Below are 107,517 nucleotides of genomic sequence, written 5' to 3'. Positions count from 1 at the left end.
GTCACAGATTTCTTCCCAAAAAGAACGGTCACCTTACTTTTCTTTTTGTGGTATACGCCTGCGTTTTTAGCAAGAAAAAAAAACCTGTCTAAAACAGAAAAACTGGCCTTGTTGCCCGTCGCAACCAATTAGCGCTCTGCTTTCATTTCTTAAAGGGGTTCTCTGCTTTGGACAATCCCTACTTTTTAAAAGGGTCCCGTCACAATAAGCTGATCACACAGTGTCCCCTTGCTGGAATCCCCAGTGATCAGCTGTAATCTGTAGGGAAAGCTGTCAGTAAGTGTTGGTTCCCTACAGCACCACCATCCGGGGAAATTAAGCATTACACAGGGCCCATTCATATCAGTGGGTTGGCTATGTAATGCAGGACAGGGGAGGTCCTCCAGAGTGAGACGCTCTTTTTAATAGATCTCCACTTTGGTCATGGGATGATCCTGAACAGAGGACCCCCTCTAACTCAGATTTTCCTACTTGGGCATATTTAAAAAAAAAAAAATAAAAATGTTTTCTAAACTGGACAACCCCTATAAATTGCTCTGGGGGAAATGAAAGCTGTGCTGTGATTGGTTGCTCTGGACAAAAAGTTAATGTGATTAATGGGGCTCTTAGCATACAGCTCTTACATGGATCTTAAAGGGGTTGTATGAGCAAAGAAAAACAGGGTCTGCACCCCCACCTTCCCCCCAGAAACACCACTTTTGTCCATGGGCTGTACGTGGTACTACAGCTTCGCCCCATTCAAGCGAATTGAGCGGAGTTGCAGTACTAGACACAGCCCATGGACGGGAGTGGCGCTGTTTCTGACCCCTTTGTCTAAACAACTACAACTCCTTTTACTAAAAGTCTCTTATCCCGATGGTAAATGGCTTACTAGACCACACTGCCACCCATTCCTGTACGGAGGACTCAAATTATTCATCAATAACTGCAGTATATAGGTAGAATGTGTAAGAAAATCTGTTTATTACTAAATGAAAGTGATCACAGTAAGAACGATCTTCTGCTCCAACTTCTTGTTTAGAGTTCACCAAGGAATAATTTTTCCTTCCCAATCCACAAAGGTACTGCTCTGTTTCTCATTGAGGGTTGATATAATTTTCATCATGCTCCTCACACTTTCTTCTTTTGTTAGAGGTGCCTGAAAAAGACGACACACAATATTCATCTATAGGTTAAAGTAAAGCTCCATAGTCTTTTGGCGTGACTGCTTGAGAGAGAGAGAGAAGATAGAAGAGGTTTAGAACTGCTCCTGTCTTCTCTTTTTCAGCCTATATACTATAGCGCAAAATAAAGATGATAAAGTGTGAATGTGGCCCAAAGGTCTTCTAAAACAAAAATATATACAATTGTATATAAAAAGAAAAAAAACACCACCCACGCCAACCCGAATTGTCGTCAAATCCAAACCTGTTCACCCGAGACTATCCTTATTATATCAAAATAGGGAACCCATTTTAATACGTTATTTTAGTGTCAATTTAAAGAATAAAGACCTATAAATAGAAAACAAAAATAGATTTATTAGGAGTAAAGTATACAAAAAGTAAGAGGAAAAAAAATATTTCTCTAAAAATGGTAATAAAAAGCTCTGTCACAATAAAAATTGTGCAAGAATCAATTTGGTAGCCCAACAAATAAGAAAAGTTATAGCCGTTAAACCGCCATGTGTGAAAATTCCTAAAAAGTGTCTGGTCGTTTAGGCTGGATTTATACCTCGCGGATTTGGTGCAGATTTTTGAGCTTTAGCTAGAAGTCGATCCAGGATGAAGGAGAAGTTTTTAATTTCATATTTCCCACTCCTTTTGAAACCACTTCTGGCTTTGGCTCGAAAATCTGCATCAAAATCTGCAACAAATAAGCAATGTGTGAATCCAGCCATAGGATCGAATCTCTCTGGTCGACATACATAATTTTTAATATGTAGCAAAGCAGTGAAAAGTAGGCCAAATCCAGCAATTTTATTCGAGCTAACAGATGATCTAATGTGTATAGGATGGGGAGGATTCCATTCCTGTTCTCAACATCAGGTGTTTTGATCATCTGTATGTAGCCTAAAGCTGGCCATATATTTTAGATAGCTGTCGGCTGCACGATTGTTCGGCCTACGGCTATTCCTTCAGACTCCCCCATTAACGTGCACGCTCGAGCGTGCATGTGTTCTCAGAGAAAGCTGCTGCCAGATCGGGCATGTTGAAATTCAATGCCCGTCCATTTTCTACTGCGACATCTGCATTTAAAAATGGCATTCTTTTCTTAAAAAAGTGGTATCCGTTTTAGAACCAGCGTTTTTACATCCGTATTTTGTTTTTTGTGCCAATTTTTACATTGCAAATGGGATTCAAAGATTTCTCTCTGTAACACATGATGTGCTCGGAAAAACCGCCATACAAAAACGCTGCAAAGAGAAATCTTTAAACCACATCATTTTCAATGTAAAAAACGCCACCCAAATAAAACCAATGTAAAAATACAGGTACTACAAAGATTTAAAATAAATCGGCACAAAAAAACAAATGTACCATTTAAAAAAATAAATAAATAAATGCTGCAAAAAAAACAAAACAAGAACTGTGTGAAGGAAGTAATTTTTTTTTCCCCTCTGCACTGGTTAATATAAATAAGCCCCAATCTTACCTGATCACCTCCCATGTCTGTCTTCACCCAACCAGGATGAATAGCTATGGTTATGATGCCGTCCTGCTTGTAGCCCTCTGCATGGCATCTTGACAGCATGTTAAGGGCAGCCTGCAAAACAGATGATACAAAATACATGGGGGCAGATTTATCTATTAGTGTCTTAAAGGGTAACTAAACTTAAAAAAAAAAAACTTCTGACATGTCATAGTGACAAGTTAGAAGGTCGGTGGGGGTCCAACTGTTTGCTAAAATGAAGCTGCAGAAGCCTCAAAATCCAAGCTAGTGGTGTACGGGTTTATAGACTTTCGATTCAGCCCGTATGGAGCTCTGAAGAAAGCCGATCAGAAACGAATCTGCACAGCACTCACTTCTGCCGCTTTGTTTTAGCGATCATGGGAGTCTCAGTGATCAGACCGCCACCAATCAAAACTTCTAACATGTTACTATGACATGTCACATTTTTTTTTACCCCTTAGATTGAGACGGCCTAAAATTAGACTAGATGTGCCAAACTTATCACAGTGGCTCATGCTGGATGATACATTTGGCACATGTGTAGACACTTCTGTCTAACTAGACCACCCCTTGGTTGGCTTACTTCAGACCATTTTTTGCGTCAAAACTTTGGCGCATTTTAACCCACACCCACTTGTCAAGCAAGTCAAAAACATTTGTTCTTTTTTGGTGTATTTCATTGATTAAGCGGTTTCAAATGATTTGCGCCAAAAAAAGGAGCAACTTGGGCCAGAATTCTGGCCCAGGACCAATAGCCAATCTGACACAATGTGTCAAGTCTTAAAAATATACACCACTGACCATCTTAGGGTATGTTCACACGGGCTATTTTTAGCTGTTTGTCGGGCTGTAAACCCCCCCGAAAAACAGCTAAAAAATGCGGGGTCTGAATGCCTACAAACATCTGCCCATTGATTTCAATGGGAAAAACTGCATTCCGTTCCCACAGGGCATTTTTTTATGCGGCCGTTTTTTCATTACCTCAATAGAAAAACTGCTCCAAAAACGGCCGTTTTTTGTTAAGCGTGTGAACATAACCTTATAAAGTAATTAAAAAGAATGAGTAGAATACTTTTATAAAATGTATTGTAATACTTAATGGGTCCATGCTCCCAACACAATACTTCAGTGCAAATGCTTTTGGTGCGCCCGCAGTGCACCAAATCTAGGATATTACTGGGAGTAATATTGTATTAAAAAAAATATACCCAGAAGTGAATGAATCTGCAAAAATGTTGAATGTTTACATGTATGGGGCTGAGCTGCAAGTACCAGTCCATGAAGAAGTGTGGCCCCTCAGACTTTATTTTTTTAATCCTAGCCAACCCCTTTAATTTTACATCCCCATTCACATGTTATTTGCAAAAAAAAAAAAAAAAAATCTCTTAAATGTTAACAAAAATTTCCACTTGCTACAGAAATCCATTTGATAGCCGTGAACTGTGCATACAGCAGCCTACCTTACTGCAACGGTAAGAAATAACTGGAAAAGAAGAGAAGAGGTGGGGGAGATCTTCAAGAGATCCAAGCAGCGCTGAGATATGGACGACTGCTGCCTGTCCGGTGCCTTCTGCTCTTTTCAGCAAGGAATAGTATGCCTAAAAAGATACGATAATGTAACGTAGGTAAAACGGTCAAAAGTCATCTACAATTTATGACCAAGTGATCATTCGCTGAAAATCCGGGATGATTGCCAGATTACAGAAATATCACACGGTTTGGAAACCTTGCCATACAAATACAGGAACGGTCAGTCAAAAGATCTTAACTATTCCCCCAATAATACTCCTGTCATGGCCAGACGTGCATCTCTTCCTATACAGGGCACCGGTGTGAGCAGTTATCAGACATCTGGTGGCAAGTAAAGGGGAGAAAAATTAGGGCTTATTCACACAAATGTTTTTCACAGGCGATTTGTATCCGTGCGGTACCCGTTTTCACGAATCCCTCATAGACTTGAATCTATTGAGGGATCCGTGAAAACGGCCAAAAAATAGGACATCTTTTTTTTTTTTCATTGGCCGTTCACACGGTCTGTTAAAACAATGGCGTGTGAATAGCCCCATAGAAGTACATAAATTTTTTATACAGCCATGTGACGGTCGTTAAAAAAAACGCTATCACACACCCGATTACCCCTGCCGTGTGAATAAGCCCTTAAATAGGAAAATCTAAATGGGAATTTATGCCTTACCCATGAGAAGAAATGACTGACGGTATCTGACAGGCCATAAAGACATTAAAGGGGTAGTCCCACTTCAGACATTTATGGCATATTCTCATAGACTTCAATGGAGAGAGCTGCACAAGTGTAGCAAACCTTCCCCTAGTCTCCTATATGCGCCTGCTGAATGGAGGTCAAAAGAACAGAGTCCTCACTTATGGGACCACGACCCCCCCAATTATCAATCATTTCTGGCCTATTCTGTCAATAGGCCATAAATGTCTGAAGCGCAAATACCACTATAAGCGGGTGAGACTGAGCTGAAATACCGGACAGGATTGGTGCAGTTTCTGTATATGTCTAATGTCACACAATTCCTTTGAACTTGCCACAGAAATATATCTGGTCCCAAACGGTCATTATCGTTTCACTATCAATTACTGAATGTCTTCGGCCGGCTACAGTCTATTACCTTACCATTCTAGATATTTAAATGGAGTCTGTCAGGATATTTTACACTATAAAATGGCGGACACCACTAAAGTAGCGATCAATCAGGTAATGGATTAGAAACATACCAGTGTTGAAAATGTTACAGCTTGCATCAGTGTAAAAAATACCGAACCAGGAATAGTCTGGCATCCAGCGCTCCAACCCAACCCCTATGCCGTTTCATCATGATACAAGCATTGCCATCAATCAACTGCATAAGGAAGGGGCTGTAGCACTAGATCCCGGACACTGCCTGATTCGGTGGACAATCACGTGGCAGAATAAAACGTATTTTTTACACTGATGCAAGCGGTAACATCTTCAACTCTGGTATGTTCCTAATCCGTTACCCGATAGCTACCTAGCAGTGCCAGCCGTTTGGTAGAGTAAAATCACCGGACTCAATGCCTTAAATATTAATAATAGATATGTATTTCTCCGTTAAAACACTACTCTCCACTGAAGCATTACACAATACAGACTTTACCTGGGTGACCAGCATAGGGCCCACCACATTTAAGTTGTAGACACGTAACATGTCCTCAGAGGTCTCGGTCTCCAGGCTGTTGTGTGTCAGGACTCCGGCATTGTTGATCAGCAGATCGAGGGGTTGTCCATTCAAACGTTTCTCTACTTCTTTTACCGAGGAGTTCACACTTGCCGGGTCGGTGGTGTCTACAGAACAGAGGAATAAATAAAATGGTGAAAAATAGATTTACTTTGCGGCATCTGTGAAAATAATACCTTGTGACATGGTAAACCCCTTAAATAGTATCTACACTTTCAAACTTTTGATATGTCATAGACATCAAACATTTGGATCGGTGGGGTTCCGGGTGCTGAGAACCAGAACGTTGCGGAAACAAAGGTGTAGAAGCGCTCAGCTGAGTGTCCTGCACCTTCATTACAGCAACGGTGTGAGACTCAGCACCCGGAACCCCACCGATCCAAACTTTTGATATGTCCCTATGACATCAAAAGTTTGATAAAAGTGTAGTTACTCTTTGAAGTCACGCACAAGGCATGAAGAGCTTCCTTTTCCATCCAAATATTGGCCGGGCTCAGAGCTTATTTACACATGCTATTTTTTGGTCGAGATTTTGCGCAACTCATGACAAATAAAAACGAAAATCAGCATGTGCAAATAAACCCCAACATGGGTAAGAAGTGGGTGTTGTTTTAGGGGCGAGACTTCACATTGAGCGTTATTTGCCCCATAGGTCTGGGAGCCGGAGACAGAAATTGGGGGAGATTTATCAAAAACTGGTGCAAAGGAAAAGTAGAGTAGTTGACCAAGGCAAGCAATTTTCCAGGGGGCCTCTAAAAAAAATGAGAGGTGGAATCTGATTGGTTGATATGGGTAACTACTCCACTTTTCCTTTGCATTAGTTTTGATAAATCTCCCCCAATAACTAACTTAATCAGTATCCTCCGACCTCCGCTCATAACTCTCGGAGCTGTACATGTGCGCGTCTCTTCCTCTCTCCACTGCAATCTCCCACTGCCGCCAGTCTCACACTGACGTTCTAGTACAGACCCCCCAGTGTAAATACATACTGGGCCGGCAGTTTACTGACCTGATGGCAACCTTACATGGTGACCTTGTATGTGAAAAAAAAAACAAAAAAGAAAACGACATTCTTGCTGCCTTGGATAGTGACAATTACATACCGCCTAACAATTGAATCTTCATTAGCAGGACATTTAAGCTCTGCTGCCAATTTGCTCAGCAGCGACCGAAAACCTAGCAGACACCCAATTGGGGCACAATTATTTTGACATTATGAAACCAAGATACTTTCCTCTTTTCACTCCGACAAGTCTACCAAGGGCGGCACAAGGCAGAAACTACTAGCCACGTGTAGAATAAGAGGGCTTATTCTAGTCATATACCAATTGAATGTAGTAGGAAATAATAATACATCTTCTCTTCCTTGTATAAAAGTTGTAAACGCCTTTCATACATCCACTTTTTATAAATGTAAATGAATATATGTAAAATTGCATGCAGAGCAATATGCGTATTATTTCCTGTTGCATATCGATAGCGCCAACATATTAAGCAAGGCAGTACAGAGATACTCACATCAGTTTCTGTCTCTATAATTTCCCAAACTCACCTCCACACACATCAGGGCCAATTTCTTAGGAAGTTACAGTAATTAATCTATCAGTAGGTTTTTCTCAAAATAGTCAGACTCTGCTAGGCCTGTGTCACCAATGTTGAACCTACATTTTAATGTAGAACTATCAGTGCAGTTTCTGGCTGCTTATTAAAGGGGTTAACCGGAAAGATAAAAGGAGTGTCCTCTCCTCAGTATAGGCCATCAATATCTGATCAATGGCATCCGACTCTCGGCACCCGTGCGAATCAGCGGTTTGAAGGCACAGAACTCTTTTTTTAAACTGAGCATGTGTTCATTGTGAAAAAACACACAGTGTATCCAATTCTGGTCTGATTTTTCCAACCAGACTTGCCCATTAAAGTATATGTGTGTGCACAAAAAAAAAAAAAATGGACGGCATTTTCACGTATCAGTTGTTAAAAAAAAGTTCTGAAAAAAAGTGAAAGGAAGCTCTTGCAGAGGAGAAGAACGGACAAGAAAAATGGATGACATACCGAAAGCACACAGACACAACATGAACATTCATATGGATGAAAAACTGTACATTTTTTTGCGGATGAAAATCGGACACGCCCGTGTGAATAAGGCCTTAAAAAGAGAGCTGTTGTGGCGATCAGTGCACCGTGCAGGAGACCACCGTTCTATGCTGTCCAAATGCCATAATAAGGCATATTGAAAGGGGTTGTGCTGATGGGATAATGTACTTCAATTGTTATCTATTTCAGAACACTGGGAGGACACTGAAGTCATGTGTAGAAGAGAGGGAGCCGGATAGCCCAGTGGGCCACAGCTCTCCATCCTGTAAAAGCACAGTACTTGTTCACCCCCTACCATCCCAACACTTGATACAGAGATGGGTGGTGTGACCCTTGGGTCTGCCTTCTTCAATGCTTGGTAATATTGAATTGTCTGTGGAGAATGGGAGCCCTGTTCAGACCATTAGCAAACGGTATTGGGGCCAACCTAAACTTGTCATTTATCTCTGGATCCCAGAACAGCTGCAGGGACGCGATGTGTGCCAACCAATAACAGGGCTAACTCACTGTTACGATTAGCAGCAGGACTGCTGCTAATTAATTATCTCTGTTATTTCTGTGTTTGGCTGTTGCTAGGCAATACCTTTGGTCGGAGTGCGGATTAGGTCATCATTTAGTTATGCCTGGTTAATTATGGCAAAGTACTTTACTTGGGGCTATATGTACTTCAGGCCTGGATTAATCAGGTATTGGTTATACTGTTTCTGCAATGTGCTAATGCTTTTCCAGATTCTTGTCTGTGACTTTGTTCTTGTCTAGTGTTTGTTTGTACTGTGGGACCTGTTAGCCCTCTGAGAGATCTAGTTTTTGAATAATGGATTTGTGTGTGTCCTGTGATCAGTAGTTCCACTGGTTTGTTTGCCTTTCCTGTGCGTTTGGTCTGCTGTCAAGCTGTTATCTTACCCGGCTGTGGGATAGTATTCAGATAGGGTCAATGAGTGCTGTAAATTCTTGTCCACGGTCTATTTGTTTGTAAACTGCGTGCATGCTATTCATCTGCAATCCACTCCATTTATGCATCATCACCATCTTCTACTACGTTCGGTTCCGCTCGTCCACTGGTGAGCTACTTGTGCCTTTTGTTTTCTGTCAGTGTTGATGCATGCTTCATCCATGTAATAGCGATTGGTGTTGCAGTCTTGAGCACCGCCAGCAGCGTAACACTGACCTATGTGTTTTTTTTGTTTGTTTTTAAGCCTGAAAAAAGTTACTTAGAAATCATAGCATATATATAGTACACACAGCAGTGACTCCAGCTTATCTAGGAGTGTATACCATTGTATATACCATGAGTATATATCCTACAGCATGACTCGGCAGCCTAGCACATTCTAAGATCTCCATGTAAAGAAATGTGGTTAGTGCTCACCTTTTACCTGGTTACATATTTACAGCTACGTGCAGATACATTATATCAACTTCCTCTCTCCGTTCCCAGGACAAACTCACCTAGCTGAATCACTATGACATTTGCGTGCTTGGTGGATAAATTCTTTAATTCCTATAAACGAAAGAGCATAATTTTTTGTTGCTATGCATAACAATATATAAAATGTTCTTATCCTATTTTCAGTAGTAATGCAGGATTAGATATTAATATATGTAACTATTATACAAAAGCACCAGACAGTGGCATTTAGGACAAAATATCCATCTTAAAACTCAGTTCACAACACTTTTTTTCGCATTCTGTTTTGCAAAATTTACCTTTAAAATAGGATGCAACTTGAAAATAATGCAGGCAGTTTATTTCTGTCCTGTTGAAGAATAGGAGCCAGACAGATAGACAATAGAAGTTAATGGCAACAGGAGACGCCTCACAGTTCTAGGTGAATGATTAGGCTTTACTTTTATAAAATTGAAAACCCCCTTTAAGTGCCAAGTTGGGTTCCAAAAAGAAGTTGCCGGCCTCTAATGAAGATTCCTCACCACTGAGGACAATAAGCAACTTATTAGAAATATCTTGTATCCCCCAGGGAGTCCAATGGTTTCCTTAAAGACCAAGAGGCATCATTGTGGGGAGGAAAGTTGCTCTATTTGACGTGTGTCTGATGAACTGCCCTAACCACAGAGTTCATGATATAGCGGCACGTGACCGGAATACAGAAAAATAGGTTTTACTCTGAAGTGCAGCGGTGTGTCGAAGAAAACATAGTTTTAATAAGTCCCGGGCTCGAGGAGAAGTGTCCGTTAAATGGATCCCCTCCCGCTTTGCTGGACAGGTCTTTCCTTATTTGAGTATAGGGAGAGATCTGTCAATCAACCTAAGCAGGGAAAAGCCAGACACTTCTCCCCAAACCTGGCACTTATTAAAACTATGGCCCAGATTCACTAAAACTGTCATTTCATACGCCAGTCTTCGGGCTTATTCAGACGAACGTGATATACGTCCGTGCAACAGGCGTGATTTTCACGTGCGTCGCACGGACCTATGTTAGTTTATGGGGCCGTGCAGACAGACCGTGATTTTTACGCAGCGGGTGTCCGCTGCGTAAAACTCACGACATGTCCTATATTTGTGCGTTTTTCGCGCATCACGCACCCATTGAAGTCATTGGGTGCGTGAAAATCACGCACACCACACGGAAGCACTTCTGTGGGACGCGCGTGATTCGCGCAACAGCAGTGAAAAGTATTAAATGAAAAAAGAAAAGCACCACGTGCTTTTCTGTTAACAAACATCCAAACAGAGTGTCATCATGATCGCGGCTGCACGAAAAGCACGCAGCCGCGCATCATATGGTGATGACACACGGAGCAATTAAGTGCCTTTTGCGCACACAAAATGCCACGTTTTTGCGTGCGCAAAACGCACACGCTCGTGTGAATCCGGCCTTCGACTGATGGGCGCTAGAGTAAGCTGCGACAATTTTTTTTAAGAGGTGCGCGCCTCTTACTAAATTTGTTGAATCTTGGGCTGTCCATGCGCCAGAAACGAGCTTGTGTAGATTTTCGCAATAATTTACCCATTTCTGGTGTAAAGTATAGAAAGTTTGTTGGGCCATGCATCACCTTGCCCCCTCTACGTCTTACCCACTTCTTTAAAAGTGGCATCAGCGTCGTATTTTTTTTGTGTAAATTGTGACTTTTCTACGCCAGAAAACTGGAGCAGCACTTCAGAGTAAAATGTAGTTCAGTGTAGTCAGGGCACCGGTCACTATACCATCCTGCCTGTAGTTAGGGCAAGAGATGATATTTAATGCTTTAATGAAAGAGGCTACGCGTTTCGACGCCGGACCGGCGTCTTCATCAGGCCAATCGAATTGTTTGGCCTGATGAAGACGCCGGTCCGGCGTCGAAACGCGTAGCCTCTTTCATTAAAACATTAAATATCATCTCTTGCCTTGACATCGTTTATAGCAGCGCCGGTGGTCCCTTTTTCCACAATTATTGATCCACTTTGACAGCAAAATTCGTTTTGCATGTGTACGGACCTGGCAGCAGCTTTCTGGCTTTTGAGATACTTAACGGTATCCACTACCTAAGGTGAGCAATTTTCTTACATTAGATTGCTCCTTGTACTCCCTCGCTTTTATTGCACTATGTGGCGCCGTGTATCTCTTTTTCTTCTCCCTTAGTGCCTGTAGTTAGGGCAGCACAAACCCGCTGACATGTATTTTCCATTGCGCATGTGCAAATTTTAACTATTTGATGTCGGTGTGTAATGTGACGGCCGTGTCTTCCATCGCTCGCTCTCTCCTTCTCCTCCTCACAGTGTGAAGTGCATGTGGAGGAGGAGGAGAAGGGTGTTTTTTGCTCCCTGTAGGAGCGGAATCCCCAATTCCCGGCCACAGCTTCGGCAATGCTGTGGCCGGGGATTGGGGATTCCGCTCCAAGAGAACTCCCTGCCTTCACTGTCCATATATGGAGACAGTGACGTCAGGCACTTCTGAAGCGGAATCCCTGGCGATGTGGCCGGGGATTCTGCTCCAGGAGAAGTCCCTGCCTTCACTGTCCATATATGGACAGTGAAGTGAGGGAAATCTCCTGGAGCTGTCCCCTACGGGAAAGTAGGGGGGGTGCCATCTATGGGGGGTGACTATGTACAAGGGGGCTGTGTGGCAATACCTACAGGGGGGCTGTGTGCCATTACCTACAGGGGGGCTGTGTGCCATTACCTACAGGGGGGCTGTGTGCCATTACCTACAGGGGGGCTGTGTGGCACTACCTACAGGGGGGCTGTGTGGCACTACCTAAAAGGGGGTCTGTGTGGCACTACCTAAAAGGGGGTCTGTGTGGCACTACCTAAAAGGGGGTCTGTGTGGCACTACCTAAAAGGGGGTCTGTGTGGCACTACCTAAAAGGGGGTCTGTGTGGCACTACCTAAAAGGGGGTCTGTGTGGCATTACCTACAGGGGGCTGTGTGGCATTATCTACAGAGGGCAGTGCGTGTCAGAAAATGTATCGGCCGACTCTAGACCCTGTCGTGTGAATAGAACCTAAAGGTAGTTGATGAAGCGCCATGTCTCTACACAGTCGGAAGTGCTGTCTTAGTAAAGACACGGAGCGTCATCAATCATATAACACGCCCCCCTCCTCCTATCTCGTCGTCCACACCCCCTCTTCCTTCACTCTAGGATCTTCTGCGCTGAGTGGCCACCTTGTCTCTCCTTTAAAACACCCCTCCTAAGACAATCTCGTCATCCACGCCTTTGTCATCTTGTCTCTCCTCTGACACACACACACACATATATATATATATATATATATTAGTAAATAATAGTGAGACACACTAAGGCTTCATGCACACTACCGTAGCCATGTGCACGGCCGTGATTTTCGGGTCGGCCAGCCACGGTGTGTCACCCTCGAGCCGTGCACATGGTCCGTTATTTTCTATGAGCCCGGACTACAGAACACGGCCGTAATAAGACATGTCCGTTCTTTCTGTGGTCCAGGCTCCTGGGCCATGCACGGACCTTGGAAACCACGGTCGTGTGCATGGGCCCATAGAAATGAATGGGGCCGCAATTCTCCCATGGATTTTCGGGGGAATTGCGGCCGCTAATTCACGTTCTTGTGCATGGGGCTTTACGTACATTTATAGTAAATTATGTAAAAAAAAATAAAGTTTTACCATTGTTTGTAGTAGTGTTTGGTGTTTTCTTCACTGTGAGGCCCTGTTCACTGTTTTTTGCATTGAATTTTGAAGCAGATTTTGATCTGCCTGCATGCCGTTTGCCACATTTTTTGTGGCATTTTTCACCCGCGGCCATTGAGCGCCGCGGGCAAAAACGCTGCGAAAAACGCTTTCTCTGCCTCCCATTGATGTCAGTGGGAGTACAGAGGAGTAAACGCCCAAAGATAGGGCATGTCGCCTGCAAACGGTGTGCAGGCAGGTCAAAATCAGAATTTTGAGGCAGAATTTTCTGCCAGCAAAAAACTCAGTGTGAACAGGGCCTAATACAGGATCTCTTGGAAAAGATCCGGCAGCAGGTGAGGAAAATGTGCTGACTGGATTGTGTGTACCAAGATGTCTGACATAGGTGGAGTGGGCAGACTTACATTTATCAGGCTGTGAAATGGGCGGGGGAGGGAGATAAGTGCCTGTACTTAGATCAGGGATAGATGGAGGCACAAAGGATAATGATGATTATTAGTGTGCAGGGAGGGAGCTGCCTGGAATTAGAGCAAGGAAGGACCTGTGAACATAGAGGGGAGTGGCAGTATGCAAATAGCGGAGATGATTTGGAGGAAGGAGGGGGGGTGCAACTGTCTCCTCAGATGCAGCAGGGGATCATGGGTATAGTGGGTTACAAGACAGGAGACAGCAAGGGATGTAAACAAACAGAGCAGCAGTGACAATGGAGATCAAACAGAAACTGGTTAGAAGTTTAATAGGGGGTATTAGGGAAGGCAAACCAAGGCTGGGGGACACTTTTTAGAATTTTTTTTTTCCTGGACAACCCCTTTAAGGTCCTTTTACACCGGCTGATTAGCGGCCGGTGCAGGGAGCGCCGATCAACGAGATATCGTTGATCAGCGCTCGTTTGCTCCTGTCACATGGAGCTATGGATGGGGATGAGCGGTCGTTACTCAGATCGCTCATCCCCCATACAATATTATCATGTCGGCAGCGTGTCTCCCTGTTTACACAGGCAGATGTGCTGCCGACAATTATAATATTTAACTTTTTTAAAACTATACGACCAGCAGATGAACAAGCGTTTGCACAGGGCAATTATCGGCAACGAGCGTTCTATGGGTTTAAAGAAAGCTCAGAAGACGTGAATCAGGATGTATGGTTATGGCACTCATCTTAGGCAGCTCTGCTCACACATGTTGAGAGTTGATGGACCTGAGAACTCTCAAACCATCTCAGAAACCGGGGTCGGCAGTAAGAAGAGTTGGCGAGCGCTTATACGTCACTGTCACCCACCCCTTTTTTCTCCTATAGTATTTTAAAGTCAGAAGTCATTTACAAGCTAAATCCAGCCTAACCTGAAATGTCAGATTTGGATAAAGTTATCGCCTTCCCCACAAGTGTTACGTACAGTATAGCAACAGTTGCGGGGAGAAGATAACTTTGTCCGAAAATAAATTTCAGGTTAAGCTGGATTTAGCTTGTAATAACATAACTTTATAATAGTTGTAGCTGGTAGGGGAGGGAATGACTGGTATTTCTGTAGCTAGAGAAACCTTGAAAGTTATTGCCCTACAAGAATGACAAACCTCAATATTCTGAGGATCTTTGGATCAGTCTAATCAATTCAATCTACCCAAGAAACTGTAAGATCAATTTCCCACAGGGCAGATACACTGCAGATGCACAGCGTATCCGCCCTGTTGTCCGCAGGGACTTTTGTCCAAAAAACCGTACCGAATGTGCGCTGCGGAAATCATGCAATGAAAAAAACCAAACTGCTATACTTACCATGGTGACACGTCCCTCCGACGTCCTGACGTTCCATCCTATGTGACTGCTGCAGCCTGAGATTGGCTGTAATGGTCACATGGGATGAAACGTCATCCCAGGAGGCCGGCCTGGACAAAGGAGCACAGAATTCTGGATAAGTATGATTGCAAAGTGGAAGCGTTTAGGAACCACAGCAACTTAGCCAAGATGCTGCAGACCACAGAGTGCTGAGGCAGATAGTGCATAATAGTTGCGAACGCTCTGCTGAGTCAATGAGTAGACAGTATAAACCTCCTCTGGCATTAACATCAGCACAAAATCTGTGCACCGGGAGCTTCATGGCATGCGTTTCCATGGGTGAGCAGCTGCATGCCAGTCTTACATCACCAAGCACAATGCCAAGCGCCGGATGGAGTGGTGTAAAGCCGCCGCCACTGGACTCTAGAGCAGTGGAAACGTATTCTGTGGAGTGATGAATCACACTTCTCTATCTGGCAGTCTGATGGACGAGTCTGAGTTTGGTGAATGCCCGGAGAATGTTACCGGCCTGACTGCATTGTGCCAACTGTAAGGTTTGGTGGAGGAGGATAATGTTATAGGGATGTTATTCAGGGGTCGGCCTAGGTTCCTTAGTTCCAGTGAAGGGAAATCTTAATGCTTCAGCATACCAAGACATTTTTGATAATTGAATTGTAGCTTCCAACTTTCTGGGAACAGTTTGGGGTTCGGCCTTTTCTGTTCCAGCATCACTGAGCCCCAGTGCACAAAGCACGGTCCACAAAGACATGGTTGGGTGAGTTTGGTGTGGATGAACTTAACCCGCACAGAGCCCTGAACTCAACCCCATCCAACACCTTTGAGATGAACTAGAGATTGTGAGCCAGACCCTCTCGTCCATCATTAGTGTCTGACATCACAAATGCTCTTCTGGATGAATGCGCAAATATTCCTACAGACACTCAAATCTTGTAGAAAGAGTAGAAGCTGTTTAGCTGCAAAGGGGAGACCAACTCCATATTAAGGCTGTGTTCACACAGAGTTTTTTGCAGGAGGAAAATTCCTCCTGCAAAAACTGCTCCAGACGTTTTTTGCACAGTGGTTTGACAAAAACTCTACAAAACACTCGTCAAGGTGTTTTTTTTACTCTTTCTGACTGATTGAAATGGGGTTTTGGAAGCGGAAACCGCCTCAAGATGGGTCATGTCGCTTTTTACCGCGACGTGTTTTTTTTTTTACTCACTGTAAAAAAAACTCGTCCAACTCCCATTCAAATCAATGGGAGTCATTTTCAGGCGCCTTTTGACGGGTTTTGCGGAGCGGTTTCCGCATCAAAACTCTGTGTGAACAGGGCCTAATGCCTATGGATTCAGAATGGGATGTGATAAAACTACTGTAGGTGTAATGTGTAGGTGTCCCAATACTTTTGTCCATATAGTGTATTTTTGTATGTCATTGTTTCAGATGTCGACGCATGTCATGAAGATATCCACAGCCCCACTACAAATCATTATAATGAGTATCTATTGCATTTGAACATTTGCAGACCACGTTACACCTGTATGAGCTCAGTTGTTACCTGACTTTGAGGAGCTTCTGGATCCCTGCAGGTAGCAAAAATCTTTCCTGGAGGATTTTCACACTTCAGAAACTGCTGAACAAATTCAAAGCCTATTCCTCTGCTAGAGCCGGTTATCAGGACAGACTGAACCTTAAACCCAGACATGGCTGCTGTAAAATCCTCGGAGCGCAGAGACTGCAGATTTCGTGGCTGTATTTTTGACTTTGTGCTTCTTCCAGGAAGTAAATGCAACATGTGACCATATTGAGTTAACACTTTCCTGGGGGATGGCTACAGTGACGTGATTACTACCATGCCCACAATCCCCGTTTATTCTGAAAATTCCAATAATTTTTAATTATCCTTGTACCTCATCAGATGTCTTCTGTGAGATCCACCAAAAATCTTACTCAACAGTTTCTCCACAAAAATATGAATTTTTATGTTATATTAATGCCATTTCTGATGTATCTCAAATGCTCCAGAATCAACACGCTGAAAAATACGCACACAAAAAAGGCATCAAAGGACGCCTGTAGTGCATAAATATTCCCCTAAAAAAAATAGAGTTGATTGATTTTTTTCAGGCAGAATTTCCTGCATGCAGAAAGCTTCGTGTGAACAGAGCCCAACAAAAACACATATTTCAAGAATGTTTTCATTATAAATATTCACCTGATACTATACATTCATTTAGGCCCCCTATCTCAAGTTATGTGTAACACATTGGAATAGGTATAACGTGCTATACAAACTTATTAACAAAACAGGTATATATTTATCTTTTGTTTAGTTTAGGCAACAAATGGTTAATTGGCCGGAATCCCCTTGAGCTGTCTCCGCCCTATGTAACCAGGGATGGGGCAAAAGGTGGTAATGAGAGTTCCCATACCTGGGATTGCACATACAAATGCAGGGTGGAACAGTAAGGTTTTATGACATGACATGCCATGATTAAGAACGAGTGAATCGGTTTAAATGCGTAGGCTCTGTGCATCCACCCCTCTGTGCTTGTGTAAGTTTTAAAAGTTTATTTAAATAAAGTGGAATATTTTTCCTTTTAAACTCAGTGCTGGATCGAAATTTTTCTTCCTTTGCAATAAGCTTATACTGTCTGCTGGGGCCTTGTATCTAAGCCGTACCTCCCAACTGTCCCTGATTCTGCAGGAAAGTCCAGGATTTCAGGGGGTGGCCCGATGTCCCGGGCGGCCGGTGGTATGTCCCGGACCCTTGATGTCAACTGTATCTGCGTCCTGTGGACACAGATACAGTTGAACCCACTGCTGAAGCAGGGAACCGTAAAGAGGACTTTAAGTACTGGGAAGCCCTTGACGCCACAGTCCATATTGTCCATTACTGGAGCAGAATCCCTGCTCTTAGATGGACAGCAACATCAGTGGCTCCTCCTGGAGCGGAATCCCTTGTCAGAGAATTGCCGACGCTCTGGTCAGGGATTCCGCTCCTAGAGCGAACCCCTGATATCACTGTCCATATATGGACAATGACGTCCAGGACTCCTCTGGCAGCGGAATCCCCTGCCGATGGACGACTCCCTGGCGGGGAATTCCGCCCCGAAAGGGAGCCCCAATGGCTACAGGGGGGTAGTGTAATCTACATGGGGGTGGCACAATCTGCAGGGGACACTGTGCTATCTATATGGGCACTGTGCGTGGCGCTATCTACATGAGCACTGTGGCATTATCTATGTGGGCATGGGCACTAGGGGCAGCTAAGGGGGCATTATACTGTATTGGGGCAGCTAAGGTGGCATATCGCATTGGGGAAGCTATGAGGCATATTGTATGATGGCAGCTAAAGTGGCATTATACTGTATGGGTGCATCTGAGGGGGTGTTGTGTCCACGGTCTCTGACCGCTGGCACGTGAAGCATCATCTGTGCCACGTGTGTGCTACTCCGAGCATCTGCCTGAAAATCCTCCCAGGTACTCCTACCCATGAGACTGTTATTGACTGTAGTTGGCCAGCTGCTACTCCGCTACCTACGGCGGAGCGGCCTTGTGGGTCCACATACTCCACAGGCGTGACAGTACGCTCAGGCCATCGAACCCGCTGGTCAACCAAAGACGGTGATTCAGGTAATGGAAACAGACATGCGTGATCTGCGGGCATGCCAGGATCAGCTTCTACAGGCAGTAAATTCAATCATCACCTGTTTGGATCATTCTACTGCTCAATCCTCCGGATGCTGCTACTGTTCTATTACCTGTTACCCCTCCTGCCTGCCCTGGATCTACAATATCGCTGCCTCTACCGCCTCTCTATGACGGGGACCCTAGAGCCTGTAGACATTTCATTATTCAATGTATGATCTACTTTAGGTTGCAGCCCCATCTCTTCCCCTCTGATGAGGCCAAAGTAGCATTTATTATTTCTCTCCTCGTTGGCAAAGTCCTTGCATGGGCATTGGCGAACCCCATCTTGGATCGTGAGGGCCTGGAATTTTTGGATCTTTCCCTGCTTCTAGAGACTTGCCATACTGTGTTTGAGGAACCGGGTTGAACATCCTCTGCAGCTCCCTCACTGCTACCCTCAAACAGGGGGAGTCAACCGTAGGGGAGTATGCTATCTCTTTCCGTACACTGGCAGCAGAGCTGGTTTGGAATAATGAGGCCCTGGTGGAGACCTTTTGGCGCAGGGTCTTGTTTCTCGTATTAAGGATGAACTGGCGGCTCAAGAACTTCCTGTTACCTTAGATGCCTTAATACTTCTGGCTACCCGGATCGATATGCGGATCCAAGAGTGCACTCTGGAAGTCCATCGGCAGAGGAGACCTTGACGACTGGCTCCGAAATTCCATAGGCTGCTACTACACTGTCCTACTACACCTTCGGAGGAGCCTATGCAGGAAGATAGACTCCGGTGCGCCAACGCCCTCAAAAGCCAGGAAACTCCTGCACATAGGTTTGATTAGAGAGACTAACCTAGATTAATCACTTTCTACCACTAAATTCTCTCCCAAATTCTCTATTCCCATGTCTATTGTCACCAGTGAAGGATCGCACTGTGTGCCTGACAACTTTGAATCTCGGAGCGGCCGCAGATTTTATTTAGCAGGACATATTAGATGGTCTCCATTTGACCACAGTCCCTTTAGAGAAACCCTTGGCGGTTGCCTCTGTAGATGGACAACCTCTGCCTGACCCAATTCTGTCTATCACCAAACCACTGAGGCTGCAGGTAGGAGCCCTTCACTCCAAGCTGATTGCTTTCAACGTCTTGTCCAAGGCTATCAACCCCTCCGATTAAGATTACCATTGCTTCGCCAAAATACTCCAGTCCTTGATTGTAATTCCGGGAAGGTTCTCCAGTGGGGACACCGATGTCTGAGCCGTTGCCTGACTCAGGTTCGTCCTGTTTGGTCTCCACTTCCTTAGTCTCTTTCTGGATTACCCCCACAATATGCCAGTTACTCGGATGTCTTCAGCAAGAAGGAAGCAGAGGTTCTTCCTCCTCATCGTCCATATAACTGTCCTATAGAGTTGCTTCCTGAAGCTTTTCTCCCTCGTGGACGAGTCTACCTGCTTTCCTTGCCTGAAACCCAGGCCATGTCACAGTATGTGAAGGAGAATCTGGTCAGGGGTTTCATCAGAAAGTCTACTTCACCAGCCGGAGCTGGATTCTTCTTCTTGGAGAAAAAGCATGGGTCACTCCGACCATGCATCGACTACCGTGGATTGAACCAAAGCACGTTAAAAAATAAGTACCCCTTGCCGCTTATCTCTGAGCTCTTCAACAGGATTCATGGAGCTAAGGTGTTCACGAAGCTGGATCTATGCGGGGCCTATAACTTGATTCGTATACGCAAGGGTGATACGTAGTGACCACATTTAACGCCTGGGACGGTCACTACGAGTATCTTGTCATGCACTTTGGACTGTGTAATGCTCCGGCGGAGTTCCAGGAGTTTGTGAACGACATCTTCCGAGATCTCCTATATGTCTGTGTGGTGGTATATCTGGACAACATCTTTGATCTACTCATCTGATTTGACGACGCATCGGAAGCATGTACGCCAAGTCTTGTTAAGGTTAAGGGGAAATTAATTATACGCAAAACTGGAGAAGTGCGTATTTGAAAAAAAGACCTCCCGGGATATATTGTCTCTGATTGTGGACTACAAATGGACCCGTAGAAGTTGAAGGCGTCTTAGAGTGGCCACGTCCTCAGGGTCTCCGAGCTATACAAAGATTTCTTGGATTCGCTAATTTCTATCGCCAGTTCATTCCTAACTACTCGTCCCTTACTGCTCCCATTTCAGCTCTCACCAGAAAGGGAGTGAACGCTAACGACTAGACCCCTGAAGCGGAGTTCCCATTCTCTAACCTCAGGAACGCCTTCACTTCTGCTTCTGTTCTTCATTATCCAGATGTTACTCAGCAGTTTTCCTTGGAGGTTGATGGTTCTTCCATTGGTGCTGGAGCACTCCTATTTTAAAAAAATTCCAAAGGTAAGGCAGTATCCTGCGGATTCTTCTCCAAACTCTTCTCTCCTGCTGAGCGCAACTACTCTATTGGGGATCGAGAGTTGCTTGCTGTCTAGCTGGCCTTTGAAGAATAGAAACACCTGCTTGAGGGTTCTGTCCACCACATCATCATCTACACCGACCACAAAAAAATCGTACTTATCTGCAGTCTGTGCACAGTGACTAAATCCTTGTCAAGCCAGGTGGTCGCTGTTCTTCGCTGGGTTTCATTTTCTTCTTAATTTCTGCCCTGCAGACAAAAACATTAAGGCCGATGCCTTGTCTCATCTCGATCATTTGAGACTGACGACTCAGAAGAGAAATCTCAACATATTATTGACCCTTCTAGGATTATTGCAGTAAACCCTCTGCTGATCAAAGGACATTCCGCCTGGAAAGATCTTTGTCCCTCCTGCTGAGAGGAATAGAATTCTTCGCTGGGGGCATAATTCCAAACTGGCCTGCCATTCTGGTGTTCGAAAGACTCAGGACTTTATTGCTTATCATTACTGGTGGCTGTCATGATCCATGCGTATGTGGTCTACAAAGTCTATGCAAAGTCCTAGCACAAGAGTACCTGTAATAGTCCAGACAGTAGCAGAGGCTTAGGCACTGATGGAACTTGTGACGCCACACGTGGCGGATGAGATCAGGCGTGGAAGATGACACCAGACGTGGTGTATGATAAGAGGTGGCTCTAACACTAGAAGAGGCACAGGAACAAACGCAGCACGGGATACAGGTAGCAGGGCACGGGAACACTGGGAACAGGATATCACTAAGGGACCATTTGCTAAGACTAACATGGGAATACACAACAACGCTCAGGCAAGTAGTGAAAGGGCAGAGTCCTTTTTATAGTCCAGGGTGATCTGGGGATAATTTGTAATTATTTTCATGTGCGCGCGCTGGACCGTTAAGGCCGGGAACGAGCGCACACACCCTAGAGGACACTGCCGAGGAGGGCGGCCACAAGTGCTGACGTCTCCTAGGAGACGCTGGCCAGAACACAGAGGTCTGCGGTCACAGCCATCGAGGGGTGAGTGAGGACGACGGACGTTACAGTACCCCCCTTTGAGGGCAGGGGCATTGAGGTATTCTTCTGGCTCCCAGGACCTCTTCACAGGACCAAACCCTCTCCAGTCCACTAAATAAAAAGTCCTTCCTTGTACTCATAGTCCAGGATCTCCTTCACCTCAAACACATCAGAAGAACAGCTGGGAGCAACTGCAGGACTAGGTAGAGTCTTCTGGAAGGGCCCTAACCTATAGATCAATAAACTATGGATATTAATTCTCTACAAGTTTACATCAGGTGCGGACAAGAACAGTATATGGGTTTCTTGATTTACAATTGCAAATTTGATGGTACATAAAGGGGACAGGCCATCATCTGTACAGTCCCAAAACCCTGTCAGTAAAAAGAAAAACCAGAGCGATGAACTACAGGGACAAAAGAGCTAAGAAACTTTAAAGGTAATTAATTTAACTGCCCATAGACCCACCTCACAAATGTAATTATTAGGTAAGGGTTAGACTTTTTCTCCAGCAGGACGTTTTGATTATTTTACGGTAGTAAAAAGTAAAGTAGATTATTGTTCAAAAAACACTTTAATAAGTATAATTAAAATAATTTATTTACCTTCCCTGTTGAAAGACAGACCCCATAGGACCTAGAATCCCTCTTGCGAGAACAAGAGGACGAAAGAGCAAATTCTAAAGGTATGTACACTACCGTTCAAAAGTTTAGGGTCATGTTAGGGATCTGCCAGGTACTTCATCTAGCTATACTCCTGGGATTAATCAATCCACACCTGAGGCCAGACCTGCTCGACTGACACCATCTCCCACCAACCAGGGTGGCAGGCTCAGGAGTGGGAGAGCCTATCGCGGCCTGGTCTCTCGGAGTTAGCTCCGCCCCCTGCCCTTTATTACCTGCTCCCCTCAGTGCTTGTAATTCTTTTGGATTCCTGGCCCCACTGCTGCTTGCTCCAGCCTGCTTCTGCCGTGCTTCTGCCTTGCTGCAGTTCTGCTTGACCTGCTTGCTTGCCCTGGCTTGCTTCTGTCTCCGTGCCTGCTCGGGTGTACTCACTTCGTCCTGGTCCTGACTGTTCGTTCGCCGCCCCGTTTCCTCGTGGCGTTCCGTGGCTACTGCCCCTTCCCTTGCGTGTTCCCTGTTTGTTTTCCTGTGCACTTAGCCAGCGTAGGGACCGCCGCCCAGTTGTACCTCGTCGCCTAGGGCGGGTCGTTGCAAGTAGGCAGGGACAGGGCGGTGGGTAGATTAGGGCTCACTTTCCCTTCACCTCCTTCCTGCCATTACATAATTACAAGCCCTTACCTAGTCTACCATTTCTCCTACGCTGACGCTATCATGGACCCCCTTGAGACCCTGACCCAGCAGATGCAGGGCCTCTCCCTACAGGTCCAGGCCCTGGCCCAAAGGGTCAATCAGGGTGACGCTGCTTTAGTAGTACCCCTCACCTCACCTCTAGAACCCGACCTCAAGTTACCTGACCGGTTTTCAGGGGACCGTAAGACGTTTCTCTCCTTCCGGGAGAGTTGCAGACTGTATTTCCGCCTAAAGCCCCACTCCTCAGGTTCCGAGAACCAGCGGGTGGGTATCATCATATCCCGACTCCAGGAAGGGCCCCAAGAGTGGGCCTTCTCCTTGGCTCCTGACGCCCCTGAACTTTCCTCTGTTGATCGTTTTTTCTCTGCCCTCGGACTCATTTACGACGAGACTGACAGGACTGCTTTAGCCGAGAGTCAGCTGGTGACCTTACGTCAGGGTAGGAGACCGGTTGAGGAATACTGTTCTGATTTTAGGAAGTGGTGCGTAGCTTCTCAGTGGAACGATCCGGCCCTAAGGTGCCAGTTTAGGTTAGGATTATCTGACGCCCTGAAGGATCTGCTGGTTAGCTACCCCTCGCCTGACTCCCTTGACCAGGTTATGGCCCTAGCAGTACGACTTGACCGACGTCTCAGGGAACGTCAGCTAGAACGCTTCAGTGTGCTCCCCTCTGACTTTTCTGCGATTCCCCCCGAGGTCCCGTCTCCTCGCCCCTCCACGGAGGACTCGGAGGTACCTATGCAACTCGGGGCCTCCATGTCCCCTCGACAACGTAGAGAGTTTCGCAGAATGAATGGTCTCTGCTTCTACTGTGGGGACGACAAGCATCTACTGAACACCTGTCCCAGGCGCAAGAATAAGAAGCCGGAAAACTTCCGCGCCTAAGTGATCATCGGGGAGGTCACTTGGGCGCACAGGTATTTCCCGTTAATGTGAAACGCAATAAAATTTTGCTTCCCTTTCAGGTCTCGTTTGCTGGCCGGTCTGCCACGGGCAGTGCTTTCGTGGATTCTGGCTCATCTGCTAATATCATGTCTGTGGATTTTGCTATGTCTCTAAAGATGCCTTGTATTGATTTACCTTATCCCATCCCTGTAGTAGGAATCGACTCAACCCCCCTGGCTAATGGTTATTTTACTCAGCATACTCCTGTTTTTGAACTCCTGGTTGGCTCCATGCATTTGGAGCAGTGCTCTGTACTGGTGATGCAGGGATTATCGTCTGATCTGGTATTAGGTCTTCCCTGGTTGCAGTTGCATAATCCCACATTTGATTGGAATACTGGGGATCTCACCAAATGGGGTAATGAATGTCTTATGTCATGTCTTTCTGTTAACTCTATTTCTCCCCGGGAGGAGGTAAACACGCTTCCTGAGTTTGTTCAGGACTTCGCCGATGTGTTTTCTAAGGAGGCCTCCGAGGTGTTGCCCCCCCATAGAGATTACGATTGCGCTATCGATTTGGTGCCTGGTGCCAAGCTTCCTAAGGGTAGGATATTTAATCTTTCATGTCCTGAACGTGAAGCGATGAGGGTGTATATCCAAGAATGCCTGGCCAAGGGTTTCATTCGCCCCTCGACTTCTCCTGTAGGTGCTGGCTTCTTCTTCGTGGGGAAGAAGGATGGTGGTCTTAGGCCGTGCATTGATTATCGTAACCTGAATAAGGTCACCGTAAGGAACCAGTACCCACTTCCTTTGATTCCGGATCTTTTTAATCAGGTTCAGGGAGCCCAATGGTTTTCTAAGTTCGATCTACGGGGGGCATATAACCTTATCCGCATCAAAGAGGGGGATGAGTGGAAAACTGCGTTCAACACACCCGAGGGTCATTTAGAATACCTGGTCATGCCCTTTGGGTTGTGTAATGCCCCTGCTGTCTTCCAGAATTTTATTAATGAAATCCTGAGAGAGTACCTGGGTAATTTTCTTGTTGTGTACCTTGATGACATACTGGTGTTTTCCAAGGACTGGTCCTCCCACGTGGAGCATGTCAGGAAGGTGCTCCAGGTCCTTCGGGAGAATAATCTGTTTGCTAAGACTGAAAAATGTGTCTTTGGGGTACAGGAGATACCATTTTTAGGGCAAATCCTCACTCCTCATGAATTCCGCATGGACCCTGCCAAGGTTCAAGCTGTGGCGGAATGGGTCCAACCTGCCTCCCTTAAGGCGTTACAGTGTTTTTTAGGGTTCGCCAACTATTACAGGAGATTTATTGCCAACTTCTCGGTCGTCGCTAAGCCTCTTACGGACCTTACCCGCAAGGGTGCCGATGTCCTCCATTGGCCCCCTGAGGCCGTCCAGGCCTTTGAGACTCTCAAGAAGTGCTTTATTTCGGCCCCCGTGCTGATTCAGCCCAACCAAGAGGAGCCATTTATTGTGGAGGTTGACGCTTCCGAGGTGGGAGTGGGGGCCGTCTTGTCCCAGGGTACCAGCTCCCTCACCCATCTCCGCCCCTGTGCTTACTTCTCTAGGAAGTTTTCGCCCACGGAGAGTAACTATGATATTGGGAACCGCGAACTTCTAGCCATTAAATGGGCTTTTGAGGAGTGGCGGCACTTCCTGGAGGGGGCCAGACACCAGGTAACGGTCCTTACGGATCACAAGAATCTGGTTTTCCTAGAATCGGCCCGGAGGCTTAATCCTAGACAAGCTCGGTGGGCACTATTCTTTACCAGATTTAATTTCTTGGTTACCTATAGGGCTGGGTCCAAGAATATTAAGGCTGACGCTCTGTCACGTAGTTTCATGGCCAATCCTCCTTCCGAAAAGGATCCCGCTTGTATTTTACCCCCTGGTATAATTGTCTCTGCCACGGATTCTGATTTAGCTTCTGATATCGCGGCTGATCAGGGTGCAGCTCCCGGGAACGTCCCTGGGGACAAACTGTTTGTTCCCCTGCAATACCGGCTGAGGGTACTCAGGGAAAACCATGACTCCGCTCTATCTGGTCATCCTGGCATCTTGGGCACCAAACACCTCATTACCAGAAACTATTGGTGGCCTGGGTTGCCTAAAGATGTTAGGGCTTACGTCGCCGCTTGTGAGGTTTGCGCTAGGTCCAAAACCCCTAGGTCCCGACCTGCGGGCCTACTACGTTCCTTGCCCATTCCCCGGAGACCTTGGACCCATATCTCCATGGATTTTATCACCGATTTGCCTCCATCTCAGGGCAAGTCGGTGGTGTGGGTGGTAGTCGACCGCTTCAGCAAGATGTGCCACTTTGTGCCCCTTAAGAAGCTACCTAACGCCAAGACGTTAGCTTCTTTGTTTGTGAAACACATCCTGCGTCTCCATGGGGCCCCAGTCAATATCGTTTCTGACAGAGGGGTACAATTTGTTTCCTTATTTTGGAGAGCTTTTTGTAAAAAGTTGGAGATTGATCTGTCCTTCTCCTCCGCCTTCCATCCCGAAACTAATGGCCAAACGGAAAGGACCAACCAATCCCTGGAACAATATTTAAGGTGTTTCATCTCTGACTGTCAATTCGATTGGGTCTCATTCCTTCCCCTTGCTGAATTTTCCCTGAATAACCGGGTCAGTAACTCGTCAGGGGTCTCCCCGTTTTTCTGTAATTTCGGGTTTAACCCAAGGTTCTCCTCCGTCTCCCCTGGTTGTTCCAATAATCCTGAGGTAGAGGAGGTTCATCGGGAACTGTGCACTGTCTGGGCCCAGGTTCAGAAGAACCTAGAGGCGTCCCAGAGCGCACAAAAGATTCAGGCGGATAGTAGACGTTCTGCTAACCCCCGGTTTGTCGTCGGGGATTTGGTCTGGTTGTCGTCCAGGAACTTGCGCCTTAAGGTCCCGTCCAGGAAGTTTGCTCCCCGATTTATTGGACCTTATAAGATCATTGAAGTCCTCAACCCTGTATCCTTCCGTCTGGAGCTCCCCCCATCCTTTCGCATACATGACGTCTTCCATGCCTCCCTCCTTAAACGCTGCTCCCCGTCCTGGTCCCCCTCGAGGATACCTCCTGTTCCCGTTCTCACCCCTGAGGGGGTGGAATTCGAGGTGGCCAAGATTATGGACAGTAGGATGGTCCAGGGCTCCCTCCAGTACCTGGTCCATTGGAGAGGATACGGGCCGGAGGAGAGGACTTGGGTACCTGCCCGTGATGTTCACGCTGGGGTATTGATCAGGAGGTTCCACCTCCTCTTCCCCACTAAACCGGGTCCCCTTAGTAAGGGTCCGGTGGCCCCTCATAAAAGGGGGAGTACTGTTAGGGATCTGCCAGGTACTTCATCTAGCTATACTCCTGGGATTAATCAATCCACACCTGAGGCCAGACCTGCTCGACTGACACCATCTCCCACCAACCAGGGTGGCAGGCTCAGGAGTGGGAGAGCCTATCGCGGCCTGGTCTCTCGGAGTTAGCTCCGCCCCCTGCCCTTTATTACCTGCCATGTGCTCCCCTCAGTGCTTGTAATTCTTTTGGATTCCTGGCCCCACTGCTGCTTGCTCCAGCCTGCTTCTGCCGTGCTTCTGCCTTGCTGCAGTTCTGCTTGACCTGCTTGCTTGCCCTGGCTTGCTTCTGTCTCCGTGCCTGCTCGGGTGTACTCACTTCGTCCTGGTCCTGACTGTTCGTTCGCCGCCCCGTTTCCTCGTGGCGTTCCGTGGCTACTGCCCCTTCCCTTGCGTGTTCCCTGTTTGTTTTCCTGTGCACTTAGCCAGCGTAGGGACCGCCGCCCAGTTGTACCTCGTCGCCTAGGGCGGGTCGTTGCAAGTAGGCAGGGACAGGGCGGTGGGTAGATTAGGGCTCACTTTCCCTTCACCTCCTTCCTGCCATTACAGGTCACTTAGAAATTTCCTTATTTTTGAAAGAAAAGCACAGTTTTTTTCAATGAAGATAACATAAAATTAATCAGAAATACACTCTATACATTGTTAATGTGCTAAATGACTATTCTAGCTGCAAACGTCTGGTTTTTAATGCAATATCTACATAGGTGTATAGAGGCCCATTTCCAGCAACCATCACTCCAGTGTTCTAATGGTACATTGTGTTTGCTAACTGTGTTAGAAGGCTAATGGATGATTTAGAAAACACTTGAAAACCCTTGTGCAATTATGTTAGCACCGCTGTAAACAGTTTTGCTGTTTAGAGGAGCTATAAAACTGACCTTCCTTTGAGCTAGTTGAGAATCTGGAGAATTACATTTGTGGGTTCGATTAAACTCTCAAAATGCCTAGAAAAAGAGAGCTTTCATGTGAAACTCGACAGTCTATTCTTGTTCTTAGAAATGAAGGCTATTCCAATGCGAGAAATTGCCAAGAAACTGAAGATTTCCTACAATGGTGTGTACTACTCCCTTCAGAGGACAGCACAAACGGGCTCTAACCAGAGTAGAAAGAGAAGTGGGAGGCCCCGCTGCACAACTGAGCAACAAGACAAGTACATTAGAGTCTCTAGTTTGAGAAATAGACGCCTCACAGGTCCTCAACTGGCAGCTTCATTAAATAGTACCCGCAAAACGCCAGTGTCAACATCTACAGTGAAGAGGCGACTCTGGGATGCTGGCCTTCAGGGCAGAGTGGCAAAAAAAAAAACATATCTGAGACTGGCTAATAAAAGGAAAAGATTAATATGGGCAAAAGCACACAGACATTGGACAGAGGAAGATTGGAAAAAAGTGTTATGGACAGACGAATCGAAGTTTGAGGTGTTTGGATCACACAGAAGAACATTTGTGAGACGCAGAACAACTGAAAAGATGCTGGAAGAGTGCCTGACGCCATCTGTCAAGCATGGTGGAGGTAATGTGATGGTCTGGGGTTGCTTTGGTGCTGGTAAAGTGGGAGATTTGTACAAGGTAAAAGGGATTTTGAATAAGGAAAGCTATCACTCCATTTTGCAATGCCATGCCATACCCTGTGGACAGCGCTTGATTGGAGCCAATTTCATCCTACAACAGGACAATGACCCAAAGCACACCTCCAAATTATGCAAGAACTATTTAGGGAAGAAGCAGGCAGCTGGTATTCTATCTGTAATGGAGTGGCCAGCGCAGTCACCAGATCTCAACCCCATAGAGCTGTTGTGGGAGCAGCTTGACCGTATGGTACGCAAGAAGTGCCCATCAAGCCAATCCAACTTGTGGGAGGGGCTTCTGGAAGCATGGGGTGAAATTTCTCCCGATTACCTCAGCAAAGTAACAGCTAGAATGCCAAAGGTCTGCAATGCTGTAAATGGAGCATTCTTTGACGAAAGCAAAGTTTGAAGGAGAAAATTATTATTTCAAATAAAAATCATTATTTCTAACCTTGTCAATGTCTTGACTATATTTTCTAATCATTTTGCAACTCCTTTGATAAATATAAGTGTGAGTTTTCATGGAAAACACAAAATTGTCTGGGTGACCCCAAACTTTTGAACGGTAGTGTATGCATCTGTGCCACCAATCACAGTATTTTCAACCTTTGTTTTTATGTCCATTATATTATTATAGTTACATAGTTACATAGTTAGTACGGCTGAAAAAAGACACATGTCCATCAAGTCCAACCAAGGGAAGGGAAAAGGGAAGGAAAAATTTCTACACATAGGAGCTAATATTTTTTTGTTCTAGGAAATTATCTAACCCTTTTTTAAAGCCATCTACTGTCCCTGCTGTGACCAGCTCCTGCGGTAGGCTATTCCATAAATTCACCGTTCTTACTGTAAAGAAGCCTTGTCGCCTCTGCAGCTTGAACCTTTTTTTCTCCAGACGGAGGGAGTGCCCCCTTGTTTTTTGAGGGGGTTTTACAAGGAACAGGATATCACCATATTTTTTGTATGTGCCATTAATATATTTATATAAGTTAATCATGTCCCCCCTTAGTCGTCTTTTTTCAAGGCTAAATAGGTTTAATTCTTTCAATCTTTCCTCATAACTTAAATTCTCCATGCCCCTTATTAGCTTCGTTGCTCTTCTTTGTATTTTTTCCAACTCCAGGGCATCCTTTCTATGAACTGGAGCCCAGAACTGAACTGCATATTCTAGATGGGGCCTCACTAATGCTTTGTAAAGTGGCAATATTACATCTCTGTCCCGCGAGTCCATGCCTCTTTTAATACACGACAATATCTTGCTGGCCTTTGAAGCAGCTGATTGACACTGCATGCTGTTATTGAGTTTATGATTTACAAGAACACCCAGATCCTTCTCAACAAGTGAATCCGCCAGTGTAGCTCCCCCTAGGACATATGATGCATGCAGGTTGTTGGTACCCAGATGCATAACTTTACATTTATCTACATTAAACTTCATTTGCCAAGTGGACGCCCAAACACTTAGTTTGTTTAAATCTGCCTGCAATTCACAAACATCTTCCATAGTCTGAACTATATTACATAGCTTGGTGTCATCTGCAAAAATAGAAATAGTGCTATTAATCCCATCCTCTATATCATTAATAAATAAGTTGAATAATAGTGGTCCCAGCACTGAACCCTGGGGTACACCACTTATAACCGGTGACCATTCAGAGAAGGAATCATTGACCACAACTCTCTGGATACGGTCCTTGAGCCAATTCTCAATCCAATTACAAACTATATTTTCTAAACCTATAGTCCGTAATTTACCCATTAGGCGTCTATGGGGGACAGTGTCAAATGCCTTTGCAAAGTCCAAAAACACTAAATCCACAGCGGCCCCTCTGTCTAGACTTCTGCTTACCTCTTCATAAAAACAGATTAGGTTAGTTTGACAACTTCTGTCCTTAGTAAAACCATGCTGGCTGTCACTTATAATGCTATTTATTGTCACATAATCCTGTATATAGTCCCTCAATAGCCCCTCAAACATTTTCCCCACGATGGATTTTAAGCTTACTGGTCTATAATTACCCGGGGAAGACCTAGAGCCCTTTTTGAAAATAGGCACCACATTTGCCCTGCGCCAGTCCCTTGGCACTATACCAGTCACTAGAGATTCTCTGAATATTATGAAAAGGGGGACAGAAATAACTGAACTAAGCTCTTTAAGAATTCTAGGGTGTAACCCATCTGGTCCCGGAGCCTTGTGCACATTTATTTTATTTAATTTAGCTTGGACCATCTCTACATTCATCCAATTCAGTATATCAACTGATATATTAACAGAACTGGCACCGGCTACATCAGCTGCTCTTTCTTCAGTTGTATATACAGAGCTAAAGAACCCATTTAGTAACTCTGCCTTCTCTTGATCCCCTGTGATCAACTCCCCATTACCATTATCTAGGGGTCCTACATGTTCAGACCTTGGCTTTTTTGCATTTATATGCTTGAAGAATTTTTTAGGATTTGTTTTACTATCCTTGGCCACCTGCCTTTCATTTTGTATTTTTGCTAATTTTATTACATTTTTACAGATTTTATTAAGCTCTTTATATTTTACAAAGGCTACAGCTGTACCCTCAGATTTGTATTTTTTAAATGCCCTTTTTTTGTCATGTATTGCCCCTTTCACAGAAGGTGTAAGCCATGTGGGGTTTAATTTGAGTCGTTTATACTTATTACCTGTAGGAATAAATTTTGCACTATAATAACTCAAAGTAGATTTGAAAATCTCCCATGTCCAGATATTTTTGTTAAATTAGTTAAAAAAGATTTTGGCCATATCTCTGAGACTTTTGTTGATAACGATCTTACCAAAGCTCAAAGACAAGCTATTAATGAACTAAAGGACATTAAAAGTGTTGTCTTAAAATTGTCTGACAATGTTGTGTTGTATGAAAAAGAGGCGTATCGACAATTAAAAGAAGTCCAAAGCTGTAGGCACCTAAGAAAAACCCTACTATACAATATAAGCAAAAGTTGGACCTCCTGTTGACTAGTGGTGTTGAGGACCGGATCATTAGTTCCAAGATTTTGGAAGGATTGGCTGTAAAGGTTCCAGTCATACCGACATTTTATTTATTACCAAAAGTGCAAAAATCCCGCCAGTCCCCTGGGCAGACCCATTGTTTCGGTAATTGGTGGGTTATGGGAAAATGTGTGCAGATTTATGGATTTTTATTTACTATTTACAGAAATGGGTGGAGACCCTTCCTTGTTTGGTGATGGATAATACTGACATCCTTAGGAGACTTAAAGTGACTCTCTAGTCCCGGGACAACATTTTAAATATGATGGTTTATATGGAATAATACTATTGGATGCCCTCTAGTTCTGCCCCTCTGCCGTGGATCCCTGGTTTTAGGGTCCCCTATATGCTGCCTCAAAATGGCTGCAGTGCTTCTTAGATTACGAGTCTGAGACACTCCCACTGTTTTTGGATTGGCCAGAGCTTCTCACGTGAGAAGTTCTGTCCAATCCGTGAACAAAGGGAGTGTCTTAGACTCAATCTGAGAAGCGTTGTGGCCATTTTGAGACAGCACAGGGGGATCGCTAAAATGGCGGATTCACATTGGGGGGGGGGGGGGGAACTTGAGCGCAACAGATATTACTCCATGTACCCCATTACATTTATAATTTTGTTCCGAGACTGGAGGGTCCTTTTTAGGCCATACATCTTGAGGTTGATAAGTATCTGGTCACTTGTGACCTGAGAACACATGCAGTTAAAGAGGCTCTGTCACCAGATTTTGCAACCCCTATCTCCTATTGCAGCAGACAGATCGGCGCTGCAATGTAGATAAGAGTAACGTGTTTTTTTTTTAAAAAACGAGTATTTTTGGCCAAGTTATGACCATTTTTATATTTATGCAAATGAGGCTTTCTAAAGTACAACTGGGCGTGTTTAAAGTAAAAGTACAACTGGGCGTGTATTATGTGTGTACATCGGGGCGTTTTTACTTCTTTTACTAGCTGGGCGTTGTGACTAGGAGTGTATGATGCTGACGAATCCGCATCATCCACTTCTCTTCGTTAACACCCAGCTTCTGGCAGTGCACAGACACAGCGTGTTCTCGAGAGATCACGCTGTGACGTCACGCACTTCCTGCCCCAGGTCCTGCATCGTGTCGGACGAGCGAGGACACATCGGCACCAGAGGCTACAGTTGATTCTGCAGCAGCATCAGCGTTTGCAGGTAAGTAGCTACATCGACTTACCTGCAAATGCCGATGCTGCTGCAGAATCAACTGTAGCCTCTGGTGCCGATGTGTCCTCGCTGGTCCGACACGATGCAGGACCTGGGGCAGGAAGTGAGTGACGTCACAGCGTGATCTTTCGAGAACACGCTGTGTCTGTGCACTGCCAGAAGCTGGGTGTTAACGAAGGGAAGTGGATGATGCTGATTCGTCAGCATCATACACTCCCATTCACAACGCCCAGCTAGTAAAAGAAGTAAAAACGCCCAGATGTACACACACAATACACGCCCAGTTGTACTTTTACTTTAAACACGCCCAGTTGTACTTTAGAAAGCCTCATTTGCATAAATATAAAAATGGTCATAACTTGGCCAAAAATGCTCGTTTTAAAAAAAAAACCAAAAAACTTTACTCTTATCTACATTGCAGCGCCGATCTGCTGCAATAGGAGATAGGGGTTGCAAAATCTGGTGACAGAGCCTCTTTAAGTTATTTTTGGAAATGTCCAATTTGGATTAGGATTTGGTTCATTTTGTGTTGTCCCTACTTTATTTTGCTTTCACACATAATTATTTTGTGTTTGAGGACCGTTTTGTTTTCTGCAACTGCTATGGGGGGGCGACTTGTGCGCCATTGATTGAAAATATGTTCTGTGGTAAAGAGAGAGTCCAAAATGCGATAGGACGTGTTGCGGTAGTTTCATGGTCATGGTATAAAAATTTAATTTTGTTTATCTGGCAGGGCCCCATATCGCATTTGGAGGAATTTTTGAGTACCTTGAATTTGAATGAGTTTAATATTAAACTTACCTGGAAGTTCAGTCGAACACAGATTCTGGATATTTTGATAGAAATAGATCTGAGGGGTTTTATCTCAACAGACGTTTACAGAAAATCCACGCCAAATAATTTCTATACACTACATCGTCCCATTGACCACAGGTCAAGAAGGCTAGTCTAGTGGGTCAATTTCTAAGGATGCAACATATCTTTTAAAGGAAAGAGAAATTTGAGAAACAAGCGAGGGATCTCACTACTAGATTTTGGGAAAGAGACCACAACCGTAAAACAATAAAAAGGATATGTCAGGGCTAAGCATTTGTCTCGTGATTCAGGAGGAGTCCCTGTTGTCACTATCCATATATGTATGAGAGAGGACAAAAAATACGGCGCCACATGGTGCAGGCCACAAATATAAGGAGCGGAAAAAAAAAAAAAATGAGATGATAACTGCTCACCTATTCCAGTTGTGCAAACAGGCACAACACTGGTTGTAGCAGGAAATATGAATCTGATGGAACTGCAGCTCGGTTCGGAGGCCGGTCCACTTGAAAGGGAACCGCTACGGTAATATGTGAGTTATGTGGAAAAAAGTAGAACCAAAGTACAGCACTGCTACCATCAGGAAAGGACCAGGTAAGTAATTATAACAGCTTTATTAAAAAAGCAAGGGCTACGCGTTTCAACGCCGGACAGGCGTCTTCATCAGGCCAGGTAAGCAGAAGGACAAGATACCTAACTAATATAGTCATTGTAAGCATGTTTGAAACACAATGAAGTTTAAAAAAAAACGCCAAACAGAGGTCAAAGTATCTCTATGACGTAATGTGAGGTCAAATTAATATAAAGAAAGCTAAGGTTAGAATTGCTTCAAACACTGTAAGGAATAACATAAATCAAAATTGCATGGAATGATCAGTGAAAATTTTGCATAATGGTAATGAACACATGAGGAAATGCATAAAAATTAGTACATAAATGTTAGATGTGCAATGGGAGTAAGCAAAACCACCAAATGACAAACTACTTTCCATTGTTAACATGAATTAAACACAAAACAATAAGCAGAATTTAAAACATATGCATTTATGAGTATAATGAAAAATATGTGATTATTAGAAGAAAATGGAGAGTACGAACTCACCACTGGTTCAGGACATTATTCGCCGGAGGCTATGGAAAACACGGGCAAACTACTATACCTATATGGAGAGCACCAAAAGGGCAGCGCCAGCCAAACCCAAATCCCAAAAGGTTTAAACGTTGATAAGATAAATATCTGTTGTATACATATGAGATGTTTAAAGGGACAGAGAAAAGAAGCGGGAGGCGGGACTTACAAGCCCTAAATAAACATGATGGTATCGGTGGGGATACACACTGAATGATTTATAAACCTAAAAACGGAGTCCGACACACCAAAGTTAGATTAAAAATAGTAAGTTTTATTAGAACAAAAAACATTTAAAAGTTAAAGATGATAGCCACAGTATGAAAGGGTACCGGACAGTAGAATATGCAATGTTAAAGTTGTAATACATTAAATAACAAAGTGACAATGGGAAAATTGACAGTTCCTATTACATGAGTAAATAAATAAATAAATGTGAGTATAGAAAAAGTGTGCACACAGTCCTGCATCCAGTATATGGGTGAAAACCACACCAAGCGGTAAGTATTAGTCACAATCAGATGCAGGAGTAAAGTGCAACAACAGTCATACTCATATGTATATGGACATCAATGGGTGTATGCATGCATAAAAGCAGCAACACACCAAATGAATGAAGGACTCTAAGATAAAGCAGGACGTCTTACCCATGTCACAATCGGTACTGTCTGGCATCAACCCCGACGCGCGTTTCGGCCCTCGAGCCTTCGTCTGGGGGTGGTGTCAGAAAGTGAGGAGACATCATTTAAACAACCCAGAACCAATCAAACATCAGGGGGGCAGCTGAGGCTGCTAAAAATCAATGATGACACATGAAGTATCGCGGCCCGATAGTCCGGTGTGTCAGCCGCCGGAACCGGAACAGAGGCGGGGGTCACGCGTCCCGCAGCCCGGTCCGACCAGGGACAAAGACAGCCAGACAAAGGTTCCGGCGTGTCAACATCCCAGGCGCGAACTCAGGCCCCGGAAGACGGGAGCCACGCCCCCAGGATGCTCCGGCCGAGGCAGCGAAGACCCAGACTGCCAGGCCGCGCATGCGCACTGGGCAGAAGACGGAGCGACATAAACCATAAGGGAAACATGTATGAATGTATGGTGTGTTAAGTTACACTTGTGCACAGATTGCACAAGTGCCAAAATCAATGATAAAACATTTGGATGGATTTGACCAAGGTATACATAGCACAAAGGAAAAAATGAATATAAATAAATAAATAAAAAATAATAAATGAATGAATGAATAGAATAAAATATATTATATACAAAAATATATATGTAAATATAAAACTAACAAAACATATATAATAAATATAGAAATGGAAAAAAATATATTAAGATGAAAAAATAAATAAAGATCATAATGAAATAAATATGAATATTGATATTAAATTGATCACAATTAATTCTTTGTTTGACTGTCCCTAATACTTTCCCTACCGTAATTTCATAGTATAAATACAATAATATAAATTGGATGATATGAATTATGTTGCATGTGTACGTGTGTGCCCATATCCAAAAAGATTTCCGTGTGTTTTCTCGGAACAAACATAAACAGATGCAATCAAGTAAATTCACATAATTACAGTGTTGTAGTACGGTTTAAGAAAGGATATACAAGCACAAGTTGTTCTACAAGGCATGTGAGCACATAGCCAAATATACACATCAAAACACATATATATATATATATATATATACACATACACATATATATATATATATACATATACACACACACACATCCATACATCCATATATACAAAAGAGCCAAAGTTCATATATAATATATAATATGTACACTCAATACATTAGAAATTTAAAAAAATGTAAAGATTTAACAACATATCTGGATATAATAATTGTAATACGAATTTAAATAAAAAGACATGCCCACAATAAAAAAAGGGCTTTAACAGTGATTGGAGAATAGTGGTGCCGGTGATGTTGTGATGATGAGGGACAGGTGTGTATAACAAACTCCAATATAAGAAATCATCAAATGTATATTGTGTATGTATATTTGTAGAACAGACATTAATTCGGATCTGATGATCATAGAAGTAAGCTCCAAGAGCAGTGAAAAGGTGTATAATACATAATGGTGATGGTACTGTTGAATGCACCAATAATAAAGGTGACATGAAAGTGCATGTGCTGCTCGATAAGTGACAGTGACTATATATAATAAATAGGTACATAATTAAACTAACAAATCAGGATATGTAAATAGAGGTGTCAAAAAATGTATAAGATATATGTGTGTGTGCATGCAAGAATGGAGAAAATAAATAAAGTAAGGTGAATAAAGAGTGTGTATGTGTATGTGTGTGATGTGAAAATAATAGAAGTTTTTTTTATATATTTGAATAATATGATAAAATAATGTGAAAAACACACTCAAATAATCCCTGCGGGTAAGGAAAAATAATGTTTACATCAAATTGTGCAAAATTGCACTAAAAATGCATCTCAAAATATCCATACATATTAATATCGTATCCCCAAGTCTTCTGCATATCCATTGTTGTAAGATAATTAAGTAAATCCCCTAGAATAAACTGTTTGGAGATCAAATGAGGGACTTGTTATGGTCTCAGGAGGTCATTAAATGTTAGATCACAGCAAGTTCATAAACGATCATCTGTAACATTAAAAATAACAGTTAGAAAAATAAAAGTTAGAAATGACAGTAACTTGATCGTTGCTAGACAATTAAAACTGACACCATGGAAGATCCCGACACCCCTATAAAAATGCTGCAAATCCCAAATTTTCGTTCAAACCATTCGGTTGTACTGTCTTTAGTTTCCAGATCCATCTGGATTCCAATTTTGACAGCTTTTTCATTATTGAACCACCTCTCAGGTCAGTTCTAACACAATCAATGCCTTTGACTTTGAGGGCTCTGGATTCACATCCATGGTACGTAAAGAAATGCCTCGGGAGGGTTTTTAATGATTCAATGTTTTCTGGGGCAGCGCCCCTCGCTGCCTCTATGCTATTCACATGTTCCCTTGTTCTAATCTTGAGTTCTCTACTGGTAAGACCAATATAGATCTTTGGGCATGGACACCATGCGTAGTAGATCACTCCCTTGGTACAACAGTTGATTGGCCAAGTGATTTTGTATGTCATCTGGCCAGTCGAATCCACAAATTCATCGCTGTTAGCCACATTTGGGCAAGCTATACATCTTCCGCAGGGGCGTTGTTGAAGGTTCTTTGCCTGTATCTCAAAGTCATCGTTAGATGAACATAGTCTTTTAATCCTCAAGAACTGACCGATGGGGATGGCACGGATCAAATGACTCGGGTGCGAAGATGAGGCATGTAAATATGAATTAACTGACGTGTCCTTTCTATGTATATCTGTCCTGATATAACCGTCATTATCCCGTCTGTCAAGTACGTCCAAAAAATCAATAGCTACTTCACTAGTTTTCCAAGTCAGGTGAATATTAAGATCATTGATGTTGAGATTTGTCATGAAAAGAGCAAATTCATCACTGGTGCCATGCCAAATAATGAAGATATCATCAATGAACCGGGTCCAAAGGACCACCTTGTCCATTGATGATATCCGGTCTGATAGAAACAGATCCCTCTCCCACAGCCCCAGGAACAAATTGGCATATGAAGGTGCGCAGGCTGCCCCCATTGCCGTACCCTGGAGCTGTAGGTAGAAGGATCCGTTAAAAGTGAAGAAGTTGTGCGTGAGCACAAATTCTAAAAGGGTAAGAATAAACTGAGAAATGGATGGGTTGCTGTCAGTCATCCCCAGAAAGTATGCCACTGCCTGGAGACCATCCTGATGCCGGATGTTGGTGTATAAAGATTCTACGTCACACGTAGCTAGCAACATATTGGGTTCTAATTGAATCCCTTCCAGTCTTTTAAGGAGATCTGAGGAATCTCTGAGATATGATGGTAAGGTCTCGACCATGGGCTTCAGTATAGCATCAATATACTTACTTATGTTGTCACTTAAGTTGCCTCTTCCAGATATAATAGGACGCCCTGGTGGTAATTTGGGGTCTTTATGTATCTTGGGTAGTAAGTATAAGCATGCTACTGTGGGATCCTGTACCATGAAACACGGGCAAACGCTCAGCTAAGCGTCCCTGGCGTCATAGGAACCCCGGCCAACTAAAGGCCAACCACGGTGGCCGATGAGGGAATAAAATACACAGACATATACTGTAGGAGAAACAACAGGGAAGACAGCGTCCCCGCAACCATGGAAACATTCAAACGGAATCAGAACCACGGTAAGCAACTAGGGACATACAGAGCAGACAGATAGGCTGGTTAAGCTGAGGGCAAAGTGTATATGGCGGTGGTATTGTAATTGTATGTATAGATAGGGGGAATAGCTGTAAGGAGTATGTAATGCTGAAATAGAATAAACATTTGGCTGCTCAATTATATAATACGGAATAAATAACATATGATATTATATGACATAAACTATAAAGATGGAGAATAAATACACACACATAAATATATAAACCCATAAATATAATATGTAATGCTAATATTAATATTAAAATGAAGACATAGAAACTATTAATGTTAAAAAAGGGGATCGAGACGATCTAAATAAAAAAGGAAGCCCATAATAAATAGTAAAAAAGATATCATGACAAATGAAATGCTAATCAAGGGCAGTTTCTGAGAGGTCATTGAGTCCCCCTGGGCTTAAACAAGCCATTTTTAAATCTGTCTGGTATGTTAGCAGCAATATGTTCTATCAGGATGATGGAAATTACATCAAAGTTTCAGTTGTGTACTGCTGCAATTACATATCCTGTGGATATGTCATAAATATCCCTGATGGGAAAACCCCTTTAACCCCTACCCGCACCAGGACGTAACTGTCCGTCGTTGCGGGAGGTTACTTCCCGCACGAGGACGTATAGTTACTGAGTTTATCCCGGTGCACACTGTCGGCGACAGTGTGCACCGGGAACCGGGAGGTCAGCTGTCGCCGACAGCTGACACTCCCCTCTTGCCGGCCAGCGGTCCTTTGCCGCTGATTTTGGCGAATTAACCCCTTAAATTCGGCGATCGGGTGCAATCGCCGAATTTTAGGGGTTTCTAGCATATCGGCAGACCCCCGTCCGAAATCGCAAGGTCTGCCGATAGTTATTATGGCAAACGGAAGCCAAACAATGGCTTCCGGGTCTGCCATGGACGGAAGCCCATCAGGACCAACCTTCGGCTGGTCCTGATAGGCTTCCTGTCAGAGTGACAGAAAGTCACTGTGCCGTTCCCGATGCACACTGTCGGCGACAGTGTGCATCGGGAACTTGGAGATCAGCTGTCCCCGACAGCTGACACTCTCCAGTGTTGCCGATCAGCGGCTCATCGCCGCTGATTTCAGCAATTAACCCGTTACATGCGGGGCTCGATTGCGATCTCCGCATGTAGCGGGTTTGTAGCGCATCAGCAGCCCCCATGCAATCGTGGGGGCTTCTGATGCTTGTGATGGCACCCGGGGGCCAGACAACGGCCCCCAAGTCTGCCATGTATGTCGGCCTATGAGGATCAGCCTCTGCTGATCCTCGTAGACCAACTGTCAGAGTCACTGTGACGTCACACTGACAGTTGGAATACGTTACACTACCAAGGTAGTGTAATGTATTCTAGCAGCGATCAAAGCTGCAGGTCAAAAAAAGAAAGTGTAAAAAGTAAAAAAAAAGTCAATAAACAAAAATATAAAGTGTAAAAAGTAAAAAAAAGTTAAGAAAAATGTTTTATAAAAGTGTAAAAATAAAACGTTTTGTTTTCCTATAATAAGTCATTTATTATAGGGAAAAAATGAAAACGTTAAAAAAAAGTACACATATTTGGTATCGCCGCGTTCGTAACGGCCCAAACTATAAAACTATAATGTTAATTTTTCCGCACGGTGAACGCAGCAAACAAAATAAACGGAAAACTGTCAGCAACGCTGCAAAACGTAAAAAAAACTATACACATATGGTATCGGCGTAATCGTACCGACCCGCAGAATAAATTAAAACGTAATTTATTGCGCACGGTGAACGCTGTAATAAATAAAGAATTTAAAGCGCCAAAATTGCTGTTTTTTGGTCACCTTAGCTCTAAAAAAGATCCTGAGGGGCCAAAATGCTCACTATACCCCTAGAAAAATTCCTTGAGGGGTGTAGATTCCAAAATAGGGTGACTTTTGGGGGATTTCCACTGTTTTGGTCCCTCCGGGGCGTTGCAAACCCGACATGGCACTGAAAACCAATCCAGCAAAATCTGCGCTCCAAAATCCAAAAGGCGCTCCCTCCCTCCTGAGCCCTGCTGTGGGTCCAAACATCAGTTTACGACCACATATGGGGTATTGCCGTAATCGGGAGAAATTGCTTTACAAATGTTGGGCGGCTTTTTCTCCTTTATTCCTTGTAAAAATGAAAAAATTCTATGTTTCCACAGAAAAATAGGTGATTTTCTTCTTCACAGACTAATTCCACTAAATTCTGCAAAAAAACTGTGGGGTCAAAATGCTAACTATACCCCTAGAAAAATGCCTTGAGGGGTGTAGTTTCCAAAATGGGGTCACTTTTGGGGGGTTTCGACTGTTTAGGTACCACAAGACCTCCTCAAACCAGACATGGTGCCTAAAATATATTCCTAAAAAAAGGAGGCCCCAAAATCCACTAGGTCCTCCTTTGCTTCTGAGGCCTGTGTTTCAATCCATTAGGACACTAGGGCCACATGTTGGATATTTCTAAAATCTGCAGAATCTGGGCAATAAATATTGAGTTGCGTTTCTCTGTGTTACAGATTTTTTTTTATTACAAATGAACTTTGCCTTAATTCCTGTGAAACGCCTAAAGGGTTAAAGGGTTAAAATACTTTCTGAATGTGGTTTTGAATACCTTGAGGGGTGCAGTTTTCAAAATGGGGTGATTTATGGGGACTTTCTAATATATAAGGCCCTCAAAGCCACTTCAGAACTGAACTGAACTGGTCCCTGAAAAAATAGCCTTTTGAAATTTTATTGAAAATATGAGAAATTGCTGCTAAAGTTCTAAGCCTTGTAACGTCCTAGAAAATTAAAAGTACGTGAAAAAAAATTATGCAAACATAAAGTAGACATATGGGGGATGTTAACTAGTAACTATTTTGTGTGGTATTACTATCTGTTTCACAAGCAAATACATTTAAATTTCGAAAAATGCTAATTTTTGCAAATTTTTGCTAAAATGTGAAGTTTTTCACAAATAAATATTGAATTTATCGACCAAATTTTTTCACTAACATAAAGTACAATATGTCACGAGAAAACCATCTCAGAATCGCTTGGATAGGTAAAAGCGTTCCGGAGTTATTACCACATAAAGTGACACATGTCCGATTTGAAAAAATCGGCTGTGTCCTGAAGGCCAAAACAGGCTGTGTCCTAAAGGGGTTAAGTATTACAAAATGTAAACTGCAGGTATAGTACTGCACCTTGTTGTACTGACATCTAGTGGCCAAATTATAAACTACAATATTTTTTATTGTACTACTTAAATTCACAAGCAATAGAAAAATGTTTATAATTCACGCACTCTGAGGACAAGCTAGCCTGGAAGCAAAGGCAATGGCAAAAAAAGTGTATATATATTTCATCTAATATGTAAACTGATACCTTTTGCCCCCCCCCCCCTCAACGTGTGTCTGAACCCACCAAGGATGGATTGCAATAGCTAAAATGTCATCTTGTCTGCATGGCATCTTGATAACCTGTGCATAGCAGCGTTCAATAAAACATAAAATCTAAAATGAAACAATATTAAAATTTTTATACTCAATGCAGTAGTTAGAAACAACATTGTGTTCTTCGCATCTTTACTTACTGTAAATGGGAAGAATCTAAACTGCAATGAAAATTGCACACAATACTTTGCTCGTAGACTTCTGCATGTCTCCTGGTTGTAGTTTGTGAAACTACTTTTAGGTTGGATTCACACACAGCGTTTTGCGGTGTTTTTAAAGGCTTTTTTTCACCGTTTTCTTGGGTGCGGTCACACGTGAAAAATTTTGTTGCGGAACTTTTCTTTGACTGCACCCTTTTAGGTCAAAAACCATGCGTCCAGATAGTACTTTAAAGTTTATAGTGAAATATAGAATAACACTGCATACAAAACGTTTTGGTTTTTGTGATGTTTTTGGGGTCACTGAAATCTTTTTTTTTTAAATGCAGCATGCTCTGGGCATATTCGAAATATTACAAAATAAAAGTTGCTAACAAAAATGCTTTCGAAAATTGCCATAAAAACGCTTAAAAAATATTCTGTTTTTTAAAAGTGTTTAAAAACGCCCAAAATAATCTTGTCCCCCGTCGGTGGGCATGTGGTGCGGTAAGATCCAGGAGATTATGAGAATGGAGGACCTCACGGCATCAATGAGAGGATCACATGCCTCCTTCCTCAGAACATGGCGTGAATGGATCCGATTTCAATCCTCTGTGGAATATAAGGCCATCATGGCCTCTTGACTTATCTAGGCCCAATGTGTCAAGTTAGTCCCTTTCCCTTTCCCTTTCGCTCTCTCCTTACTGTCCCCGCTTTTCTTTCTTTCTCTTTACTGTTTTCCTGTTAGACCACGGAGTATTATGCATCGCTCTGGGTTCAGGGTGCATACCTGAGTTCCTTCCGTTATTAGGCCTCATTTACACGAGCGTGTGAGTTTTGCGCAGGCAAAAAAACGCAGCGCTTTGCGTGCGCAAAAGGCACTTGACAGCTCTGTGTGTCATCAGTGTATGATGCGCGGCTGCGTGATTTTTGCGCAGCCGCCATCATAGAGATGAGGCTAGTCGACGTCATTCACTGTCCAGGGTGCTGAAAGAGTTAACTGATCGGCAGTAACTCTTTCAGCACCCTCGACAGTGAATTCCGATCACAATATACATCAACCTGTGAATAAAAAAAAGACGTTCATACTTACCAAGAGCGTCCTGCTTCCTCCAGTCCGGTCTCCCGGCCGTTGCCTTGGTGACGCGTCCCTCTCTTGACATCCAGCCCCACCTCCTTGGATGACGCGGCAGTCCATGTGACCGCTGCAGCCTGTGATTGGCTGTAGCCTGTGCTTGGCCTGTGATTGGCTGCAGCTGTCACTTGGACTGAATCGTCATCCCGGGAGGTCAGACTGGAGGAAGAAGCCGGGAGTTATCGGTAAGTCAGAACTTCTTTTTTTTTTTACACGTTCATGTATATTGTGATCGGAAGTCACTGTCCAGGGTGCTGAACCAGTTGAACTCTTTCAGCACCCTGGACAGTGACTGGCTCCTGACGTGGCGTAAATTTTTTTGCCGGGTTCGTTCAAAACGAGTTCGGCCGAACCCGGTGAAGTTCGGTTCGGACGGTTCGCTCATCTCTAAGACACTCCGTTTGGATGTTAGTAAACAGAAAAGCACGTGGTGCTTTTCTGTTTACATTCAGAGTTTGACAGCTCTTGCGCGAATCACGCAGTTCGCACGGAAGTGCTTCCGTGCGACCTGCGTGGTTTTCACGCACCCATTGACTTCAATGGGTGTGTGATGCGCGAAAAACACAGAAATTTAGAACATGTCGTGAGTTTTTTTCAGCGCACTCACGCTGAGCAAAACTCACGGACTGTCTGCATGCCCCCATAGACTTGTATAGGTCCGTGCGACCCTCGTTAAAAGCACGCGCATCGCACGGACATATATCACATTCGTGTAAATGAGGCCTTAATCTGAGCGGTATACTGCTTTTCATTGTAATTCTATGCACTTTTGTTATGCAAGCTGCTGGCCTGTGGCCCGATGTCAGTACTGAATTGTTTGGTACCAATTATACTGTGTGTTTTTCTTTGTGCTTTGAAAATGAAAATAAAAGAATTTATAAAAAAAAAAACGCCCAAAATATAGTGTTTAGGAAGGAGGCATTATAGCAATCCCAATAGATTTAGTGTTTTCCTATCTGGAGGATCACATCTCATCATCACTAGCGAGGTGCAGAAACACGTAGCAGGAGATTGGCAATGCATTCTCAGTCTGAATGCAGCAGCCTCCAGGCAGAACTGGGGTCAGGGGAACCCCATTATCCAGACAGGTGTGGGTCTTCGAGGTGGGACCCGCAAATCGGATATTTATGACGTATTCTGTGGATATGGCATAATTGTGAATAACCCTTCACATTTTTAATTAAAGGTACACTATTTTATCATAATTATAGGGGGGTCTTTATTAAGACTGGCATTTCATATAAAAAATTAGAGTAAAGTGTGACACATTTATTAAGACACAATTGTGGGGCAACGTCCTTGATATGCGCCATACATTTCCCCCGCATCACCCAAAACATAAAAAACCACATACTCACCTCAGTTCTTCTCTTCTCTCCTCTAGCTCCCTCATCACTCCAGCGCCACTCGTACAAGGTCCTGTCACCGAGCAGTGGCAGGGCCTTATATCCGATGCAGCACTTCGACATGATCAGTGCTGCGTCACATGCAACGTCTTGATGCTACCTGGCGTCATTACATTGTATGGGCGGCACTGAAGTGATGAGGGAGAGGAGAAGAGCAGCGGAGAGGTGAGTATCATTTTTTTATTTTTATTATTACTTTTTGTATTTATATTACCGTCCAATAGGGGGGTGGCGGAGGTTAGTCTGATGAGGGGGAAAGGTACAAGGCCTAGCGAAGGCCTCTGCCTTGCTACGCCCCATAGAGAGAAATCAACACCAGCTAGGACCTGGTGTAGATTTCCACTATAAATTAAGCCAGTATTCTGGAGTAAATGATAATAAATTTATCGGTTGTGGTGACCCCCCCAAGGCCCCACTCCTTTCCACCACAGTGGCGAGGGCAGCGCAAAAAAACCAAAAGTTTGGGCTCTTTTCTGATTTTTCTACGCCAGAAAACTGCCTTAGATAGGTTTATATATTGCCCCCATAATGTTCATAAAGCTGAGCGCTGCTCTTACTATTTTAGCTTGCATATGGTGAAAATTCCCGATAATTGCCCTGTGTTTTAAATGCCGAAAATATTATCGTTGTCGGCAGCACATCTCCCTGACGCGTTGCCGACATGATAGAAATGTATGGGGACGAGCGATCAGAGTAAGGAGCGCTTGTCCCCATACATAGCTCCTTGTGAAAGCTGTCTCGTTAATCGGCGCTCGTTTACACGGCCCACGTCAGGTGTGTAAGACCACCTTAAGTGGCGTTGCTCCATACAAATCCTACTCTTGCTTGGGAACTGCTTTAAAGAGGCTCTGTCACCAGATTATCAAATCCCTATTTCATGTGATCGGCGCTGCAATGTAGATAACAGTAACGTTTTTTTTTTGTTTTTTTTTAAACGATCATTTTTGGCCACGTTATGAGCAATTTTATATTTATGCAAATGAGCCTTTCTAATGGACAACTGGGCGTGTTTTCTCTAATTTCCAACTGGGCGTGTATTGTGTTTGTAACATCTGGGCGTGTTTACTTGTTTTACTAGCTGGGCGTTGTGAATAGAAGTGTATGATGCTGACGAATCAGCATCATTCACTTCTCATCGTTACCACCCAGCTTCTGGCAGTGCACAGACACACAGCGTGATCTCGCGAGATCACGCTGTGACGTCACTTCCTCCCACAGGAACTTCATCGCGTCGGACGAGCGAGGACACACTGTGTGTCTGTGCACTGCCAGAAGCTGGGTGGTAACGATGAGAGGTTACATATTGTATGTAAAGGCCAGAATAATACAGAATTGATGGACCCACATGAATTTTCAGATACTGGAACAGATGGCACAGATCTTTCAGACTCTGATGCAGACCCACAACACACCCAGGGTAGATACCCTGGTAAACACAAGAACTTTACTAGAAAACCAGACACCAATACTGAAGTCCCTTTTTTACGTGACAGAGGGAGGTGGGGTTTCAGGGGCTCCCAGCAAGGGAGGGGAGGACATCAGAGATCTTACAAAAAATAAACATCAGCAAAAATGACACACGTGAAGAGTGCCTTAGAGTTATCAATTTCTCAAAGCATGTACCCATTAATTCTCAGATCTCAGTTCTGAAAAAAAAGTTTTAACTTCTGCCTAACCACCAAACGGAATAAATTTACTGTGATAAAAGATCTTCACTTATTTGGCCGCAAACTGTTTTATCAGAAATTGTACAATAAACAAATTACTTCTCCATGTGGTGATCACGTCAACACTTGGAACTTGGATTCTCTTTCAGAATCAGAACGTAATACACTAGGCGACTTGGAGGAATTACTCCTCGAGAACTCCCCCTTGAATGAAGAGAACGATTCTAGCTCTTCAACAACTCGTTACAATAAAACCAAAGTTAAATCCAAAACCTCTATTATGCCCTCATTGGATAGCTGGCAGCAATTACATTTTTTTTTCAAATTCTTTTATTTTCCGTTTTCATGAAAACAATTGCGTTACGGTGTAGATCAAAGCTGCACCAACATCGGCTCGCAGGCCAACAACTGGGAATACAGAGGCATCATAATCACAGAGAAATATAACAAAAACCGCTGAGAACATTGAGGCTAGAGAAGCTCTGGTATGCACCCTGAACCCGCAGCCATGCATATATACCCATAAGGAAGAGCAGTAAAGCGTTGCAGAGCAACGAAAGAGGGAAGAAGGCAGAAGAAAGAGAGAGAAGGGGGGAAAGAACTGACCTGACCCAAAGGACCCACCGGGTAAGCTCAAGAAGCCATGACTGTCTTGTATTCCTCTGAGGATTGAAAGCAAATCCATTTTTCTAATTAAAAAACACTGCTGTAATCTACATTACAGCGCCGATCACATTTATGTACAAGATAGGGCACTTGTAATGCGGTGACAGAGCCTCTTTAACTATAAAATCTCATGTCCACAAAATTATTTTTGTGAACAAAATGCATACTGGGCTCCAAATAAAACCCAAATGTCCCTAAAACAAAATTATTTTGAAGAAAGAAATATGAGGGAGAGGAGAAGAGCAGCGGAGAGGTGAGTATCATTTTTTTATTTTTATTATTACTTTTTGTATTTATATTACCGTCCAATAGGGGGGTGGCGGAGGTTAGTCTGATGAGGGGGAAAGGTACAAGGCCTAGCGAAGACCTCTGCCTTGCTACGCCCCATAGAGAGAAATCAACACCAGCTAGGACCTGGTGTAGATTTCCACTATAAATTAAGCCAGTATTCTGGAGTAAATCATAATAAATTTATCGGTTGTGGTGACCCCCCCAAGGCCCCACTCCTTTCCACCACAGTGGCGAGGGCAGCGCAAAAACCCCAAAAGTTTGGGCTCTTTTCTGATTTTTCTACGCCAGAAAACTGCCTTAGATAGGTTTATATATTGCCCCCATATTGTTCATAAAGTTGAGCGCTGCTCTTACTATTTTATCTTGCATATGGTGAAAATTCCCGATAATTGCCCTGTGTTTTAAATGCCGAAAATATTATCGTTGTCGGCAGCACATCTCCCTGACGCGTTGCCGACATGATAGAAATGTATGGGGACGAGCGATCAGAGTAAGGAGCGCTTGTCCCCATACATAGCTCCTTGTGAAAGCTGTCTCGTTAATCGGCGCTCGTTTACACGGCCCACGTCAGGTGTGTAAGACCACCTTAAGTGGCGTTGCTCCATACAAATCCTACTCTTGCTTGGGAACTGCTTTAAAGAGGCTCTGTCACCAGATTATCAAATCCCTATTTCATGTGATCGGCGCTGCAATGTAGATAACAGTAACATTTTTTTTTTGTTTTTTTTTAAACGATCATTTTTGGCCACGTTATGAGCAATTTTATATTTATGCAAATGAGCCTTTCTAATGGACAACTGGGCGTGTTTTCTCTAATTTCCAACTGGGCGTGTATTGTGTTTGTAACATCTGGGCGTGTTTACTTGTTTTACTAGCTGGGCGTTGTGAATAGAAGTGTATGATGCTGACGAATCAGCATCATTCACTTCTCATCGTTACCACCCAGCTTCTGGCAGTGCACAGACACACAGCGTGATCTCGCGAGATCACGCTGTGACGTCACTTCCTCCCACAGGAACTTCATCGCGTCGGACGAGCGAGGACACACTGTGTGTCTGTGCACTGCCAGAAGCTGGGTGGTAACGATGAGAGGTTACATATTGTATGTAAAGGCCAGAATAATACAGAATTGATGGACCCACATGAATTTTCAGATACTGGAACAGATGGCACAGATCTTTCAGACTCTGATGCAGACCCACAACACACCCAGGGTAGATACCCTGGTAAACACAAGAACTTTACTAGAAAACCAGACACCAATACTGAAGTCCCTTTTTTACGTGACAGAGGGAGGTGGGGTTTCAGGGGCTCCCAGCAAGGGAGGGGAGGACATCAGAGATCTTACAAAAAATAAACATCAGCAAAAATGACACACGTGAAGAGTGCCTTAGAGTTATCAATTTCTCAAAGCATGTACCCATTAATTCTCAGATCTCAGTTCTGAAAAAAAAGTTTTAACTTCTGCCTAACCACCAAACGGAATAAATTTACTGTGATAAAAGATCTTCACTTATTTGGCCGCAAACTGTTTTATCAGAAATTGTACAATAAACAAATTACTTCTCCATGTGGTGATCACGTCAACACTTGGAACTTGGATTCTCTTTCAGAATCAGAACGTAATACACTAGGCGACTTGGAGGAATTACTCCTCGAGAACTCCCCCTTGAATGAAGAGAACGATTCTAGCTCTTCAACAACTCGTTACAATAAAACCAAAGTTAAATCCAAAACCTCTATTATGCCCTCATTGGATAGCTGGCAGCAATTACATTTTTTTTTCAAATTCTTTTATTTTCCGTTTTCATGAAAACAATTGCGTTACGGTGTAGATCAAAGCTGCACCAACATCGGCTCGCAGGCCAACAACTGGGAATACAGAGGCATCATAATCACAGAGAAATATAACAAAAACCGCTGAGAACATTGAGGCTAGAGAAGCTCTGGTATGCACCCTGAACCCGTAGCCATGCATATATACCCATAAGGAAGAGCAGTAAAGCGTTGCAGAGCAACGAAAGAGGGAAGAAGGCAGAAGAAAGAGAGAGAAGGGGGGAAAGAACTGACCTGACCCAAAGGACCCACCGGGTAAGCTCAAGAAGCCATGACTGTCTTGTATTCCTCTGAGGATTGAAAGCAAATCCATTTTTCTAATTAAAAAACACTGCTGTAATCTACATTACAGCGCCGATCACATTTATGTACAAGATAGGGCACTTGTAATGCGGTGACAGAGCCTCTTTAACTATAAAATCTCATGTCCACAAAATTATTTTTGTGAACAAAATGCATACTGGGCTCCAAATAAAACCCAAATGTCCCTAAAACAAAATTATTTTGAAGAAAGAAATATTCTGTGTCCACAATAGTAACACCTGTAGGTTTATTAGATGTTGGTCATGACCCTGAGAAGATACAAAAATGGGGTGTCCAGGGAGGAAGTGAGGAATAGAGCAGGGACTTTGTCCCATACAATCCCTCTATTTTTATCAGTGGCTGAGATGAGACTGGTGGCTGGGATGAAGGGTATTATTTTTTATTTCATCTCACAGCTGGGCTTGCTGGTCACCAGATGCTGGGCAGGATTTATATGGAGAAGGTATAGACTTCATGTGGCATAGTGGCATGTTAAGTTGATCTGTGTGGCTGGAAGTAGGTAATCAAAAATATGTCTGAAGATACCTGCTCATCCCACGGATACTAAGTTATTTTAATAAAACGTCTGCGGCCACAATTCCACATCCAAATACAGTATTTGCAGTTCTGTACGTGTTCATTTTAGGCTGGGTAACATTGGGTTATGTGAAAGAAGTGAATGTAGACCCCTATCACATGGCTGGATTTTGGCACTCATACGGTTGAAAGGTGTCTAAAGACTCAATTTTCCCACCCTGCACTATGCGTGACCAGAAACGTAACTGGCAAAGTCAACAACTGGCAATACTATTGGAAAAACAAATACAGTATTCAAGGTTCGATTAATTTATTATTAACTTTTATTCTTTTGGAAGAGTAGTATTTCATATGCACAGATCATGAGTCTCAGGCTGGCTTTGAATATAGAGGAGACAGTGGGAACCCCAAGAACCTGGGGTCCCTCACAAAAATCTTGAAAAGGGATGTTTATAGAATTATTATATCCAGCACCGGCTCGTTTTTTACATTTTCATCTTCTATCTTCCAGTTCAATAGCCTATAGCAATCCATTTATATTTTGAATGTGAGATTGACCTTCTTGTGGATGGAATGGGGGTTAGTTATATAGAACATGGTAAAAGAAAACAACAGAAAACTTCTTAAAGATATATTAAAAATAAGATTGTGCTACCCAAAAGTATTAGACTTTGCTGGAGGGGACTTCCTTTGGATTGACAGCTAAAACGAATATAGACAAACAGAATTTCACATAACACGAAAGGGCAGGTTAGAAGATTCAGGATGAAGGTCAAAATGAATAGTAAAGTTTGAAGATCAAGGTACAAGTTAAGGCCTGGAATGTAATTTGCAGATAAATGGAGTCCAGAAAACGGTCAGAAGCTGTAAAATAAGGTCATGCCGCAAAAATCTAAAACTAGCGTACAGTACAATGCAAGTAAATGGGATTTCACAAAACTCCATACACACGCTGCAGTAAAAATCCACACGGATTCGAGGGCATCATGTGGATTTTCAAATCTGCAGCATGCTCATTGCCATGAAAAGGGTTAAATCCACCGCATAATCAGAATGTAGCACATTCAGAGTTTGCCACGGATTTCTAGCCATCTCCAAAATGAGAAATATCCACTGTGTATGCACATGGCATCACAAAGTCTGCAACAAAGTACAGTACAATTCATTTAAATGTGGATTTACAGAACCCCATTCAGACTTTCAAAAAGAAATCTGTGCGAAATAAGATTTCGCACACAGCGTATTCGCCCGGGTCGCAACAGGGAATTTCGGCCAAAAACCGCCCCAATTGTGGTGCAGTTTTTTGACCAGAATGTCCGCTGCAGAAAACTGCACGTAAAAAATAAAAAAATTTCATACTTACCGTTAGCCATGGCGACGTTTCCCTCTGCCCTGCCTCCTAGGGTGATGTTTCATCTCATGTGACCGCTGCAGCAGTCACATGGGATGAAACATCATCCTAGGAGGCCGGCCTGGACAAAGAAGCACAGAATTCGGGTAAGTGTAAGATTTTTTGTTTTCTGAGTTGCAATTTTTCTGGCGGAATCGCAACTTTTCCGCTGCAAAAATCACAACATCTGCTATTTGTTGCGGGTTTTACCTCCCCATTGAATTCAATGGGGAAATCCTGCAACAAAAAAGCAGCGATTACACAAATACAATTGACATGCTGCGGATGAAAAATCGCACCTCAGCGGTTGTTTCGCTTATCATTTACGCAACGTGTGGAAGAGTTTTGTTTAAATCTCATCCACTCTGCTGCTACTGTATTATGCTGCATATTTTCCGCAATAAAATCTGTTGCAGAAAATCCGCAGTATTTACGCTACGTGTAAACCCGTCCTTTTTATCTAGTAATAAGTTGTCCAAAAGTTTATTCATTTATTGAAGTCTCCAATTACACGACCCGATGAAGGCCGTGAAAATTAGTACTGATCAACGAGACAGTACGCTGATTGGCGTTTATTTGCTCCCTTTAGAAGGAGCTATGATCCGTAATGTATGGGGATGTGCGATTGTTACTACGATCGTTCGTCCCCATACATTTCCATCATGTTATTCGTAGTTACCTTGTGCAATGGTACAACATTTAAAGGGTAACTAAACGTTCAACAAACTTCTGACATGTCATAAGTGACATGTCGGAAGTTTTGATTAGAGGGGGTCCGAGCACTGAGACGCTTCGTTTCTGTTCGGCTTTTTCCGGAAAGCCGATGTATCGGGGTACGGGCTCATAGACCTCCTATTGAGCCCATACTCCGAAGCGGCTGAACTCTTACATGAGAACTTCCGCCGCTTCGTTTTAGTAATTGGGGGAGTCTCAGTGCTCGGACGCCCACCACTCAAAACTTCTGACATGTCAGTATGACATGTCAAAAGTTTGAACATTTTGTTACCCTTTAAAATCAAAATCTCATATTATCACCAGTCTCCTGCTTCAGTTCTCTCTTCGGCTGTGCTGTCCTGATCCAAGGTTTCTTGATAACCAAATGCTATTTTCCCTGAGCAAATCCGGCCAATCAGATAACATTCCATGATTTCATTGGAGAGCATTGGGTATAAAAGTATTCTTCTGAAATATGAGGGTCTCACACAGCTCACATTGAAGCAGAATGACCATGTTTTGTCTCTTGTCATTTATTGCCCTCATGGGCGCAACATATGGTAAGTAAATGATTCGGGGACTGCTTTTGATAAAATCTCTGTACTTTATACAAATAATTCATTATAATGGCATTGTCCTTCTTCTCCTCTGGTATAACATTCACTTGTTCAGTGTTTCATTATTCGGAGACACTAATTATTTTATCCTCCCTACAATGTAATTGAATAAGAAGGCATAGTGACGGCGCTGATAGGTTCCTGTTCTCTAAAATATCAGGTATAGTATGTTCATACAGAACCAAAATGTTTCCTATATTTAATTTAAATATTTTTTTTCTTGGAGCAAAAACTCTATATAAGGACCGGAATGGGTTATGGGCACCCAGACACAATCTCTAGTCTATGTGCAGGAACATTGATATAATGCATTCAGGAACACGTAAGAAAGGCTATAGTAAGTAGTTGTTATAATGTATTACAGTTCAGGTGGTACTGCCCTGTCTAAATAGGGGCCCACCCTGCCCTATCAGCTCCCACCTACTGCCCGCAGGACCTGTACAATTTCCTTGATATTAAACAGACAAGTCATATTAGGCAATAATGTGAAAAATGGGGCCAAATTATTTACTATAACAGAAATGGCACAAGCCCCAACTAGTCTTCTGCTTCCCCCCTTCCCCAGTGACCCACCAAATATGTGGGATGAGCCTCACAGATTACAAGAGCCATGGGTCACTGAAGGGGGTGTGAAGGGGTATAATCTTTATGCTAGAAATAGATTTTATTATGTCAGGTATCCACCAAAAAAACAAAAACACAATAATGGATGGAGGATGGAAGATGTAGAAGGGAGCCAAAGGGGCTCTGACCTTTTTTTGTGTATGGAGCCCAGATACTTCTTCTGGGAGCCTTAATGCAATTTGTTGCGAGGAGAGAAGAGGGGATGTGGTTAGAAGAATCTGATTTAAAGTGAAGGTTCAGGTTTATACTTTAAAAAAAAGTATATTTTTGGATATCTTATAAAGACCCTATGACTTTAAAAGATGCATTCATTTTTTGGCGTTTTTTTTTTAACTTCTTTTTGACGTCCTTGACTGACTAACTTTTCAGGATGATTAAATTCTAAATTAGTGCCCAGTGGGCATTGCCTTTCTGTGATATGTGCCACAAACATTCCCTCTTTTCTGTTGCGCGATCACAGAAAACTGCATTGTGGGACATACTACAAACTCTCCATCTGCCCCTGATGTGTGAGAATGTTTTTCCTATCACTGTAAGGCTGGGTTCACACGACCTATTTTCAGACGTAAACGAGGCGTTTTATGCCTCGATTTAAGTCTGAACATAAGGCTACAATACGTTGGCAAACATCTGCCCATTCATTTGAATGGGTTTGCCGACGTACTGTGCCGACGACCTGTCAAAACGCGAGTACAAGCAATTACGTCTGAAATGCAGGAGCTGTTTTCTCCTGAAAACAGCTCCGTAATTTCAGACGTAATGGTCGTTATCATGTGCACATACCCTAAGGTCTCCTCAGTCTTCCTAATCACCCTGCTGCTGCTAGGATGGTTCTTCTCGGGCACTGTAGCCTGCTGTGTGACATCTGAGAGAGGATGCAACTGCAGGATCAATCACTAAAAAGAACAATCTGTGCGCTGGGAAGCCCAAGGGAAGTTACTAATAGAACCTGACTACAAAGGAGACTATTTGTAGTCAGGAACCACTAGCTAACTGTAGGCTTTTGTACACCAGTAGCAAATACACCATGGAGTGAAAACAGATAATGAAGATATATTACAAATGGCATATTATTATATAATATAGCTATTGGCTCCAACTTGTCTAAAGGTGATTGTGTGCTTTAAATGAATGTATAAGTAATATGCAAATTTCTACTATTCAGTTGTTTTGCTTGTCATTGTGCTAAAATGTAATGTTTTCAGGATGTGGAAGGCCGGCCATCCATCCTGTCCTCACTGGCTATTCTAGAATTGTAAATGGGGAGGAAGCTATTCCAGGATCCTGGCCATGGCAGGTCTCCCTACAGGTAATATCAGCTTTCTACCCGCCCAGACCTATATATTCCTCCATAAAACTGGATTAGGACTAAATCAGGTCCTGGACAGAACAATGACAGTTCATTGATAGAGGGTCTCAGTAAAACCCTCCTCATCTCATCAGCAGATTGAATGATTGTATATTAAGTAGTGTAGTAAGGTAGAAGAGTCATATACAGGAAATATACACAAAATTGGGAAATCCTTTTATATTTTATATTAATAACATGCTTTTTAATCGTTACTTTAGGGCCACTCGTTCAAATCTTTCTTTACCTGAGAGGATTTCGTCATTCTTGTTAACATTCAGAGGGTGGAAACCCATACAATCCTAATACAGCTGAAGGTCTGCTACTATTGTATGAGGTCTAGACAATCCTCTGTGACCTATTAGGCTCTTTTCACATCTGCATCTTGGTTTCCGCTTATAAAGGAAACCAGGGCGCAGTGCTGGGTCAGTCGTACAACGGATATTGCACTTTTTCCAGTAGAATATAACGGATCCTTTAACGCAGGTGTGAACAGAGTCCTAGCAGTACAACTCTCTCTGCATTCCCGATAGTTTGCTATAATCTATCACTGCAGGTAAAATGTATCAGTCTGGACTTTCCAACTCACCTGTAATTGCTTAGGCTTCGCAAGGAGTCTGTACAGAGGTAGACGGAGTCCATGTGTCTCCGTACCCATACGGAATCTGACAGAAAAAAAACCTGTATGAAATTGGAGATAAATAGAGGTGAAAAAAGAACCCCACATATGTCTAATAGTGATATAATACAACTTCATAAAAACAACTGTATCTGAGTATTAGGTCTGTTTGAGTTTTAGCCTCTGGAAGTAAACAAGAATATTCTCATTCACTGACAGCTAACAGAGACCTTGAAAATGGAGAGGAAATAAATGACCTATCCTATTGATTAGACATAATATTAGTTGATGGCAATACCCCTTTAACTCTTTGGGATTCATTACAGGACAGTACTGGATTTCACTTCTGTGGCGGGTCCCTTATCAGTGATGAATGGGTTGTAACTGCTGCTCACTGTGGTGTCAAGTAAGGAATTTCACATTACTAGATTTCTGGTTTGAAGATTTATCATCCAACTGTTAGTGGGCACCGCGTGGCCAAGGAGCAGCCGTAACATGGCTGAAGACTACGCCTACATGAGATGAGGTTTTACCATAAATCAGCGCAGTCTTCAAATGTGCATTTATAGCAGGGAAAAAAACTGCATATTGGCGTGGTTTTTGGGTGTAAACCGTGGACACTACCTGTGTCCTTACCCTTGACCTTTATTTTCTTCCCCAAAATATCTTCTTTGTGTTATGTCTTTTGCCTTGATTAATTTTTTTAAGTGGTTGTCCAGGATTAGAAAAACATGGCCGCTTTCTTCCAGTAGCAGCACCAAACCTGTCCATGGGTTGTGTGTGGTATTGCAGCTTAGCTCAGCTGGGGCTGAACTGCAATACCATATACAACCTGCGGACAGGTGTGGCACTGTTTTTGAAAGAAAACGGCCATGTTTTTTAATCTTGTACTACCACTTTTATTAAATTTGAATACCGTCTGCCTGGGTATCACATTCTCTCAATATTCACTTATTACATTAGAATGATATACTTCAGTGCTCCCTAACCAAACATGCAAGTTAGAAGAATTTCTCTGTAAAATGTGACAATTGACAATATGTCACAACTTTCTCTATTGTATTCAGTATATATAAGCATAAATCCATAATGGTACAGTATGGCCCCATACACTTCTACGGGTGCCATACTAAAGCTCTGTACAACTGCCATACACTGCCTTAGGGCGGATTTACACAAACGTGTAATACGTCCGTGCAACGCGCATGTTTTTCACGCGCGTCGCACGGACCTATGCTAGTCTATGGGGCAGTGCAGACTGAGAGTGATTTTTGCGCAGCGTGAGTCCGCTGCGTAAAACTCACGACAGGTCCTATATTTCTGCATTTTTATCGCATCACGCACCCATTGAGGTCAATGAGTGTGTGAAAATCACGCGAACCACACGGAAGCACTTCCGTGTGACGCGCGTGATTCGCGCAACAGCAGTCAAAAGTATGAATGAAAACAGAAAAGCACCACGTGCTTTTCTGTTTACAAACATCCAAACGGAGTGTCATAATGATGGCGGCTGCGCGAAAATCACGCAGCCGCACATCCTATGTGATGACACACGGAGACTGTGGGCAGATCGATGAGATCATGATGGGATCTAGTGATAAAACCCTATGTAATTACGGTATATGGGCATGTTTAGTCTGCTGTCTTCTTCTATCTTGCACTATGCTGTTGTGGAAAGTTATTGAATAGAAATGATAAGGGTCAGTTCACACAGAGTTTTTTGGCGCTGATTATGATGCGGAAACCACGTTGGAATTGGCGGCAAAAAAATGCTCAAATGGCCCTCCATTGATTTCAATGCGAGGCAGAGGCGTGTTTTTTTTTCCTGGGCGGCTTTTAGCCGCTTGTAGATCAGAACAGCAACATACTCTTTCTTCAAGAATTATCTGCCGCTGACCTTCCATTGGAATCAGTAGGAGACAGAAAAAACCTGTGGCGCTCGTTTGAAGTGTTTTTTGTGGCGTTTTATGCTCATTGGTTTTTGCATTAGATTCAGCAGCTGCGGCAGAGAACCCGGGAAAAAACCCATCAAAACAACACTGGCAATTTGAAAACAGATTTTTTTTCTCTCTGCAAAAAACTATGTGTGAACTAGGTCTAAGTTGTTAAAACAATGTTATTTCAGCTTGCTATACACCTTATCTACTCCATATAAGAAAAAATTAATCCAGTATAATCTCTTCCTTTGCAGGACTTCACATAGGGTTATTTTAGGCGAATTTGACCAGCGTTCATCTGTTGAAAATACTCAAGTTAAAGCCATTGCTAAGGTATGAACTATTAGAACTTCTAAGATAATGTGATTTCATTTTTAAATGGTTGTCAGTTTTGGACAATCCCTTTTTATTAGAAAGGTCCACAGGATGTCTCGCTGCCTGGACCCCCAGCAATCAGCTATAATCTGTGGGAGACCCAAACAGCAAGTGCTCAGTTTCCCTGCAGCACCACCACGGGTGAAATGAAGCATTACATGGTGGCCATTGAATCTAATGGGCTGTCTGTGTACTGCACGAATTTGCAGGGTCCTCCACAGAGAGAGACACTTTTTGAAGCCACCCTCCATTTTGGCTAACAGATGAAGGTTTGAATAAGGGACTCCCCACTATTTATACAGAATTCTTTAAAATAATATTTAAAGGAACAGTGTCACCAACATTTTTTTTTAATATCAGTTTTATGTTAGGGTTTTATTAAAAACGTTTGTATTTATTTGTGTGTTTGTGTGTTACTTTTTTCTATTTTTACACTTTTTCTTCCCTATGGGGGCTGCCATTTTTTTTTCCATTTCTGTATGTGTCGAATAACGACACATACAGACATGGAATACGGCAGCTCCAGTCCCATAGGGACTGCGAACGGGGCCCGTTCCATCCACTTTGGTGTACGCCGTGTGTGTGGGAACGACGCATGCGCCGCTCCCACACAGTCCGATTTGAAATGCGCGCAGTCCGGCGCCATTTTCCTGTGGACCGGATGTCGCGGCCGGGCAGTAAGATTACTACTTCCGGTCGCGGCTTCCGGACTTGTGCACATGGAGCAGCGGCAGCAGACGGAGCGGACGGACCGGAGGGAGCGGCGGCGACTGGAGCAGGTAAGTGATTTCTATGTATGTGCGTGTTTCAGTGTGTTTTACTAGTGTATGTAAACCTTCTACACTGTGTGTTAGCTCAAAAAATGGCGACACACAGTGTAGGAGGTTAGACCGTTCAAACCCCTCATTTATCCCGGCACTAGTCAGGATAAAGGAGGGGGGGATGCTGAGAGCTCACTAGAGCGAGGGATTTTTTCCCAATTTAATGTTGTTGCTTTACCACATTTTAATGCTGCAATTTTGGGAATTGCTCCATCTAGTGACCAGTGCTGGGAAATATTATAAATTGAATCCAATTTGTAATATTTCGTGACTCATGGAAAAAATAAAAAAAATTAGAACAATGTTTAATCACCTACACACTAATTGTTTAACTAAAAAAAAAACAACATGTTTCTCTGGCAACACATTCCCTTTAAAATGGGTTTTCTAAGCCAGACAGCCCCTAAAAAAGGGTTTTTATAAGATTAGGGAAAAGGTTGCTTTTTTCCCACCACCAGAAACAGCACCACACTTGCTGAGCTTGCAATACCAGGCACAACCCATGGACAAAAACGGTGCTGTTTCTAGAAAAACGAAATTTTACAACCTCTTTGACGTTTGACATTGTCTTTTAGGCTCTTTTGAACTGAATTTGTTACTTTTTGTAGCTTTAATGTAAATGTTTCAAACTGAAGAATCAATAGAATCACGCACTATATAACCACAAGTGTAAAGTTGGCAGTAGACAGGTGAAGTGGCTGACAACAAAGATGTTTGATTCTCAAATTATCATGCATCTTCAGCTCAGCCACCATACATGTTAGGAACAGGTGATATCTCTGGCTACTCTTCTGTGATTAGCTTGCCTTATCTTACCTCTCTGATTAATTTTCTGCTGACATCACTTATTGGGTAAAGATCTGGAAACACTCATAGACATTAAAGGGGTTTCTAGGACTTTGATATTGATGATCTATTCTTAGGATAAATCATCAATATAAGGCTGGGTTAGCACGTGGCGGAATTTCACTTAAATTCCGCTGCGGACACTCCGCAGCGTTAATCCGCAGCGGAGCCGTTTCTCCATTGACTTTCACTTTAATTTAGCAGTGTTCGTTTAGACGATGCGTACAATTCCGCTGCGGAGCATAGGCTGCGGAGCGGAATTTGGTGTCCGCAGCATGCTCTGTCTGTTGCGGAGCAGTGGCGGACTCATGGCGGAATTTCTCCATTGACTTCAATGGAGATTCTAATTTCCGCAATGAAGTCTGCAGCTGTCATGCACATGTTATGTGTGCTGCGGATGCGTCTTGCTTTTTTAACTTGACATTTCTTCATTCTGGCTGGACCTATGTATTTCTAGGTCTACAGCCAGACTGAGGAAGTCAATGGGGCTCCCGTAATGACGGGAGCGTTGCTAGGAGACGTCTGTAAATAGTCACTGTCCAGGGTGCTGAAAGAGTTAAGTGATCGGCAGTAACTGTTTCTTCACCCGGGACAGTGACTACCGATCACAATATAGAGCAACCTGTCAAAAAAATATAAGTTCATACTTACCGAGAACTCCCTGCTTCTGTCTCCAGTCCGGCCTCCCAGGATGACGTTTCAGTCTAAGTGACGGCTGCAGCCAATCACAGGCCAAGCACAGGCTGCAGCGGTCACATGGACTGCCGCGTCATCCAGGGAGGTCGGGCTGGATGCCGAAAGAGGGACGCGTCACCAAGACAACGGCCGGTAAGTATGAAAATCGTTTACTTTCACTAGGGAAAGTGCTGTCCCTTCTCTCTATCCTGCACTGATAGGGAGAAGGGAAGCACTTTTCCCGCAGTCCGCAGCAGCTAGTCCGCATCAATGTACTGCACATTTTGTGCAGATCCGCAGCAGAATCTGCAACGCAGATTCTGTGCGGCATTGATGCGGACAGTTGCGGAGGAAATCCGCCACGTGTGGTCATGCCCTAAAAACGGTGGGGGTCCGACTTTCAGTACCCCCATCGATCAGCTGGTTTAAGGGTCTGCGGCGCTTTGATGAGCGCTGCGGACGCTTCATTGCTTACCAGGCACAGCTCCGTACATTTAGTAGTGGCTGTGCCTGGTACTGCAACTCAGTCCCATTCACTTGAATGGGGTTGAGTGGCAAAGAGTTGCAGTACCTTACTCTGACGAATGTCAAACCTGGCAAAATCAATTCTTCCATCTCTATAAATGAGAGCATCTTAAAAAATTTGATTCTCATTAAGTTCTACAAAACGCAAATCATTGTTAATCACTGAAAATCTCCAACCTGGTGAACCAAACACTTTATATTAATAAAATAGAGAAATTAGATTGTGAGATACATTGTGGACAGGGACTGATGTGAGTGATTGCAATATGTGTACAGCGCTGCAAATATGTTGGCGCTATGTAAGCAACAGGTAATAATAATGAAAATACAAAAAGTTGTTATAAAAGTAGAATGATACATGTGAACTTGTCTCAATTTTATTCAAGGTCTTCAAGAACCCAAAATACAGCCCTTTTACTATCACAAATGACATTACTCTGATCAAGCTGGCTTCTACCGTTACTTTACGACCAGAAGTGTCTCCTGTTTGTGTGGCAGAGGCTACTGACAACTTTGAAGGTGGCATGAGGTGTGTCACCACAGGATGGGGTCTGACCGATTCCTCAGGTATGGTTTGATGAGTATGTATATGTGTACTTATGGATAAAGCATATACACTGCTCTTCGATAAATTTAGGCAGAGAAAGCCTTTGAGGTCACATTAAACTGGGCTTAAAGTGGTTTTCCCATAATCGATATTTATCACCTATCCGTCGGATAGGTGATAAATATCTGATCGGTGGTGGTCCGACCCCACCGATCCCAAGAACGTGCTTAACTGTCCGTCCCTCTGCTCCCCATATGAATGGAGCGGTACTGCGTATGTTCGGCCACCGCTCCATTCACTTCCTATGGGGCTGCTGGAGATATCTCTGCAGACAGGTGATAAAAATTGATTTTAGAAAAACCCCTTGAACCTACATGACAAAGCAAAATAGCAAGTACAGGATATCGCCCTTACTTGTTTGTTACAGTTCAAATATGACACCAAGTACTGTACTATAATTGTGGCCATTTCAATGTCTGCACCATATATTCTGAATCTGACCTTTCTTCGGTAGACATAACTACTTTTGAAGACATAAACTGTCTCATGCACAGAACCTTAAGAGCTTTTACTGTCCACGAATACGGATCCGGAAATACAGATGCACATCCTTAGATCTCCGCAATTGTGGAAGCTCTCGCATGCTTCTATAGGCGAGTCTGTGCCGCAATTGCGGACAAGAATAGGGCATGTTCTATATTTTGCGGATCATTTTTATGGCCCGGATACACATCTGTAAATACAGGGGGGGGGGGTGCATAGGTAGGTATACAGTTTAAATAAGAGGTAAATGTAGTAATAATATTTATACAGTTTAAAAAGCATTTTATAGAATAACAAAACTATAAAGTACTATCTCCTATATGCTCACATTGACGGTCCTCACTATTTACACATTTCTATATTCTAGTTTTTACCCTCACACTTTGGCACAAAGTTCTTTATTGGCATTAATTTCTCGGCATGCTTCTTGTATAAACTGAATCATGTGATCAATCGTGTGTGGTTTTCTTGAATATACTTTATCTTTGATAACTCCCCCACCAAGAAAAGTTAATTCGGATAAAGTCTAGTGATCGTGGTGGCCATTCAACCGGGCCTCGTCTACTTATCCACCTATTGGGTAATTTTTCGTCAAGAAAATGATGGACCGCTAAAGCATAGTGAGGAGCGGCTCCATCTTGCTGAAGATAGAAGTCTTTATTTATATGCTCCAACTGCAATTGTGGAATTATATTTTCATGGAGCATGTTATGGTCCAGGTCTGAGGTCACTGTTGTATTGTAGAAGAAAGGTCCAATTACCCCTTTACATGAAAGAGCCGCCCAAACTGTAACCCAGGGTTAATTCAACTGGTCTTCAATTGTTGTAAGGGGGTTTTCTGTTGAATAATAAACACAGTTGTGAATATTAACAGCACCTGAAAGTTTGACGTTGGCTTTATCGGACCCAGTTATTTTTCTAATAATGCCGTCTCTTTGTGTTTCTTCATTCAAAATTGCCTCAAAAAATTGCCTATACCGATCTGGATCATACTCTAATAATCAACGGATTAATCTCGGCCGATACATTTTCAGCCGTAAGTGTTGCATTAGACGACCCAAAGATCTACGGGAAATGTCCAACTCTTTAGAAGCTCTCTTTTTAGATTTTTTTTGGGGCTTTGAGTAAATGCCAGTGCCACGAACGTTTAATTTTCAGAAATGAAATATTTTTAGACTGTTTGAAAAATCTCCTCCTGTATACGTAAAAGTGTTCGTGGCAAATAGAAATGAATGGGTCTGCAATTTCGTCCACAATTACGGATTTTATAATATGGATGAAAACTACGGTCGTGTGCATGGGGCCTTATTTCAGATATTATATTGAATATTACTATATAGCGCTATTTGAAATAAATAGTTTATCCCTTTAAGAAAATATGATAATTAATGTCAATTTATTTATGTTTACATGTTATTTCAGCAAGCCAAACCCCAGCTAGACTGCAACAGGTAGCACTGCCTCTCCTCACCAACACTGAATGCAAGAAGTATTGGGGTAACAAAATCTATGATGTCATGATCTGCGCTGGAGCTGATGGAGCATCCTCCTGCATGGTAAAAATAAAATGATGGAATGGAACGGCTTCCTGTCATCCACTGAGACTAATGCACATGGTCTGAAGAACTGATGGCCAAATAGTTAAACCCAATCTACCAGTAGAGCTCAGAATAGGAAACAATTGATCTTGATGTTAGGCCACCACACTGGTTTAATAATTGAGAAAACCGGCTCCCTGTAGGTCCGTGTTTTACTGTGCGTGGCACCACACTTTTCTAGTGAAAGGCTCATTGGTCAATCATATAGGGCATCTCAACCAGTCCTATTATCTAGTGTGGGTTCCTCACACTCCCTTATGGCTAATATATACCCTAGCACAGAGCAGGGCACAGTGGTGGAGTAACACAGTCATGGATGAAGAAGGCATATTATGGAGCTGGTGCATGAGTAAATAACTGTGGCTATTTACACTGTTATTGGGGCACTGGTGTATCTTAAAAAGGAGCAGGCAAAAGAGCTGTAGCAGCGTCCTCCACTTACCATGTGCCAGTCTTTGGTCCCATGGTAGATCCTGTTAAATCAGACTCCACAAAAATGAGATCACATATAGAAAAAGTTTGACCACTCTAGGTCTAGAGGGTAGCATTATAGTTTAGCAGATGACACTTGGATCAGCCAATGCTGCGCTACGCAAAAGTTCTAAAATGCTCCGCCATTGTGTTACTAAATCTTACATCTTTATGAATTTCAGGGTGACTCTGGTGGGCCTCTTGTATGTCAGAAGGATGGACGATGGACTTTGGTGGGAATAGTGTCCTGGGGAAGTGGCACCTGCTCTCCATCCTCTCCTGGCGTGTACGCTCGGGTCACAGAACTCAGAGACTTTATTGACAAGACAGTTGCTGCCAACTAAACAAGATTTATCTTAGTTCTGTCATTCAATAGCTGAAATACAATGTTTCACTTGAAATAAACATATTCATTGCATTGCATGCTCATTTTTGTTGTTGTTATTTCAATTTAAAAAAGAACTACTGAAAATCCATAAAGACTGATAATCCGGCACTTGTTTGCAGCACAATAATTTGCATTATAATGTGGAATTCCACTAGACCCGAAGCAGAAGACTAAGGCCTCATGCACACGACCGTAAAAACTCCCGTTATTACGGGTCGTAATTACGACCCCTAATAACGGGCTCATAGACTTCTATTGGCGACGGGTGCCTTCCCGTTTTCTCACGGGAAGGTGCCCGTGCCGTTGAAAAAGATAGAACATGTCCTATTTCAGGCCGTAATAACGGCACGGACAGTCCATAGAAGTCTATGGAGCTCTCGTAATGACGGGTGGCTACATGTGTGCACCCGTCATTACGGCAGCGTTGCTAAGCGACGTCAGTAAATAGTCACTGTCCAGGGAGCTGAAAGAGTTAACTGATCGGCAGTAACTCTTTCAGCACCCTGGACAGTGACTACCAATCAGTATAAGGCCTCATGCACATGACCGTAAAAACTCCCGTTATTACGGGTCGTAATTACGACCCCTAATAACGGGCTCATAGACTTCTATTGGCGACGGGTGCCTTCCCGTTTTCTCACGGGAAGGTGCCCGTGCCGTTGAAAAAGATAGAACATGTCCTATTTCAGGCCGTAATAACGGCACGGACAGTCCATAGAAGTCTATGGAGCTCTCGTAATGACGGGTGGCTACATGTGTGCACCCGTCATTACGGCAGCGTTGCTAAGCGACGTCAGTAAATAGTCACTGTCCAGGGAGCTGAAAGAGTTAACTGATCGGCAGTAACTCTTTCAGCACCCTGGACAGTGACTACCGATCAGTATAAACCTGTAAAAAATAAAAATAAAAGACGTTCATACTTACCGACAACTTCCTGCTTCCTCCAGTCCGGTCTCCCACCGTTGCCTTGGTGACGCGTCCCTCTCGACATCCGGGCCGACGTCCTGGATGACGTTTCAGGCCATGTGACCGCTGCAGCCAATCACAGGTCAATCACAGGCTGCAGCGGTCACATGGACTGCCGCGTCATCCAGGGATGTCGGGCTGGATGTGAAGAGAGGGACGCGTCACCAAGACAACGGCCGGGTAAGAATGAATTTCTTTAACTTTTATTACAGAAAAGGCTGTCCCTTCTCTCTATCCTGCACTGATAGAGAGAAGGGGCTGCCGATTAGTGCAGTGCTATTTTGCCGCCAAAAACGTGCTCGTAAATACAAGTGGAATACGGGTGACACCGGACCCATATTTACGGGCACGGGTTCGTAAATACTGGTGCAAAACGGGTGGAATACGTGTGACAGTATTTACGGGTGGGAAAAAATACGGTCGTAAACAGAAAAAAACAATTAGGAAAAAGTCTCTGATTAAAAAAACAAAGTGATGGTAGAAGACATTTGATCTTTCTTCCAGGGAATTCTTCATCCTCAATTCTGTCTCAATACTTTGCTATGATCATCCAAAAAAAAAGCTGAATATTTAATAATACAGCAACTACCAGATTGATGCTGGATTTACAGGGGTTGTCCAGGGTTTAAAAAACGATTTGAGCAGGAAAGTTGATAAAATAAAACTCACCTGTTAAATCCCCCTCTGCTCCAGCACCGCCGCTCTATTTGTCCCCTCTGGTCCTTCTTTATGTTCTTGCAGTGATGCCATTTGGTACAAGCAGCCAAACACTAACTAGCTTTATTAGATATAGCGGTCACATGCATGAACGGCATGTCATCACTGCAGGACAAGTCAACAAAGACCAATGGGGACCCCTGGAGTGATGGCGCTGGATCAATGGGGGATTAAATACCACGCCCTGTTGGCTAACTAAAGCCAATCAACATATAGGGAGCCAACACAACAGTGGGCTATATCTCTGGAACATGGGGGGGGGGGGTGTTTCAGGAAAAAAAAACATCGCCGGACTCAGGGAGACAGCGCTGTTCAGGTCAGTAAACCAGTTCAACTTATATGACCTAGTGACAGGTCCTCTTTAAGACTATACATAAACCAATAGAGCAAAAAAGGCACCAAAATCCGAATGTATTATTTGGATTTTGCTGTGAATCGCACCGGGCGGTCAGTTTTGGCAATATACCGGCAAAGTAAAACATCGTTTTGCTCATTGCTACTTTTCAAACATGAAATTAACATTGATGATTTGTTACCTTTCATTGAAATCCAGATCAGTATGTACTATAAACTAAATATGTTTACTAGAAGCTGTAAGAACCCATCTAGAGAATAATACAGTTTTTAGAAAATTTCAGTAATTAAGACTATTGTAGCAGCGGGCATTCGGTGTAATCGGTTGCTTGGTCACTGAATTGCTTTATTTCTGCCAGACTCAGTTTAGCCAGAGCTGGTAACAAGAGAAGCACTTTCTCTGATTCAATCTATTAGCCGAGTAAAGCTTAGAATACCCGTCCAGGCATCGCATGTGCTTCCTCAATTACCTTTGTTCCTTTGTATGTACGTCATGTATATTTTTCTGTGTATCTTCCAGGTATTCAAGGACCTCTCTACACTAATTGTATTTTGGAAATAAAATAAAAAAAAGTACTTGATAACATTTTAATGAAGGTAAACTAAATACTTAACATCTAACGATGGAAGTCATCGTAAACAACAGATTCTATAGCGCACCAGGGGGCCAACACTTCCTGTTTATCCTCTATTGTTAGGTTTGTTATAGTCCTCCAATTATCTGTATTATTTTTTTGTAGCATTATTGGCTACTGAACTACTGAAACGTATGTAGACGTTTTCCTAAAAGACACCGAATGTAACGCATCTAGGGAATGGACGTTCGGTGGCGTTCTAAAATTGGTGCCGACTGGTGTGGAGTGTAAGGGATCGCCTGGTCTTCACCCTAAACCAGATAAATAAAAAGGTGTAGACTTAGGCTTCGTTTAAATCTGCATCAGGGTCCCGTTCTGATGTTCCGTCGGAGCTTCCTGTAAGAACGGGACCCTGAATGAACTGAAACTATCGGAAACCATAGGTTTCTATTTGCATCACCATTGATTTCAATGGTGACGAATCTGGGGCCAATGGTTTCCATTTGTCTCAGTTGTGCAAGGGTTCTGTCATTTTGACGGAATCAATACCGCAGTCAACTACGCTATTGATTCCGTCAAAACGGAACCCTTGCACAACAGAGACAAACGGAAACCATTGGCACTGGATCCGTCACCATTGAAATCAATGGTGATGAGAACGGAAACCTATAGTTTCCGTTTGTGTCAGTCAGGGCTCCGTTCCGACTGAAAGCTTCGACGGAACATCGGAACGGAGCCCTGACGCAGAAGTGAACGAAGCCAGCTACAAAGAGGATTCTTATTTAAGTGGTTTCCAATATGGGTAGATGAACTGGCGAGGAGCTAGAATATTGGAAACAGAACTAAAGTCGACAAATAGGAATAAAACCATGAGACCCAATAAGAACTAATAAAGGAACCATTAGTAGATATAGAAGTCAGAACCAAATCCAAGGAATAGAGACAGACAGCAGGGAAAGTGTTGATACTCAGGAATGTATCAAAAGAAGTAACAAGCTTAGGCTAAATTCACACGTTGAATAATCCGTTACTCTGATCAGAATAAGGCTAAGTTCACACTACCGTTATTATACGTTTACCTCTCTTCCATCAGAGGAAGCGAGGATTGAGAAATTGAACGAAAGCAACGGTTCCGTTAGAATTACCATTGATTTGAATGGTAAATCTTTTGTTTGAGTTGCTTTCTGTTTGTCTTCGTTCGCTAGGTTTCCGTTTTTTTACAAAAGCAAAAGTGCAGTCAGCAGAACTTTTATTTCCGTGAAAAAAAAACGTAAACTTAGCAAATAGAGACAAACGGAAAGCAACTGAAACAAAAGAATTACCATTGAAATCAATGGTAATTTTAATGGAACCGATGCTTTCCGTTTAATCTTTCGATCCTTTCTACCCCTGATGGAAGAGAGGTAAACGTATACTAACGCTAGTGAGAAAGAAGTCTAAGGCGGGATTCACACGACCAGGTCGTTCCCGAGCCCGAGTGCCGGCCGGTAAAATCGGCCATTCTGCCCGGCCGGTTTGCATAAAGTTATGCATCCGTGCCGGGCCGGGCAGATCCGGACAGTGACATCAGCGGCAGCTCCTGAAGGGGAATCCCCATGTGTTCGGGGATTCCGCTTCAGGAGTTTCCCCTGATGTCACTGCCCAGATATGGACAGAGACATCAAGCGCTCTGTCCAGGAGCGGAATCCCCGAAAACACGGGGATTCCGCTCCTTTAAGGAGCTAAAGTGCGGCTAGCACATAGCAGAGCGGGGAGATACCTCCCTGCTCTGCTATAGTGGCGTCGCTGCAGTAGTAGCAGCAAAAGCAGCTGCTGCTACTAGCGGCGCCATCGAAGGTGTCGCCGGGCCAGGGTGCTTTTAACAAGCAGGGGAAGGGAGCCAGCTGCTGTACACCCCGGCCCTGCAACACAGTGTACAGCGATGCCATTCGTCAGAATGGCATCAACTCCTCCTCCTCACATGCACTCTGCGCTGTGAGGAGGAGGAGATAGAGCGCAACCGCCGGGAAACCCGGCCATCACTCGGAACACATTCCGGTGATGGCCGTGTAATACCCGGCCCCATAGACTTCTATGGGAGCCGGGCGGCCGGGTGCCCGGGCAAAGATAGAGCATGTCCTATTTTTTGACGGCCGGATTTCCCGGCCGTCAAAAAATCGGTCGTGTGAATAGCCCCATCAGGGGTCTATCATTCCTAATGCAGCCGGGTGCCGGCCGATTTATGAACGGCCGGCACCCGGCCGGGAAACCCTGCCGTGTGAATGAGGCCTAACGATAAAAACTGATCAGTTGAAAATACCATTAAAATCAATGGGAATGAAACCCTTCAAGTTGACTAACCTATGGTTTCCTCACGCTTATCACAGTTTCTCGCCTGACCCGAAATCCAGGGGGACGAGTATTCTCCTTTCCCGTTCTCTTCCGTGGGAGTTTCTGGATTCTCGCAATGATGAAATGGGGTGAATGCTCTTAGTCAAGGGCTGCATAGATTCCCAGATCTAGACCTTTGCTTCCTGCTACCTGCCCAATGTGGGACAGGGTTCAGCCCTGATTGTTTTTTTGGATGTTCTGGAGGAGTTTGGAGAGGGTACCATTGTTTTAGGGGGTGACTTCAATGTTGCATTGGAGCCTACCATCAATGTTTCTACTGGATCATCGTCAATCCCACACTCCCAGCTGCACCGTATTAAACGTGCGCTACATGAGCATAATCTTGTGGATACTTGGCGCTTACTGCATCCTACAGACAAAGACTTCTCCTTTTACTCTCCTGTCCATGACACCTACTCCAGACTTGATCTGTTCTTTATCAAACACCACTCCCTTCCAACCCTACAGGCGGCCGACATTGATACGATTTCTTTCTCGGATCATGCCCTTGTCACGCTGACATTGTCTTTGCAAACACCGATACTGCATCAATCCCAATGGAAACTCAATCCCTTGCTTCTCAATGACTCCCTGGTCTCTTCTGATGTGCAACGCACACTTGACGACTACTTCAACACTAATATCTCCACAGATACGAATCCACGAGTACTATGGGAGGCCCACAAATGTGTCATACGTGGCACCTTCATTAAACATGGAGCTCGGTTGAAAAAGGAGCGCTCCGCGGCCATTGTTCGGCTTCTCTCGGAGATTAAGACTTTGGAGTCCAACGTTCCCGCGAATTGGAATGTAAAATTGCGTTAATTCAGAAACTGGAAGACCTTCGTACCCTGCTGCTGTCCAAGACCAAAGCCACTCTCTCTAAGTGCAAACACATTTTTACGAATATGGTAACAAATGCAGTAAGTCACTTGCCAGAGCATTGCGACTCCAACAAGCGTGCACTTATATACCCTTTATTGCATCATCCCCTACCACTCGAGTTCATCTCCCTTTAGACATAGCATCGAAGTTCCACGACTTTTATGCTTCTCCCTATGATACCGATTCCACCAACCCGGCCACGCTATCTAGCGATTTCCGTTCAAATATCAAGTCCTACATTGAGGACTCGGGTCTTACCTCCCTATCAGAAGAGGTTCTTACTGCTCTGGAGGCTCCAATTACTGCGCAAGAATTAACCGCCGCTCTCAAGAACTCATCCTCTGGTAAGGCCCTGGACCTGATGGATTTACGCTTCTCTATTACAAAAATTCCTCGACGTCCTGAGTCCGCATTTTTGATCTTCCTTGAATTCTTTCTCCTCCGCCGCTCCCGTTCCACCTGACGCACTTAGGGCTCACATTGCTGTGATTCCTAAGCCAGGGAAAGATCCTTCCCAGTGTGCGAGTTATAGACCAATTTCTCTTCTTAATGCGGATATCAAACTATTTGCAAAGATTTTGGCGGTACGTATGGCCCCGCTGCTAAGTGATGTCATACATGTAGATCGGGCGGGGTTCATGCTGGGTAGAGAGGCCCGTGACAACACCACTAAGGCAATCAATCTAATCCATAAGGCTAAGCTGTCCCATACACCACTCATGCTCTTGTCTACGGACGCTGAAAAAGCTTTTGACAGAGTCAATTGGAAATATATGGAGGAAACCCTTCGACTTGGTCTTGAACCTCAAATGATGGGATGGATAATGTCCTTATACTCCTGCCCCTCTGCTAGGGTCCGTGTTAATGGAATCCTCTCGGACGAATTCACCATCCACAACGGGACCCGCTAGGGCTGCCCCCTGTCCCCCCTGATTTTTATCCTGACACTGGAACCATTTCTTCGTCATGTCCGAGCAAACTCTGATATTAAGGGCTTAGGGGTGGGATCTCGGGTCGACAAGGTCGCAGCGTACGCAGATGACTTGTTGTTTTTCCTGTCCAACCCGATCATCTCCCTCCCGAATCTTATGCAAGAGTTTCGTCGCTTTTCCATTTTATCCAATTTTAAAATAAACTTCTCCAAATCAGAGGCCATGAATGTCTCCCTCCCATCCTCCCTTCTACTCACACTGGAACAATCCTTTAGCTTTAAATGGAACTCGGTGGCACTCAAGTACCTTGGAGTACGCATTCAGTTGGATATGAAGGAACTCTTTAATTTGAACTTCCCATCGTTTCTTTCCGAAGTTAAAGCAGATTGTGTTAGGTGGTCGGGGGGCACATTCACTTGGATGCGTCGCTGCACTATCTTTAAAATGAATATTCTTCCTCGACTACTCTACTTATTCCAAGCTCTTCCTATAGCAGTTCCAATGTCGTTCTTCAAAGCAGTCAACTCCCTACAAATTTCTTTTGTCTGGAACGGTAAACCTCCCAGACTTAGACGAGCACTCCTGTGTCGGTCTCGGGCGGCGGGGGGATTGGCACTTCCTGACATCCGATCGTACTACATAGCATCCCATCTGTCGCTCGTCGTGGACTGGTGTAGACACGCCCCTTTCAAGTCATGGGTGGGTCTTGAGCAAAGCTTCTCCGCAGTCCCCCTCGCGGCGGTTCCGTGGCTGGATCGTGGTCGTCTCAAATCCCTTCGCCAACACCCCACTATTAGCCCCACGCTGCGGTGTTGTGCCCTTCATACGGTAAGATCAAGCCTACTGCCTCTTTGCTCCCCCATGTCTTCAATCCTGGGGAATCCTTCTTTCCCTTCTGGGTCGACAGATCCAGTTTTCCGGTCCTGGTTTGCGGCAGGTGTATTTAGGGCAGCTCACTTCCTGAAGGATTCGGAGTGGCTCTCCCTTTCGGAGCTGGCATGGATGCCTGACCTCCAACCTTTGGGTCATTGGCGAATATTTCAACTCCGCCACTTCTGCTCCTCACTATCGCCCCCGGCCCTACTCCAGGCTCCTAGATCTCCGTTGGAAGATATGTGTGTTGGCTCTGATCTAGCTCGCCACACACTGTCCACAATCTACCACCTCCTTCTGAACCCGCCGGACCTTCCCCCACCTGACTACGTTTCTAAATGGGAGTTGGACCTGGGTATCTCCTTTACCGCAAGCCAACCATACTCGCATCCTCACTTTAGCCCATAAAACATCGATTAGCTCGCGCTATCAGGAAGCCAGTTTTAAATTGCTCTCACGATGGTATAGTATCCCCCCTTTGTTGGAGGTGCGGATTGGATAATGGTACCCTCCTCCACACCTTCTGGTCCTGTCCGCTACTCACAGAGTTCTGGGAAGGGGTTAAGAGGGTGATCTGCGAGGTAACAGATACCAGTCTTGACATGGATGCGGCCTTCTTTGTCTTTCATCACTGCGACATTCCAGCTAATAGGTACAAACGCTCCTTGCTTCACTTTTTAGTGATGGCCACTCGACACTGCATTCCGTTGCGTTGGAGGAGTTCCTTTCCTCCCACTTTGTCCCTCTGGGTTTCAAGGGTTAACGACCTCATGCATATGGAGGATCTGACCTCTTGCATTCATGACTCCCATGCTAGGTTCTGCCTCACGTGGTCTCCTTGGATTGGTTTCTAGGAATCTGACTCCTACAAAGACATTCTTCGAGGGATGGACACTGGTCAGTAGCCCGTAGTGGGCTCTCTCTGGAGATGCAGGGATCTCCTCGGTGGGAAGTGATGTCCTTCCCCCTCCCTCCTTTCTACTTTTTTCTCTTTCATTTATTGCTCTGTCTCCTCTTTCTTCTACATATCGGGGTGTGTTTATCAGTTAATATGGATTTGAACGATAATGTCCTATCTATTGATAGGTTTACAGTGCGCTGTTCAGTGTCATCCATCTTCATCTCTGTATATATGTTTCATCTTCCCTTATGTACATGCTGTATTCTTAGTATGTGAAATTGTGGCTGTTGGTCACGAAAATAAAGAATTTTTAAAAAAAATCAAAAAAAAAATCAATGGGAATTTTAATTGCATCCGTTAGTGTGTTCACGTCCGTTATGTTAGTCATCCATTTTTTGACAGCGATAAAAGTGCAGAGTACAGGACTTTTTTCTCCATGAAAAAAAAGAATGTCTAACGGATGGGTTGTTTTTATCATTGGTGTCAATGTAAAACGGATACAAACAGATTGTAATCCGATATTTTGCTTTCAATGAGATTTTTAACAGATCCGTTTTTATCCTCATTCTGATCTAAAATCGGATCAGAGTAATGATTATGCAACGCAAGTGCAAACTTAGTCTAACAAGCACAAAAATGATGCTCAGAGCATGAGAATGTATATAGACTGCAACATAGTAATATCATGGTGTAAGGCTTAATTCACACAGATTTTTTTGGCGCTGATTTTGATGCAGAAACCGCATCGGAATTAGCGCCAAAAAACATCTGAAATCGCTCCCCATTGATTTTAATGGGAGGCAGAGGCGTTATTTTCCCTGAGCGGCTCTTAGGGTATGTTCACACGGCAGCGTCCGTAACGGCTGAAATTACGGGGCTGTTTTCATGAGAAAACAGCTCCGTAATTTCAGCCGTAAGGGTATGTTCACACGGCTTATTTACGGACGTAATTCGGGCGTTTTACGTCCGAAAATGCGCCTTGATAGCGCCCGCGTCAAAGAAGTGCCTGTCACTTCTTCAGACGTAATTGAAGCCGTTTTCCATTGACTCGATGGAAAAGCAGCTCCAATTACGTCCGCAATGAATGCAGCGAAAAAGCGCCTCAACATGCCTTACGGCTGAAATTATTGAGCTGTTTTCTCCTGAAAACAGCCCCGTAATTTCAGCCGTTACGGACGCTGCCGTGTGAACATACCCTAAGGCATGTTGAGGCGCTTTTTCGCTGTGTCCATTACGGACCTAGTTGGAGCTGCTTTTCCATCGAGTCAATGGAAAACGGCTCCAATTACGTCTGAAGAAGTGACAGGCACTTCTTTGACGCGGGCGTCTTTTTGACGCGCCGCCTTTGACAGCGGCGCGTAAAAAAAATGACCGTGTGCACAGAACATCGTAAGACCCATTCTAATGAATGGGCAGATGTTTGCCAACGCTATCGAGGCGAATTTTCGGGCGTAAATCGAGACGTAAAACGCCCGAATTACGTCCGTAAATAAGCTGTGTGAACATACCATAAGACGTTCGCGGGGAAAAAAAAGCGACATGTCCTTTCTTGCTGCGGTTCCGCCTCTGACCTCCCATTGAAATCAATTAGAGGCAGAAAACAACTGCATCGCTAGTTTCCAAGCGTTTTTCACTGCGTTTTTTGCCCGCAGTCCTCAGTGGCCGCGGTCGGAAACTGCAGCAAAAACCGACATGCAAAACCGTGGCAAAAAAAACGCAGGCAGTTCAAAATCTGTTTCAAAATTCCTTCAGGAAGATTTTTCTGCCTACAAAAAATTCAGTGTGAACAGGGCCCTATGTGTAGAGAATCACCTTTGCCATTCCTTGTTCCTCCAGTTAACATGATGTTTCATAATGAGGATCACCTTTCCCCCACACCACACCCTATCTACTCCAGGTAGATGGATGTTGGCATTAATGTTTTTAAAAGACGTAATATTTAAAAAAAACTAATTAGGCAAATATGATCTCATATGGAATTTTGTAAACGTTACTACACATGCAACCAGAATAAAACATGAGTCTGGAATCCATTTCCATCTGCTTTTATTTGATGTCTACTCCCAATGTCTTGACTGACACCTGGATACAGGTTCTTCTATCTTGCTTTCTTGTGTTTCCTTCCTCGTTGTTTGGATTGACGTGTGAGGCCATATTTAGTAGAACTTCTTAAGAGGTCTTGTTGTTTCTGCTTATGACCTGAGCCTGCAGGATAAAGGTATATTGGTTATTATGCCATTTCTCTTCCTATTCTAAACTCAGAATTAGTCGTCTTTAGTCCAACTTATGTCTTACAACATCTAAATACTAAAGAAATAAAATGTTTCGTTACTTACTGATCTTCCTCTGCTTGCTGACTTTTTTTCTGTACTTTCTCAGGACGTCACGCTGGGTGGTACTTTTCAAAGGGGCACTGGACTTGTGTTTTCGGGATGGACCTAAGGGGTGGAGAAAACAACTCATAAATCAAGACTGTTTTATATCATTACATCAATGCATTATTAATCTGATAGCATACACTTACTCTTCTTAGTAGGATAGCTTCTCTTGGCACTGGTTTGTCTTTTAGGAGATGATCTAGCTTTAGATGAGATTGGACTGCGCCTGCTTCTACTTCTGGTTCTCTTGTGTGTTTTGCTGGATGACTTTTCTCGGAGACGCCTTGAATGGCCTAGAATTGCCTGCCTACGAGGTGCCATGCTGTCTGAAGTCAGTCAACTTGGTGAATGTTCTTGGAATTCAGGCACACAGTCAACATGGAGCTATTATGACATAAGCACTCCTTATCTATTACACGCTGACATCATCAAGTGGGTGGGGCCAGGATGTATCTATTACACGCTAACATCATCAAGTGGGTGGGGCCAGGATGGGTGGGGCCACTGTGGGCTTTAACAAAGTATTCACATTAACAGCATGTGTTTTTCTGTCATGAAGCTTACAATAGGACATTTATGGAACAGTCTATAGCCTATTGAGGGGCTACAGGAAAGCCATTAGGGAATCTAAATTCCCTGCATTTTGTTTGTTCGGATCAGTAGGAACCATTAGGGCGGGTTCACACATAGCGGAATTTCACTTAAATTCCGCTGCGGACACTCCGCAGCGTTAATCCGCAGCGGAGCCGTTTCTCCATTGACTTTCACTTTAATTTAGCAGTGTTCGTTTACACGATGCGTACAATTCCGCTGCGGAGCATAGGCTGCGGAGCGGAATTTGGTGTCCGCAGCATGCTCTGTCTGTTGCGGAGCAGTGGCGGACTGGTTGCGGACTCATGGCGGAATTTCTCCATTGACTTCAATGGAGAGTCAAAATTCCGCAATGAAGTCCGCAGATCTTATGTGTGCTGCGGAGCGTATTGTTTTTACTACCATGACATTTCTTCATTCTGGCTGGACCTATGTATTTCTAGGTCTACAGCCAGACTGAGGAAGTCAATGGGGCTCCCGTAATGACGGGAGCGTTGCTAGGAGACGTCTGTAAATAGTCACTGTCCAGGGTGCTGAAAGAGTTACGCGATCGGCAGTAACTGTTTCTGCACCCGGGACAGTGACTACCGATCTCAATATACAAGTATCTGTAAAAAAAAATATAAGTTCATACTTACCGAGAACTCCCTGCGTCTGTCTCCAGTCCGGCCTCCCAGGATGACGTTTCAGTGTAAGTGACGGCTGCAGCCAATCACAGGCCAAGCACAGGCTGCAGCGGTCACATGGACTGGAGCGTCATCCAGGGAGGTCGGGCCGGATGCCGAAAGAGGGACGCGTCACCAAGACAACGGGCGGTAAGTATGAATTTCTTTGACTTTCACTAGGGAAAGTGCTGTCCCTTCTCTCTATCCTGCACTGAATAGGGAGAAGAGAAGCACTTTTCCTGCAGTCCGCAGCGGCCAGTCCGCATCAATTTTCTGCACATTTTGTGCAGATCCGCTGCAGAATCTGCAACGCAGATTCTGTGCGGCATTGATGCGGACAGTTGCGGAGGAATTCCGCCATGTGTGGTCATGCCCTTAGGATCAGGGATTGAACATAAAGCAATTTTCACGTTTTATTCGGGAATATTCAAATTGAACGTAAACTATAACTTTCCTCTGTATAGTCCTGTTGAATAGTTGAGACAAATGTCTGACTTAGTAGCTTTGGCCCATTAGTAGCATCTGTAACATACAGCTATCCCCATTGCCATCGTACATGATGACGTGTATGATTCATTATATAAAATATGATTATATCAACTATTTTAATTTGCGATTCCTCTTCAGGGATATACAAACAATACACTGGCCTCTGATGATAAAATGTAATAAAGGCTGGTTATATGTTGTTACGCAGATAACTGGCTAATTCAAATAAATACTTCTACAACCGACACAAATAATGTAGGATGACACTGAAGGGAAAATGGTAAACAGATTTTTTACCTTACATTTTTACATCCATTGGGGAGAGTAGACTTCATAGCAAAATAATCCTAATGTCGGCCCTTGAGTAGCTGCACCAACATACCTACTCAGCAGGCCACCCTCTGCCCTTAAGATCATCAGCGTTGAGTAGGGCATTCCCTAAAGTTCTTGTTACAGAGGAGGACGAAAGACCTGGGGCATAAAGAGGATCTGTCAACTCTCCTGACATATCTATTTTAGTAAATCATTGTATTTCCCATGAAATAACAAGTCTGGAGAATATTTTCTTCGAACTTTACCTTGTGCCGTTTCCCTGTGATTCCTTCTACAAATTTATGAATAAATGGACAACTGGATGTTACAAGTTGGGGGTGTATCCTTACACAGACTGACACTGTTCAATCAGTGCTAACACAGTGAGACTGTGTAGGGACACACCCCTTTGAGAAGGCAAATGGTAATACAGAGTTGTCAATTTATTCATAGATTTCTAGGAGGAATAACAGAGGAATAGCACAATGCAGAGACCTAAGAAACGATGCTCCAGAATTGTTATTTCAGGGGAAATACAAGTATGTACTAAAATAAACATGTCAGGTGTGGTGACAGGTTCTCTTTAATTGCCAAGTCCAGTTTAAAAATCAAGCATCATAGACCCCATCATTTGAAAACCATATGTAAAAATATATTATTTAAAACGTACAGCCATGGAATCACCATATATAGTCATTAAAGGGGTTCTTGTACCTTCTGACAACTGATGACCTATCCACTGATAAGTCATCAGTATATTATGGGTGTGGGTCCGACACCCGGACCGCGCACTGTTCAGCCGCTCCGGTGGCCTGCAGGCACCGGATGTTATGGCACATAATGCTATGTACGGAGCCGGAAGCAGTTGGCTCCGTACATAGCATAGCGGTTGTGCTGCAGAACTGCAGGTCAGCTCCTATTCACTTGAATTAGGAGTAGAGCCTGCAGTACTGCAGCTCGGCCACTCGGAGCCAACTGCTTCCGGGATGTACGTCCGGTGCACGGAGGCACCGGACCAGTTGATCTGTGCGGGGATCCGGGTGTTAGACCCCCACAGATCATGTACTGATGACCTATCCGGTGGAGAGGCCATCAGTTGGCCGAAAGTGGAAAACCTCTTTAAAATTAGAATGGGTCATACATAAAACCTTAGTGACCTGAAACTTTCAAAGGCTTCCTAAGTCAGTTCATCACATTTATGCCTTACTAGGGCTAGTAAATACTGTTATTATGAAGTGGAAATGTTACTAGCAACAACGTCAGCTTAGAAATGGTAGTGCTGAGTGCTGAAGCATGTAATGCATAAAAAATCCTTACGAAGAGTATTGTACCAACTATAAAGTTTGGCACTATTTTCTTTGTCTAGCCCAAGTGTAATGGCAGGAAGGAGGTGAAGGGAAAGTGAGCCCTAATCTACCCACCGCCCTGTCCCTGCCTACTTGCAACGACCCGCCCTAGGCGACGGGGTACAACTGGGCGGCGGTCCCTACGCTGTCTAAGTGCACGGGAGAACAAACAGGGAACACACAAGGGAAGGGGCAGTAGCCACGGAACGCCGCGAGGAAACGGAGCGGTGAATGAGTAGTCAGGACCAGGATGAAGTGGAGTATACCAAAGTGAGCACGGAGAAGGAAGCAAGCCAGGGGCAAAGCAAAGCAGGTTAAGCGGAACTGCAGCAAGGCAGAAGCACGGCAGAAGCAGGCTGGAGCAAGCAGCAGTGAGGTCAGGAATCCAGAAGAATTACAAGCACTGAGGAAGAGAACACGGCAGGTAATAAAGGACAGGGGGCGGAGCTAACTCCGAATGACCAGGCCGCGATAGGCTCTCCCACTCCTGAGCCTGCCACCCTGGTTGGTGGGAGATGGTGTCAGTCGAACAGGTCTGGCCTCAGGTGTGGATTGATTAATCCCAGGAGTATACCTAGACGTAGTACCTGGCAGATCCCTAACAGTACTCCCCCTTTTATGAGGGGCCACCGGACCCTTACTAAGAGGACCCGGTTTAGTAGGGAAGAGAAGGTGGAACCTCCTGATCAATACCCCAGCGTGAACATCACGGGCAGGTACCCAAGTCCTCTCCTCCGGCCCGTATCCTCTCCAATGGAACAGGTACTGGAGGGAGCCCTGGACCATCCTACTGTCCATAATCTTGGCCACCTCGAATTCCACCCCCTCAGGGGTGAGAACGGGAACAGGAGGTTTCCTCGAGGGGGACCAGGACGGGGAGCAGCGTTTAAGGAGGGAGGCATGGAAGACGTCATGTATGCGAAAGGATGGGGGCAGCTCCAGACGGAAGGATACAGGGTTGAGGACTTCAATGATCTTATAAGGTCCAATAAATCGGGGAGCAAACTTCCTGGATGGGACCTTAAGGCGCAAGTTCCTGGACGACAACCAGACCAAATCCCCGACGACAAACCGGGGGTTAGCAGAACGTCTACTATCCGCCTGAATCTTTTGTGCGCTCTGGGACGCCTCTAGGTTCTTCTGAACCTGGGCCCAGACAGTGCACAGTTCCCGATGAACCTCCTCTACCTCAGGATTATTGGAACAACCAGGGGAAAAGGAGGAGAACCTTGGGTTAAACCCGAAATTACAGAAAAACGGGGAGACCCCTGACGAGTTACTGACCCGGTTATTCAGGGAAAATTCAGCAAGGGGAAGGAATGAGACCCAATCGAATTGACAGTCAGAGATGAAACACCTTAAATATTGTTCCAGGGATTGGTTAGTCCTTTCCGTTTGGCCATTAGTTTCGGGATGGAAGGCGGAGGAGAAGGACAGATCAATCTCCAACTTTTTACAAAAAGCTCTCCAAAATAAGGAAACAAATTGTACCCCTCTGTCAGAAACGATATTGACTGGGGCCCCATGGAGACGCAGGATGTGTTTCACAAACAAAGAAGCTAACGTCTTGGCGTTAGGTAGCTTCTTAAGGGGCACAAAGTGGCACATCTTGCTGAAGCGGTCTACTACCACCCACACCACCGACTTGCCCTGAGATGGAGGCAAATCGGTGATAAAATCCATGGAGATAAGGGTCCAAGGTCTCTGGGGAATGGGCAAGGAACGTAGTAGGCCCGCAGGTCGGGACCTAGGGGTTTTGGACCTAGCGCAAACCTCACAAGCGGCGACGTAAGCCCTAACATCTTTAGGCAACCCAGGCCACCAATAGTTTCTGGTAATGAGGTGTTTGGTGCCCAAGATGCCAGGATGACCAGATAGAGCGGAGTCATGGTTTTCCCTGAGTACCCTTAGCCGGTATTGCAGGGGAACAAACAGTTTGTCCCCAGGGACGCTCCCGGGAGCTGCACCCTGATCAGCCGCGATATCAGAAGCTAAATCAGAATCTGTGGCAGAAACGATTATACCAGGGGGTAAAATACAAGCAGGATCCTTCTCGGAACGAGGATTGGCCATGAAACTACGTGACAGAGCATCAGCCTTAATATTCTTGGACCCAGCCCTATAGGTAACCAAGAAATTAAATCTGGTAAAGAATAGTGCCCACCGAGCTTGTCTAGGATTAAGCCTCCGGTCCGATTCTAGGAAAACCAGATTCTTGTGATCCGTAAGGACCGTTACCTGGTGTCTGGCCCCCTCCAGGAAGTGCCGCCACTCTTCAAAAGCCCATTTAATGGCTAGAAGTTCGCGGTTGCCAATATCATAGTTACTCTCTGTGGACGAAAACTTCCTAGAGAAGTAAGCACAGGGGCGGAGATGGGTGAGGGAGCTGGTACCCTGGGACAAGACGGCCCCCACTCCCACCTCGGATGCGTCAACCTCCACAATAAATGGCTCCTCTTGGTTGGGCTGAATCAGCACCGGGGCCGAGATAAAGCACTTCTTGAGGGTCTCAAAGGCCTGGACGGCCTCAGGGGGCCAATGGAGGACATCAGCACCCTTGCGAGTAAGGTCCGTAAGAGGCTTAGCGACGACCGAGAAGTTGGCAATAAATCTCCTGTAATAGTTGGCGAACCCTAAAAAACACTGTAACGCCTTAAGGGAGGCAGGTTGGACCCATTCCGCCACAGCCTGAACCTTGGCAGGGTCCATGCGGAATTCATGAGGAGTGAGGATTTGCCCTAAAAATTGTATCTCCTGTACCCCAAAGACACATTTTTCAGTCTTAGCAAACAGATTATTCTCCCGAATGACCTGGAGCACCTTCCTGACATGCTCCACGTGGGAGGACCAGCCCTTGGAAAACACCAGTATGTCATCAAGGTACACAACAAGAAAATTACCCAGGTAATCTCTCAGGTTTTCATTAATAAAATTCTGGAAGACAGCAGGGGCATTACACAACCCAAAGGGCATGACCAGGTATTCGAAATGACCCTCGGGTGTGTTGAACGCAGTTTTCCACTCATCCCCCTCTTTGATGCGGATAAGGTTATATGCCCCCCGTAGATCGAACTTAGAGAACCATTGGGCTCCCTGAACCTGATTAAAAAGATCCGGAATCAAAGGAAGTGGGTACTGGTTCCTTACGGTGACCTTATTCAGGTTACGATAATCAATGCACGGCCTAAGACCACCATCCTTCTTCCCCACGAAGAAGAAGCCAGCACCTACAGGAGAAGTCGAGGGGCGAATGAAACCCTTGGCCAGGCATTCTTGGATATACACCCTCATAGCTTCACGTTCAGGACATGAAAGATTAAATATCCTAGCAACAACGTCAGCTTAGAAATGGTAGTGCTGAGTGCTGAAGCATGTAATGCATAAAAAATCCTTACGAAGAGTATTGTACCAACTATAAAGTTTGGCACTATTTTCTTTGTCTAGCCCAAGTGTAATGGCAGGAAGGAGGTGAAGGGAAAGTGAGCCCTAATCTACCCACCGCCCTGTCCCTGCCTACTTGCAACGACCCGCCCTAGGCGACGGGGTACAACTGGGCGGCGGTCCCTACGCTGTCTAAGTGCACGGGAGAACAAACAGGGAACACACAAGGGAAGGGGCAGTAGCCACGGAACGCCGCGAGGAAACGGAGCGGTGAATGAGTAGTCAGGACCAGGATGAAGTGGAGTATACCAAAGTGAGCACGGAGAAGGAAGCAAGCCAGGGGCAAAGCAAAGCAGGTTAAGCGGAACTGCAGCAAGGCAGAAGCACGGCAGAAGCAGGCTGGAGCAAGCAGCAGTGAGGTCAGGAATCCAGAAGAATTACAAGCACTGAGGAAGAGAACACGGCAGGTAATAAAGGACAGGGGGCGGAGCTAACTCCGAATGACCAGGCCGCGATAGGCTCTCCCACTCCTGAGCCTGCCACCCTGGTTGGTGGGAGATGGTGTCAGTCGAACAGGTCTGGCCTCAGGTGTGGATTGATTAATCCCAGGAGTATACCTAGACGTAGTACCTGGCAGATCCCTAACAGTACTCCCCCTTTTATGAGGGGCCACCGGACCCTTACTAAGAGGACCCGGTTTAGTAGGGAAGAGAAGGTGGAACCTCCTGATCAATACCCCAGCGTGAACATCACGGGCAGGTACCCAAGTCCTCTCCTCCGGCCCGTATCCTCTCCAATGGAACAGGTACTGGAGGGAGCCCTGGACCATCCTACTGTCCATAATCTTGGCCACCTCGAATTCCACCCCCTCAGGGGTGAGAACGGGAACAGGAGGTTTCCTCGAGGGGGACCAGGACGGGGAGCAGCGTTTAAGGAGGGAGGCATGGAAGACGTCATGTATGCGAAAGGATGGGGGCAGCTCCAGACGGAAGGATACAGGGTTGAGGACTTCAATGATCTTATAAGGTCCAATAAATCGGGGAGCAAACTTCCTGGATGGGACCTTAAGGCGCAAGTTCCTGGACGACAACCAGACCAAATCCCCGACGACAAACCGGGGGTTAGCAGAACGTCTACTATCCGCCTGAATCTTTTGTGCGCTCTGGGACGCCTCTAGGTTCTTCTGAACCTGGGCCCAGACAGTGCACAGTTCCCGATGAACATCCTCTACCTCAGGATTATTGGAACAACCAGGGGAAAAGGAGGAGAACCTTGGGTTAAACCCGAAATTACAGAAAAACGGGGAGACCCCTGACGAGTTACTGACCCGGTTATTCAGGGAAAATTCAGCAAGGGGAAGGAATGAGACCCAATCGAATTGACAGTCAGAGATGAAACACCTTAAATATTGTTCCAGGGATTGGTTAGTCCTTTCCGTTTGGCCATTAGTTTCGGGATGGAAGGCGGAGGAGAAGGACAGATCAATCTCCAACTTTTTACAAAAAGCTCTCCAAAATAAGGAAACAAATTGTACCCCTCTGTCAGAAACGATATTGACTGGGGCCCCATGGAGACGCAGGATGTGTTTCACAAACAAAGAAGCTAACGTCTTGGCGTTAGGTAGCTTCTTAAGGGGCACAAAGTGGCACATCTTGCTGAAGCGGTCTACTACCACCCACACCACCGACTTGCCCTGAGATGGAGGCAAATCGGTGATAAAATCCATGGAGATAAGGGTCCAAGGTCTCTGGGGAATGGGCAAGGAACGTAGTAGGCCCGCAGGTCGGGACCTAGGGGTTTTGGACCTAGCGCAAACCTCACAAGCGGCGACATAAGCCCTAACATCTTTAGGCAACCCAGGCCACCAATAGTTTCTGGTAATGAGGTGTTTGGTGCCCAAGATGCCAGGATGACCAGATAGAGCGGAGTCATGGTTTTCCCTGAGTACCCTTAGCCGGTATTGCAGGGGAACAAACAGTTTGTCCCCAGGGACGCTCCCGGGAGCTGCACCCTGATCAGCCGCGATATCAGAAGCTAAATCAGAATCTGTGGCAGAAACGATTATACCAGGGGGTAAAATACAAGCAGGATCCTTCTCGGAACGAGGATTGGCCATGAAACTACGTGACAGAGCATCAGCCTTAATATTCTTGGACCCAGCCCTATAGGTAACCAAGAAATTAAATCTGGTAAAGAATAGTGCCCACCGAGCTTGTCTAGGATTAAGCCTCCGGTCCGATTCTAGGAAAACCAGATTCTTGTGATCCGTAAGGACCGTTACCTGGTGTCTGGCCCCCTCCAGGAAGTGCCACCACTCTTCAAAAGCCCATTTAATGGCTAGAAGTTCGCGGTTGCCAATATCATAGTTACTCTCTGTGGACGAAAACTTCCTAGAGAAGTAAGCACAGGGGCGGAGATGGGTGAGGGAGCTGGTACCCTGGGACAAGACGGCCCCCACTCCCACCTCGGATGCGTCAACCTCCACAATAAATGGCTCCTCTTGGTTGGGCTGAATCAGCACCGGGGCCGAGATAAAGCACTTCTTGAGGGTCTCAAAGGCCTGGACGGCCTCAGGGGGCCAATGGAGGACATCAGCACCCTTGCGAGTAAGGTCCGTAAGAGGCTTAGCGACGACCGAGAAGTTGGCAATAAATCTCCTGTAATAGTTGGCGAACCCTAAAAAACACTGTAACGCCTTAAGGGAGGCAGGTTGGACCCATTCCGCCACAGCCTGAACCTTGGCAGGGTCCATGCGGAATTCATGAGGAGTGAGGATTTGCCCTAAAAATTGTATCTCCTGTACCCCAAAGACACATTTTTCAGTCTTAGCAAACAGATTATTCTCCCGAATGACCTGGAGCACCTTCCTGACATGCTCCACGTGGGAGGACCAGCCCTTGGAAAACACCAGTATGTCATCAAGGTACACAACAAGAAAATTACCCAGGTAATCTCTCAGGTTTTCATTAATAAAATTCTGGAAGACAGCAGGGGCATTACACAACCCAAAGGGCATGACCAGGTATTCGAAATGACCCTCGGGTGTGTTGAACGCAGTTTTCCACTCATCCCCCTCTTTGATGCGGATAAGGTTATATGCCCCCCGTAGATCGAACTTAGAGAACCATTGGGCTCCCTGAACCTGATTAAAAAGATCCGGAATCAAAGGAAGTGGGTACTGGTTCCTTACGGTGACCTTATTCAGGTTACGATAATCAATGCACGGCCTAAGACCACCATCCTTCTTCCCCACGAAGAAGAAGCCAGCACCTACAGGAGAAGTCGAGGGGCGAATGAAACCCTTGGCCAGGCATTCTTGGATATACACCCTCATAGCTTCACGTTCAGGACATGAAAGATTAAATATCCTACCCTTAGGAAGCTTGGCACCAGGCACCAAATCGATGGCGCAATCGTAATCTCTATGGGGGGGCAACACCTCGGAGGCCTCCTTAGAAAACACATCGGCGAAGTCCTGAACAAACTCAGGAAGCGTGTTTACCTCCTCCCGGGGAGAAATAGAGTTAACAGAAAGACATGACATAAGACATTCATTACCCCATTTGGTAAGCTCCCCAGTATTCCAATCAAACGTGGGATTATGCAACTGCAACCAGGGAAGACCTAATACCAGATCAGACGATAATCCCTGCATCACCAGTACAGAGCACTGCTCCAAATGCATGGAGTCAACCAGGAGTTCAAAAACAGGAGTATGCTGAGTAAAATAACCATTAGCAAGGGGGGTTGAGTCGATACCTACTACAGGGATAGGATAAGGTAAATCAATAAAAGGCATCTTTAGAGACATAGCAAATTCCACAGACATGATATTAGCAGATGAGCCAGAATCCACGAAAGCACTGCCCGTGGCAGACCGGCCAGCAAACGAGACCTGAAAGGGAAGCAAAATTTTATTGCGTTTCACATTAACGGGAAATACCTGTGCGCCCAAGTGACCTCCCCGATGATCACTTAGGCGCGGAAGTTTTCCGGCTTCTTATTCTTGCGCCTGGGACAGGTGTTCAGTAGATGCTTGTCGTCCCCACAGTAGAAGCAGAGACCATTCATTCTGCGAAACTCCCTACGTTGACGAGGGGACATGGAGGCCCCGAGTTGCATAGGTACCTCCGAGTCCTCCGTGGAGGGGCGAGGAGACGGGACCTCGGGGGGGATCGCAGAAAAGTCAGAGGGGAGCACATTGAAGCGTTCAAGCTGACGTTCCCTGAGACGTCGGTCAAGTCGTACTGCTAGGGCCATAACCTGGTCAAGGGAGTCAGAAGAGGGGTAGCTAACCAGCAGATCCTTCAGGGCGTCAGATAATCCTAACCTAAACTGGCACCTTAGGGCCGGATCGTTCCACCGAGAAGCTACGCACCACTTTCTAAAATCAGAACAGTATTCCTCAACCGGTCTCCTACCCTGACGTAAGGTCACCAGCTGACTCTCGGCTAAAGCAGTCCTGTCAGTCTCGTCGTAAATGAGTCCGAGGGCAGACAAAAAACGATCAACAGAGGAAAGTTCAGGGGCGTCAGGAGCCAAGGAGAAGGCCCACTCTTGGGGCCCTTCCTGGAGTTGGGATATGATGATACCCACCCGCTGGTTCTCGGAACCTGAGGAGTGGGGTTTTAGGCGGAAATAAAGTTTGCAACTCTCCCGGAAGGAGAGAAACGTCTTACGGTCCCCTGAGAACCGGTCAGGTAACTTGAGGTCGGGTTCTAGAGGTGAGGTGAGGGGTACTACTAAGGCAGCGTCACCCTGGTTGACCCTCTGGGCCAGGGCCTGGACCTGTAGGGAGAGGCCCTGCATCTGCTGGGTCAGGGTCTCAAGGGGGTCCATGATAGCGTCAGCGTAGGAGAAATGGTAGACTAGGTATGGGCTTGTAATTATGTAATGGCAGGAAGGAGGTGAAGGGAAAGTGAGCCCTAATCTACCCACCGCCCTGTCCCTGCCTACTTGCAACGACCCGCCCTAGGCGACGGGGTACAACTGGGCGGCGGTCCCTACGCTGTCTAAGTGCACGGGAGAACAAACAGGGAACACGCAAGGGAAGGGGCAGTATGGACCAGGATGAAGTGGAGTATACCAAAGTGAGCACGGAGAAGGAAGCAAGCCAGGGGCAAAGCAAAGCAGGTTAAGCGGAACTGCAGCAAGGCAGAAGCACGGCAGAAGCAGGCTGGAGCAAGCAGCAGTGAGGCCAGGAATCCAGAAGAATTACAAGCACTGAGGAAGAGAACACGGCAGGTAATAAAGGACAGGGGGCGGAGCTAATTCCGACTGACCAGGCCGCGATAGGCTCTCCCACTCCTGAGCCTGCCACCCTGGTTGGTGGGAGATGGTGTCAGTCGAACAGGTCTGGCCTCAGGTGTGGATTGATTAATCCCAGGAGTATACATAGACGTAGTACCTGGCAGATCCCTAACACCAAGCCCCTAAGTTGCGGTGAAGAGAAATCATATTGTCACATTCTAGATAATTATAAGGCTTCCAACTTTGTGCCAATAGTGGTCCTTTCCATTTTTCAGCATTAATACACCGCTAACAGCGAACTCCTTTGGGATGAATTGGAACATCGACTGCAAACCAGGCCTTATCATGCAACATATGTACCGGACCTCACATGTTCTTTACAAAACTAGAGCACTACACCATGAACATAAATGATAGGCAATACACTTTTCCTGTTATAGAGGTTTTTCTACCATAGAAAGTGATGGGGGTGGGGGTTCAACTGCCAAGACCCCCACCAATCCTGAGAATAAGGCCTCATTCACACGGCAGGGTTTCCCGGCCGGCTGCCGGCCGTTCATAAATCGGCCGGCACCCGGCTGCATTAGGAATGATAGACCCCTAATGGGGCTATTCACACGACCGATTTTTTGACGGCTGGGAAATCCGGCCGTCAAAAAATAGGACATGCTCTATCTTTGCCCGGGCACCCGGCCGCCCGGCTCCCATAAAAGTCTATGGGGCCGGGTATTACACGTCCATCACCGGAATGTGTTCCGAGTGATGGCCGGGTTTCCCGGCGCTTGCGCTCTATCTCCTCCTCCTCACAGCGCAGAGTGCATGTGAGGAGGAGGAGTTGATGCCATTCTGACGAATGGCATCGCTGTACACTGTGTTGCAGGGCCGGGGTGTACAGCAGGTGGAGGGAGCGCTGCGCTGGCTCCCTTCCCCTGCTTGTTAAAAGCACCCTGGCTCGGCGACACCTTCGATGGCGCCGCTAGTAGCAGCAGCTGCTGCTGCTGCGGCTGCTACTACTGCAGCGACGCCACTATAGCAGAGCAGGGAGGTATCTCCCCGCTCTGCTATGTGCTAGCCGCACTTTAGCTCCTTGAAGGAGCGGAATCCCTGTGTTTTCGGGGATTCCGCTCCTGGACAGAGCGCTTGATGTCTCTGTCCATATCTGGGCAGTGACATCAGGGGAAACTCCTGAAGCGGAATCCCCGAACACATGGGGATTCCCCTTCAGGAGCTGGCGCTGATGTCACTGTCCGGATCTGCCCGGCCCGGCACGGATGCATAACTTTATGCAAACCGGCCGGGCAAAATGGCCGATTTTACCGGCCGACACCCGGGCTCGGGAACGACCCGGTCGTGTGAATCCCGCCTAAGGACATGTTCAGACGTGGCAGAATTTTTCTGCTGCAAATGTTGCTACAAATTCGCAACGAATCTGCAGCAACATTTGCATATTTGACAAGTAATTAAAACGATGCAGATATCGCAGCGGACTTGCCGCAGATTTCAATGCAAAGGCTGAAATCCGCAGTGAAATTCCGCTGCTTCTCCGCAACAGAATGTGCATGCTGCGGAGGGAAAATTCTGCACCGCAGCCTAAATTCCGCACAGTCATTTTCCGCAGCGTCTGAACCAAGTTACCTAAAAATGCATAAAAAAACAATTTAAAAAAACGGTACTCAAAAACGTAATTCAACAGCAATTCCGCCACATCTGAACGTGCCCTCAAGGGGCTGCCATGCTAGTTTAGAGCAGCAACCCCTTCACAGCGCTGCGGCCCCATCATTCTCACGATCGACGCGCGTCCCAGATGTTGGACCCCCACCGATCAGGATGTTATATCGTATCCTTAGCAATATATGCCGTAATATTCAAATATGGGAATACCCCGTAATGTACTTAAAGGCTATGTAAACTTTTGTAATCATTTTTTTTAATATGCTTTATTTATAACATTTTCCAAGAATATCTCAAAAAAACAAGTCAGTGCAATCTGGCCAATGGCCCAATTATTATTTATAATAATCTTTTATTGTCCCAATGCTTTCAGAGTACAACAAATAACCGCAATTGTCTCTTATTTGTCTCCTGTATTATGGAGGTGCTGTCGCATCTTTCCCATATACTTATGTATGTGTATCGGGGTATTGGTTCGTTTTCATGCCTGTTTTTGTGATTTATCTTCACTCTGCTTGCATTTTGACAAACTCCAGAACAGTCCTTGTGCTGGAGTCCAATTTTGTTTTTGCCCACACAGATCACTGATACAGCAAAGAAGACTAGCGTGTATCTGGTTATACCTCCCCTTGTCCCAGCTCTTGCTGCATGGCGTGCAGCTCTTTGGTGGAGTCAAGTCCAAAGCTTAGACCCTCATAATGTGGCAATTTGACCACCACTGCATTATTTATGATATCTACATTTCCAGTCTTTTTTAGCTTTACAATCAAAGCTTTTAAGAGGTTTTCCAATTCTAGGAAAATGATTTTATAAGCAAGATAAGTAAGTAAAAACTCTCATGAAGACAACGCTTGTCCATATGCTCTATTACATGGTTGGCCATTCATTTGAATGGTTGCCATGAAATACTACATTTCCCCTGCAGTGGCCGCTACAGGGGAAATGTATGGCCATACAAGGCTTCCACAGGAAAAAATCAGCTGTTTGCTGGAGGTGTCAGGAGCCGGATCCGTGGCGATCTGCTGATCAACATTGTAGCTGCAATATGACAGGTGTTGTCTCTAAAATAGTATGGATCTTAGTTTTACCCCCCATTTACCAATGCCTTGCACAAAAGGGTCCCACCACTCCGGTAACAGTTTTGACTTCTTAGCCTATAATTATACAAAGCATAACATTTATTTGCTAAAACTGTAATACCCCTTTAAGGCTTTTTGCCAGTGGTGTACAGTACAGATATGACAAAGTGTAATTTTTAAAGCGGCCTATTACTTCGGATCCCTGCTGATCAAAAGAATGAAGGGGTCGAGGCATGTGAATGGGACTGAGCTTCTGTTTCAGTCACAGATGCCACACAGACTAGTTGCTGTGCCTGTGTAAAGAATAGAAGGGCCACAGCGAGCGTTGGAGTGGCACGGCCCCCTTCGTTCTGCTGATTGGCAGTGGTCCTCAGGTTAGGACCCCCACTGATCAAACATTGGTGACCTATCCTTAGGCCCCATGCCCACTTCAGTTTTTTCCTTCAGGGTGCTATCCGTTTTTGTCACTGATAGCACCCTGAACCCATTTATTTCAATGGGGCCATGCACACTTCAGTTTTTTTGTCGGTCCGATGCTCCGTTCCGATCCAAAGTAGAGCATGTCCTACTTTGGTCCGAGAATCCGTGACCGTGAGGCCCATGCAAGTCAATGGGGCCGTCAAAAAAACTGACAGAACCGCTGTGTGACGGAGCCGCTGCCTAGCAACCGCCGGGCGGGCAGAAAAACATTAGAAAAATATTATACTAATCGGCAGGCACTTGTCTCTATCAATAACTGATAGAGAAAAGAGGCTGCTGATTAAAAATAAAATAAAAAGCATTTCATACGTACCCGGTTGTTGTCTTGATGACGAGTCCCTCTTCTTCCTCCAGTCCGACCTTCTTTTGTGACGCGGCAGCCTGTGATTGGCTGCAGAGGCGGTCACGTGGGATGAAGCGTCATCCCTGGAGGCCGGCCTTCTGACGTCATCCTGACGTGCATGACCGCCACTACAGCCTGTGATTGGCTGCAGTGGCGACATGGATTGAACGTCATCGCTGGAGGCCGGACAGGAGGAAAGTAAGTATGAACTTATTTATTTATTTATTTTTATTACATTAAAATTGTATTTTCCGCGCGCCGAGTATGGTATTGTCCAGGGTGCTGAAAGAGTTACCGGCGATCAGTGCAGCCCATTAACCCTTTCAGCACCCTGGACTGTACCATGCTCGGCGAACGAAAACACGGAGTGCACACGGAAATCACACGGCCGCTAAAACGGGTTCACGGACCTGTCAAAAGCGGTCGTGAAAACGGTGATGTAAGTGTGCACGAGGCCTAAGGATAGGCCCTCAGTGTTTGACTACTGGAAAAACCCTTCATGGGTATGTTCACACTTAGTTTTTTCAGGCGTATTTCTGAGCGTGAACGCCTTGAAATACGCCTGGAAAAACACTAGCTTCCCATTAAATTCAATGGGAAATACAGTGTGCTGTTCAAATGAGATGTATTTTTGCGTTGCTGAATTAAAAACAAACCTCGTAAAAAGAAGGAGTATGTCAGTTCTTGAAGCGTTTTTGGAGCTGATTTTCCATTGACACTATGAAAAATGTCTCAAAAAAAGCCTTGAAAGAAGCATCAAATGAAAAAAAGCTTCATTTTCAGCTTCAAAAAACGCCTTGAAGTCAGAGGATGTTTTCAAGGGAAAACATCTCTGTAAGGCCCTGTTCACATTGAATTTTTTGGCACTGATTTTGACGCGGAAACCGAGTTAGAATCAGCGCCAAAAAACGCCCTAAAAGTCAGAGCCGTTTTTTTTCCTGAGCAGTTTTTGTCCGCTTGGGGTAAAAAAAAAGCGACATGACCTTTTTTGAGGTGCTTTCCACCTTAAAAAACCCATTAAGATCAATGGGAGATAGAAAAAAAACGCAGCAAACAGCCGCAGCTGTTTTTTGACGCTTTTCTTTTCCTTTGCCTGTTGAAGAAAGAGGTAAAAAACGCCTAAAAAAACATGTGTGGAACAAAATGACTTTAAAACAACCTGATTTTTCCAGGGAGAATTTTCTGCCTGCAAAAAACTCTGTGTGAACTGACCCTAATTTTCAGCCACTTTTTTTGTACGTGTGGCATACCCTAATGTTTTTGGATACCTTAGCCCCAATTACCTAAAAATCTTTAAAGCTACAAAAGGTAAAAAAAACCGCTAAAAGTTGATCACTGTAGCCCAAAATACATCTGTCTTTGAGACGTTAATAACGACACGGGCCGAACTACTTATAACCCTACACTTGTAAACACATAAATGGACATATCTGACGTGATGGTTACAAACACAAATAATTTCCCCTCATTTCCACTAGCAAAATTGTCATTATTCTTATATTTATTCTGGAGTGTAGGATATTTCTGCAGCGCATTAATAGGCTTGTAATGAGGTCAGCTCCGCTTACTTGTTTGCAGTGGAAATAGCTGATTAAAAACAAACTCATTGCCATGACTATTAGAAAGAGATATATTATCAGCTTAATATAAAGCGACCAGTACCGTACAGAGTCTACAACGCTTTTCTCGTCTAGATCATGGAGTATTTTCTGTATACAATACATATTTACTAACATTATATACAGAATTTTCAGCTTTTGTCTGAGAGTTATGTTCTTCAAGGGTATAATATAAATAAAATTATTTGTATGTATATATTAAGAAAAAATGTTGTTGCTTATACAGTGGTCCCTCAAGATTAATTGGTTTCGGGAAGTCCATTGAGTCCATTACCCCCAATGAAAACTGGTAATTAGCTCTGAAGCCCCAAAATGTCAACCCAAGAAAATAAAAAAAACGATTAAAGGGTTAATTCCATCTTGGACATTTAGTGCATATCCATAGGCTATGCCATAAATGTCTGATAAATGCGGGTCCCACCTTTTGAGACCCGCACCTATCTCTAGAGCAGGGCCCTCAAACCCCCATCATATCTTCTGCGCTGGGCTCCGGCGACTGGGCCGAGCAGGTTTCGCTACACTGTTTCCAGAACTCCTATAAAAGTGAATGGCAGTTACGGAAAAAAACGTAGCACAGAAAGTTATGCTGTTTCTGAAAATCGGGAGCTACGGAAACAGCGTAGCTGGCTGTGCTAAGTTAGATCCGGAACTCTTGTTCACTTCTATGGAAGTTCCGAAAACAGCATAGTAAAACCTGTCTGTCTCCAGAAAACCCAGCATCCTCCTCTGACAGCATAGGGTTAAAAGAGGGTCAGTACTCTAGAAGTGGGTCCTTCACATATAATTTTATTAGGCGTCCATGTCAGACCACTGTGTAGCTTTAAAATTTTCATTTTGTAGCAACGTTTCGAGTAAGAATCCTTCCTTCATCGGGCTACCAATACAAAAGGAAGAAATAAACAAAATGAATGCATGTTACAAATAACAAATATACTTGTCAAATAGCAAAACATCTAGGCATCAATACATTTAGACAGTCGAGTCACATTATTATGACCAACTCCTACTTTCTACATAGCGTAGCCCATGAAGGAAGGGATGTGTCGTGGGCTTGGTGGGTATATAAGGTGTGTGATAGGCTGTATGAATACATATCACTCGTTGTTGTCATGGGTATAAGGGGCAATTTATCAGAGTTGCAAAAAGGGATGATTATTGGCTTTCGGGCCAAGGGTGTCAGTATTTCTCAAACAGCATCATTTCTGAACTGCTTGCGAACAGTTTGCGTACTGCTGTGGTGAAAGTGTATCGTGAGTGGACAAATGGCACCATTGGGAATAACCGACATGAAAACTGCGGAGCACCACGTGCCATTGATGTCAGAGGTGAACATCGGCTACGAAGGTGCGCGAGGGCCGAACGACACGCTACAGTGGAGCAGCTCACCATGGAAATCAACCAGGGGGCTACCAGACGTGTGTCTAAAACAATAGTTCAGCGAATCCTACTGCGTATGGGGCTCTGAAGCAGACGGGTGGTCACTGCTCCTATGCTAACAAAGGTACATTGGAAAAAAATTTGGACCACCGATGATTGGCAAAGGGTTGCCTTCTCTATTGAGTCACTTTTCCGGTTCATCCTACAGATGGACGTTGGTGTGACAGGTGAGAAACATCAGAGAACAAACACCCTGCAACCATTGCTGGAAGACCACAAGATGGTCGAGGCAGCGTTATGGCCTGGAGAATTTTTTCATGGCGTTCCCTGGGCCCACTCATCCATGTGGAAGGCACTCTGAACCAATTTGGGTATGAATCCATCGTTGCAGATCACGTCCACCCATACATGCTGTTCGTCTTCCCTGGGGCAGAAGGAATCTTCCAGCAAGACAATGCAACATGTCACACGGCTAGAAATGTCTGACAGTGGTTGGAAGAGCACGACCAAGACTTCCAAGTACTTCCATGGCCCCCTAATTCGCCAGACTTGAACCCAGCATCTGTGGGACCACCTCGATCGTCTTGTTCGCTCTATGGATCCTCCCCCACGCACCCTCCAGCAAATGTGGGATTCTCTGCAGTCAGCACGGCTCCAGATACCTGAGACAACCTACCAGCACCTTATTGAGTCACTCCCAGCCCGTCTAGCTGCTGTCCGTGCTGCACATGGCGGTTACTCTAGATATTTGGTGGTCATAATAATGTTACTCGACTGTATGCGTTAGGCTTCTTTCACATCTGCCTCAGGACTCCATTCCGACGTTCCGTCAGAGCTTTCCGTCAGAATGGAGCCCTGACTGACACAAACGGAAGCCATAGGTTTCCATTTCGATCATCATTGATTTCAATGGTGATGAATCTGGTGCCAATGGTTTCCGTTTGTCTCTGTTGTCCAAGGGTTCCGTCGTTTTGACTGAATCAATAGCGTAGTCAGGTATGGGCTGGGTATGAGCAATACCGCTAAAACAACAACAATGTTCTGGCTATAGCATAGATCTGCAAGGGACTGCAGACAAAATATACAAGGAAGCCTCAGTGGTGTGTACGGCACCAGAGGATGGTTGATCTGATTAGAGCGCCGTCCGTCAAACAGGTTCTTCTTCTGAGTCCTGAACGCAGTGTACCGGAAAAATAAAATGATGCTGCCCACACCTGTTGCCCAAAGGAGCAACTCATACTGGCACAGGTAAAGATTATTACAGGACATATAGTACCCTACTGTACTGTAGAGAGGTGCTACAAGACAGAAAATCAGAAATCCAGGTGTTTTAGCAGTGAAAAGCTCATGCTTTTTTCATTGGCAATTTCATAGAAAGTCAGTTAACCTTAGGCTTCATGTAAATGGGCGTATTATGGCTCTGTACCCAAAGACTTCCATTTCATATGAATCGGACAGAAAATCACAGCAGGCTCTATTGGATGATGTATTCTGGAGATATTCTCCCCTAGAGGCATTGCTTTTAGGAGAGAATTTCCTCATAATACAGTGTCAAACAGACCACCTTATGGTGGCACACAGAGTGTTTTTGGCTCCGGTTTGCCATTTTCTTGAAGCATTAGAGTAGGTTTTTGGAGTGTGTGCAGAAATATGACACAAACACAGGGAGAACATATAAAGTACATGTAGATATTGCCCCCAGCACTCCATACAATATATTACTTACTGGTCCACATTGTTTACACTGCTGAGCAGCTCAACATGGGTGGAGCAGTAAATAAGGAAGTATGATTGACAACCCTACTCATGTGCTGTTATGCCACAGTCAGAGAGATCATAACACTCGGCCCTCAGCACTGCAAAGTAATATCACTTTCACACACACACGCAAACACACATCACAAACATACACGTCTCTGTGAAAATATTTTACACAATGGACACTGATCTCCCTACACAGCAACACAAGATAAGTGCACACACAAAGAATGAAGAAATCTACAGTCTTCTCTTTGACCTTGCTGTCCATGGACGTGCATGGAGATCTAGGACAGAATATCTCTGTAATTCTGCATGTGAAGGAGCATTGTTTCCTTGTGGATTTTTTTTACGGAATCCATCACAAAAAAACCCTCTGTGTGCCTCCATATTTATCTGTATGAGGCACATGAGGTACTGTATAGGCCCATAGTGTATGGATGTAATATTAGGAATCTGTACAACACAGATCCGTAATATGGCGGTGTGCATTAACCCTTATTGATATTTTGTGCCCCGAACTCCAGCAAGTCAACGCTATATGCTAATTTCTGTGCCCCCCAGCCTGATTACCATGTGCCGAAAGGAGTCACGGCTGTGACCAGGTGGTGGTTCTAGGCAAATCAGGCCGAGGGGCTCCCTAATTAGCATTTGCCACATGCTTTTGAACAACGCCTGGAAGGGGCATTTGGGGCACCGCTCAGTGGGTTCAATACACTCGCTGAGCCCCAATACTATGAGAATTTTATAGATGCTTTTTATGAAATCAGCTTTAGGTCAAGTCTAGAAAGGGAATCAAATAGGATCTTTTACAAAAACATCTCTGTTCCAGGTAAGACAATAATGTACTAAACCACTATGAGATGTGCCGATGGACCGGTTATCTTAACTGGTCAACAAACTATAGAACTAGGAATATTAGGGCACAAATTGCCACTTGTCTCTATTCTTAACCACTATATGAAGTCAAAACAAACTAATGACCAGCTCGAATAGTACGTGGTCATTTCACAGTGACAGCAAATGAGTTAATACCTGAGCTTTTAACATAAATCACATGTAATGAATATTATGAGTTCTGAGTGGAATTTATAAATGACTCCTTAATCTACTCTGCAGTTTGCCATTAAAAAGCCGAGGATCCCTCCTACTTGTTGTTGTCGTCCCCTTATACGTCACCACAAGAGAACATTGATATCTCCCTATATAAATGTCTTCGTCTTGTGTTTACCACCATCGGTTGGCTTAACCGGGTGACTCTCCATCAACTTGTACGTAAGTTACTACTCTTACTGAATACTTCTCTTCATATTCAAAATTTACTCAATATTATGATAGAAAGTGGATGCCGTTTTTAAAGATTATGTTAGGGATAAATAGCAATTCCATAATACCATGTTATTATTGGAAATTATTCATTGAAGGGTTTTCTGGAATTATATATTTTTTTGTTAGCCCTCTTACTTATTAAGAATATAAGACCTTGACTGACAACAAGCAGATGCCTCAAAACTAGAAATGAGCGAATTTCTTGGAATTCGTTTCAGGGGCCGATTTGATCGAATTGGCTGTCAAATTCAGTCCAAATAAATTCTCCGCAAATAGCCAGTGCCCCAATTGCCCTGTCCTAGAAAACATCAGAGTCAAAAATGGCAATCGGGGTACTTGCGATTCCACCCCTAAAATAAAAAAAATACCATACTCACCTCCCCTGGTCTCCTGTAGCAACGCATCCCTACTGGTCTCCTGAGATGACGTTGTTTTGTCTCATGCAATCGCTGCTGCGACGCGTCCCTGGCGGCCTCCTGAGATGATGCGGTTTTGTCCAATGTGATTGGCTGCAGCGGTCACATGGGACAAAACAAAGTCGTCTCAGGAGTCTGGCAGGGACGCGTCGTTACGGGAGACCAGTTGAGTATGGTATTTTTTATCTCCTCTTCTCCCCTTTTTTCTTTTCCAATCTGTAAAATGGCGGGCACCATTTTTTCTGATTCGTGCCCCGCAAACCCCATAGGTTTTGGCTTTTGACGAATCCGAAACTTTTGGGAATTCGGACAGAATTAGATTAGTTTAGAATTGATTCGCTTATCTCTACTCAAAACACAAAAGTTGCATAACTTTTCCTTATACAATGCATAAACTTTCTTTAGATAAAATCAGAATACCCCTTTAAGGTACCATATAGGAAGGTCTCTCAGCAGCCAGAATACCCAGCTGCTATCTAATGTCTATGAGCAGCTTTACTGTCACTTCTATTTTTCCTGTCTGTACGGTGTATGCTCTGTAGTAAGCAAGCTTCGTTTGTAGTGTGGATACCCCGTGTTAGCACTTTCACACCCATTAATCAGCCTTGTATAAAAACTAGTGCATACAGAAACTGGAGGTGTTGCCAATAGCAACCTTTCTGATGACTACTTTCATGTGCTTAAAAATAAGTAATATATCACTATCAATACAGTGAAACTCTTTTAATGTAGCATGAACCTAATGGTGTCGGATTCTCATATGTTCTGGATTATCGGATAGTCATAGAAAAGTACATAAAATGTTCTTGTAGGGTAGAGAAGCGCCGGTATCGGAAGAGTCTCAGAGTTGTTATTTACTGCATACAGTTGATATGCAGGAATTTCATAGTTGGCCAAAATTTTTTTTTCCAGGGACACTTAGGGTGTGGTGTCTTTGGTGTGTGTCTTGTAGGGGCGTGGCCTCTTTGGTGGGTGTGGCTAGTGGGCGTGGCTTTCTTTGCAGAAGTTCTGCATACAAATAAATGAGCAAAAATGTCTGCACTAGTTTGGCTGACTACTACTATGGTGGCCAGTATATTTTTAGTTATCCGGTTGTTTGCAGGCAGGTGATGTCTCACTTTATCACTAGGGCTAGGCGATATGTGCTGACCACTACTGGCAGCGTAAAAACCAGCATAGATAGTGCCACACTCAGTGCCCCTTGTACATGGTGCCCCACACTGCCCCCTGTAGATATTGCCACACACTGCTCCCTGTAGATATTGCCACGCACTGCTCCCTGTAGCTATTGCCACGCACTGCTCCCTGTAGATATTGCCACGCACTGCTCACTGTAGATATTCCCACACACTGCTCCCTGTAGATATTCCCACGCACTGCTCCCTGTAGATATTCCCACGCACTGCTCCCTGTAGATATTCCCACGCACTGCTCCCTGTAGATATTCCCACGCACTGCTCCCTGTAGATATTCCCACGCACTGCTCCCTGTAGATATTCCCACGCACTGCTCACTGTAGATATTCCCACGCACTGCTCCCTGTAGATATTCCCACGCACTGCTCCCTGTAGATATTGCCACGCACTGCTCCCTGTAGATATTCCCACGCACTGCTCCCTGTAGATATTCCCACGCACTGCTCCCTGTAGATATTGCCACACACTGCTCCCTGTAGATATTGCCACGCACTGCTCCCTGTAGATATTCCCACGCACTGCTCCCTGTAGATATTCCCACGCACTGCTCCCTGTAGATATTGCCACGCACTGCTCCCTGTAGATATTCCCACGCACTGCTCCCTGTAGATATTGCCACACACTGCTCCCTGTAGATATTGCCACGCACTGCTCCCTGTAGATATTCCCACGCACTGCTCCCTGTAGATATTCCCACGCACTGCTCCCTGTAGATATTCCCACGCACTGCTCCCTGTAGATATTCCCACGCACTGCTCCCTGTAGATATTGCCACGCACTGCTCCCTGTAGATATTCCCACACACTGCTCACTGTAGATATTCCCACGCACTGCTCCCTGTAGATATTCCCACGCACTGCTCCCTGTAGATATTGCCACGCACTGCTCCCTGTAGATATTGCCACGCACTGCTCCCTGTAGATATTCCCACGCACTGCTCCCTGTAGATATTCCCACGCACTGCTCCCTGTAGATATTCCCACGCACTGCTCCCTGTAGATATTGCCACACACTGCTCCCTGTAGATATTGCCACACACTGCTCCCTGTAGATATTCCCACGCACTGCTCCCTGTAGATATTCCCACGCACTGCTCCCTGTAGATATTCCCACGCACTGCTCCCTGTAGATATTGCCACGCACTGCTCCCTGTAGATATTGCCACGCACTGCTCCCTGTAGATATTGCCACGCACTGCTCCCTGTAGATATTCCCACGCACTGCTCCCTGTAGATATTGCCACGCACTGCTCCCTGTAGATATTCCCACGCACTGCTCCCTGTAGATATTCCCACGCACTGCTCCCTGTAGATATTGCCACACACTGCTCCCTGTAGATATTGCCACACACTGCTCCCTGTAGATATTCCCACGCACTGCTCCCTGTAGATATTCCCACGCACTGCTCCCTGTAGCTATTCCCACGCACTGCTCCCTGTAGATATTGCCACACACTGCTCACTGTAGATATTGCCACACACTGCCCCCTGTAGATATTCCCACACACTGCTCACTGTAGATATTGCCACACACTGCTCACTGTAGATATTGCCACACACTGCTCACTGTAGATATTGCCACACACTGCTCTCTGTAGATATTGCCACACACTGCTCACTGTAGATATTGCCACACACTGCTCACTGTAGATATTGCCATGCACTGCTTCCTGTGGATAATGCTACAGTGCCCACTGTAGATAGTGCCACATGGCCCCCCTGTAGGTAGTGCCACAGTGGCCTCTGTAGATAATAGCACAGTGGCCTCTGTAGATAATAGCACAGTGGCCTCTGTAGATAATAGCACAGTGGCCTCTGTAGATAATAGCACAGTGGCCTCTGTAGATAGTGCCACACCGCCCCCCTGTAGATAGAGCCACACAGCCCCCCTCAGTGGCTCCTCCTGGAACACCGGAATCCCCAGCCAGAGTATCGGCAACGCTCTGGCCAGGGATTCCGCTCCAGGAGGACTTAATGGCAGAGCAGGAAGCGGATAGTTTCCTGCTCTGCTATAGTATTCAATTGTATCTGCGTCCTGAGGAATTGAATGTGGCAGTTGCCGGAACACGTCCCCGGACAGTTATTTGCCGGGACTGTCTCTGTAAATTTGGCACAGTCCAGGTATATTCGGGACCGTTGGCAACTATGGAATTTACAATGACTTAGGCAAAAGCTATTTGAACTACATTGTTTATATCTTTTTTCATATATTAGGTAGAAATCTGCAAGCATGATGTTCAATACAGTCCTGCTTTGCGTGGGTATGGCTCAGGCAATTCAGGCCATACTGACCTCAGACTCTGGCAATGGGAGGCTTGAAGACATTCGCTCTGGTACAAATACTGGCAGATACAACTACCCAGGATTACTACGCAAAGTCAAGGAGTCTGGGCTACTAATGCCAGGTAAGACTCATTTATCTCGTGTTCAATATATATATATATATATATATATATATATATATATATATATATATATATTATTCTAGGCAATTATAAAATATGTAAGATGTTGAAAAGACTGTGGTTAAGACTAATCTCTATGCTAATTTAAAGGGGTTGTCCACTTTTAATTAGTTTTATTATTTATCTATAGAATAGAAAATCATACATATTTCTAACATATACATATTTAAAATTCTACTCACATCCCTTTGATTGGTAGAGCCCACAGATCAGTCCATAGAAATGCATCCATCGGATAACTGAATGGATTAGAGATGGCGGCAGTCATGTGACCCACATCATGTGACCCCTGGCATTCCGGTTACACTGTCCAGGTATATAACAGGTGAATAATAGATTTTTCAGGAGCAGGAGTTATAAAGTTTTTCTACCTACAGCAACATCTCATCATGTCTGTGAGGAGCAGCTCTTACATTCTTCTCAGTGGCTGTGTGTTTTTTTTAATATTCAACTTTATTAACAACACGACAACATCTCATAGAGACAGGCAGCCATTTTATAAATCATCTAAAGACAGTAAATACAGGCACAGTGAATAAGCGGTTCCTCATTGTTCCACCATTAGTCCCATTCAATTAGCCCATGGACGTGTCCTCTATGTGGCTCCAACATTTGTATGTCGGGTAACCTGGTTGCTTACTGAATGCTGGGGGTCACATGATGTGTGTCTGTGTGTGTGTGGTCACATGATGTGTGTCTGTGTGTGTTCACATGATGTGTGTGTGTGTGTGTGTGTGTGTGTGTGTGTGTGGTCACATGATGTGTGTGTGTGGTCACATGACTGATGCCATGTTTAGTCATATTCAGTCAGGCCCCATACACACGGCCATGCCCGTAATCACGGCACGGCTGCCAACTGTCACCTGCATTTGCGGGTCGTGCTCCCATATAAAGTATGGGAACACGATCTGTGAAAAGCAAAAGATAGGACATGTCCTAACTTTTGTGGCAGCTTCCAATGGCCCGGATACCTTCCCGTAAATAGACGGGAAGATGTCCGTGAACAATAGAAGTGAATGGGTCCGTAATTGTGGACCGCAATTACAGACGATTTTTACGATCGTGTGCATGGGGCCTTGGCCTGTGGAAACATTACACAGGACTAATCTGTGGTCTATACCATTCTACCGTGCGAGGGGCCTCATGCACTATAAGAAAGGCATGTGAGCAGAATTTTGAATACATTTCTATTAGAAAACTGTATGATTGCCTATTTTACTAATAAATAAAAAAAATACAAATTGGAAAACCCCTTTAAAAATCTGGAAGACTGCGCAAAAGTGTCCATCTGTAAGGCAGAGATGTAACTAGATTCTTCTTCACCTAGGGCAAAGATGCCTTTTTTTGCCAAACCCTATATTAAAATACTTTGCCATGGCAGAGTGGCGTATTTGTGTCGCCTCTTTGCACCCATCACAAGTGCCAAAATTGACAGTATTTCATACAGTGCATTTTATACATGACCCCCCTCTAAAATGAATGTGCACCTTTGTCATAGAGACATGTATGAAGATAATATCAGTGTTGGTCTGAGCACAGTATCATCTATGGCCTGATGTTGTATCAAATAAAGCCAACAGAGGTCGATGAGAGTGGGGCACGGTGCTCTGAAGTGTGTGGTGGCTCCTTCGCGCTATCAATTGAGACCCCCCACAATTATATCTTCTGACATCTGTCTATGATAATATATAATTTTTCTGTGTCCTTGTCATGCTCCTTTATAAGGGGGTCGTATATTACAGGAAAATAGTGCCATATAGGCTGGTACTGAAATGGTGAGCATGGGCAACTTTTTAAGATGAACCCTGTCCCAGTCTTGTTCGGTTACACGCCCCACTATGTCCCATACAAGAAGTGATGCCTATGTTATACAGGGTGGGCCATTTATATGGATACACCTAAATAAAATGGGAATGGTTGGTGATATTAACTTCCTGGGTGTTGACCATGGTGGCCATTTTGCAGTCGGACATTTTGTATCCAACTTTAGTTTTTTCAATGGGAAGAGGGTCATGTGACACATCAAACTTATCGGGAATTTCACAAGAATAACAATGGTGTGCTTGGTTTTAACGTTACTTTATTCTTTCATGAGTTATTTACACGTTTCTGACCACTTATAAAATGTGTTCAATGTGCTGCCCATTGTGTTGGATTGTCAATGCAACCCTCTTCTCCCACTCTTCACACACTAATAGCAACACCGCAGAAGAAATGCTAGCACAGGCTTCCAGTATCCGTAGTTTCAGTTGCTGCACATCTCGTATCTTCACAGCATAGACAATTGCCTTCAGATGACCCCATAGATAAAAGTCTAAGGGGGTCAGATCGGGAGGCATTTCTTCTGCGGTGTTGCTATAGCTATAGCTTCTTACATAGCTCCCTACTAGTATGGTTTTATTACATTTCATCGGTTTGATATATGGTAATATGTATTCTATCATCTCGTTCCAGCAAGCTTAGCAAGATCAGACATTCTTAAAATGGATACAGGAGCTGTCGAAGAGGATCTAATGGAGGATTACAGCTTTGTCGATCCAAGGGTAATCCAAATAATAAGCAGCACAACATTGGTCTGTCGCCTACAAACAGTACATGCACCCACTGTATGACATAACAACCAAACGATCCTAAAGTCTCAATCAAGTTTCTTCCAACTCACAAAAATGGCTATTTATACCCCCGCTGGTTAACTTTAATAGTTCTGCCATGTCACGGTCTGATGCCGAGACCCTCGCCGATTGCTACAAAGAAGGAGCAGAAGTACCCGGCTATGTGATGTGCCCCTATTGCTTCGTCTTTCCTTTCCGCTCTCCTTAGAGAGTATTATACTGGTTAAGTGGAAGTATATGGCTCGTACATGGCTGACCCCAACACTCCCAGGATGAAACGGAAAAAGACGATCACAGTCAAAGTGGCACATCGCTCAGCTTAGTACTTCTGCTCTTTGTGCTATTGATGTTCTTGGTGGGGTTCTCAATATCCGGACCTCCACTGAATAAAACTTCTAACATGTCAATGTATTTTAAAACGTCACCGACCCTTCAACAATAGTGACAACTAACCCTATAAATGATGGCTAACCTAAAAATATAACATGTCTATCCTGTTCCCTCCCTCAGGCCCTGTCGCTGGAGGTATCTTCCCGTGAAGAACGTTCACCCAGGAGATGTGTCCAGCTTCACGAGTCATGTGTTGGACATCTGCCTTGCTGCAATCCTTGTGCAACCTGCTACTGCCGTTTCTTCAATGCGGTTTGCTACTGCAAAAAGACTAGCACCAACTGCCCCCAAGGCAAAAACTAGCCGTCCTTGGCTTTTTCGGATGGCCAGAAAGATATCTCACTATAGAATGCTATGTAATATTATTAACCTGTATATTTACCTATATTTTCTCTACAAGGATTTATTACTTGCCTTATACAAACTATCTCTACGATATAATTATGCAGATATTGTCTAAATGTCCAGAAATGTAATTTCTAGTGACTCTGTATTAGTAGAATAAAGGATTTATACTACAGAACAGTCTTCAATGTTGAGGTTAAATGAGTTGGATGTGCAAATTGCTCCCAAAACGGATTCTAAAAATAAATCTTGGAGGCCCTGACATTATAATGGGCCCTAGCCACAACAAGGCCCATGTGGTCCAGCAGAGTCAATGATTCAATTTAGTGGGACATACAACTGTTCTGTATACCATTGATGTGATTCATCAGTCTTATTCTCTCTGGTTGGCTCAAGGTAGACCCTGGTCTCTGTAATAAAATGTTAATTATAACAAAAACTACAAATGACAAGTTTAGGGTAACAAACGAAAAAAAGATAAAAGGCTTAAATTCATATTTGTCAACAATTTTTATGATAAAACGAATTGAGTTCAGGTGGGGATCCACGACTCAGATGTTTGGTAAAAGATATTTATTGTATAAGACACAGTAAAACAAGAGTCTCTAAAATACAATGCGTTTTGGGGAAACAGAACCCATTTTTCAAGTAAGCATGAGACAGTGTACAAATCTGACGTGTCAGTTTATGTGGTAATAACTTTGGAATGGCTTTACTTATCCAAACGATTCTGAGACTGTTTTCTCGTGAAACATTGTACTTTATGCCAGAGGTAAAAATGTAGCAAAAATTTGGAAAACGTTGCATTTTTATAAATTTAAATGTATCTGCTTGTAAGACAGATAGTAATACCACAAAAAATAGTTACTAGTTAACATTTACCATACGTCTACTTTATGTTGGCATCATTTTTTGAATGTCCTTTTGCTTCTCAAGGACGTTATAAGGCTTAGAACTTTAGCAGCAATTTCTTACATTTTGAAGAAAATTTTCAAAACCTATTTTTTAGGGACCAGTTCAGTTCTGAAGTGGCTTTGAGGGGCCTATATATTAGAAATCCCCCCATAAATTAGCTCATGTAAAAAAGACGTCACCCCTCAAAGTATTCAAAACAGCATTTAGAACTTTTCTTAACCCTTTAGGCGTTTCACAGGATTTAAAGGGAATGTGTAGCTAGAAATGTATTTTTTTTTCAGTTAAACAATTAGTATTTAAGTGATTACACATTGTTTTAATTTTTTTCACAAGTCAGGAAATATTACAAATCAGATTCTAATTTATAACATTTCCATGTGCTGGCCACTAGAAGGAGCAGTTCCGAAAATTGCAGCATTGTCACTGTGGTAAAGCAACCTCATTGATTTATGCTGCAAATTTGGGGTGGACACGCTCTCCTCTAGTGTCCTCACACAATCCCCCCTCCATTCTTCTGGCTAGTGCCAGGAGAGGGAGGGGTTTAAATGTCATCAAACCTCCTACACTGTGTGCCGCCATTTTCTGAGCGACTGCACAGTGGTAGGAGGATAAGAACATAATATGAACATACATGAACATAATGCGCACATCATACACAAACATAAATTACCTGCTCCTGCCGCCGCCTCCGCTGGTCTACCAAAGTTCTTGCCGCCTACGCTCCTCTTCCTTGCGCCTTCGCTTCGTTGAACATATGGCCGGAAGTCGTCATCTTACTGTGCGGCAGCGGCTTCCGGTCCACATGAAAATGGCGCCGGATTTCGCTCTACGAATGAGCTTCGTTTTGGTCTGTGTGGGAGCGGCTTCTGAGAATGGAACGGCTCCCGTTCGCATTCTCTATGCGGTTGTTTGTGCCGTATAGCATCTCTGTGTGTGTCGTTAATCGACACATACAGAGATTAAAAATATATGGCAGCCCCCCATAAAGAAGTAAAAGTATGAATAAAGTAAAAAGTAGAAAGTGACAACACAAATAAATAAAAATGTTGTTTACATTATATTAAAAGCAATATAATAATAATAATAAAAAAATCATGTCACCTTCCCTTTAAAGCAAAGTGAAGGTAAAATGTACAAATTTCATGTTTTTTTGCAGAAATTCATTCTTAATCCATTTTTTTCTGTAAGGCAGAAGTTTTTACCACAGAAACGCAACTTAATATTTATTTCCAGATTCTGCAGTTTTTGAAATATCCCACATGTGACCTTAGTGTGCTACTTGACTCAAACACAGGCCTTTAGAATTGAAGGAGCACCTAGTGTATTTTGGGGTGCCTTCTTTATATTTTAGGCACCATGTCAGGTTTGAAGAGGTCTTGTGGTGCCAAAACATAGGAAACACCGCCAAAAATGCACAATTTTGGAAACTACACACCAAATAATTTTTCTAGGGGTATAGTAAGCATTTTGACCCAAGAAGTTTTTGCTGAAATCACTGAAATTAGGCAGTGAAAATGAAAATCTACATTTTTTTTCATAAAATGAAGTTTTAGCTCAGATTTTTTCATTTTCATAAGGAAGAAAGGAGAAAAAGCACTTGTAAAGAAATTTCTCCCGAGTAGGGTAATACTCTATAAGTGTTC

General features: G+C 44.3%; 3 protein-coding genes across 6 annotated transcripts; 2 read left to right on the top strand and 1 right to left on the bottom strand.

Annotated features, from left to right (window-relative positions):
- Positions 1-941: 941 nt before the first annotated feature.
- Positions 942-102,017, bottom strand: LOC142660728 (C-signal-like). Of its 3 annotated transcripts, none has more exons than XM_075837543.1 (7): positions 101,795-102,017; positions 56,140-56,215; positions 9,420-9,471; positions 5,796-5,983; positions 4,113-4,250; positions 2,635-2,745; positions 942-1,138 (listed from the first exon to the last, which is right to left on the bottom strand). In XM_075837543.1, the coding sequence occupies exons 1-7, from the start codon at positions 101,878-101,880 to the stop codon at positions 1,025-1,027; spliced, it is 765 nt and encodes a 254-aa protein (XP_075693658.1). In that variant the 5' UTR covers positions 101,881-102,017; the 3' UTR covers positions 942-1,024. The 3 variants fall into 3 exon arrangements, with proteins under 3 accessions (XP_075693658.1, XP_075693659.1, XP_075693657.1); XM_075837544.1 differs by having other exon boundaries at positions 56,140-56,231; positions 101,795-102,016; XM_075837542.1 differs by lacking the exons at positions 56,140-56,215; positions 101,795-102,017 and adding an exon at positions 16,403-16,654.
- Positions 53,448-64,930, top strand: LOC142660729 (chymotrypsin A-like). Its single transcript, XM_075837545.1, has 7 exons — positions 53,448-53,521; positions 55,408-55,511; positions 56,496-56,575; positions 58,361-58,439; positions 61,735-61,915; positions 63,861-63,994; positions 64,690-64,930. Exons 1-7 carry the CDS (start codon positions 53,470-53,472, stop codon positions 64,849-64,851), a joined length of 792 nt encoding a protein of 263 aa, XP_075693660.1. The 5' UTR covers positions 53,448-53,469; the 3' UTR covers positions 64,852-64,930.
- AGRP (agouti related neuropeptide) lies at positions 97,402-105,123 on the top strand. 2 transcript variants are annotated; one of them, XM_075837546.1, is made up of 4 exons: positions 97,402-97,482; positions 101,362-101,552; positions 104,067-104,155; positions 104,735-105,123. In XM_075837546.1, exons 2-4 carry the CDS (start codon positions 101,378-101,380, stop codon positions 104,915-104,917), a joined length of 447 nt encoding a protein of 148 aa, XP_075693661.1. In that variant the 5' UTR covers positions 97,402-97,482; positions 101,362-101,377; the 3' UTR covers positions 104,918-105,123. The 2 variants fall into 2 exon arrangements, with proteins under 2 accessions (XP_075693661.1, XP_075693662.1); XM_075837547.1 differs by having other exon boundaries at positions 97,432-97,478.
- The last annotated feature ends 2,394 nt before the right edge of the window (positions 105,124-107,517 follow it).

Source organism: Rhinoderma darwinii, chromosome 9 (genome assembly GCF_050947455.1).
Source record: "Rhinoderma darwinii isolate aRhiDar2 chromosome 9, aRhiDar2.hap1, whole genome shotgun sequence".
Classification (NCBI taxonomy): Eukaryota; Metazoa; Chordata; class Amphibia; order Anura; family Rhinodermatidae; genus Rhinoderma; species Rhinoderma darwinii.
Note: the sequence above shows the minus strand (reverse complement) of the source record. Positions and strands in the feature narration are given on the sequence as shown.

What these genes read in the sequence shown, in the direction of transcription:
- LOC142660728 (XM_075837542.1), bottom strand. Translation starts at nt 16,639, where the DNA reads ATGTTGCATTTACTTCCTGGAAGAAGCACAAAGTCAAAAATACAGCCA. An exon ending in GCCCTATGCTGGTCACCCAG is followed by an intron (nt 4,251 to 5,795) that starts GTAAAGTCTGTA and finishes GTATCTTTTTAG; the next exon opens with GCATACTATTCCTTGCTGAA. An exon ending in TTTCTTACCGTTGCAGTAAG is followed by an intron (nt 2,746 to 4,112) that starts GTAGGCTGCTGT and finishes TCTGTTTTGCAG; the next exon opens with GCTGCCCTTAACATGCTGTC.
- LOC142660729 (XM_075837545.1), top strand. Translation starts at nt 53,470, where the DNA reads ATGACCATGTTTTGTCTCTTGTCATTTATTGCCCTCATGGGCGCAACA. An exon ending in GCTGCTCACTGTGGTGTCAA is followed by an intron (nt 56,576 to 58,360) that starts GTAAGGAATTTC and finishes CTTCCTTTGCAG; the next exon opens with GACTTCACATAGGGTTATTT. An exon ending in ATGGAGCATCCTCCTGCATG is followed by an intron (nt 63,995 to 64,689) that starts GTAAAAATAAAA and finishes TATGAATTTCAG; the next exon opens with GGTGACTCTGGTGGGCCTCT.
- AGRP (XM_075837546.1), top strand. Translation starts at nt 101,378, where the DNA reads ATGATGTTCAATACAGTCCTGCTTTGCGTGGGTATGGCTCAGGCAATT. An exon ending in GTCTGGGCTACTAATGCCAG is followed by an intron (nt 101,553 to 104,066) that starts GTAAGACTCATT and finishes ATCTCGTTCCAG; the next exon opens with CAAGCTTAGCAAGATCAGAC. An exon ending in ACAGCTTTGTCGATCCAAGG is followed by an intron (nt 104,156 to 104,734) that starts GTAATCCAAATA and finishes TCCCTCCCTCAG; the next exon opens with GCCCTGTCGCTGGAGGTATC.